This window comes from Equus quagga, chromosome 6 (genome assembly GCF_021613505.1).
Source record: "Equus quagga isolate Etosha38 chromosome 6, UCLA_HA_Equagga_1.0, whole genome shotgun sequence".
NCBI lineage: Eukaryota > Metazoa > Chordata > Mammalia > Perissodactyla > Equidae > Equus > Equus quagga.
The window spans coordinates 107,654,520-107,774,990 of NC_060272.1; the positions used below are offsets into that span (position 1 = coordinate 107,654,520).

General features: G+C 40.6%; 2 protein-coding genes across 4 annotated transcripts; both read left to right on the forward strand.

Annotated features, from left to right (window-relative positions):
- Positions 1-2,851: 2,851 nt before the first annotated feature.
- Positions 2,852-20,933, forward strand: CD274 (CD274 molecule). 2 transcript variants are annotated; one of them, XM_046663702.1, is made up of 7 exons: positions 2,852-3,046; positions 8,232-8,297; positions 9,170-9,511; positions 13,167-13,451; positions 15,411-15,515; positions 17,031-17,090; positions 18,216-20,933. In XM_046663702.1, exons 2-7 carry the CDS (start codon positions 8,246-8,248, stop codon positions 18,236-18,238), a joined length of 867 nt encoding a protein of 288 aa, XP_046519658.1. In that variant the 5' UTR covers positions 2,852-3,046; positions 8,232-8,245; the 3' UTR covers positions 18,239-20,933. The 2 variants fall into 2 exon arrangements, with proteins under 2 accessions (XP_046519658.1, XP_046519659.1); XM_046663703.1 differs by lacking the exon at positions 15,411-15,515.
- Positions 20,934-55,412: 34,479 nt separating this feature from the next.
- On the forward strand, positions 55,413-118,785 carry PDCD1LG2 (programmed cell death 1 ligand 2). Of its 2 annotated transcripts, none has more exons than XM_046664619.1 (7): positions 55,413-55,553; positions 69,329-69,397; positions 78,951-79,256; positions 88,854-89,123; positions 95,408-95,542; positions 101,471-101,520; positions 116,480-118,785. In XM_046664619.1, exons 2-7 carry the CDS (start codon positions 69,343-69,345, stop codon positions 116,483-116,485), a joined length of 822 nt encoding a protein of 273 aa, XP_046520575.1. In that variant the 5' UTR covers positions 55,413-55,553; positions 69,329-69,342; the 3' UTR covers positions 116,486-118,785. The 2 variants fall into 2 exon arrangements, with proteins under 2 accessions (XP_046520575.1, XP_046520574.1); XM_046664618.1 differs by lacking the exon at positions 55,413-55,553 and adding an exon at positions 55,880-56,173.
- The last annotated feature ends 1,686 nt before the right edge of the window (positions 118,786-120,471 follow it).

Sequence of the window (120,471 nt, forward strand, 5' to 3'; positions counted from 1 at the left end):
AGTTTCAGAACTAATGCCAACTGCCCCCACCCCAGCTGTTTTGATTTTCATATATTTTTTAAGTGATAAGATCTCTTTTTTCTAAACATATCCTGTTTTTCTATCTCCAGAAGATTTTAAAAACATCTTTCAGAAGCTTGGTAAACTGTATGGGACGATGAATGGCTGAAGAGTGGAAACAGGTGGGTGAGATGAACTAAATCACAAATCTTCAGATTACTAATATGTAAATTACTGAGCAGCAAGCTGAATAAATACCTTCCATTCTCATCAACAACTTTAGAGAAAGACAAATTCCATTCACCTCCTGCCTTCTCTGTTGATCATTATGTAGACCTTAAACATTGCTTTAATAAAATAAACAAAAAACTAAACACACTCCCTCCCCCAGTTTTAAAAATTACTCATGGATCATGGTAACCATCTAAAAAGATATTGCTCATCCTGCCTACTCAGTAAATTATTTGCCTGAGACAACTCAGCTAGTTAGTGGTAGATGACTCTAGAGCCAGTTTTTTTTCTGACTCAATAGTCATGACCACACTAGTAGGTCATGATATCTATGTTCTGGGTTTTGACCACCATTTTTAGAAAAATGAAACAGGTTAAATAGAAAATATCACAGGAACTAAAGTGGGGAAGACACTGCTGTGTTCCAGCATGTGGCCTCAAAAAGAGATTTGAAAGAGGGAGCATCTGAGCTGAATCTCCAAGTCTATTACAAATTTATTGAAGCTAAAGAGAATTTCACACTCTCCACCAGATTTTTTTTAACTTTTTATTGAGATTATGATAGTTTACAACCTTGTGAAATTTCAGTTGTACATTATTGTTAGTCATGTTGTAGGTGCACCACCTCACCCTTTGTGCCCTCCCCCTGCCACCCTTTCCCCTGGTAACCACCAATCAGTTCTCTTTGTCTATATGTTTAACTTCCACCTATGAGTGGAGTCATACAGAGTTCGTCTTTCTCTATCTGGCTTATTTCACTTAACATAATGCCCTCAAGTTCCACCCATATTGTTGTGAATGGGACGATTTTATCCTTTTTATGGCTGAGTAGTATTCCGTTGTATATATATACCATATCTTCTTTATCCAATCATCAGCTGATGGGCATTTAGGTTGCTTCCCATCTTGGCTTTTGTAAACAATGCTGCAATGAACATAAGGGTGCATGGGACTTTTGGAATTGCTGACTTCAAGTTCTTTGGATAGATACCCAGTAGTGGGATGGCTGGGTCATGTGGTATTTCTATTTTTAATTTTTTGAGAAATCCCCATACTGTTTTCCATAGTGGCTGCACCAGTTTGCATTCCCACCAACAGTGTATGAGGGTTCCTTTTTCTCCACACCCTCTCCAACATTTGTCACTTTTTGTTTTGGTTATTTTTGCCGTTCTAACAGGTATAAGGTGATATCTTAGTGTAGTTTTGATTTGCATTTCCCTGATGATTAGTGATGATGAGCATCTTTTCATGTGTCTATTGGCCACCCATATATCTTCTTTGGAGAAATGTCTGTTCATGTCCCCTGCCCATTTTTTGATCGGGTTGTTTGATTTTTTGTTGTTGAGCTGTGTGAGTTCTTTATATATTGTGGAGATTAACCCTTTGTCGGATAAATAACTTGTAAATATTTTTTCCCAACTAGTGGGTTGCTTTTTTGTTTCAATCCTGTTTCCCCTTGCCTTGAAGGAGCTTTTTAGTCTGATGAAGTCCCATTTATTTATTCTTTGTACTGTTTCCCTTGTCTGAGGAGTTATGGTGTCCAAAAAGATCCTTTTGATACTGATGTCAAAGAGTGTGCTGCCTATATTTCTCCACCAGATTTTTAAGGCAGTATCATCCTCAGTATTCTTCCAAGTTAAAGAATAAAAATATGTGATATTCTGAGAATGTGAAAATTCTTACTTGGGAAGCAAATGCCATAACATAGCCAATGCACATCTTAATAGTCACTCGTTAGGCAGTATTTTGAATTGCAGTTGAAATGAATAAGCAAGAAAGGCAACCAATGAAGAGTTCAAATTATCGATTTAAAATTACAAAGAAAGGAGGAAGGAAAGAGGGAAAAGAAGTAGGAAGGAAAGGAGGAAGGAAGGAAGGAGGGAAAGAGAGAAGGAAGAAAGGAGAGAGAAAGAGAGAAGCACCTAGAAGTCCATTCGAATGCTTAAATACATTATGCCACCACCCTCTGTGTGAATGGCGTCGTTTCAGCTTGGGCTCATTCACTGATGTGTTACTAGAAGGGTTTTCTTAACCCTCACCTAGAATGTGCTACCCCGCCCAGGATCCCAAGGATGGCAAGAGAGAGAGCAGAGATCCAACTGTTCTTAAAAGTTGTAACTCGTGATGGGAAGTTCTTTTAATGACGAAGCAATTGACATTTCATTATGTCGAGGAACTTTTTGAGGAAGTCACAAAATCCACGTTTTAAAAATATATTTGCTGTTACACACACACCTACTTTCTAGAATAAAAACCAAAGCCATGTGGGCCTGTCATTTTACTTTCTATATGCTGTAGAATTATATCGTTATGTCAAGATGTTCCATCATCTTGTAAAAGCTTTTATCAGAAACGGGGGAAACCTGATGGTAGAATTTAAGACGTCTAAATTCTGAAAGTAGTATTATTTTAAATCTTTTTAAAAACATCAGATGTTGATTTGGTTTAATCCTTGAAGCTTTTCCTTTAAAAAGCTGATTTACAGGAAACCGTACTAGTGAGTTTCACTTTTGGTTTCGTTTATATACATTTTTCTTCCAAGAACGCAAGATCCGCTTACTTCTCAAAAGAAGTGCAGGGAAAGATACTTCCACTTCTGACAAGTGGGTTACCGGGGCAGTCTAGTTGTTTTTGAAGAAGAGCTGACCCAGAGAAGTCTTTCCCTGCAGATGGGCGGGGACCTCACTCCCGCTCCACCCCTTCTTGCCGCCCACTCAAAGCGACCCTTTCTGGACTGGATGCGCCGCCCGCAGTCTTCGCAGCTGGGTGCAGCGTCCCGGGTCTCCCCGCTCGCCACGAGTCTCCCCGCCGGCAGGTAGGGAGCTTTCTTCCCCGCAGGTCGCCCCCTGGCCATCTCGCTCGGCGTTTAAAAACGGACGGTCTATAGACCCTTTCTTTGGGGTGGAGAGAAGAGGAGGGAAAGGGGAAGCGCCATGGTTTAGGGGGCAGTGGAGCTGTCAAGATTAATAAGAACAGGTAACATGTTTGGCCTTTCACCAGGTGAGATTCAGTTTTGCTTAATGTCAGTCTTGTAAGTATATGTTTCTGCGCGTTCATGAATATGGTCCTGAGGTAGGTAGCCGAGTCTAGAGGGAAATTCTTAGGCTGGAGGTCAGGACACCTGGGTCCTGGTCCACCATCAGCCACTCACTAGCAGTTTGTTCTGGGTGAGATATCCCACCTGCAGCATCTCCTAAGGTCCCTTCCTGGTGTAAGATCCAGGATACCAGAACCTGAGTTCTTTGCTCTGTCTGCTCTGAGGACCTAAAGGAGTCCTGAAAGAGGAGGAGAGGAGCCTAAGAAAAAAATGTTAAAACATTTCTTAGACACATTGACTTTGGTCTATGTCAAAGTTCAGTTTGGGTTTGCCTTATAACACAGGGAATACTTTAAGTACCGATGTTCTGCCTTGTTTTTTGCACCTAAAAAATATATGTACTATGGATCATTTTCTATGGATTAAATAGCCTTCTGAAATGTGATTTTTCCTTAATGGCTGTATTTCATCATGCAGAGTAACCAAGCAAAATTAACCCCCATGCTGAGCATAAAGGTTATTTATAGTGGTTTACTGTTTTAGCCATTCACTGAACATCATGGTATATAACTCTCTGGGACATTGCTAATTATTTCCTTCAAGTAAACGCTTGGAATTGTAACTCGTTAGTCAAAGAGTCTGAATATTTTAAAGGCCTTTTGATGTAAATTGAACATTGCTTTCCAGAAAGGCTGTACCAGTTCACATTGACAATTGCCAGCAGTTTTTAAGAAAAACTATGATACTCTGAGGAAAAAATTAGCCTTTTTTGGTGAAGGGGGTAGACAGAGGTTGCAGGACAGCAGTTAGAGTGTGGTCTTAAAGGAGGTCACAGAAATACTGTAGGGAACTGAAGCCACACCTGGCAAACGTACAAGCATGTCTTGGGGTCACTAAAGTCACCCAAATGGAGTTTGGGAACAGGGTTTAGTTGAGTTTCATAGAGTTTGATAGTTTAGTAGAGGTTTAATAGATCAACTCTCCTGATCTATTAATGAGGTGGGTTTTCAGCTCACTTGGAGACACGTCGTCAAACTCTTGGAATTTGTGTGTGTGTGTGAAAATCAAATCATAGTTCATGTACATCAGGTAAAAATAAAAGGAGACCCTAAACCAACAGATATCAAGACACTCCTTGCTCCTACTTTTGAGAAACAAAGCTTAAATTATTTCCCCTGTTTCTTCATGCTACCCTTGGGAGGTAGAGAAGTAGTGTCAGTTTCATAGTATTATACTGGTTTCCCCCAGGGACAAACCTGCTTCCCCATCCTGAATGAACCATCACTTCTTCCCTAGTTCACATTTCCTTGCTCTTTGAATGTCTCAGTTCTTTCTGGGAATTCAGCTATACCGTCAGAGTTTCTTACCTGAAGAAGATGTCATTATTCTTCTCTTAGACCAGCTGTCCTGTTGTGGGGTTTAGAGGTCAAAGACCATGTTTATGCACATGGTCTGTCTTCCCCCTTTTGGTCTTCCGCTGATGACAGTTACAATCCAAGGGAATGGAGCCTTGGAAGAGGAAGTATAATAAACAGTTAGGTAAATATCAGATCTAATCCATCACCTTCCAGTAAATCTTTACTACTCCTAAAATTTTCAACCAAATTTGTTAAAGATAGAAACTCCACCAGAATATGCCATAAACATTGGCAAAATTCGTTGTAATCCATGAGTGGATTTAACGTCTCTCTGTTTTACTGAACAGTTCTTTGCTTGGAGTTAGGGGTATTTTAACTTTTCTTCTGCCCAATATGTATATTTGTGTTAATAATATCACATTAGAATTTTATACTTGTAGTATAATCAACTTTGACCCAAAGAAAGGACAGCTGGATAGCTGCTGCGACAGCCTCATTTCCACAAGCTTTGTGTTCTCACAGGCCTGAATACCATCCCTGTTCCCATCTACAGGGCAGACAGGAAGGCGAGAAATAAGGATTATGCGCCTCACACCAGCAGGAGGAGGATGATTTGTTTTATTTTATCCTTTTTGTATATGTATATGAACATGAAGGATTTCTACAGGTTGATAAGAAACCAGTAAGATAAATAGGGCGAAAAATGATCAGATAATTCACAAAAGAACTAAAACAATCAACAAACCTGAGAAAAATTCAAGTTGTACTTTTCAATAACCAAATTAGAATAGTTTTAAAACAGCACCCAGTGCTGGGTGAAGATACAATGTAACTGGTACCAATTATCCACATGTGTCAAGAATAAGGAAAATGTTATTTCTCCTTGATCAATAATTCCACTTGGGAATCTATCCTTAGGGCCTAGCGTGGGGCCTGGCACACAGTAGACGCTTAACAAATATTTGCTGAATGCACAAATACTTCTGATATTTTTAAAATTGGAAGCAATCTTATACTTAACAATAGAGGAATTGAAGATGACGGCACCACTAAATAAGATAGTTATGAATGTCATGCAGTAATATGGAAAATATCTATGTCATTATATTAAATGAAAAAATGAGTGTTGAATGTATGATAAAGTTATAATTACTTTTTCAAAGATTCATAGGGGAAAAGACTAGAAGAAAAATATATACTAAAATGCTCACAGTGATTGCAAGGTTTCTCAGCCTTGGCACTTTTGATGTTTTGGGCCAGACATGGCTTTGCTGTGGGGTTTTCCTGTCCATCACAGGATATTTAGCAGCTACCCTGACCTTTACGACCTTTACACTCCTCCCCCTCAGCCCGTTTTGACAACCAAAAATGTTTCCAGGAGTTACCTGGGTTAAAGTGGTAGAATAGTGGGCAATTTTCCCCTTCTCTTCTCATTTTCTGTAGTATGGTTATATTACTCTAATAATGAAGAAAAAGTTAAAAATAAACAAATGTCATTATTCTACCTCAGTTAGAAGGTTCTGGGGTTCTTTCCATTATGCTGCTCTATCTGCCAAACACTGTGCAGCTTGGCAAGGTGAAATGGTGCATTAATTTTGTTTTTATTTTTTCTAATAATAAAAGTAAGACATATTCATTCACTTGAAAATTTGGACACAGAAAAACACCAAAGAAATCATTCACAATCTCGTCTCCCTTTTTTTCCCTTTTCTCCCCTCCTTTCTTCCTTTTAAAAACTTTAAAGAGGTGAATACCTGCCTATCCTCCCTCTAATTTTACTGCTAGAGTTAATCACTGTCAGCATCTTGGTATGGATTTTCCTAGACATTTTCTACATTTAAACACACACACATACACACAGAGGTTTTTTTTGTTTGTTTTTAACAAAAGTGGATTTCTTTTGTTAAAAACAGCTACATATGCTGTTCTGCAGCTTACTTTCTACATCTGGGCAAAATCAATACATCTACATGTACTTAATTCTGTCCTTAATGGTATTACATTGTATGAATATACCAAAATTTATTTAACTACTTAAGCTGTCTAGGTAGTCCCAGTTTGAGGCTAGTATTACCAATGCCATCCCTTTACATATACTGTGTTATATATTTTTGTTTTTGGAGGATATACTTCTAGGAGAGGAAGTGAAAGCTCATATGACATACACATTTAAATTTTTAATAGAGGTTACCAAATTGTGCTCCAAAAAGTTTATACAACTTCACATTCCTATCATGAGTGGATGAGAAAACCCATTTGTTCATATCCTCAAAAACACTAAATATTAGGAATCTTTATAATTTTGGTCAAGCTAATAGGTGAAAAATGGTATCTCCTGTCTTAAATTTATACTTTTTTTATCGGTGAGATTGAGCATCCTTTCCTATATTTAGAAGTCATTTGTATTTCTTATTCTCTGAACTGTATGTTGGAATCTTTATACTCGTTTTCCTTTTGGGTTGTGTGTAGTTTCCTTGTTGATTTATTGATTTTTGGGAGCTATTTATATATTAGGAACATTAATCTTCTGCTTTATATAGGTGTCGCATTGATTACTTGGTCAATTGTGAGTTTTTGTATGTATACAGAGCTCAAAGAGACTCTAAGAGAGAAAATTGACTTTATTCTCAAAGGGCATAAATGTATGTATAACACAAGAGAGAAAATGTTGTTACGTAAACAGAAAGGCTGAAATAACAGTACGAACCTTCTTTATTTACTCCCCTGCTCGAATATAAGCTCCAAGAGGAGAATGATTTTTCTTTCCTCTTCACTGCTGTATCCCCAGCGCCTAAAATAGTGCCTGGTGCAGAGGAGATGCTCAATCAATGTTTGCTGAGTGAAAGAACTGGTAGAATTTCAAGCCGGATGACAAAATGAAGAATAGAATCTAGGCAGACACCCCTGAAAGAGTGGCTGTGAGTCATTCACATCTGAGTATGAATTGGTCAAATCCAGCTGTTTCTCCTTCTCACTCCCCCTGCTGTTAGTGGAATCAGTTTATTGAGGGAACAGGATTTATAATTTAGAATAAGTGAAGGACAGAGAGTAGATTTTTCAAGGATGGCACCTGGGGGAGAACTGGCATGGTTGGGGTAGTGATGTGGAAGACTTGAATAGTTAAAGGGTAAGATGAAAGTATTCAGCTCCTGGGGGGAAAAAAGAAGCATTAAGGGGTGGGAGATGTGGAAGTCGTATTCTCTTTGCTTTGACATTTAGCACAGGACAGGTTTGGATTTCTAGATATGTTACACTGCAGAAAAGACACGAAGTAGTTGAGAGCATTTTGGTGCAATATTTTCTTCTTGGCTTCTTTTGAGTCTAGACTATAAGATTTTTTCAGGGCTTGTAATTAAATTTAAAAATTCTCATCATAGTAGCTTTTTTTCATTTGGCTTTATATGGCTCTGGGATATTAAGTGACAGTATTACTTAGTAATCCTTATTACTTAGTATCCTAAATTCCCTATTGCATTTCCACACTTACAGATCAGTCATTATCTGGTTATCAGAAGACTATTTCAATTAGAACTACCAAGTCCCGTAATCTCTGGGTATTCAATTATTGAGTAAAGAAGTTTTCTTTTTGTGTTTTCCATAATTAGGTCATTCCAGAAAGATGAGGATAGTTAGTGTCTTTACATTCATGGCCTACTGTCATTTGCTGAAAGGTAAGACACCAAATCCTTTCATTAGGTTCTATATTTTAAATATTTTAACCATAAGTTAAAATGGATGTGATAAAAATGGGTGTAACTTTTTATAGAGAGGACATTCTATTTTTCCTTCTTTATTTCATAAACCCATGTCATTGGACAAAGATATAGGGAATATAGACAAACTGAAAGAGACAAAAGTAACCCATTATCCATTTATCCATTACCCATTACCCATTTCCCAGGGATAATTACTGAAACTATCTGGGGAAATGGCCTGTATGAAAATTTTATTAGTTTGTTTTAAATAAGGGCAGGATCATTCTGAGTGAAGGTGTTGCTCTGTGACCTGCTTTTCCCAATGAGTATATGCTAAGGAAGAAATACAGTGTACATGGAAAGTGTCAGGGTAACACAGTACTGGCATCATCCTGAGACCATTCCTAAATCTCCATACCCATGTACCGCTGGGCAGACAACTGATCAGGAGTTTAGGCCAGTAAGAAGGGAGGACTATTGAAATCTACCATTCAGACTATGTAGAAGGCAAATAGATGTCCAGTCAAAGGACATTCTGGGGATGTCCACATGAAACAAAATTTCCCTGGTTATAAGTACCCCATTGCCATATAATATTTCTACAGTAATGTATGTTTATGAATTTTGGGACAATGACTTGTTTAGCTAATTTTGTTATTCTAATTCAGGGATGAGATACAGTATCCCAAAACATATTTTAAGCCCACTGGATAAAATATGTATTTTAGAGAAGTACTTAAACATAATTATCACGAGTGATCAGATAAATTGTTTGTAGTCCCTGCACTAATCTGTAGATTTTTTGAAGAATTTTCCACCTTCTGAAGATTGGTCATCTTTCTTTTCAGCATTTACTATCACAGTTACCAAGGACCTGTATGTGGTAGACTATGGCAGCAATGTGACAATAGAATGCAAATTCCCAGTAGAAGAACCATTAAACCTGGCTGCATTAATTGTCTACTGGGAAATGGAGAATAAGAAAATTATTCAATTTGTGAATGGGGAGGAAGACCCGAAGGTTCAGCACAGTAGCTACAGCCAGAGGGCCCGGCTGTTGAAGGACCAGCTCTTCTTGGGAAAGGCCGCACTTCAGATCACAGATGTGAAATTGCAGGATGCAGGGGTTTACTGCTGCTTGATCAGCTATGGTGGTGCTGACTACAAGCGGATTACTTTGAAAGTCAATGGTAAGAATTATTATAGATAAAGAGGCCCAAACGTTATTAAAACCATATCCCAATGTTGACAACTTTTCATTCTTGGAAGCCCAGCTTACTTTCCACAGCAGCTGTCTGTTCATTCATTCATTCACACACTCATCCAATGAGCATATCCTATTTGACCGTCCTTGGAGAGCCAGAGCCAAACCTGACAGAGCCAAGTTCCACAGCATGTTCAGTTTTCCTAAAAATAAGTTCCTAGTCTTTACCTTTTTGTTATAAAAGTAATACGTGTACTCGCAAATAATTCAGACACTATGGAAGGGAGTAAAATGAATTACAAAAGTGTCCCCCTCCCTTCACCACCATCTTCCATGGCATGCAAAGATAGTAACCACTATTTGTGTGTCCCTATAGGAATTTTTTTATTCATCATTTTTTAATTTTATTAGGTCTACTAGCGTTTTCCTTCCTTTGAACCTCTCTATGTCAAACCCAAATAAATGTATTAAAAACAAACCCCATTGTAAGGTTCACATACAAAAAGACTTGAAGTCAATCTTTGATGGCGAAAAATAATCATGTCAAGTATACAGGTAATTATTCTTCCTCAGAGACAGCGTAAACTATGCTCACTGGGCATACATTCAATTTGAAAAATCTATACCAATCTTATCTTGGAGTGTTGAAGAGGAACTATGAGTGTCAGATTCCCGGGTACTGACCCACAAATGTGTCATCAGGTCACTTCGTTCAAAGTTTTGGGTTGTCACCAGCTATGTAAAGGAAAACACCTCAGCTGACCACCTCTGCTTTCACTGTTAAGATTCACAGAATTGAGAGCTGTAAGGATCCCAGGCAAGAGCAGCTAATTCAAATGCCCAAAGAACAGAAATCCCCCCAAAGGATCTTCTGCTCACATATTTGCTGCAATGACACTCCTCTCATTTGAACCTGTCTTCCATAGTCTGTTGAAATTACTTTCTGATATTGAGCTGAAATCTGCGTTCTCTAGTCATAGTTTTCGGATTATCTGCCTGCTTCTTTTGTTTGCATAATAACCTTTTACTATATGATTAGAATTAAATTATCATCGCTTGGTTTTTCCATTCCTGGCCTAACTACCATCTATCTGAAGGTCAATTAATATAAGTAGAAAAAGTTAACATTTATCCGAAATGGATAACTGATCACTATAAAATCAAAATTATATAGGAATTAGGAGAAATACATCTATTTTATGGTACATTATTGGGTCTCTGATTCTGGCTCAATTAATGCTACTGTTGTCAAGAAAATGTCACTTGTGAAGTAGATTTAATTTTAATTTTATTTTACCATATATTTCTTTAGAACAATGATATTCATGAAAGTAAGCTGGTAGGATCCCAAGTTGGGATTTTCAACTTTTCTTCAGTCCGTCAGCAAATATGAAACACCTACTGTGTTTCAAGGATTAAACAAATTGTCAAGACTTAGCCCTATCAACAGCCAACATTGCCAGATCTGGGGTGGGGAGAAAGAGCGTAAGTCTGACAGGTAGAAGGAAGGATAGAGTGTATAAGTTTTTGCTTCTAGAAAAGGTTTCTCATCAGCCTATAAGGAGTATGCAGACAGTGGGACAGCTGTCCCTGTAGTGAGGAAGGGTGTCCTTCCAGTTCATCTGGGCTCTGTAATGTTCCTTGTGGATCTGCTATTTCCTTTGCTTGGTTCAACACAATAGGAAACCTTCTGGTACTGATGATTTTTCCAGGGAGGGGTCTCTGATGGAGCAAAACAGATGACCAGTGAGATCGAGGATCTGATTTGTTTGACCATTCCATTTTGTATTATAAATTACTAAATTGGCATCCTAGTCCCAATCCATCTTGTTGTCATTTGCATGTAGTGACCTTGGAGGTTGAGTTGAGCTGCACTGAGAGCAAGCCAGCCACAAAGCTTCAATTGCCTTAAGGCAGTGTCACCAGCACAAGTTTGTTGGCCTGCTTACATGAGCTTTACAACTCAGGGAAGTAGAACTCCTGAGTCACCTCCATATGAAAATGATTTTACAGTAATGCTGTCAGGCTTCTCTTCCCATCACTGCAGACTTGTGGTAACACAGCTTCCCCATAGGGAATTTACTCACCATGGGATTTTAAAGGTGAAGCATTTCAAAACTGAAATTAGAAAGAGTTGGTTTTGGGTTAACTCAATTATTATTATCACTTTGAGTGTTATTGCACCTTTCTTGTTTGTTAGTTTAAATATTAGACTCTCAAACATCTAACTTTCCATTAAAAATATTGTTTTCCCTTAATCGTTGAACCCAATAGCAGGGAAAATGAAGTGCGCATTTATACTTTCAAGATCTTAAATGGGATTAGTCAACTAAAAGAACAAAGTGTTGCATAGTTATCTTGATAAATCTAATTCATTCGTGGGAACCAAGGATTAAATGCTATCTTTCCCCACCAACCCCATCTCTCCCCCAGCCAGCCCTGTTTAAGTTTTCTCTGTAGCATTTATCACCATCTGATATATCATGTAACATATCATATAAATGTACTTATCTATTTTGTTTATAGTATCTCTCCTCCTTCTAGAATATATAGTCCACAAAGGTAGGAATTTTGGTCTGTTTTATTCATTGCTGTATCCCTAGGGCTTGGCATATGAGAGTAGTAATGTAACAAGAGCAAACAAAAATATTTGTTGAATGAGTGAATGAGTGCATGAAATATTTCCTCAAATAGGATAAGCCTAAAACTTTTGAAACATGAACAGGTTTGGATATGTGAAAATTTATTTCCAAGACAGTTCATCAGGAACTGTCAGTACTTTCTAAAGAATACCACATGAGTGCACGTAAGTGGTAGGAGTCAGAGGAGGAGGAGCAGCTCTAGTGTAATAGTAGTAGTCATGAACACTCATCATTATGTGCCAGGACCTGTCCTAAGCACTTTGCCTGTATTAACTCATTTAAGCCTCAATTGACTCTATGTAGTAGGGACTTTATCATATCCAAGGTGCATGTTTTTCTCATTTTACTATCTCTGAAATCTGAGTGTGTCTTTAACTAGGTGGCATCTTAGATTCAATGAAATGTGGCGTTATTCCCATTGTATGGATGAAAAGACTGAGATCTAAAGAATTAAGTGATTTACTCAAGTTCGCTCAGCTGTTAAGCCAGGTTCTAAACTCAAGCAATCCGGCTCTGAAGTCTGCCCTTAACAACCAGGTTTTACTGCCTGTATTTGTACCTCTGGAGTGTGTATTGAATTGTATATTGACTTCAAAACTACCGTGAACTTTTCGTGGTCTTGATGTGACTATAAAACTTAACTGAGAAAGGTACAGACTTAAATAAATGGATGGACATATTTGGATAGAAAGACTACTGGCTTAAAGATGACAGTTCTCTTTAAATTCATCTATATATTTACTCTGAGCCCAAAGAAAATGGCAATATGATTTTTATAGCAAGATAGTTGTTCCTTTGAGCCCAAACTTGGCCCAAAGGTGAATAGAAGAATTGAGGCAGAGCTAACAAGGGTTCTCCACTGCTAGGACATCTGAACATTAAGCTTATTTCTGAGAACCAGCCTGGACTGATATCCTTTCTAATGTGGATAACACCAAGCCACATGTCTTGTTCCGTGCTAAGTGAAAGCCCTGATTTTTCTTTTTGCTCATAACCTAGCCCCATACCGCAAAATCAACCAGAGAATTTCTGTGGATCCGGTCACCTCTGAACATGAACTAACATGTCAGGCTGAGGGTTACCCCGAGGCTGAAGTCATCTGGACAAGCAGTGACCACCGAGTCCACAGTGGCAAAACCACCATCACCAATTCTGAGAGGGAGGAGAAGCTTTTCAATGTCACCAGCACACTGAGAATCAACGCAACAGCTAACGAGATTTTCTACTGCACTTTTCGGAGATCAGGTCTTGAGGAAAACAGTACAGCTGAGCTGGTCATCCCAGGTAATATTCTGAATGCCTTATTCAAATATGCCTAGTGTTGTCTCATGGCACCTAACGTGATGCCTAATCATCACAGGCATGCATTGTTTAGTGAATAAATGAATGAATGAATAACACTATATTTACAAAATGCACCTTGCTTACTCACCTCCATTCATCCAAGTCATATTGCTATTTAATAAACATTCAGCAAATATTTATTGAATATGCTCTATGTACCAGGCATTGGGGGCTCACGGAAGAATAAGACACCATTCACACTCTCCAGGAAACAGACAAGAAGACAGACACTCTTGTTCTATGTAGGAAATGCTCTTATGGCTGGGGGATCTGGCGGAGCACCCGAGAGGAAGCCTCAACCCAGGCCGGGTTTCAGGAATCGAAATCCAAGCACACCAGAGCTGCTCCTTTCTTTCCGGGGTTTCTGTGACAGGAAGCAAGTGGAATGTACTGTTCTATCTTATTACAAATGGGAGAGATCCTTCCTCCCCATCTGCCTCCCCCAGGGTAGTCTGTGACCTTTCAACTCAAGGCAGTCTGCTCGGGGCACAGGACATAAGGCCGTGTGTCCCTGAGCAAGCCACTCCACTTCTGCATGTTCCACTTTCCCTATATGGTTATAACCTATCGAGCAAGGTTATCATAGGGATAAATGAGCTACGGTGTATGAAAATGATTTGAGACTCTTACCTGCACTCCATCAACTATTTTTTGTCTCACTGCCCTACAGAAGTGGGTAAGGCAGGATACAGAGTCTGACTAGAAGCTCAGACCTTTAAAGAAAGTGAGGTGGGCGAGCGTGATGTTTAACATAAACCCAGAGGTGTTCAGAGAAGCCCTTCCTACCTCCCCCTCCCCCACTAGATGTTGCTAGTAAAGCTTCAGGGACTTCAGAGTAACTAAAACTGAAAAATAGAGTAGAAAAGTCAAACAATAGGAAAAGACAATCCAGGATGGTCCTATGAATAAAAAGAGCAAAAAAAGTTAGAAAATTCTAGAGATGCTCTTACTGGGGTATAAGGCACTTTGGTAGGAGCTGCGTTAGTGGGTTCCGGCCATTTAAAAGCTGTTTTATGACAATTTATTTGTGGGAAGACCTAGGGCAACTCACCTAACTTCTTGGAGTCTGTTTCCTTTTCTGCAACCTGGGGATTTTTTTCATACCTGGCACTCCTGACTTACAAAGTTCTCGAGGCTCAAATAAAATACATATGAACAGGAGTTGTAAATGGTAAGCTACCAGACAAAGGCTCGCTGCTGTTGTGGCTTTAAAGCTTGTCAGGGATCATGACTAATGCTAGCAATCTCTGAGCATCATGTGCCTGCGACCCCTTTTCTTCCTGCGTGGGACCACAGACAGAGAGATTAGTGAGAGATACCAGTGACTAGATGTCCCAAGATGTTCAAACTGTGGAGAAAGAAAAGAAAGCAAACATTGATCCCTGATCATGACCACAGATGTGGGGAGGAAGGAGCTCATTGGCAGTTCCAGTTGGCCTTCATGTTCCATCTTTGCCGTGTTCACTAGGCTGCTAGCTTCTATAAAAATGCAAGAGGAAGTGAAATAATCAAGGCTGCCATTTAGTATTGAGGAGCCATTCCCTGTGGTACTATGTTAGGCACTTTACAGACATTAGCCTCACAAAACTTATTATAATTTTCATTTTATAGTCTTGTTAAAGGACTTGCCAGAGATCAAAAGCTAGTGAGTGGCAGCGGAATTTAACCCTAGGTCCATCTGTCCAAAGCCTGGGCTTCTTCCACTTTTCCATGCTGTTCCCATATTCGTATTAGAGGTATCTCACCATTCCAGCCACTCGCTGGCCAGAAACTTTTGGTATTTAAGAAAACTAATCTAAAGCTAACCTAAATTAAACTGCAAAGGTGGTTATTTTCTGACCCTTTCCCATCAAAATTTTATCCTTAGTCAGTTTCTTTTTGTTTTGTTTTGTTTTTCAGAACCACTTATAGTTCCGGCAAATAAGAGAACTCACTTGGCAATTCTGGGCGTCATCCCGTTGTTACTTGTAGCCCTGACAATCATCATCTGTTTAAAAAGACATGGTATTTCCTTTATTGCAATGGTCTCCAATGGGGATGTGGGGAAGTATGGGGGGAGCTGTTGTCACAATGGCACTTAGGAGGCAGAATCAGGAATGCTGCATCTCCTGTAATGTGCAGAACAGTCCCACATAACAGGAAACTGTCCTGCCCAAAATGCTAGTGTGCCCCTACAAGGAAACACTGATTTGCAAAATGCTGCCTTCCTATTAGCCTCCCCTTCCAGGGCCAACTTTCAATTATGCAAAGTAGGTTTTAGTTATGCTTCGGTGTGAAACTGTGCGTCACCTCTTCCTCAGTCCTGCTCATTTCGCTGTTCTGCGGCATCTCTTGTCTTGGAGGGGGGCACTGAACACTGTAGTTGTATTTCCGGGAGGGTGAGAGTTGGATCATGGCTGCAGGGAAACCTGACTTTACCTTGCAAGATGGCACAAAGACAGTCCACTGTTCACTAGCAGCAATTATAGTGAAGCTGAGCAGGATTGCTGGGCGAAGATCACGTGTACAGGTGTGAGGGTGGGGGAATGGGTGTGTCTGAAGGAGGCAGAAGACTATGCATCATACGCTTTCTTTCTATCATGCAAATCACCATAGACTACATGAGAGAAAAAGCTAAAATGCCTGTTGTTTTTGGATGCATTTGAATCTTGCATTTGTTGAGCTGTTATATTGAGCTGGTTTCTGGCACCTAAGTAATAAAAATAGTTCCTTCTGTAGAGCTGTAAAACTTTTACCATAGAGTGTTTTACAAAATTTCTGAGAGTGTGAGATAGTTTTCTAAATAATTTGCATGTTTATCTCTCTATTTACCCATGGGAACAATTAAAATGCAGGAAAATGAGTCTATGCAAATAATTTCCTCCCATTTTAAGATGATTTAGACTAAACATTTCCCCAGTACTTTGAGATGTATACAAAGGGATCCAGTGATGATCTGCCTGTAGAGTTATCTGATGTCAAATAAGGAAGTGGAAAATGGAAGGGAATTCCAGCAGTCGCTGAGAAATTCCCCACAACCCTTTAAGAGGGTGGGCAGATCTGGGAAAGTGATGTAATTGAGGGAGTAGAGGTCAGCTGTTTCTAGAGAATGAGTACTTAGAACTGAGACAGCTAGAATATAAGGATCAAGTTTCAATGACAGGAAGATTCTGAGATGGAGTTAGTTTGTCCAAGAAAGTGACTGTTGCCAACTTGGATTTTGAATATTTCCCTGTGAAAAATAGTTAGTTGGCATTAGGAATGACTAGAAAACCAATAAATAATAAAGTACCTCAGAATATGGTCCATCTCTGAGGGAAGGATGGAAAATAAAAGTCTATGCTCCTAAGGAAAATATAGGAGCAAAAAGCACGTGTCCTAAACTGATGAATCAACCTCGGGGGTTGGGACCCATGGAATAAGGAAGTCTACAGATTTCCTAGGGAATTAAAAATGTTTCGTAGGAATTTAAACTTGAGTCACTGTGTGGGATATAGAGTTGTGTTATCTGGGAATAAAAGTGATTTTTTTTCTTTCAAGTGAGAATGATGGATGTGGAAAAATGTGTCACCCGAGATACGAACTCAAGGAAACAAAATGGTAAGAATATTAGCTGGGATCGGGAAGTTAAAGAAAAAGGAAACAGAAGGTTAAAATAATAACAGGGAGAAAGCTGTCAGCCATAACCTCCCCTCCTTTTAAAGAATGCTTGCTGTTGGAACTGCTGGCTCCTCTTTGCCTCCCAGCTCTAATGTAAGAACTCCTCCATGGTCTGAGGAGATTTAGGGGTGGCCCTGGAGAGTAAAGAGTGTGAGCAGCTTTGTGTGGGCGGGGGAGGAAGCTGCTCTCTGCTAGGTTTCTATTGCTCTGCATCCTGACATCTCCCTGCAACAGGGGACCAAGCTGATTTATGTGGTTGGGTGGTAGATAGATAGATGGATAGATGGATAGATGGATAGATAGACGGATGGATGGATGGATGGATGGATGGATGGATAGATAGATAGATAGATGGATAGGTAGATAGTTGTGTGTCAGGCACTGTGTTAACTGCTTAATGTACAGTACCTCATTTAATCCTCCCCCAAATCATAGAGATAAATACTGGTATTATCTCCACTTTATAGTAGGGAAAACAAAGGGTCAGGAAGATAATGTAACTTGCCCAAGAACACATAGTTGGTAAGTGACAAAAATCAGGTTTTAAGGCCTACTAGTTTGACTGTAGAAACTTACTCTTAATTTATCTGCTTAATTCCATTTTGCCACAAGTGTCTGCATTTATAAAAGGTCAGAAAGACCTCATCCCGCTGATTGAACTAAGAAGAAAGTTATATAAAGGCTTTTATATAACTTTATTTAATGTGATTAGAAACCAAACCTCACGATGAATCCAAGTTTAGAGTAGTCTAATTAGCTTAGACCAGCTCAGGCAGGTTTCATTATGTGTCCATAGCACTCAAATGTGTTGTAGAGCTAATTAGTGAATGGTGTTTGGACCACCCTCGGGTGACCAACTGGCCCAATTTGCCTAGGACTAAGGGATTTCTCAGGACATGGAAATTTCAGTTTTAAAAGCAGGACAGTCCTGGCAAACCAGGATGGTTGGTCACCCTTAACATATACGGGTGATTGGGCATAAATATAATCGGCCTCTTTCTCTTATTGCAAACTTATTTTATCATCTAGCAAATATAAGTTATGTTTCTCATTATCACTCTCCAGATACACAATTTGAAGAGACGTAATCCAGCGCTGAAACTTCTGATCTTAAAGCAGGGATTCTCAGCCTGTGGTCTGAGTTCGTCAGAGCTAAGTATGACCAGAAGAATGCAGTGGGCCAGCAGGCTGCAGGTGATGTAGGACTTAAAAGGCCCAAGCACTGAAATGAAAGCTGGGAAAGAAGAGGAGGAGAACAAAGAAGGATGCAGTAGAAAGGGTAGCCTGAAAGGAAGCTTTGGTACTTCAAAATGACTGGCGACTCATCGACGCAGATGAAAGGGAGAAAGGACACTTCTGAATGATGAGCCTCCATGCCAATTGTCCATTGCTCATCCTAGGAAAACAAGTTGAGATTCCCTGATTTAATGGTCAGTTCCTGCAGAAGTGCCCTTTGCCTTCACTCAGTGTCTCAATTTGTCTTCTGTGTGGTCGAAAGACCCAGTGTTACAACAATATTTAAGTAGGTTATTTCTATTTATTTTGAGCCTGTGGGGTCTTGTCATGTGAGTGTGGTTGTGAATGATTTCTTTTGAAGATATGTTTTAGTAGAAGTTAAAATTTTGTCACCAAACTAAACTTACTGCTTAATGGCTTTTGTGTGTCCAGTAAAACGTGTAGTATCTGTAAGGTGCTTGGTATCCTCCATAACCGTTAGTACATAGGAAGCATAGAGAGCAAACCATTGGTTTGTATAGGATATTATCTTGTTTAACTCATTGATACTTAGGTTGACTTGAATAATCTTATTCTCAGACCTCAAGTGTCTCAATAATCTTATTCTCAGACCTCAAGATAAAATATCATGAAACAGTATCTGTTTCATTTAAATAGCTTTACAATTGTGTGGACTCCTACACACATAATCTCATTTAATCCCTGTAACAACTGTGTTGTGGTAAGCACTATTATTATAGCTATTTCACAGCTGAGGGAGCACAGGGATAAACTAAATTGCCCAAGCCGGTGAATAGTGAACCTCAGATTTCCACGACTGTGACCCACTGTCCTCTTAGAAGACAATTTACAGCTGTGTTTTAATTTAAGAAATTCATTCATTCAGCGGACATTTAGAAAGTGCCCGTGCCTGTCAGTCACTGTATCAGGCAGTGAGTCTACAGATGTGAGCAAAATAAAGTACTGCCCCTCAAGGAGCTCATAGTATCATGGGGTGAGCGATAAAAAAAATTTATTATTATAATTTAGTGCAGTGTCATAGCATAAGGTGTTGGAGGAGAATGATGGTGTGAGGAAGAAAGTCTAGAAATGCTGCCAAAAGGAGGGGACGTGCTGGGTGGCCAGTCAATGTGTTCCGGGACAGTTGAAAATACTTAAACACTTTAATAACCAAATCAATTTTAGTTTATTTTAGTTTAGAAGTCAGTATTTTTAAAAACTATGGAAAACAACTCTTGAATTCTTTTTCTATCATTTTGTTTACCCCTGATTTATTTGCCTTTGCCGTGTCATCTGATGCTCACTTATATTATATCTAGTATTGTTTAGCAGTTCTTTCTTTTTTACTTAAATACAATTTAATTTTGAATTCATACCTTTCCATAATTCAGAATTCAAAAGGTCCAATAGGAGACATTAAAAAGTCTCTATTCCATCCTCGTAGTTTCCCTTTCCAGAAGCACCCACTCTTGCCTTTTGTTTATGTATTCTTCTACAGATATTTTATGAATGTATATGGAAATATACGTGAAAGTATATATTTATTTTTTCCTCTTTTTCACAGAGAGGTAACATGTCATGTGCCTGCTGTGCACTTTGCTTTTTTAATTTAATGTATTATTTCTTCTGTAGCAGTTGGAACAAATTTGAATTTCCCAGAGGTCCCAGATGTCTTGTTTGTTTCTAGATCATCTTTTCCATAGCCTCGTGGTATCTTTCGTAAGACTTCACACATGCTAAATACATACTACATCTCCATTTAGGCAACCAGCATTTGTTGAGTACTTTCTCTATAAGTGAGTTTGGATTTGACTTATTTTGTGTTTCTCAAAGCGAGACCCATGGGTTCTCTGGGGTTCACTGAGTCAACCTTATTACTAACTGTGACAGAATCATGTCTGGAACTTGTGTTTTTTTCTGTTTTCTCTTGAGTATAAATTTGACTTTGAATTTGCACTTACAAAATCACATGTTCTTTTTGGAAATTTGAGTAGAGTACCTAGACGCTATGTACCTGTACCAGAAAAGGCCCGTGAGTTGTGCCTGAACCCTTGAGTCCTGCCAGCTCTCATCACTACAAATGCCTCCTAAGATGTTGCTTTCCAAAGCCTTTGAGATTTAGATGCCCTCTCAGGAGGTCCCCAAGTATTCCCTCCCTCTTGGCCGTTTACCTGAATCCATAACAAGGAAAATCTTTGCTTTACTATGTCAAGGCTGAAGAAACAGAATCTTCAACAGAACTCCTTCTGTTATCTTTTTGTACATGTTCATTTGTGCAATATCCCTTGTTTCTGTGTGTGTGTGATAATATCCTTTATTTGTATGAAGTACACATGAGGATTCTGGCTGAGTGAGACATACAGTCTATTTACTCTTATTGCTAAGTCTTAATGCCTTCTCGTGGCGTTGGATTTGTAAAGCACTTTATTCCTTTGTCTTGTGTTTCGTTGTAAATGACATAGGCAGAGATATCTAATTCTGCATTTGATTGTCACTGTTTATGCCTGCATTAATTTAATAAAATATTCTTATTTATTTTGTTCCTCAGTGCATCAGCATGTCCATTTTCTTGTTTTCTACATGTTTTATAAAATCACTCCCAGTTTAACATCCCAGTGGAGACATTTACTTGGAATATCTGCAGCCACTTTCCCAGTTCTTTTTTCATAGCTTCTATGTTTACACAGCACACTCTTGAATCCTATGTGATGAAAAATATCAAAAGGATTATTTTTTTAAACGAGTGGATTGGAAATTTTAATTCTCTCTCATTCGATAGCGTCTTTTAGGCCAACACCAAGAAAAGAGTAAAAATTGTGTCATCCAAATTGAAGATCTGAGGTAGGAGAGTGGGAAAGGAGGAGTGGTCCTCAAGAGAAATATATGGAAACAAAGGGACTTTCCTTTAGGAGAGTCCTCTTCTCAGGTCAGTAAACATGGATATGCAAGCCAGGGCATGTGACGCTGGATGTATTTCAATCTTCAGGTTCTGAAAAGGAAGTGAGAGACCTGGAATGAGACAGTTTGAGGATTAAGGCCTAGTAAAGGGTGGGACCATAAGATTTGTGGTTTTAAAACAAATATGACAACACATCATTCAACCAAGTGTAGAACTTTTAATGTGTCATTTATCTTAATTACATAGTCATCAAGCTCACTTTAAGGAGACTTTTGATCATCTCTGAGTCAGACACTCAAGAGATGATGATGACTGTTTCTAAGAATATATGGCAGATTCTAGGTGTTTTTTAAAGGAACAGTTTCAGTATCTTTGTAGAGATGATGATGATATAAGATTTATGCCACTGCTGGGCAATCAAAGCCATAAAAATGAGTGCTGGACATCAGTATATCTCACCTTTCTGACCAGTCTTCCTGGCTGGCTTTGGTGGTTATGATTTTGGATGGAATTTTGTGACATTGGAGGGGTCTGTGTTAGAGGAAAGTTACCCTGAAAATGAACCATAAGCTTTCATTAAACTTTTACCCCGGTCCATTTTACAAGCATATGACCATCTGTCACAAGTGGACCAAATATATTTTTATCTAAAATTTTAGAAAATATATAGATTATTACTATTTTAAAACTTAGAATTCAAAATTAACTTTTGTGCTATTACTATCCCTGGCTAAATTTGTGAAGACAGATAAATTTCATCTTTATAATCTTTCCTACCCCATGCTCCCAAAGTTTCAAGGAAATTAATATAATAAACCAACTTACCCCTATTATAATTTAAATAGTTCCAGAATTATTTATATTTTAAAAGAAGTTAAAGTTTGACCAAACTGAAGCATTTGTTAGTGGTTGGGATTTATCATTAATAATCATGATAATTAACATTTATTGAGCATGTACTCTATGCCAGGCTCTGGGATTTGCATACACTATCACATTTAATGCCATCGGCTGGCAATGAGGTGACCAAACAAGGGCATCATGTTTACCTGGATGGCTGCCAAATCAGGAAAGTTAAGGACAATTGGAGCATTAAAAAGGCAAAAATAAATAAGACGGCGTACTTACAGTGATATTACCAGGAAGCTTTAAAAAAGGAGTTCTTGTTGCAATTCTTGCTGGTTATTTACTTACTTCTTTGCCCTCAACAGAAAAACATAAAATGGCCATTTAAAAATAATGTATGTAAGACTATGATATTAATTTTGAATGGAGGGGCTGGCCCGGTGGCACAGTGGTTAAGTGTGCATGTTCTGCTTCGGCAGCCCAGGGTTCACCGGTTGGGATCCTGGGTGTGGACATGGCAATGATTGGCAAGCCATGCTGTGGTAGGTGTCCCACGTATAAAGTAGAGGAAGATGGGCACAGATGTTCGCTCAGGGCCAGTCTTCCTCAGTGAAAAGAGGAGGATTGGCAGCAGTTAGCTCAGGGCTAATCTTCCTCAAAAAAACCCAAAAATTTTGAATGGAGTGTAAGTATCCAAATATCGGCTGAAATATGCATTTCTCAGTTTCTTAACTGTTGCGAAGCTATTATGTTTTAGCTCCATTTTTTACCAGTTTCTGATCTGATTGCAGATTCTATGGTAGAAAAAGGCAATTGGGCGGACAGGAAGTTCAGAATATCCATTTCCATTCAAGGAAACACTATCTGTAAACACAGACTCCTGATCTCCTCCTTCCAGTCAGTGTGACCTCTCTAGGAGATCTCTTCCTGCAGAAAATGAGAGTGGCTAGTCCTGTCTCACCCAGGAGAGTCAGGCTGGGGAGATGGGCTGCAGCCTGGAGTACAGAGTGAAATCTCACCCACGATCCCAGGATTTACTCCCTCATCAAAATCAGGCCATGTGACAAACCAGGAGATGACCTGGATGGGGAGGGGAAGTCAGAAATGTTAAGACCTAGGCCCTGCAGAAGGGACCCTCACTGCAAGGACAAGCCTGAGAACATAAGCAGCAGCATCCTGGTTGAATAGGAGGCGAAGGTCCACCCAGTCTCTAAATTTGCATAATCTCTAGGCTGGAGACCAGCCAAAGGATCACGCACTCTCACATTCCATTCTTTGAGACCCCTGGGCATGACTACAATGGTGGTGAAACTGAGTCAGTGCAGTGTTCCAGTGCCTACATTTTTGCAGAGGAAAATTCTCAAGTTAAGAAGTAAATGGGTCTACCAAAAGAAAGCTTTGTGGTGGGATTGTGGCAAATCTCAACACATTAATCTGATTTTTCTCTTTGTATTTCCCTCCACCTCTGCTCTCCGTCTTTGTAGCCTGAGAGTCAATTTTCCTCCCCCAGTGCATGCCAAAGCTGAGACATAGAAAGCACCACTTTAATACCTGACATTCCACTCACATTTCCCATAATTCCATTACAAACATCTGAATGGGTCGCAGTTGTTCACTGGGCATCTTCTACAGGCCAAGCATTTACAGGGCTTTGTGGGGGAGTTAAAGAAATATTAAATGTGGTTCACGTTCTCATGGAGCTTATAGTTTGAGGAGACAATACATAAATTTATGAAGAATTAAGTAATAATCCAAGTGCTAGAGAATATGAAATTTCAAGAAAGTGTCTCAAGACAGTGAAAAGAGAGGATGGCAAATGTTGTGAAGTAGAGGATGGAAATCCTAGGCGCCAGGAAGCCCTCCCTAAGGAGGCCAGATTTGACTTGGACCCTGGAGAATGGAGAAGATGCCTACCTTTGATGGTGTGTGTCTTAGTCCATTTGGGCTGCTATTACAAAATACCACAGACTAGGTGGCTTACAAATTACAGAAATTTATTTCTCACATTTCTGGAGATTGGGAAATCCAAGATCAAGGAGCCAGCATGATTGTGTTCTGGTCAGTACTCTCTTCCTGGTTCACAGCACCTTCTCATCGTGTCCTTACACGGTGGCAGAGGCAAGAGATCTCTGTGGGGTCTCTTTCATAAGAAGACTAAACCCATTCATGGGAACTCTACCTTCATGACCTTAGCACCTCCCAAAACACCCCGTCATCCTAATACCATTATTTTGGGGGGTTAGGATTTCAACATGTGAATTCGTTAAGGTGGGAGATAGTGACAAACTTTCAGACCATAGCAGTATGGAAAGCAGCTTCTTTTCTTTTCACAGAGGATAAATTTAACGATTGAAGAAAATCTGTAATCCCTACATTTCTAGTGGAAATGTAAGTTGGTACAATCTCTGATAAGGATAGTTTAGCAATATCTATCAAAATTAAAAATGACACAGCAATTCCACTTATAGAAATATACCCTACATTATTCTCATACATGCAAAATGAGATATTTATAAGAATATTCACTGCAGCTTTATTTATAATAGCAAAACACTGGAAACAACCCAAATGTCCATCAATAGGGAACTGGTTAAAGAAATGTGGTGGCACATCAAAACAATAGAATGCTATGTTAGATAGCCACATAAATAAGGAAGCTCTTTCTGTACTGATATGAAACAGATTTCCAAGATGTATTTATATTAAATGAAAAAGGAAGGTATAGAACAGAGTACCATATGCTACGCTTTGTACACTATATTAATTATGTATACAGCATGTATACTGATGTGGGATTCGTGAGGCGAGGAGTGGAAAGAAAGATTCCTCGGACTCTCAAGGTCTGGTAGTAGTGCTCCTTTATTCAGAGAATAGCATGGAGTAGCATGGGGACAGGACCCATGGGCAGTGAAGAGCTGCAATGGGTTGAGGGTAGGGACAAATTTAGAAGGCATAGGTTTGTGAGTTCTTTCTTTACAAGACAAAGGAAAGATTACGTAAAAAAGTTGTTAAAATGGTATCAGTGTAGGTGGGGTCTGGTTATTGGGTGGTCCTATAACTTTGGAAAAGAATCAGATCGGATCAGGTTGATCCTTATCATATACCATGAACGCTTACTTTGCATACTACGTACTTAGTGTGTAAACTATGTACACTTAATTTGTATATTATTTATACTATGTATTCTTTCAGATATACATTTTGCACTTTTTGAAAGGGAAAAAATGTAGATGCATATTTGCTTATATATGCAAAAAATATATATTAGAAAGGATGCGTAAGAAACTGGTGAAACAGGTTGCCTTTCGGGTGGTATATTGGGATCCTAGTGGGAGAAATTTACTAGTATAACCTCTTGACTTTTGAATCATGTGAACATGTTACCTATTCTAAATAAATAAATCATAATTTTTAAAAGTCTGAGCTCAATTATTTGCCTTCCAGGGACTTCCATGTACTTTGGAGGAAATGATAACTCTTATTAACGTTTAAGGTCAAATACAGATCTCAGAGGTAAGGGAGTTTGAACAACCAAATTCAGCCACTGCTGGATTTGAGTCTGGATTTGAATCCAACTAAATCAAATTATTGTTTCATTTAATTTTTCACTATTTATCACTGTTCTCACTCCCAGCACAGCCTCCAGTATGTGGAAGCATGACCAGTTTATTTATGGCCTCTGATTAAGCAGCTATAAGTTTGGATCTGCATGAAGATACATGATACTATTATAAATGAATGAATAGCCCAAACTTGTTTATGCTACCATAGACATGACATATGCTTCCATATGTAGATGCTTACGAGAATGATCCCAACTTACATTTATCCAGTCTGAGAACTAAGTTTAACACAATTGAAGTTTTTGCATGACAGCGACGTGAAGCTTTGGGTCAGCATTTTGGGGGCTCTTTGTGACTATCAAAATCCCCCAAACCTGGGCTTCCCCTTTCAGCATTTTGGCTTCTCCATGGGAAACTTTGGATGCCTGCCCTGAGATCAAGCATCTAGCCTTCAACAAGACACAAAAAGTTGTTTTTACCTCAATGCTCTGCAGTGGTGAATAATGAAAAGAGAAAGATGATGGAGAAGTTACTCAATAGATAACAAAATTTACATAACTGAAACTGATTAGAAGACCTTTTTTTGTTGTGAGAATTAAAGAAATGCCACATCGAGGCTGAATAATGAAAAAAACCTATTATCAGCAACAGCAAGTGACTGAGAGCAGACTTCATCTGTCAACAACCTCTCTTCCTTTCTGGGCAGAGATGACTCAGCAAGTTTGGAGTCAGTTGTGAATGCTAATATATATGAGATCAAGTAAAATGGTCTCTTTCTAGGACACTGAAGGTGTTTGGGGACTTTAAAACTTGATTAAAATGTTTCAGGAATCTAGGAGAAAACTTCAAAAACAACATGAAAGACAAAAACAACAAACACCTGTTTCATCTGTACCACTGCTCCAAAATTTGCTTCCTTCCTGGTAACTATGAAAAGAAAAAAAATCTAGCTGTATTGAGAAATGTACACGTATTTGGGAAGAGTGGGAGATTGCTTTTGTCAGAGTCGGGGAAAATCCCCTTTCTTCCCTTCTTGTGTCCTTATGGCTGGACTAATAATAAAATTGACACAAGACCAGATTAACAGGAGAAAAACCTAGTATAATATGTATGTATTGGAGATCATAAAGAAATGATCCAGGGCCAGCCCCATGGTGTAGTGGTTAAGTTTGGCACACTCCACTTCAGCAACCAAGGTTCATGGGTTTGGATCCCAGGCATGGACCTACACTACTCGTAAGCCATGCTGTGGTGGCAACTCACATGTAAAGTGGAGGAAGACTGGCATGGATGTTAGCTCAGGGCTAATCTTCCTCAAGCAAAAAAAAAAAAAAAAAAGAGGAAGATTGGCACAGATGTTAGCTCAGGTCTAATCTTCCACACAAATAAATAAATAAATAAGAAATGATCCTTGGAGAGTGAACAAAGCAGGTAGTATAAATATCTTTTACACAAAGAAACAATAAATTTGTGAAGAATTGACAGTGATATGGGCTCAGTGAGCTGAGGAATTGAAAGAAAGATTTCTTGGACTCTCAAGGTCTGTTACTAGTGCTCCTTTATTCAGAGAATAGCATGGAGTAGCATGGGGACAGGACCCATGGGCAGTGAAGAGTTGCAATGGGTTGAGGGTAGGGCAAAATTTATAAGGCATAGGTACGTGAGTTATTTCTTTACAAGATAAATGAAAGATCATGTAAAAAAGCCATTGAAATGGTATCAGTGCAGATGGGGTCTAGTTGTCAGGTGGTCGTATAGCTTTGGATACGAATCAGGTCAGGACCTGATTATACTTCCTGGAGGGTGACATAGATCAGTATGGAGGGCAGGATGCCTTGGGCTTCTCTGCCTGGGGCAGCCTTGATCCACATCAGACAGGACAAAGAAACTTAGGTTTGAGGTATGTAAAGAGTGAGAAATTTAAGCAAAGTTTAGGCTTGAGGTAGTAAATTAGCAACACTCCTTTATGCTGCTTCTCAGCCCTGGATTCCTAGCTCTGGTGATGAGGATGCAGTGAGAACACCTTTCACATGGGAGCCTTCTTTCCTCCTTTCAGGGCAACAAAGACAGGAGTGTCAGAATGCAACTGTTATTGTCATGAAAGACTTAGAAACTATTTTTTTAATTAAAATTAATCTTGTATTTGTTTTTAAAAATTAAAAAAAATTTAAAGTGTTTAATTTTTCTATCTTTAGAGTTAAAACAACTGTGAATTAAAGTTGTGCTGAGTTGATAGCCTTAATTTTAGAATTTTTCGTAGTGTTCAAACTAACTAGAATTTCTTTTCTTTTTCAATTTGCACATTTAAAATTCTGGTATCAATTCCTTTTTGATTCATCAGCGTCCCTCATGTGAGTAAATGTTGAGATTCTGTAAAGCAGAAGTTACTTACATAGGACAGCATACTTTTTTTTAGGGGTAATTTAGTAAATGTTTATTTGGATAGACCATTTTTTGTTTTGTTTTTAAAGAAAGATGGTTCCTTCTTTGCTAATTTCAGAACAAACAACTTTCTAGTGGAAATCAATTCCTCTTTTCACACCTCAAGTTAAGTATTTCTATCTACTCTTCAGTCAAATTGAAAACAAAACATAACAAACAATGACCCAGCTGGTTTCTAACTATACAGAAATGAGCACAACATAAATGAGAACTTATCCTCTTTGATTGAACAAACATTTGTTAAGCTCCTCCTGTATCCACTAGGCATTATGGAGAATACAGAGACATCCACGCTTCCCCTAAAAACATGAAGATTGAGGGGCTGGCCTGGCGGTGTAGTGGTTAAGTTCCCATGCTCCACTTCGGTGGCCCACATTCACGGATTTGGATTCCAGGAGCGGACCCAGTGCCACTCATCAAGCCATACTGTGGCAGTGTCCCACATTAAAAAAAAAAACTCACGAAGATTGAAACATACTATCATTGATTATGGGCATAGCTCCTCCTCCTCCCAAAACAAAAGGCAAAAATAACAGTATTTGTCAGAAATACAGACATAAACCATTGAATCACCAGAAAATAATTAAAGCAGTTTAAACTCAACCTGTACACTCGCTACTGCTTGAATCATATTTTATCAAAACTTTGTGAGTTAGTTCATGTATTTTGGTGCCTCATTCATTCTAATCCAAATGTGGTATTTCTGTAGTTCCAGCTGTTCTAATGCCATATCACAGAACTAGTATAAATGGAAAAGATTTAATGAATAGTATTAATTAAGATTTTTTTCAGTATTTACTATGTGCTAGGCAATGTTCTGAATGCTTTAGTATTAAATTTAGTGTTCCTAAAAACTCTATAAGGAAAGTACTGTTATTATCTCTTCTTGACAGTTGAGGAAATGGAGGGACAGAAAACCTAGGTAACTTTACCACAGTCACGTGTCTAGTAAGCTACGGCCTCAGGATGCAAACACAGTTTGGCTTCAGAGCCCATGCTCTTAAATTCTATACTCTAGTACACCTGAATAATTGATTGCCATGTTAACTAAGAGCTTTCAAAGTTCAATACTATTGGAGCAGTATGGTATACTGATACTTGCCTGGTTAGGACAACCCCAGAAGCAGTCCAATGTTTGTTTGCCCATATATTTTTGGTTTTCCAGGCAGTGGGGGCTAATCTGACTAGCAGTGCTATTGATATTCTAGCATGAGTCTCTGATGAATCTTTGAACTCATTTCTAGTCAATATACACCTGGTAGTTCAATTGCTGAATCATTGATATATACATAAGAGTGCAGTTTCTGGGGTATAGTATAGAGTTGCTGGAAAATGTACCAATTTGCATTCCCAGCATCAGTGTGTGACAATTCCAGTTGTTCCACATTCTCACCAACATTTGGTATTTTGTTTCTTTTATTTTAGGCATTCCAGTGGATCTGTAGAGGTATCACATTATGATTTTGATTTACATTGCTCTGATGATTAATGGAGTTGAGCACCTTTTCATATATTTTTCAACCATTTGGCAATAAACTTTCATGAAGTAGTCTTTTCAAGGGTTCTGTTCATTTGCCTCTGTCTATCATACTGATTTTAGGAATTCTGAACAGATTCTGGATATAAGTCCTTTGTCAGATGCCTGAATTGAAAATATCTTCTCCTACTCTGTTGGTTGTCTATTTCCTCTCTTAATGGGATTTTTTGATGAACAAAAGTCCTTGATTTTACATAGTCCAATTTACCAATTTTTTTCCTTTATGGCTCGTACTTTTTTGTGTCCCCTGTAAGCAAACTTTGCTCAAGGTCGTGAAGACCTCTTCCATGTTTTCTTCTAAAATTTCTGTGGTTTTATCTTTCACATTTAGATCTGCAATCCTTCTGGAATTAATTCTTTTGCATATTGTGTGAGGTAGGGGTCAAAGTACTTTTGTTTTTTTAATTGTTCTTCTCCCCCAAAACTCCCCAGTACATAGCTATATATTTTAGGTATGGGTCCTTCTAGTTATGGCATGTGGGACCCCACCCCAATACGGTTTGATAAGCGGCGCTAGGTCTGCGCCCAAGATGTGACCTGGTGAAACCCTGGGCAGCCAATGCAAAGGGCACAAACTTAACCACCCAGCCACGGGGCCGGCCCCCAGAGTACATTTTTTTAGCATGGATAACCAATTCTTCCTACGCCATTTACTGAAAAGACTATCCTTTCTTCACCGTACTGCAGTGTGGCCTTTATCACAAATCAGGTGACTGTATCTGTGTCTATTTATAGACTGTTTCTATTACACTGATCAGCTCATTTGTTTTTATGTCAAGAAAACTTTGTTAAAGCAGTATTAATGAGTTTGAAATTTGCCTCTTGGGGCTATGACAACACTTATGGTTGTGATTTTTCATCTGCAGCTCTAGCCATGCCATGGTACCCACCAAGGCTTCTATCCTGTGGGTACTTATGCAATGCAAAAGATACCCCCATCTCGTTCTCCCACTGTTTTTCCTCCCCACTTTCACCCCGTCTTTTTTTTTTGCCAATCTTCTTTTTTTTTTTTTTTCTGCTTTTTCTCCCCAAGTCCCCCTAGTACATAGTCGTATATTCTGGTTGTGGGTCCTTCTAGTTGTGGCATGTGGGACGCCACCTCAGCATGGCCTGACGAGAGGTGCCATGTTCGCGCCCAGGATCCAAACCGGTGAAACCCTGGGCCCCCAAAACAGAGCACGTGAACTTAACCACTTGGCCACAGGGCCAGCCCCCACCCCAAGTCTTTATTCAGTCTCTGTATTTCTCTCTGAATGTGTTTGCCTCTGTGTAAGTATAAAAGCATACTCTCATCATTTATTTTATTTTTTGGATATTTTCTCTTCCTTGTGCATTATTTTAAAAGTAGATGAATATAGGACTTCATATATTTTTGAAAATAAGAAATTAAATTACACTTATTTATGTGGCTTTCAATGAATTTTTTTTCTCCTATAAATTCAGTGGTGTTTTTTTTTTTTTTTTGAGGAAGATTATCCCTGAGCTAACATCTGCTGCCAATCCTCCTCTTTTTTGTTGAGGAAGACTGACCCTGAGCTCACATCCGTGCCTATCCGCCTCTACTTTATATGTCGGACATCTACCACAGCATGGCTTGCTAAGTGGTGCCATGTCCCTTCCCGGATCCGAACCTGCGAACCCTGGGCCACCGAAGCGGAACGTGTGCACTTAACCGCTGCACCACCAGGCCAGCCCCAGTGGTTTTTGATTTTAAAAAAAGATTTTCTGCTCTCACCCTAAAACGACATGGGTATCTGAATTCTACAAGGAAGTGATTTTATTCCAATCTAACAACCACTATAAAACAATATGTCTTTTCTATTATAGTTTAAACATCTATAATAAAAAGTGAATATTGTCTATAACTGTGCCTTCCTAGAATGTTTGCCGATAGCTACAATATTGCAGGATCAAATAAACTTTATCTCAAATTCATGTTTGGAGTAGAGTCATGTAGCAATATGAAAAACAGATCCCTGTTGAGATGTCCCTTAGCCACACTGGCTCACTTACAGGGTAATAATTTGACTAAAACAGAGACTGTGAGCCGTACCCATCATTTCCCCATTTCTATTAATGGCTTAGTAAGTTCCCAGTAACCAGAGCTAAAACTTCAGGACCATCTTTTATTCCTCCCTGTTCCCCACGGCTCAGCTTTAGTATTGACCTAACCCCCTTTCACAGAATCTCTTGTTCCAATTACTTCTTTTGTGAATTTGCTGTTACTGTCCTCTCTCAGCCTTTGTATCAAGATGTTCATATTGGCAGAAATATTAAGGAAGATCATTATCTCATATAACAAGAAATATACAGGTAGAATGGCTCTGTCTGCTTCTCCAAAATCCCCATGGCCCCACCCTACTGGAGAGTTGACTCTGTACCCAAGCTTGTGGCAAGATAGCTGTGGTAGTTTCAGGTTCCACATCCAGCAGACCACACTTCATGTCTCATTGGCCAGAACCAGGTCACATGCCCACCCCTCAAACCATTTGTTAGCAAGGATATAACCGGGAGCCAGGGATGAGACCATCTTTCTGTAGGTCACAGGAGAAAAGATACGTGAACAAAATCAGGGCCTTGTCACCATGGGTGATGCGGGTTTGAATGCTGGTAGATAGCCAACGGTGTCTGCTCCAGACCCTAACTGCCTCAGTTTGAATAATTGCAGCCACCTCCTAAACATGCTGTCTGCCTCTTGTTTTTAGCCCCCATTTTCTCAACATTTATAATGAAGACAGTACAATACTCCTTAAACATACTTCTATCATCATAGCACTTGGTGCTATGGGGCTTTCCCTCTGAGTGAAGGATAAAGTTCGAACACCTTGGCCTCCCCATTCAAGATCCCCACAATGAACCTCCAACCTATCCCTTTATCCTTCCCTCTCTCTAATCCCTTATAACAAAGGTGGGTAATTTTTTTCTGAAAAGGGTCTGACAGTAAATATTTCAGGCTTTGTAGGCCCTGTGGTCTCTGTTGCAACTACTCAACTCCACCATTATAGTGCAAAAGCAGCCATACATTTGTTTATATGTAAACAAATGAGTGTGGCTGTGTCCCAATAAAACTTTATTTACGAAAGCAAGCAGTAGACCAGATTTAGCCCCTAGGATGCAGTTTAACAATTTCCGCCTTATAAGAACCCCCTTACTGGGGTGAGCCCCGTGTCCAAGTGGTTAAGTTCGCACCCTCCGCTTTGGCAGCCCAAGGTTTCGCTGGTTTGGATCCTGGGCACAGACATGGCACCGCTTATCAGGCCACGTTGAGGTGGCGTCCCACATGCGATAACTAGAAGGACCCACAACTAAGATATACAACTATGTACTGGGGGGATTTGGGGAGAAAAAGCAGAAAAGGAAAAAAAAAAAAAGAACCCCCTTACTGGGCCTTAAACTGGTATAAGCAACACCCTATTCAAGCCACAAAGATGACCAGGTAATGGAGTAGGGGCAATACCTATATGCAGGGTATTGGGCAGGGTCTGGGTTCCATATCTGACTCATCATCAAAAGTTACTATGGCAGCAAAACTGTTTTGTAAATTTATTAGTTCAATTAGATCATTAGAATGATTCAAATATCAAAAGATCCTCTAGGGCTGTATTTCTAATCTTTTCAAAGCTGTAATACATGAATTTGCTAGACTAAGACAAATAAATGGGTTTATTTCTCCACTGTGCAGATAATATCTTGCCAACTCGTCAGTTCAAGCTCTTCCCACTCTCACCTGCGGGTACACCCCCTACTCACGAAATCTCTTTTTTTTTTTCATGACACTATTGCTTATTTTTATCGTGGTAAAATATACATAACATAACACTTGCCATCTTAACCGTTTTTAAGTGTACAGTTCAGTGGTATTAAATATATTCATAAAATTGTGCAACCATCACTACCATCCATCTCCATAACTCTTTTCATCTTGCAAACTAAAACTCTATACCCATTAAATAATAATTCCTCGACCCCATCTCCCCTGGCCCCTAGTAACCACCATTCTACTTCCTGTCTCTATGATTTTAACTACTCTAAATATTTCATATACATGGAATCATACAGTATTTGTCTTTTTTGACAGGCTTATTTCACTGAGTATAATGCCCTCAAGGTTCATCCATGTTTTAGCACATGTCAGAATTTGCTTCCTTTTTAAGGTTGAATAATATTGCATTGAATGTATATACCACATTTTGCTTATCTATTCATCTGTCAGTGGACACTTATGTTTCTTCCAAATTGTAGCTGTTGTGAATAATGCTGCTATGAGTATGGGTGTATAAATATCTCTTTGAGACCCTGTTTTCAATTATTTTCTGGGTGTATACCCAAAGGTAGAAGTGCCGGATCATATGGTAATTCTATTTTTAATTTTTGAGAAATTGCTACATTGTTTTCCATAGAAGCTGTCCCATTTATATTCCCACCAACAAGGCACAAGGATTTCAGTTTCTGTACATCCTCACCAACACTTATTTTCTATTTTTTCGATAGTAGCCATTCTAACGGGCATGAATAGTATCTCATTGTGGTTTTGATTTGCATTTTCCTAACAATTAGTGATACTGAGCCTCTATTCATGTGCTTATTGACCGTTTGCATATTTTCTTTGGAGAAATGTGTATTCATGTCCTTTGCCCAATTTTTAAGTCAGGTTGTTTTTGTTGTTGTTGAGTTTTAGGAGTTCTGGATATTAATCCCTTATCGAATATATGACTTGCAAATATTTTCTCCTATTCTGTGGGTTGCCTTCTTACTATGTTGGCATTGTCTTTTTTTTTTAAAAAAGATTTTATTTTTCCTTTTTCTCCCCAAAACTCCCCGGCACATAATTGTATATATATATATGTTTTTAAATTGTGGGTCCTTTTAGTGTGGCATGTGGGATGCTGCCTCAGCATGGCTTAATGAGTGGTGCCATGTCCGCACCTAGGATGTGAACCAGCGAAACCCTGGGCCACTGAAGCAGAGCACACGAACTTAACCACTCGGCCATGGGGCTGGCCCCGACATTGGCTTTTGATGCACAAAATTTTTAAATTGTCATGAAGTCCAATTTGTTTATATTTTCTTTTTTTGTCTGTGCTTTTGGTGTCATATCCAAGAAATTACTGCCAAATCCAAAGTTGTGAAGCTTTTACCCTATGTTTTCTTCTGACAGTTTTACAGTTTTATCTCTTACATTTAGGTCTTTGATCCATTTTGAGTTAATTTTTGTATATAGTGTTAGGTAAGGGTCCAAATTCATTCTTTTGCATGTGGATATCCAGTATTCCCAGCACTCTTTGTTGAAAAAACTGTCCTTTACTCATTGAATGGTCTTGGCAAGCTTGTCAAAAATCATTTGACCATATATGCAAGAGTTTATTTCTGGGCTCTCTATTCTATTCGACTGGCCCATACGTCTATCTTTATGCCAGTGCCATACTGCTTTGATTACTGTAGCTTTGTAGTAAGTTTTGAAATCAGGAAGTGTGAATCTTCCAACTTTGTTCTTCTTCTTTCAAAGTTGCTTTGCTATTTGGAGTCCCTTGAGATTCCATATTAATTTTATGATGGATTTTTTTTATTCCTGCAGAGAACATCACTGGGATTTTGATAGAGATTGCATTGAATCTGTAGATTGCTTTGAGGAGTACTGACATTTTAACAATATTGAGCCTTCCAATCCATGAACATGGGATGTGTTTCCATTCATTTATATCTTCTTTAATTTCTTTCAGCAATGTTTTATAGTTTTCATTGTATAAGTTTTTCACCTCCTTGATTAAGTTAACTCCCAAGTGTTTTATTCTTTTTGATGCTATCATAAATGGGGATTTTAAAAAATAATTTCCTTAAAGATTGTACATTGTTAGTGTATAAAAATGCAACTGATTTTTTTGTGTGCGTTGACTTTGTATCCTGCTACTTTGCTGAATTCATTTATTAGTTCTAATCGGCGTTTTCTTGGTGTGGAATCTTTAGGGCTTTCTACATATGAGATCATATCATCTGTGAACAGAGATAATATTACTTCTTCCTTTCCAATTTGTGCAATTGTTTTCCTTGCCTAATTGCTCTGGCTAGAACTGCCGGTACTATGGTGAATAAAATTGGTGAAAGCAGACATCCTCGCCTTGTTCCCGATGGTACATGTAAATTTAGCTTTTGGTCTTTCACCATTGAGTATGCTGTTTGCTGTGGGTTTTTCATATATGGCTTTTATTACACTGAGGTAGCTTTCTTCTCTTCCTATTTAGTTAAGCGTTTTTATCATGAAAAGGTGTTGAGTATTGTTAAATGCTTTTTCTGCATGATTGAGATGATCATGTGATTTTTTCCTTCAATCTGTTAATGTGACGTATTGTTGATTCATTTTCATGTGTTGAACCATTCTTGCGTTGCAGAAATAAATCCCACTTGGTTATGGTGTATAATCCTTTAAATATGTTTCTGAATTCAGTTTGCTAGTAATTTGTTGAGGATTTTTGCATCAACATTCATAAAAGTATTGATCTGTAGTTTTCTTTTCTTGTATTCGTCTGGCTTTGGTATCAGGGTAATACTTGCCTCATAGAATGAGTTAGGAAGTGTTTCCTCCTCTTTAATCATTTCAAAAAGTCTGAGAAGGATTGGTATTAATTCTCTTTAAAAGTTTGGTAGGGGCCGGCCCAGTGGCACAGCGGTTAAGTTTGCAAGTTCCGCTTTGGCGGCCCGGGATTCGCCAGTTCAGATCCCTGGTGCAGACCTACATACTGCTTCTCAAGTCATGCTGAGGCAGGCATCCCACATATAAAGTAGAGGAAGATAGGCACGCATGGTAGCTCAGGGCCAGTCTTCCTCAGAAAAAAAAAAAAAAAAAATTAAATAAATAGATAAAAATTTTTTAAAAATAAAAGTTTGGTAGAATTCACCACTGAAACCATCAGGTCCACGGCTGATTTTCTGTGTTGGGAGAGTTTAGATTACTGATTCAATCTCCTTACTAGTTGTAGATCTATTTAGATTTTCTTTCTCTGTGATTTAGTCTTGGTAGGTTTTACGTTTCTAGGAATTTGTCCATTTCATCTAGGCTTTTCCAATTTGATGGCATACAATTTTTCATAGCATTCTCTTATAATCTCTTTTAGTTCCGTAGAATTAGTAGCAATGTCTCCACTTTGATTTATGATTTTAGTAATTTGATTCTTCTCTCTCTTATTTTAAGTCCATCTAGCCAAGGGTTTGTCAATTTTCTTAATCTTTTCAAAGAACCATATTTCAGTTTCATTGATTTTATCTATTGTTTTTCTATTCTCTATTTCATTTATTTCTGCTCTAATCTTTATTATTTCCTTCCTTCTGCTAGCTTTGGGTTAGTTTGTTCTTCTTTTTCTAGTTCTTTAAGTTGTATAGTTGGGTTGTTGATTTGAGATCATTCATGTTTGTTTGTTTGTTTGTATCCATTTTTTTGTGAGGAAGGTTGCCCTCAGCTAACATCTGTTGCCAATCTTCCTCTTTTTGCTTGAGGAAGATTGTCACTGAGCTAACACCTGTGCCCATCTGCCTCTATTTTGTATGTGGGACACTGCCACAGCATAGCTTGATGGGCAGTGTGTAGGTCCATGCCTGGGGTCCGAATCTGCAAACCCTGGGCTGCCAAAGCAGAGCATGTAAACTTAACCACTATGCCACCAAGCTGGCCCTGAGATCATTCATGTTTTTTAATAGAATTGTTTATAGCTAATTTCTCCCTTAGCACTGCTTTCACTGCATCCCACAAGTTTTGGTATGCGTGTTTTCGTTTTCATTCATTTCTAAGTATTTTCTAATTTCCCTTGCAATTTCTTCTTTGATCCACTGGTTGTTTAAGAGTGTACTGTTTAATTTCCACAAATTTGTGAATTTTCCAGTTTTATTTCTGTTATTGATTTCTAACTTCATCCATGGTTGTCAGAGAAGATACTTTGTATGATACTTATCATACAAATATACCTATCATAGCATATACCTAACCTGGAAAACATGTCATGTGCACTTGAGAAGAAAGTCTATCTGCTGTTGCTGGATGCAATCTTCTATACATGTCTGCTCCATCTAGCTGGTTTGTTGTGTTGTTCAAGTCCTGTATTTCCTTACTTACCTTCTATACAGTTGTCTATTGATTACTGAGAGTGGGGTATTGAGGTGTCCAGCTATTACCATAGAACTGTCTATTTCTCTCTTTGGTGCTGTCAGTTTTTCTTCACATATTTTGATGGTCTCTCATTAGGTGTGTAAATGTTTATAATTATTATATCTTTTTGCTGTATTGAATCTTTTATTAATATATCTTAATCCTTCTCTATCCTGTCACAAAATTACATCTTTATACATTGCATGCCCCCCAAAATAAACTAATAATTCTTTTAAATGCATCAATTTCTTAAATCATGTAGAAAACAAAAGATAGAATTACAGACCATTGTTACAGTAATACTAGCTTTTATACTTGTCTGTGTACTTATCTTTATTGAGATCTTTATTTATTTTTATTGAGATCCTTCTTTGTCTCTTGTAAACTTTTTGGTTTCAAGGTCAGTTTTGTCTGATATTAGTATAGCTATCCCTGTTTTCTTTTGGTTACTATTTGCATGGAATATCTTTTTCCAACCTTTTACTTTCAGTCTATTTGTGCCTTTGGATCTAAAATGAGTCTCTGGTAGACAGCATATAGTTGGATCATGTGTTTTTATCCATTCTGTCGGTCCTCACCTTTTGATTGGAGAGTTTCATCCATTTACATTTAAAGTAATTACCAATAAGGAGGGACTTTCTTCTGTCATTTTTCTATTTTCTATATGCTTTATAGCTTTTTGTCCCTCATTTCTGGCATTACTATATTCTTTTGCGTTTCGTTGATTTTTTTTTGCAGTGAAATGCTTGAATTTCTGTCTCATTTCCTTTTGTGTACATTCTATAGCTATTTTCTTTGTGATACCATGGGGATTACATTTAACATCCTAAAGTTATAACACTTTAATTTGAATTTATACCACTTTAACTTCAATAACATACAAAAACTCTCCTCCTTTACAGCTCTGTCCCTTCCATTTTGATTATCAAAGTCACAAAAGTATATCTTTATACATTGCATGCCCCCCAAAATAAATTAATAATTCTTTTAAATGCATCAATTTTTTAGATCATGTACAAAACAAAAGGTGGGATTACAAACTGTTCTTACAATAAGAGCAGCTTTTATAATTGCCCATGTTTTTGTCTTTATTGAGATCCTTATTTCTTTATATGGCTTTGAGTTACTGTCTACAGTGTCATTTCATTTCCCTTGAGCATTTTTTGCAAAGCAAATCTAGTGGTAATGACTCAGCCTGCTTCCCTGTGGCTTCCAAAGTTTCTGAAATCTGCTGATAATCTCACTGAGGATCCCTTGCATGTGATGAGTCACTTTTCTCTTGCTCAATCTTTCTCAAGATTCTCTTTCTGTCTTTATCTTTCAAAAGTTTGATTATAATGTATCTCAGTGAACTTCAGAACTTGAAGTTTGTTGAGCTTCTTAGATGTTGAAATTCATGTCTTTCATCAAATTTGGGAAGTTTTCAGCTGTTATTTCTTCAAATATTTTTTCTGCACCTTTCTCTGTCTCTTCTCCTTCTGGACTTGCACAATGCTTGTGTTGGCTCACTTGATGGTGTGCCACAGATCCCTTAGGCTCTATTCACTTCTCTTCAATCTTTTTTTTCTGTTCCTCAGACTTGATAATTTCCATTATCCTATATTAGAGTTCACTGATTCTTTTTTCTGCCTGCTCAGATCGGCCTTTGAATCCCTCTAGTGAATTTTTCACTTCAGTTGTACTTTCCAGCTCCAGAATTTCTTCTTGGTTTGCTTTTAGGTTTTCTATCTCTTTATTGATCTTTCCATTTTGTTCATACATCATTTTCTTGACTTTTTCCACATCATCTTTTAGTTCTTTGAGCACCTTTAAGACACTGGTTTTAGAGTCTTTGCCTAGTAGACGTGTCATCAGGTCTTTTTCAGGGACAGTTTCCATTGATTTATTTTTCTCCTTTGAATGGGCTACACTTTCCTGTGTATTTGTATGCTTTGTGATTTTTTTTTTTTTTCAGAAAACCGGACATCTGAATCTATCAATGTGATAACTCTGGGAATCAAATTCTCCACCTTCCTCAAGGTTTGCTGTTTTTTGTCATTGTTTTTGTTTATTGTTTTTATTTTGCTGTGTTTTCTTTTTAAAGACTGGCACCTGAGCTGACAACTGTTGCCAATCTTTTTTTTTCTCCCCAAATCCCCCCAGTACATAGTTGTATATTTTAGCTGTGGGTCCTTCTAGTTGTGGCATGTGGGATGCCACCTCCACATGGCCTGATGAGCAGTGCCATGTCCATGCCCAGGATCTGAACCAGTGAAACCCTGGAGTGCACGAACTTAACAACTTGGCCATGGGGCTGGTCCCTGTTGTTGTTTTTATAGGCTGTCTCCATGCCGAGGGTCAGCCTGATGTGTAAACTTGAGGTCTTCTCAGGTCTTTTCTGAAGCTGCACCTTTCTCTGGCCATGTGAAGTCACTTTCAAATTTTCCCTATATATGCAGTTGTTTTGAATGTCCTAGTCTTCAATGTGGGGTTCCGAAAAGGGGAACAAAAGAAAAATGCAGGGGGATAACAAAGGGTACTGATCCTGTAAGTCTCCTGGAAGTCACTTTAGCTGGAGGAGAAGGGGCTTGCAGCAATGAGGGGAGGTACAACAACAATGGCCACCCACCTCTTTGCATCTCTGTGATCAGAAGCAGCAATCAGTGATCCTTAATATTTGGAGGACAGAGTCCTTTTTGCCAGCCCTGGCTCCCACAAGCTGTGTGCAAGCTGCTCCAGGAACTTGTGCATAGCTTCCTGCCACAGGACTGAGGATGGGAGATGGGTAGCTGCTTCTGCTACGAGCTGAAATTGATCAAAATTGCCTGCAATTTAACATGACGTCTCCTGGAAGTTGCAAGCCTTCAATACACTCCAGGGTTCCAAAATAGTTACATCAGACAGATTCTGCCAGTGCAATTGTTATCCAAGTGGGGAGACAGATTCCTGGTGTTTTCTACCCCACCATCTCCCCTCCTAATCGTACAGTCTCATCACTGCCTCTATCTCCCTATAAAAAAACAAAGAAGCTAAAAGATAAAACCCGGAGGTAGTGAAACACTCAAGATTTCACTGTTAGACCTACATGTACTAAACACTGGTTGATCCAAAATAATTCATGTCAAGTGTCAAAGTACTTCAGACAGTCCTAGGAATCACAAACGTTTCACACTGTAAAAAAGACTAAAGTTTGGTTTGTTTAGTTAGTTAGATTTCACCTACATCAACAAAGAGTTCAAGAAAACTGTATTAGAGAAATAAACCAGCAGAGTGATTGAGAGCAAGGACTCCAGAGTTAGTCTGTCTGGGTGTGAATTCTGCCTCTGCTGCTGCCTATTTATCTGACCTTGGGTAAGTTGTCTAACTTCTCTATTTCTTCATCTGTATAATGGAACCAATGATAGTATCTGACTCAAGAGAGTTGTTAGGATAATACATGAGTTAATATGTGTAAAAAACTTAAAACAGGGCCTAGCGTATTATAAATGCTGAATATGAGTTGGTAGAAGAATATGTGTGTTCTATCCTAGGCATGGAGTAAAATTCACACAAAGGGACAGAGTCAACATCCACTTAGGCAGACAGTCTGCTCTATATAGTCATTCAAGGACTTAGGTGGACAATGGCTCTGCTATATTCAACACTTGGTTTCCTTGGGGGTCTTGTCATACAGCTTATTAAACTAAGAGAGCATAGAGGAGCTCAATGGAAGATTTTTATGATCCAGGCTTGGAAACAGTGCACTTAATTTTCTCTCCCATTCCATTGGTTAGAATTCAGTCACATGATCACTCATAACTGTGAGGGAGGCTGGGAAATATAGTCTAGCTGGGAGAAGAGGAGCATATGGATTTGTGGGGAGAGTTATGAGTGTCAGCTACAGCTGAGCATCTAGACTACACCATATTGGTCTTGGTATCCAAGAGAGAAAAGAGTACATTGAATTGCAATATCTACAATGTCATCAGCCTCTATTGAGGTTATTTTAATGAAACAACTTTTTAAAACCGGTCATTGAGTATAGTCTAAAAATATGGATGAGGAGCTTCTTCACTTCATCACTTAGTGTGTTTCCTAAGGAATGCTAGAAAAATGTTCCTTTTGATCGTAATGCCAAAATAGTTGTGTTTCCTCAAGTGAGAAGTTGTTTCGTTTTTACCTCCTCAACTTTGGAAATATTATTAATTGTTTAACTGTCGAATGTTAACTTAGAAAGCTTAGAGCCAATTTCATTCTTTCATTCAGCTGATATTTACTGAGCATTTACTAGATGTCAAGCTTTGAGCTAGATACTGAAGATGTAAGAGAGAACAAAACAGACATGGCTCCTGCCTCATGGAACTCACAGTCTGGATGGGGGTCTGGGGGTGAGGGTAGAGATTTATAAGAAACTAATAAGTGACTATAAAAGTACAACAATACCAATAAATAAGAGACCAAGGTAACTTTTAACAGAGTCAGGCACTGACTTTAGAGGGATGGGTAGGACAGGGGCTTCTCTGAAAACGTGACATTTAAACTGAGCCATACAAAAGGTGTTGTACTCTTGCAGGAGGTACAATATACACAAAAGCTTTGAAGTGGGATTGAGCTTAACATGATCAAGGGGTAGAAAGGAGGCCAGAGTGACTGGAGAATAAGCAAGGCGGAGAGGGGCACAAGATGAGATCGGAAACCTAGCCATGCAGGACCCTGAGTGCACGATAAAGAGTTTGAATTCCATTCTAAATGCAATGGGAAGTTGTTGAAGGTTTTAATTAGGGGAATGACTGGTCCAGCTTGTGTTATGAGATCTCTTTTGCTGCAGTGTGGAAGAAGCATTAAAGGAGCATGGGAGCAGGGAGAAAAGTTAGGTGATGGGTGTCGTGAGGCTGGAAAAAGCTGATGGTAGCTCAACCACAGCAAGCCTGCACATTCTGAGTGGGAGCATGCGTTCCTGGCTTGTGCCCAGGGAGAAGAGGAGACTCTGTGGTTTGGCCTTTATTCTTCTTCTACCCCCCTTCCCTGCCTTCTTGGCCCACTTTTCACTGGTGCTCTTTTGTTGTATGTTATAGACCCTTGTGAACAGCCTTAAGTGCTTTCTGGATATCCTGGATAGTCCTAGGATCCTAGGATATAGATCCCTCTTTGTTCCAAAGATTTCATTATATTGTCTAGAAAGAAGAAATATTGTTTCTCAAGATTGGCGTGTCTGAGTAGATTGATTAAGAGGATTAAGTTGTGAAGACAGTTGGGACTTTTAGAGAAAGTGGATCCAGAAAACTCAAATTGCTACTAAGAACAATTTATGAATGTAGGTCATGGAGCTCGGAAAGAAGTTTCCCTTTGATATTTCTCCTGGATTACCTGGAAAGGAGATACTGGGAAATTCTGTGGACAGTCAGGGAAGCCTTGAATTTGGTGGGTATGAAGAGAATAGTGACAATTGGGGAACCAAGGGGTGAACGTGGAGAGGGTGAAGCAAGACAGGAGACTACTTCCTCAAAATCAGGATCGTTATGAGAATGCTCTGGTTTGAACTTCAAGCAGATACTTGAAATGAATAATTTCATACACATGTGTGCTCACACACACATCTATCAGAAAGAAGACATAGTAAATGTCTTTTGCAAGTGAGCTTGTGGCAAGTTAAAGTACCATGATTATCCTTACAATCTCTTGCTAGAGGAGAAGGAGTATTGACTGCCCAGAGTGGGTACAGACAAGGAGGGAATATCCTGGCTGTCATATTCATAGTGTAAATTCGCCGCTCCCTCTCTTCAGGCCAGCCCTCCCAGCCAGCCCAGTTTCTTTCTTTCCCGTCCACTGCATGATGGCTTCCTGACTCTGTCCACTCTTACGTCACTTCCCCCAGCATCTCTGTCTCTTCATTCTTAGTATCAAATCATGGCTCAGACCTCTGACTGGGCCTCTGGTCGTCTTTGGTACCTCATTTGACCCAAGTATTTTCTTGTTTTCCTGAGCAGTGAGGTCATAATTTCATGACTTTAGACATACAGTGCATGGAGTAAAATGTTTATTAAATCTGATTACTTAACAACATTTTTAGAAAAATTAACAATTTGTGGAGACAAATTGTGTATTGTGAAATATATATGTATAGATAGATCAGTATAGATATAGACATAGATATACACACACAAAGAGTGTGTGCATGCAAGAGAGATCAATAGCATGTGTGTCTATTGGATACAAAGCAGTTGCAGCCCGTGAAGAAGGGACAGAAGAAACAGGGAGGGAAGAGTAAAGGAGCTAGAGCTGACAAAGACTAATATCAAAGATGCCCATGTAGCTTTCCTCTTCAGTTAGGGATTACTAAAAGTAGGAGTAGACTGCACATTCCACTAATCCCTTCTGGTCTCTTCTCTCCCACACCAAGCCTGTGTGATGGAATGTTCTACCCTAGAACAGCATCTGAGGTGGTCAGGAAGGGAGGCAAGAGTGAAATGTGTAGAGTGGCCGACCTCTGGTTTAGGGTAGGGGGCCAGGTCTTCCCTCACCTCCCTCCATCTATGAGAGGAGCCAGTCCAAACCGGCCAAGCCTCGCTGCAGTCCCGCCTGTGCCCCTTTCCTTTCCATCCTCTATTCATCTTTCATTATTCTCTGGACAGTAGAAGGTGCTGAGTCTCATGGTCACCACTCTTGTTCATTGCCTCACATCCCAGCTTTATTTGCAAAGGAAAAATGCTCAGGATCAAAGACCAGGTGATGAGGAAAATTTGGGGCTAGAAAAAAAATCTTCCCCGAGCCTGACTGGAACAAAATACCCTTGGATGTTATACCCTCAGAAGGTTCCTCAAAAGTTAAGTGACGTTTTTCAGCCAACTGAACTTCCCTAACCTGATTTCCTAGAAAAGCCAGAGATTCAGAGAAATTGTAGGGCACTGGTGGTCCAACAAAGAGGTCAGTAAATTCTCCCACAGAGTCCCTTCTCAGGCCTGAAAAATTAATTGCTAGCATAGTAACATGTTCGAAATCTGTGGGCAGGGAATGCCTCCAAATATTTGCCCTCCCACAAACTGACCATTGGCCTCGTTGCCCTCCTACAACTAGGTTCTGAGTTAATGCAAAAGCCACATTCACGTAAATCCTGTCAAGCCAGTTGGCTAGATAGTTTGTTTTCCTGCAATGAGTTACTCCACCTGGACATGTGTCTTCAGGTATATGCCCTTTGGTCCAGAGATTCCACTTACAGTAAGTTTTCCCAAGGAAATAATCAGACAAGGGCCAAGAGATGACAGTACAGGGTCATTTAAGGTGTTATTGTTTTGTAATGCCAAGAATACTGGAAATAACCTAAGAGGCCATCCCTAGAGGATGGCTTGAATAAATTATGGTACAGCCATACAATGAAATACTTATCAGTCTTTGAAAATAATCATGGGATGTATAATTATTGTCATAGATGCCCAAAATATCTTTGATGAATGATAAAAGCAGTTCACTGAACAGCATCTTGATATAATGACATTATTAAATTATTATTATTAAAAGTTACTAAAGTTGCATTCATAGAGATGTGTACAGAAAGCTATAGAGAATTATGTTCACCAAAATATTAACAGTGATTATCTCTGAGGTAAGGCATTTGGGTAATCTTTACTTTTTTTTTCATTTAAAAATATTTTATAATGATAACAATGTGTCATTTTGCAATCTGAAAAAAACTAAGCTTTTTACATTTTAATTCTGAGGGGAAAAAATGAGACGGGTTTTAATGATGTTTTGGGAATGCAATCTTGGTTGGCCACATCAACCAGGTAATATCATAAGAATAAAATAATTAATAATTACTAAGCACTTTCTGTATGCCAACAGGCCCTAAGCACTTTCCATGTCTCAAATCATTTAATCTATACAACAGTATGAGGCAGTTCTTTTATGATCCCTATTTTACAGGCAATGAAACAGTCACCAAAAGAGAAAACCATTTGTTCAAGGTCTCAGAGCTTGCACAAGATGAATCAGAGATCTGGACAGAGGTCTCTGCTCGTGATCCCTGTGCTGCTCCGCCCGCAGTTCACCTGCTCCTTATCTCTGGGGAGGAGTGGAAGGTGCTGAGGTCTGGGAAGGAGCAAGGGGATGATGGAAGCAGGACTCTGTTCTCTTCTCCTGCTGTTCCTGAGAGCTCTTCTGCCTTTCACTGGCCAGCTGTTTACTTAACCTCTCTAAGCCTCAGTTTCCTCCTTTGTAAAACAAGGAAGCCTTCTCCGGTCATCCAACTTAGAATTAATTATTCCCCTCTCTAGACCATATATGAACCTAGTAGCTATTCTATTTGTGGCACTTACACTGCTCTCCACCATCACCACCATCTCATCTCAGGCTAAGAGACAGGTCCCAGCATCCCCCAGTGGTTAAGTTGTCAGAGCAGGCTGGAAGACAGCTGGGCATTCTCCATGCCTGAATTTACCACCCTCTACGTTAATTCTGTTCACTTGTCATTCTCCCCACTTGACAGGAACCCCCTGAGGCAGAGATGATGTCTTGTGCACCTCTACATCCCCAGTGCTTGGAACATAAAGTTGCTCAATTAATAAACATCCTTTGTGGACTGAGTAAACGGAAATCACAGCCATGTGCCTTAGGATTCCAGAGTCATAGTTAGGGAAAGCAATGCTTGCATATCAATTTCTTTATTTTTTATTTTCTGTTTTCCATCTCATCTGGCACCAAGGTCAGAGTAAGAATAGTCAATTAATAAAGTAGTCACGGATTTTTCACATACCGCTAAGCAAAAGGGATCAGCAAGCCCTACTTTATTTTAATTACCTAATTCAAGAAATTCTAGGCACTGTATATAAATTATAAAAAAACATTTATGAAACTTCAGGCATTTTACCACCGATGCTCAGAGCGGTCAAGTCCCACAGCTCGTGAGGAGAGGAACCTGATCTAGCTTTTCTGTCCTCTGTGTCACTGCTCTCTCTATTTTCCACAGAGCACTACCGCTAACCAGTTACCATGGTTTCCAAAAGCTGACCTGCCACCAACTCTGGCATCTTAGGAGAGATCAACTCATATCTGAGAGCTTCCATTTTCCCCCCATTGGAAAACTGAGGACCATGAACCAGCTCTTCTTAGTGAAAGAAAACCCAAGAAGCACAGACAGAGATGTAAGCCACATATTGAAATAGCCATGGTTGGTCTTTGGGTTCTCACCTTCCTTTTCTCCCTTTTACTCACTTTTCTTCACAAGGATTGCTGTGACCAATATCATCAAACCCAGGGAGTCCCTAATGCTAAGCCACTAATTAGAGCAGGCTGGTTACTTCAGAACCATCTGATTGAAGTTTTGAAAATGCAGATTTCTGGACCCCATGCTGGAGATTTTGAATCAGGAGGTCTGGGGTAGTGCCCAGGCATATCTATGTTTTCAAAGTTTCCCAGGGGATTCTGATGTGCAGACAGGTTTGGGAACCACTGATCTGACCCCAAAACATGAGTCACCTGTCTCCTGCCCCTGATTGAAAAGGAATGAATCATCTTTTCGCCCTTTTTTTTTTGAGGAAGATTAGCCCTGAGCTAACATCCACTGCCAATCTTCCTCTTTTTGCTGAGGAGGACCGGCCCTGAGCTGACATCTGTGCCCATCTTCCCCTATTTTTTATGTGGGACGCCTACCACAGCATGGCTTGATAAGCAGTGTGTATACAGGTCCAGGCCCAGGATCTGAACCACTGAACCTAGGGCTGCTGAAGCGGAGTGGGCAAACTTAACCGCTGTACCACCAGGCAGCCTCTCACTTTTTTTAACTGAGTTGAAACCAAAGAGTCAGTGTGAGAACCTCTGATTTCTTTCACCTGAGATTGAGTTCAATTGTCTCCTCCCTTAGTCCAAGCGCTGCATCTGCTTCCCCAGGTCTTAAGGCCAAAGGATGCGGGGTCCAGGCTTCAGGAGATAGATTCCCTCTTCCATTTAGTCCTGGGAGCATGTAGTAGTCCTGATCAACCCCGGTTAAGAAGTCCCTGGGTGGAACAGCTATGTGATATTGTGATTTATAACAAGAAATGTATATTTAGTCTTTTGTCTCCATTTCTGGCACAGAGCTTCTAAAACCCTTGGAATTTCTTAAGGGATGAAAGCTATAAAGGTGTCTTTTGTTATGTTAATGAGGTGACTTTGGGGCACACCTAAGGTTGGGGGCTAGTTGCCAGGAGAACCAACCATGTGATCAGAGCATTGGAATGTTCAGTTCTACCCCCTATCCCCACTCCTGGCCTCCCGAGAGGGAAGAAGGGCTGGAGGTTAAATCAATCACCAATGACCAATGAGTTAATCAATCATGCCTGTGTAATGAAGCTTCCATAAAAACTGAAAAGGAAAGTGTTCAGAGAGCTTCCAGGTTGGGAACCAGAATGCTCCCACATGCCACCATGCCAGGCCCCAAACTCCATGAGGACAGAAGTTCCTTTGTTCAGGACTTCATCTTATCTACCTCTTCATCTGGCTGTTGATTTGTATCCTTTAATATCTTTTGTAATAAACTGGTAATCTAGTGAGTAAATGGGTTTCCTGAGTTCTGTGAACTGCTCTAGCAAATCAATTTTACCCAAGGAGGGGGTTGTGGGAACCTTCAATCTGTAGGTGGCCAATCAGAAGCCCAGGTAACAACCTGGGCTTGTGATTGGCATCTAACGTGGGGAGGTAGGGGGCAGTCTTGTAGAACTGAGCTCTCAGCCTGTGGGATCTGATGCTACTCTGGGTAGATAGTGTCAGAATTGAGTTGAGTGGTAGGACACCCAGCTAGTGTCTGAGAATTTCTTGGTTGGTGGTGTGGGAAAAACCTATCCCACATGCACTGGAATTGGGTGCAGAATTTTAGGCTGGCTCGGGGAATCCTTCAGTCCTGCGTTGCTGGGACCACACCAGGTTCATCTTATGGCAGGTCTAGATGTCTGGGTTCAACAGTCTGGCCTCCCTCTGTGCTCCCAGAGATGAGCCAGGACCTGGAGAAAGAAGAGACTTTGGGATGCACATAGATTGTTTAGTTCCTTAGGTCTACCTGTCTTTCTCCCCCCAACCACCCTAAAAATGAGGTCAGGCCTGGGTCAGCAGCAGCAGTAGGTAAATTTCAGGTGCCTCTGCTCTTTTGTGTTATTGGTGCTGTCTGATGTAAGAGACCCACTGGAGCAAAAATCGTAATTCCACACAAGTATCTAGCCAAACCTGACACTGGGACCACAACCTAGACTATGGAAGGAACTGGAACAAGGACCAGGATTCTAGTCAGGGCTGTTTATCTTTCTCATCTGCTTCTTTCTTCAGTTTCTCTCTGAAGAGCTTCTCTGGACTACATGGTTGAGGATGCTCTCTCCTCTCCTCTCCCCCGTCATCAGCTCCCACAGTTACATTCTGTACTTTCTCTTTTTCACACAAGGTAACTCACTATCTCTTAGATTCACTTCACATGCCCAGGAAAAAGAATCTGATAGACTCAGGGTCAGACACCCATGGAGGTAGGAAGTAAGGTGACATAGTACAGATATGGCTACCAGGGAGCAATTTTATGATCTGGGGGAGTTTCTAGAGAAGAAGTAAATCACTGTGCCCTGAGAAGACACAAAGGTATCTTTTACCCTGGATGGGGATGAAGGCACAGGTGCCTTACATTGTGCTCTAAATAGGAATTGCTGCTGAAATGGCAGGACCTGTTAGGAGTATCTGAACTATAATTCCAGTCCAGGCCCATTATCCAGGCCTAGGCCCTCATGAAAGGCTTCTATCTTCTTCCCCACTATCTCTTTCAGTCAAGCTTCAGAGCACCTGTCCCCTTTCTGAGAGAAATTTCCCTGCCTTCTGTTTCTGTTCAAAGTGTCGCCCTATGAAGCCAAGTTTCATTCTGTGTGACTCACCTCCCACAATGGCTCACTGGGCCAAAGAATAGGATTCTGTCAAACCTCCTGGCCTGTTGGGGAGAGAGTGACCTTCATCATATCTCAGTCCAATTTCATAATTTACAGGTCACTTATTATGACTCAGTCCAGTTCCATGTTTTTGAACAGCTGTTTGAGATATAATTCACATAGCATACAATTCACACATTTAACATGTACCATTCAACAGTTTTTTGTATATGTATGGAGTTGTGCAGTGATCACTGCAATCAATTTTAAAACATTTTAGTCATCCCCAAAGGAAACCCCATACGCTTTAGCAGTTACCCCTCTACTTCCCCCCATATGCCTAGTCCTAGGCAACCACTATTTTCTATCTCTACGGCTTTGTCTGTTATGGACATTTCATATCAATGGAATTAGACAATATGTGATCTTCTGTGACTGGTTTCTTTCACTCAGAACCTTGTTTTCAAGGTTCATCTACGTTGCAGCCTTTATCAGTATTTCCTTCATTTTTAAGGCTGAATTATACTCCACTATTTGGATACACCAAAGTTTATTTGTCCATGCATCAGTTCCTGGCCAGTTGACTTCTTTCCACTTTGTGGCTATTATGAATAATGCTGGTATGAACATTCATGTGTGTATTTTGTATGGACACACATTTTCACTTCTCTTGGGTACATACCTAGGAGTAGAATGCTGAAGTATACAGTAACTCTATGTTTAACATTTTGGAGAACTGCCAGAGTCCAGTCCTACCTGAAATTCCAATCTCATATCCTTTTCAACTCTTCCCCCTTCTCCCAGAACAGGCTAAACTTGTGTCTCTGCCATCTTGGACTCAGGGAGGGAAATATCCCCAGGCTCCCTCTGTTCAGTCTAAAGTCACTTGCCCTGAGAAGGACCCAGGACACCCATGCCTCTGGCTTCCCCCCCTTCTGCATCACCTGAAGCCATAATAACTGTTGTGGTCTTCAGCGATCAGTGAGGCTCAGGGGCCTGGAATGAGGGGTGCCCTCCTTTTCTCCATCCCTAAGAATAACCTGACAGCCCTTCACACCTCAAGGCACGAGATGCTCCAGTGAACCTCCCTGCTTCAGAAACTCCAGGCAGAAGCAGGTGTTAATCTCTATGCAAGGGCAGTCGCAAACTTTCGGATGTGTGCCCAGCAACCCCTTCTTCTCTCCGAGAATGAGAGGGGAAGAGGACAGTACACATTGCCTCCAGGCCCTAGATCTGTTACCGAAACCAAAGTGGGTTCATCTCCTAGAGGGTTAAATCAGACTCTCCACCAGAAGGAGTTGTCTCACAAAGTGAAGTATATTTGTGGCAAATAGGAGGCCATGAGGAATCATTTTCAGAGTCATGGCGTCCCCAAACAAAGGGAAGTAGGGATCTTTTATCTTGGATGGGGAATGAATATTCAAAAGGGAGAGGTGGGTACTCTCTTGCACAGGCTCAGTAGGAAAACATGCTTCCACATACACTGCAGGCTATGGTAATAAGGCTCAAGCTCCTCCTGGAGAGGAGATCTTAGCAGTAAAAATAAGGCAAAGGTCCTAGGCACACCTCTTGTGGTGAGGTTTGGTCTGGTTCGGGGTGGTTGGTGACTGCATCTCCTTAACGTAACATAAGGCAAAAAAAAAAAAAAACAATTTGGAAAAACAGTTAAATGCTTCCAGACCCACCCTTGAGTTCCTCTGGCAACTGGTCAGTGACGAGCCTCCTCTTTGGCTCCTGAATCTCTCTTTTATTTTTCATTGTTAAATGCCCGTGGACCAGTTGAACATCTCCCACCCTCCCCCGTTCTGCATCCTCATTCCCTGCCAACCCTGCACCTGGGAGACTCGCCTGGGAAATAGGCCTTACTGAAATTTGACCTTTGTGACTTTAGTAACTGTTTTCTCAACAAGGAGCCATCTCCCCAGTTATTTCTTCCCTATTCAGTAACATAGAGGGAACTGGGGCAGGAAAAGCACATAATCAGTAGCTTACAACAAACTGTTAAACTTGCAATAAACACCCTTTTATCTGAGTTATTTTCAGAGAATGAGCCAAATCTGGACCTCCTTTCTAAAAACAACCAACCACCTCTGTTGCTCTGGCTGGAACATCCATCCACTCTTTCCCTTCCGTTACTTTGAGGCCAGGCCTTCCTGAGCAGGCAGAGATGAGGTGGGATTCCAAGCCAAGTGTGTGACTTCTAGTATGATGACGAGGGACCCACCTCCAGTCCCTGGGCTGACCACAACTCAAGGAAGGCCAATTTTGGAGGTGGCCCCCATGTAGACTCCTCCTTCCTCTCTCTGCCCCCAGCTGCCTATGACTCTCTCCCCACCTCCAACAACCACCCCACCCCCCCCTCCCCATTTTCAAGAGAGGGGGCTAGCCATCATTTCCTTTCATCATATTCCAGATACACTCATATCAAAACCTTGGTTCCTGATTTTGAGAAGTTTGCTAAGGCTGGTGCTAGATAAACTGCTGGCTCCTTGCAGTTCTCACCCCGTCCTTGCTCTTTGCCCATGTCCCCAAAACTCTGGATGTATTTCCTTCTTACTCCTAGCCTGTGTTCTTTTCAACCTATAAGGCCTAGCAAAGTGAGAAAGACTGGACTTATTCTTTGGACCTGAAATAGTTACACTGATATAGCACCTGCTATGTGGCAAACACTGTTCTAGGTCATTACATGAACATTTACATCATATTACATTACACCACATTACATTACATACACTGCATTGTATTACATTGCATTTGGAGGAAAATATTCTGGGAAGAAAGGACAGAAATTGTTTTAGTATTTCTTGCCCCACTCTGCCCTGTACTCTCAGAGTGATCCTGATAGAGCCTCATAATCTCCCTTCACCTCAACTTTTCCTTCTATAAAATGGAAGGGGCCATGTAGACTGGTTGTGTACACTGGTGAGATCATTATTATGCTTTTTATAATGCAATATTTATGACCTAAGTTCCAATTTTCCATTACCAAGTATCATCCTACACACTTTTAATAAACAAAATTCAACTGAGTAAATTTTAAATATCTTATTGGCTTTATTCAATGATTCATGAACTGGGCAGCATCCGATCTAGCAAATAGAAAGGAGTTCCAAAGAGCTATATGAAATGAAAGACTTTCATAGGCAGAAGGGAGGGGAGCAAGAAAGTTATACTAGACAAAAAGCAAATTGGTGACAGCAAGGTCACTTTCCTTTAGGGGATGACAGGGGCCCAGGCAAATTACCTAAATAGTGCTGATTGAGCAATTCTTGACTGACTGGTTTAAAACTCCATTTCTGGGGGAGCCAAAACTGTCATTAAGTCTCGGTTTGGTGACATGGGGCTTAGGATAATTGACTCCATTTGGGGCCAGTTGTCTTATTTTTAACAATACACACACACACACACACACACACACACGCAATTCAGCTAAGCCTCTCAGGGATCTTCTATTATAAAGAGAACAAAGCTAAATTAAATAAATTAGAAACAAATGTAAGCCCTTTGCCACGTTCTTAAAATGTTTTCTCGTCACTGTTGTTTAGCAATTTATACTCTCCATTACTCCATTTTAAAAATTATTTCTATGTCTTTACAAAAGCAATTTGTATTCATGGCAAGTTATTTAGAAAATAAAGTATAAACAAAAAGAAGAAACAAAAAAAAATCACCTGCAAGTCCTCCTCCCAGAAACATCCCTGTTAATACTCTGGTATCTCCCCCTCCAGTATTTTTTCAAGGCATATAGATTTATAAGGCACGAAACGTGCTGAGATATTAGTTTGAGTTTTATTTAGGCCCTGTTATGAAAACACCTAGGCCTTCCCTTGCTCTGAGATGAGTCTGTTTTCTCAAACTTAGGTGTGTAGAGAAAGAATCCAGAGGAAAGAGTGGAAAGGAGAGGTGGGCAGAGTCGGGGGGAGCTTAGACGAGATAGAGGAAGGGAAACAGTGAGGAGTGTATCTCCCTCCTGATGAGAGACAGGAACTCTGATGGATACTAAACTCTCGGAGTCATACAGGGGATGTATGCCCATTCCTCAGCCAGTCACAGTGGCCGGGGAGGAAGGTCAGGTAAGAGCAGTCAACTCCCACTGAGACCACAAGCCTGGAGCTGTGGGTGGAGAAGCAGGTCCCCAAAGAAAGGACAGTTTTGCACAGACACAGCCCCATTGTTGGGGTCCAGGCAGCCACTCACATTTACAGCTACTACAAGTTTCATTCTTTCTTCCTTGGGGGATGGAGTAAAAAGAACAAGAAGGAGGAAAGGAGAACACTGATTTTTCAGAAGAAAAACAATTCGGCAGGGGAGTCTTAGAGGCAAGGCGTGGAGAGAGGACAAGAGAATATTAGAGAAATGTGACTAAGAAAACATACCCTGTCTGAATGTCAGAGCCCCATCTCTGCTGACCCTACCCCTCTGAACCCAAGGTGAACAGGGCCATAGGAATGGGATTGGTCATCCAGGCCTGCATTCAAGTTGGCCTTTTCTTGCCAACTGGGTTTAGTCTCACCACTGAAAAGCCTCGCAGTATGAGGGACCACAGAGGCCTGAGTTCAGATTCAGTCATGCAATCAAGGAAAGTTTACTTGATCTTGACTGTTTCTTCATATGTACAATGAGTCTAACAGTATCTAGACCACAAGTTGCTCCAAGAATTAAATGAAGTACTGTAGTGGGATAAATAGTGTTTCCTCAAAATCCATGTCCATCTGGAGCCTCGGAATGTGACCTTATTTGGAAGTGGGGTATGTGCAAATGCAATTAGTTAAGATGAGGTCATGTCAGATTACGGTGGGCACTAATCCAATGGTTGGTGTCCTTTTAAGAAGAGGAGAAGACACTCAAAGATACAAACAAGGAGGAAGTTCGTGTGAAGATGAAGGCAGAGACTGTGCTACCGGCTCAACACAAGGTTGACATAAAGGGAAACCATATTGTAGAAAAGAAACCATATTGTAACTTTGAATGACTTCTTGTTGTTTTGTGTTGTTTTTTTTTTTTGAGGAAGATTAGCCCTGAGCTAACATCTGCTGCCAATCCTCCTCTTTTTGCTGAGGAAGACTGGCCCTGAGCTAACATCCATGCCCATTTTCATCTACTTTATATGTGGGACACCTGCCACAGCATGGCTTGCCAAGCGATGCTGTGTCTGCACCGGGGATCCGAACCAGCGAACACCGGGGCCGTCAAAGCGGAACGTGTGAACTTAACCGCTGTGCCACCGGGCCAGCCCCTGAATGGCTTTGGATTAACTAACCCTGACACACTAGCCCCTTTGAATCTTTGCTTTAGTTTGCCTAGATAAGCAAGGGTCTGTCTCCAAGGGATTTGTAGGCTCTGTGGATTTTATGGCCCCTCCTAGCTGTGATAAGATGATAACTTTCTTTTGAGTTCTCTAGGAATGTGATGACCCCTGGGCAGAGAGTCTATGCTGATAGCCATCATCCAAGACAACTGAAAGCTCAGGGTATAGGGCATTGTTCCAGTCTCTGACACATATCCAGTAAAACAAAAGACTATCAGGAACTAACAGCAGATGTCTGCCCACCCCCTCCCTGAGACCAGCCCCGTGTATATATATATATATATAACTGGTCTGTAGTCTTTGTTCTGGAAATGGTTCTTTTGAACATTAGTGGGCCATCTTCCCTCTTGCTAGCAAGCTGTAATAAAAAACCCTTTCTCTCCTACCACCTCGCCTCCTGACTATTGGCTTGTCTTGCAGCAGGCAGATGACCACCCTTGGGTGGTAACAAGTGGAGTGATGCAGCTACAAGACAAGGAACACCAAGGCCTGCCAGGAGCCACCAGAAGATAGAAAGAGGCAAGGAAGCATTCTTCCTTGGAGCTGTGAGAGGGAGTGTGGCCCTGCGACAGCTTGATTTCAGATTTCCAGCCTCCAAATCTGTGAGAGAACTGTGAGTAGTGTTGTTTTAATCCACTCAGTTTGTGGTAATTTGTTAAGGCAGCTGTAGGAAACTAATAGAGATACCTGTGTAAAGCTCCTGGCGCACAGCTAGAACGTGCTGGTATTCTTCTTTCTCTCCTCTTCTCCTACTCCCAAACTTCCCTCCTACTCCTAATCCTAAACCCCCAGCTTTGATGGCGACACAGCTCAAGAGTCTTTGCATGCAGACAAGTGACATTGAAAGCAAAACCAAAACTTCTCACTAGGCTGGGTTTTGTTCAATTCCTCAGAACTAGTTCTGGTTTTGTTACCCTCGTGTTACAAGGAAGTCTGAGCTGGATGGAGATGACATCTTTTCTTGTCTTGCTTAATATGCCTTATCCCCACATTCTGATGGCATTTTTGTTACTCATCCACTTATGTCCCTCTGCCTACTAGAAAGAAACCTGGCTTGGAGCTACTGGTTCTTGCAGTGGTCTAGGCAGCAATCTAGGTTTTTAAATTTTTATTTTATTTTGTTTTGTTTGGGCTGTTAGTTTATTTGGCTTCTATGAAGGAATCTGACACAAAGAACAACTGTTTGTTATTTTCTTTTACCTCTTTGCCTGAGGAGCCGTGCCAAGTCCTGACGTGAGTATTGAGTGGGTTGTAATTTTCGCATACTCTGGGTTGGTGTCGTAGATGGTGACGAGGCTGCCATGGTGGGGGAAAGTGTGGGCACAGTTTCTCTCAACATCATTGGAGACAGGAGAAATTGTGCTCAGAAACTGTGCTCAGAGGCACAAACAAGCTGATTGCTTCCTGTCTCTTGCATGTCTCTATGTTTATTATTCTTGTTGGGCAGTTTCATGAGGTGAGATTTTTTACTGCTCAAAAGAAATGTGCACTGAAATAAATTGAACTATGCTTGAGACTGTCTCTCAGCTTAGAATTTTTGGAGGGTTAATGGAACTTAAAAGTTTTATTTTTCTACACGTGACATCTGTTTGTGATTATCTGTTCGGCAGGCAGTCAACAGTCCAAGCTAGCCTGTTTACAAGCTGTGCTCTAAGAGGAAGCTGTTTAAAAAAAACAAAAACAAAAAACTGTGATTTTTATTAACTTATACAGGCAACCATTATTTAACAAAAGCATGATTTGAGGTCTACTAAAAGGCTTATTTTTCTATATAAAATGATGATAGAAAGGTTAGCAAAACGAAAGAAAACTTCAGCTATTGCTATTTATTGCTCACCACCTGGGTGCACGTAGTAGAAAAGAGATAACAATGGATCCCCGTGAGAGAGAGTTGAAGTGAGGAGGTGAAGCTTGAGTGAAATTGCCTACTAATAAGGTCTTCTAACCACGAAATTTTATGGTTCTGTGGGAGGGAATGATAGATGTAAACTGACAAAATGCACAGTAAGAATATTCATTGTGAGCATAGACAGCTGTATCAGGAGTCAAATGCCAATTGACCTGGGTATTCCGCAAGCTCCCCTTCAAGCCTAAGAGTGTATGGATGGATGAACCATATTGCTCTTGCTGCTCAGAACTGGTCTATTCACCTTCAGTACCTTGACTCTGTCAGCGGGATCTTTCTTGCTTACTGCTTCAAGGTGTCTTCTCTTCAGATTTCTCCTGTTGTGAGCCTTGTCATCGAACTGGAGCTCCAGGTGGGCAAGGACCACACCTTTTAGGTTCTCTGAATCCCCAGTGCCTAGTACGGTGCCTCACAATGTGCATAGGTGCTCAATGGGTGCTTGTTGAATTGTTGAATTAATTGATTTGATGAAATGGCAGGTGAATCACCAGATGTGGGATATTTGTAACAAACAGGGGGCAGTTTGGGGTTGACTTGAGAAGGAGATGGTGTAAATGTCCTCAGAGACAGTATTACAGGTCATGTTTCAGAGTTGACTTGCTTTACGATGCATTGCACAGTGGTCCATAGATTGTCGTGTGTCATTTTTATTCCACATGGCAATGTCCAAATATACCATGTACCTCAACTGTTGAATATTTGACTTACCCTGTAACAAGGTAACTGCAGCCTGACCTCCTAATGTCACACCTCACTCTACTGCAGTGGGGCTCCCTCAGGTTATTTGTGTTCCCCTAATCTTCAAATTAACACACAGAACTCCAGGATAGATAAAGAAATCTGAAAAGTTATCCAACCCCAATCGCTTCAATGTCTTACAGCCCTCTCTAACAATCTAGGGGCTAATTCCCAGTTCTTATTTTCCCAACTCTCTATTGTCAACCGCTGCTTCTTGGGATTTTCCTCCCTTGGCTCTGAGATACTGTGATGCAGGAGGTCCTCATACTCTTAGGACCATTTCTTCTCTGCCTTGTTCTCTGGTCTCCTACTCCTCCTGTTCTCCAGATTTTGGGGCATTCATCAGAGTTCAGACCTTTTCTTTCTAGTCTCTCTTTTTTATATTCTCCCTCCTCAGAGTTCATTCATTCCCCAATGTCAACTAACATTTCCATATTGCAAATAATTTCTTTATCTTCATCTCTAGGCCAGAATATGTCCAAACTCTAGACATACATTTTTCTTGAATGCCTTGTATTACTTCATGACTTAAACTCAACTCATTGTCTTCCCTCTAAAATTCAGCTCTTGATTTTATATTTCCTTTTTCCCCCCTAATGACATCAATATTGTCTTGATAGTCTGGCCTCAAAACCACAGTCAACTTATTGCTTCTCTTTCTCTCCTATATGGCTGATCACTTGTCAATTCTTCTGTCAATTGTCTTATAATAAGTTTCTCCTTCCTCTTCCTTTCTTCCCTTTTCTGACCCTAACTCAAGGGCTTTACCAAACATCTGAATGAATACCATGACCTGCTAATCAAGTGGCTAGCCTTCAGTTTTACTCTCACTCTATGCCATGCTTGGAAAAAAAAAAACAGATTTAATTTTTTTTCAAACACTTCTTTGGTATTGTCACTCAGTTTTTTGGATCTTTTTAAAGATTTTACTTTTCCTTTTTCTCCCAAAGCCCCCCGGTACATAGTTGTGTACTTTTAGTTGTGGCTCCTTCTAGTTGTGGCATGTGGGATGCTGCCTCAGCATGGCTTGACAAGCAGTGCCATGTCCGCACCCAGGATTTGAACCAGCGAAACCCTGGGCCACTGCAGCGGAGTGCATGAACTTAACCACTCAGCCACAGGCCCAGCCCCTGTCACTCAGTTTTTGAGTGACTGTCACTGTCTCCTATTGGCAGGTCTACATGGCGTTAAGCCCTTGAGATTCTCATCTCAACCTCTATTTTCCAGCCAAGTTATGCTCTTCATTGTCCCCATCAACATGCCCTGTGTATTTGCCCCTCTGAGGCTCTGCTTCTGGGCTGTCCATAGTGCCCTCAAGAGTGGCTCCATCTCTCCAAATCCTACCAGCGCTCCAAGTCTCAGTTCAAGTCCCACCTGTCTGGGAAGTCTCCTTCCAGTCACCTTCCAAAGTTTTTGCATTTTTATGCAAAACCTTTTATACCACTTCTTACTATTTTCATGTGTATGAATTTTAACCTTCTGATTATGTTATAATGTCTTTAAGGGCAGGACTCTTTCTTAGATGAATCCTTCTTTTCATTCTCCACAGTCTAATTCAAAGACTTGGCAAAAAGTGTAGCACAGTGTTTATTGACTAAAAAGTTGAGATGCAATTTGAATATAAGTTGAATTTGAACTTAAGTTAAATTGACTAGAATAGAATCTTAAAGCGTACTATCTGTGCTGGAGATGGTTTAGAGAGCAAATAATTATACTGAAACATTACTAATCCACCTCTGAAAACAGAGCACTGTGGCTAAGATCCCCTAAAATCTCAAATGCCTGTAGGGACTGGTAGGTAATAAAAAATGTGTGAGTCCAGCTAAAGGTAATATAATAGGGAGAGGTAGGGCCTGAGGCAAACTGCATTACTTGCCCAAACACATTCAAATTCAAATTATTTTAAAACATTGCTAGTTACAATTCCTGCCTTAGATGCTTTGCTTCAAAAACTGTGATTAATTCAGGTATTTCAGCTCAGTTTGGTGTGTGTTTATCTAGGTCTTCATAGAAACCCAGGGTTAGGGGCCAGGGCAGTGGCGCAGCGGTTAAGTTCCCCTGTTCTGCTTTGGCAGCCTGGGGTTCGCCGGTTCAGATCCTGGGTGCAGACATGGCACCACATGGCAAGCTGTGCTGTGGCAGGTGTCCCACATATAAAGTAGAGGAAGATGGGCACGGATGTTAGCTCAGGCCAGTCTTCCTCAGGAAAAAGAGGAGTATTGGTGGCAGATGTTAGCTCAGGGCTAATCTTCCTCAAAAAAAAAAAAAAAAAATGAAGAAACCCAGTGTATGCTAGACACTTCGGGAGATGGAGGGGACAAATGAGATAAAACTGGCAATGTTCAGCAAGGAATAAAGTGTTATACAAACATGATCCTTTATGCTGGTTATTATTACATAAAGGAATTATTTGCTAGGATTCTTGAGATATTTCCATAAAGTGTCTATGCCTTGGTTATTCTATGATCAGAGAATTCTTGAAAGCGTTGATTATGTCTGTCTTATTTACCTCTGCATACTAGAGCTTGGCACATAGTAAATCTAGAGTAAATGTTTTGAATAAAAGAAAGAATTAATTAAAACGTCTGTACATTATGGCAGCACCATAAGTTTTATTTCAGCTATCAGTTCACAAATAGATTTCAGCAGACAGGTGAAATGGCAAGAAACTGGGCCTATGGCAACCAGAAAGTGAAACTTCTAGCACCTACAATGATTTTTGATGCCCCTGAAAATTTTACTTGGAAAAGTTTTCCTCATTTTCTGCTTATAAACTTCTCCTCAGAATTTATGGACATTTTCTTCATTTTTTTCTGGAAAGATACGACTTTCTGATACAATTGAATAAATTGATATTAGTACTTATGGAGAAATAAACAGAATAAGATCTAAACACCTACCAAGGAGAAAGTTGGACATAAACCATTAAACACAAGGTAGGCAAGAAGTACCCTGAGAGGTACAGCAGTTCTGCAAACATTTGCTTGGGAGGCTTAGGAGGAGGATTCATGAAGGAGGTGGCTCTGAGTGAGTCTTAAAGACAGGGTAAACTTTTACCAGGTGAGATCTTCATGGGTTAGTAAAAGGAGCGGTCGTATTAGGAATTCATGGGAATTTTAGACCAAAGATCATCAGCCAACATCATAAGTAATAATGACAATGAATGTGAAGAATGCTTTGCCATTTACAAAGTATTTTGTCACATACCTTGTCCAAGGACCCACAAGCCTTTCTGTTCACTGCCTGTGGTTTGGTCAAGAGCTTCAGATGTTAGATAACTTGATTTCCGGTTTCCACCCCTCTTACTATCACCATGTCAGAACGGTCATTGATAGCTCTTGGACCACAGGAGCATGATTTAGTCATTCAACAAATATTAACGAGGACCCACCATGTATCAGGAACTGTTTGGGGTGTCAGGGATATAGCAAGGAACAAAAACAGACGGAAATCTCTGCCCTCGTGGAGATTAATCTCTTGGGCAGAGTAGAGAAACAGAAGCAAGAGAAAAGAAGAAAAACTTCCATAGAAGTAGGAACCTTGCACTTGATGGCATCCATAAACTCTTAAGGATTTCTCCATGTCTGCCCCTCCCAGATGAGAACATGACTGGCCGAACTTCACGTTTCTGGCCACTGGATGTGCCAGAACATAGGCAACTCCCCACATTGTTTTGTATTACTAATAATAAAGTGCCTAAATTATCAAAAGTTTAGCCTTATATCTATGTACACATACATATATATACACACATTTATAAGTTGAAATTTATTATCTTCATGATGTCATTTTCAGTCACTTTCTAAAATGCCTTTTAGAAGGAAGGAGTAAAAGACTTGGCTTGAATAAGGCAAGTTTTATATATGTTAACTTTAGCTTCAACCCTAGTGATCAACTGTTAGCTGATATGCCAGTAACAGTGGTGGTAGTTACAAATGGAATCATGGTTTAATATCTTAAAAAATAAAAATGTTCATTGTTCATCAAAATTCTTGGGGTATTATACACTTGAATATTTTACCTATTGTTTTGAAACAAAATGGTTGAAATTGGTAGTTAAAGCCAATAGTTGCATAGATGGTACATGGAAGGGACCTTGGAAATCACCTAGTTCACCCCTTCTTTTGTGGAGAGGGGAAATGGAGTTTCTAGGGCATTAGGGACAGGGCAAGGATTGGAACTAGTGTCTCCCCTTGCCTAGCTCAGAGCTTTTCCCACCATGCAGTCAAGAGAAGCAGCTTCCATAGTGGCCTGGGGGAGCGCAAAGGCAGGGTGGCAATCTGAGAAGGACTTTTCACAAATCTGAAAAGAGTAGCTTTCTCTTCTTCTCACTCTCAAGCCTGAGCATCAGCTGACTGAGAGGGCCCTTCTTGACTCCCTGGAGCCACCAGCAAATGTTCTGAAATTATAAATCATATGCCATTCTGCTCTGTTTGAGATCATGACTTGACCTCAACCACTACATTTTCGTAGGCAGAATTTTTGAGAATTACCCAGAAATTCACTAAGAATTATCCAGAAATTATGAAATTTGGCTAACCTGATCATTTGATTAAAAACTACTTGTTCTACTCATATTCCAATGTATTCATTAGAGGCCAGCTTGTCTGACAAAATATAGCTACAACGAGCACCCTCTGCTAGATGGAAATTCTAGCAAAAACAAAAAAAATACGTAAAGAATACACAACTAAGATGAAAATGAACAGCCGTGAAGGCATAGACAGTAAGATATTTATAACCAAATGAAGATGAATTTCAAAAGGGGAGACTAAAGATGAGGCATGGTCGTTTTCACAGGTTCATTTCATCTTGTGGAGAAGAGTCATCACAATGCTCATTTGACCAAAGGGGTGCCTCACACATTAGATGATCTGTAAATGATGCGTTGAGTTAATTTTGGCAATGTACTCTGTAAGTTCTCTAAATAAACTCTTTAAGGCCTTGCCCACTTGGGCATGAAAGAGTTCATACTTCCCTAACATTAAAGGTTCCAAGAACCTACTGTTTCGGAAAACATGGTTCTCCTAAAGAACCCAGAGGGCAAGAGTCTTATCCAGATTGCCTAGTGTTTTGAGAGAGGTTGCTGAGAGGCTTGAGATACCTGGAAACATTCTTTTGGGAGACAACGTTGTAAATAATCTTATTGTCAAAAAGAGATCACCTTCTACTTCTTGTGGAAACTCTTGCTTCAGTGTGCATCCTTTGCTTAAACAATTCCAGGGGTGCTGACCTCCCCACCCGTTAGCAGCCCATTCCATGGTGAGTGGCTCTAATTGGTGGAAAGTTCTTTATTATTTGGGACCAGAATAAACAACCAAATTAAGGTTTCTGTTTCTCCAGTAGAGGAAGGAGCCAACTGAGAGCCAGTAGTCTCAGATTCCTGAGTATGATGCTAAATTGTCAAGCATGCAAACACTCATTCATTTGTCCGTTCAGCAAACATGTATAAGGACCTAATAAAGTAGAAAGAGCTCCTGTCCTAGTGGGGAAGACAGAAGTGTAACAAATTAACATTCCAGCAATGAGTTAAGTGCTAACACTAGAGGTGAGTAGCAGACACAACTGAGGCAGAAGGAACAGCTTAAGGCAGTTAGGAAAGGTTTAACCACTTGCGTAGAATGCAAAAGAATGTAAGGATACTTGAAATACTTATGATGCAATACAATTTTTTTAAGCTCATGAAGGAATTGAGATAGAAGATAACTAAGATTAGAAAAAATAAGATACCAGACATGAAAGATTAGAATCCTCAAAGCCCCTGTGACGTCCTAGGCGTAGAAAGCAGCATATTTCTCAGTGGCTGGGGCAGGAGGGGCCAGATCAGGGAAGGTTTTGTAGGCCATACCAAGGAGAACTTGACCTTGTAAATAAAGGAAGCTATTGGAGTCTTTTAAGCAGGACTGACATAGTCAGATTGGACCATTCAGTATTTAGGAGAATCTTCTGCCTGCTAGGTAATGGGATAATTCATTCAGCAAATATTAACCGACTGCCTACTTATTACCAGACACTGTTCTAGGGGCTGAGGTCATAGTAGTAAGAAAAACAAACAAAGATCCCCGTCCTTGTAGTGATTATAGTCTTATGGAAGATGGCAGGCAATAATATAATAAATAGTACATTATACGGTATGTTAGACAGTAACGAATGCTTTGGGAAAGAAAGACAGAGAAGGAGAATTGGGAATGCTGGAATGGCGGTGCTGTTGCAAATTTACACGAAGCCATCTCACCGGAAAGAGCAAAGAAGGTATCTGGTGCAGGTGCAGGGACAGCACACTGGCAGCAAGGTCCACCCTTGGGGGGATAGATCTGGGGAAGAAGCTGCACAGACTCGGAGGTGGCCATTTGGCCAGGGAATTCCAGTGTCCAAGGACCAAGATTGTTATTGGTAGTAGGGGGAAGTCCAGGGCTCCAGATGACACCTCTTGGCCCTGCAAACACCTCACACTGCAGGGGAGGGCATGGCCATAGTGGGTCCTCTAAAGCATGGGGCTCAAGACAGAGGCGCTGCTTGGAAGGACTTGGATTTTACTCTCAGTGAACTATTCAGCCACCAAAAGTTTTCAGCAGATGTTATTGACATATTTTTAAAGAATCATTCTGACTGCTGGGTTGAAAATCAACTGTAGGAAGGCAGGGTTAGAATCGCGTAGTCCAGTTATCTGGCTAGTGAAATAATCACCATGAGAGATGGTAATGGCTCAGGCTAATATAGAAGCAGTGAGAAGTGGTCAGATTCTGGATATATTTGAAAGAAGGGCCTATAAGATTAGTTAATGGGTCAGATACAGGTGAGAAAAGAAAGGAGTCAAGGATGATGCCAAGGTTTGCGTCCTCCACCTCAACAAGTAGAGGATGGAGCAGAGGGAAGCAAGACTAGAAGATAAAAATGGCAGTGAGGAGGCTCTGCTATGGTGTAAGGAGCAATGACAAAAGCCAAATTAAGGCAAAGGCAATGGGGTGGTGGAAAGAAGAGTCATCATCCAAGAAGAATCCAGGAAGTAGAATTAGCAGAACTGGGGATGGACTGGATTTGCAAGATGAGAGATGAGTAGGTTTAAGACGACAGCCAAGATGTGGGCTTGAAGTGGGTGTTATTATTATTAACACTATAGGAAAATAGTGCACAAGGAGTTTTCATAAACCATCCAAGTTCTTAGAGGCTAATAATTTATAGACTCAGGGTTTGGACTCAGATGTGTCCGACTTGAGAGCCTGAGCTCTTAACTATTGCATGGGGCATATTATCCCTAGAAGAAAGAAAGCTCCTGGTGGGAAAGTACCTTTATAACAGTGTCTATCTCTCAGCTGGCTCAAGGAGGCAGTGTGCAAGGAAAGTCCCCTTGGATGGGCAAGGAAGAAGGGGAATTTAAGCCAGTGGTGGGTGAACTAGGAGTCCTTTCTGTTGGCAGAACTACATATTACATGCTATCCTTTTGTGCTAGAAATAAGAATGCTGGGCAAGTGCTAGTCCTGCAGATGCAGCTTAAGATGATACCTTTTCTGGATACATTTGCATTTTTGATAAGGAAGAAGGTCTTGCAGTCTAGCTAAGGTGTACCTTGAGCATTTCCCTGTGGAAAGTACTTGATTCTGTTCCCAGTTGTTACCTGCTGAAACATCTCCCTCTCTAAAAATAAAAGCAAGAACCACTGTGGACGTCACAATCTGTTCTAGCTACTGCCTCATTTCTCTCTCCTTTTTACAGCACTCTTCTCTAAAGAGTTGCTATATTCTGTTGTCTCCACATCCTTACCTCCTATTGTCTCTTGAATCCACACAGGCTTTCATCCACACCAGATCCCCTGACACTGTGCTTATCAGGGTCATCCATGAACTCCATACTGTGAAATCCACCTCTCAGGAGCATTTGACTCAACTGATCACTCCCCTCTTGTAGCACTGCATTTTACACTCTAGATTTTATTATTATTTAGGTACAGTGAGGCCAACAGATCAGGAGATGACTGCCATTGAAAAAACAGTTTGTCAGGCTCACAGATCCAAAGAGATGGGGACACACCTCACCACAGGGGTCCACACAGGGAAACAGCAGGGTCAGACAGGAGGCAGAGGGAGAAGGGAGAAATGTGGACAAGAGACTTTATTGTGGTTTCTGCAGGAGAAATGGGTGAGGAAGTTAGGCACGCTTAGAATTGGCTAGCTTGAATACGTTCCCTGGGTTCTAAGACGTAGGGACTCCCCCTAGTTGTCTGGTACCGAGCCCTGGGGTGATTAAGGCAGATGAATAGTTGTCAGAAGTGTGAAAGCCCAATAAATGAGGTGGTGGGGGGTGTGGGTTCTGGATTGGTTGGTTTGCATTTGGAAGGCACACTCATGGATGAGTTGTTTACTATCTCTAGGAATTGCTTAATTCTGGGAAGTGCAGTCCCTCCAGGGTCAGCAAGTCCCCAGATGTCAAAGTATCAGAATATAGACAATAAAAGATATGGTTAATTTGCCTTTTTACTCTTCCTCTCCGTCTTCTTTGCTAGTGCCTTCTCTTCTCAAAGATCGATAAATATTGGAATGCCCCGCATCTCAGTCCTTCAACACTTTCTCTTCCCTATCTCTTTAGTTGATGTCATGCAGCCCCCTGGCTTTAAGTAACACTTGCACATTGATGATTCCCAAATTTATATCTCTATCCCAAACTCTGGACCACCTCTTATCCAACTAGCTACTAAACATCTTCACTTGGTTGTCTAATAGGCATCTCAAACCAGACATAATCCAAACACAGCTCTCGATTTCTGCTCCCTAATCTGCTTCTCTATCAGTCTTCTCCATTTTAATAAATAACACCTCCATTGCCCTAGTGACTCAAGCCCCAAACCTAGAAATTTTCCTGGATTTCTCTGTTTTTGTCAAACTACATATCCAATCTGTCAGCAATTCCCATCATGTCTTCTTTGAAAATACAGAAGATCTAAATAAATGGAAAGAGACGCTGTGTTCACGGATTGGCAGACAATGTTATTAAGAGAGGTATATTCCCCAATGGATCTACAGATTCAATGCAATCCTATCAAAACTCCAGCTACCTTGTTTTGTGGAAATGGACAAACTCATCCTAAAAGTCATATGGAAATGCAAGGGAGCCAGAATAGCCATATGCAAAACAACAATGACAACAACAACAACAACAACAACAACAACTTGAAAAAGGAAAACAAAATTAAAGGACTCACGGTTCCCAATTTTAAAACTTACCACAAAGCTACTGTAATCAATACTCTGTGGTACTGACACAGGATAGACATATAGTTCAATGGAATAGAATTGAGAGTCCAGAAATAAACCCATACATCTGGGGCCAATTGATTTTTGCTAAGGATGCCAAGACAATTCAATGAAGAAAGAATAGTCTTTTCAACAAATTATGCAGGGACAACTGATGTCTTTGTGCAAAAGAACAAATCTGAAGCCTTACCTCATACCATTTTCAAAAATTAACTCAAAATTGATCAAAGACCTAAATATAAGAACTAAAGCTATAAAATTCTCAGAATAAAACATAGATATAAATTTTTGTGACCTTGGATTAGGCAATGGTTTCCTAAAAGAGAAAATGGATAAATTGGACTTTGTCAAAATTAATTTTTGCTTTAAAATTAAAAGGACACTATCAAGAAACTGGAAAAAAAACCCCTGCAGAATCTGATAAAGTGTTTGCAAATCATATATTTGATAAGCAGTTTGGCAGTTTCTCAAAAACTTAGAGAGTTACCATTTAACAAAGAAATTCCATTCCTACAAATATACTGAAGAGAATTGAAAACATGTCTACCCAAAAACTTATAGATGAATGTTCACAGGAGCATTACTCATAATAGCCAACAAGTGGAAACAACCCAAATGTCCATCAACTGATGAATGGATAAACAAGATGTGGTATATTCATACAATGGAATATTATTCAGCCATAAAAAGGAATAGAGTACTGATGTGTGCTACAACATAGATGAATCTTGAAAATATTACGCTCAGTGAAAGAAGCTAGACACAAAAGGCCACATATTGTATTATTCCATTTATATGAAATATCCAGAATAAGCAAATTGATAGAGACACAAAGTAGATTAGTGGTTTCCAGCAGTTGGGGGAAGAAGAAAGGGGAATTGGGAGTTTCTGAGAATTAGTATGGGGTTCCTTTTTGGGGTGATGGAAATGATCCAAAATTAGATAGAGGTGTGGGTTGCACAATTCTGTGAATATGCTAAAAAACACTGAATTGTCTCATGGAATTATCTGTGTTTTAAATATATATGTATACCCACACATATATAATCCTCTATTGTATGTCAATTATACTTCAATAAAGCTGTTAGAAAAAATTCAGTAAATTTAAAAGACAAAAAAGGTGTACATATATGTGTGTGTGTGTGTGTGTGTGTGTATATATATATATATATATATAAAACTCTCAACAGACCACTTCTTTTTTGTTAGCCTTGAGCTAACATCTGCCGCCAATCCTCCTCTTTTTGCTGAGGAAGACTGGCCCTGAGCTAACATCCATGCCCATCTTCCTCTACTTTATATGTGGGATGCCTACCACAGCATGACTTGCCAAGCGGTGCCATGTCCGTAGCCGGGATCTGGACTGGTGAACCCCGGGCCGCCAAAGCGGAATGTGCGCACTTAATTGCTGTGCCACCGGGCTGGCCCTCAACAGACCCCTTCTCATCTCCACTAGCCCCACCACTCTAAACCAAATTGTCATCATCTCTGTGAAAACATTACTGACTGATCATCCTGCTTTTAATCTTACGCAGCCCAATGTCCGTCCCAAGAATAGTGTATCGTCTACACCAAAGCTGAGTCCTTTTTTAAAAATGTAAATGAGATCTTGTCCTTCTCCTGATGCATATCCTTCCCTGCTTTTCTATTATACTCTGAGCAGCTCTGCTTTTACCTGATGTAGATTTATGGCTCTGACCAATTTCCCTTAAACAAATGGTTCCATCGCTAATACAATTTTGAAAGGCTCTTCGAGGACAAAATAGCTGACAGTTATGTGTCCTGTCCCTTTTGTCTTCAACCATGAGAAGTCCTCCGGTGGGAGAAAGACTTTAAGCAAAGATGGAAGCATGGGAGGTGGAGCAGGACCAAGTTTTGGCACTCACTCAAAGGAGCCAGTTCACTGCTCTCCTGTCTAAACCTCTCAGTAACAGGGAGTTTAGATGATGGACAAACTCACTCACAGCACTCAAAAGAGCTTGACTACTTTACCTGCTCAGTCAACTATCAAGTGTTTATTGAGAATCTAATTCTGTTTTACTGAGCACTATCCTTGAGGTCTGACGCCCAGAGTTCCAGTCCAGCTGGAAAAGATGGTGTGCTTATTCACTTGACAAACAAGATTGGTTTTCAAGGGCCTGCTACTCAGAAAACTATGGAAGCTTCATGAGAGAGACAAAGAGGTACAGACAGCCACCCCTGTGGGTGACTTGAGAAGACTGGTTCATATTCAGAAAAGGCAATTAGCAAAAGAAGAAGAGCTCCTAATCTGAACTGATAGAGTGCCTCTCTTTCACTCTATCTCCCCTCTCCTCCAGGTAATCAATCTAAATCAATCTATAATTTCTGTTCCCAGCTCCACACTACTATGGCTCAGTGCTTCCCCAAAATATTTGTTTACAAGTCATTTCCCGTTTTCAGGAGAGAGGAAATTACCAAGTCATGAGACCCAGCAAAACTGCAGAAGGCCCTGAGACTTTCAATTGTCTGTTTCAGATCCGGTACAGAACATGTTCCTCCTCCCACTACTTGTGAGCCTGGGAATGCAGCTTTGTCAGACAGCAGGTAAGAAATGACAAAGGGAGGGGCCTGAGAAAAAGGAGCAGAGGATGACCCCTAGCTGAAGTCAATGATGAGAATGTGGTCCTCAGACCGACAGCTTTCTTTAAGAGAAAGTGTGATTACTGGCTATCACAAGCACAGCAGAAAGAATGGTGCCCAGGGTGGCTTGTGCATGCCCATGTCCCTGTCTTACAGAAAAAGGGACTGAGATTATTGGTCCATCTATCACCACTCTCCAGTGAGGGTAGTGACAAGAAGACAGGACCACTCAGACCATGCACCCTTGAACTGATACAAGAGGGCGGGGGTTGAGTGCCCTGAAAGGTGGGATGCAAAGCAGCTGTCCCCTTCCCTTCTAGCAGGGAGAGTGGGAGACAGAGGTCAGGGGGACACCTAGAAGACTCCATTACTCTAAAGAGTTTCTTGCAGACATTCTGCTGATTATTAAATATTCATTTGAGTTCCTCTTTTAAAAAGCAACAGTAGCAGCCATTGGTCATTCACTCATTAATGTGGCTTACTCGAACTTGGTGTAACGGTTGTGTTTGCGTGCTCCACTTCGGTGGCCTGGGGTGCATGGGTTCAGATTCAGGTATGGATTTACACACTGCTCATCAAGCCATGCTGTGACAGCGTCCCATGTACAAAGTGGAGGAAGATTGGCATAGATGTTAGCTGAGGGACAATCTTCCTCAAGCAAAAAGAGGAAGATTGGAAACAGATGTTAGCTCAGGGCCAATCTTCCTCACCTATATATATATATATATTTTAAATTATGTATATAAAATATATATAATTATATGTATTTATATGTATAAATATTATATAATTATATATATATAATTTTTTAAATATAAAAATCGTTTAAAAAGCATATGAGAGCAATCAGGTTACAACATCCAGTGCCCCATGAGAGCCCTGGCTATCAGGGTGGCCAGACCGATGACTCCACTTCCCTCATTGCCCTTGTGAATCCCTAAATCTGCACTCTTCATTGAAAACAAAACGATAAATGAATTGGATCAATATGATTCCTTACCACCCCTCTGGGTAAATTTCTATTTTTAAATTTTAAAAATAATGCTTATAGCAGCATTGTTAGTCATTCCAAAAAACCAAAACATCCCAAATGCCCATCAACAGGAGAATGCATACATTGTGGTATATTAGCAGAATGGAAGATTATATAGCATGCAAATAAATTAATTACAAAAACATGCAACTACATCTAAGAATCTTAGTAGCATAATATTAGTCAAAAACAAAAAAAATCAAGCAGAGAAGACATTACACAGCATAGTGTCCTTTTTATAAACAGTATATTGCTTAGGCATATGTATTTATAAGATAAACCTAAAAAATAAGCAAGAGATTGAGAAACACTATATACAGGATGGTGATTACCTCTGGTGGAGGCAGTAGATATACATCATTGGTAATGTTCTAGTTCTTGGGGTGGATGATGAGTTCACAGATGTTCATTTTACTTAATTCAATATTTTAAAAAAAATTTTTTTTGCATTTAAATCTTTCTGTTGTAAAATATACCACAGATGCAGAAAACCACATGAAACAAATGTAAAGCATAATATTGCTATAAGGTAAACACTTTTGTAACCACCCAGGTCAAGAAATAGAACAGTACCAGCCTCTCCAGAACCGATTCATTTGCCCCAGCTCAACATAACCCCCTCCCCAAAATACTCTCCACAGCTCTATGCTATCTGCCCTTTTCTTCCATAAAAGAAATTTTAGAAAGCACTTGGCAAGTATATGTTTTTTATGGTTTCCAAATCAGCAAACATAGCTTTTCCTCATTTCTAAGTGGCTCTGTACACGTTCCACTGGACACGCTGTTGTTTATTGAACCAGTCCTCTACTGATGGACGTTGCAGCTATTTTGTTTTATTTTTTGATGGATTAATGCTTGAAAAAAATATGTTATCTCCTAAGGACTCTGATGAAATTGACTCCGAGTGTGACTTAGGTAAACCATTAATCATGAACTTTTTCCCTACTTGTATGCTCTGTAGATGCCCTAGCGTGTTATCGATAAAATAATTTAAAGTTGAAGTGGAAAACATTTTCATTTCATTTTTTAAATACTTATTTTGAACTTGACAAACAGTAAAACTTACTCTTTTTCATAAAAATGTCTATCATTTTGAGAAATGCGTAGTCATATAACTACCACCACAGTCAAAATCCAGAACAGTTCCATCACCTGTCAAACAAAAATAGCTCCCCCAACTCTTAGGCCCAGACACCCATTGATCTAGTCTCTGGCCTATAGTTTTAACTTTTCCAGAATGTCATATAAATGGGATCGTTCATTAGATACTCTTTTTTGTCTGGCTTCTTTCACTTAGCACAAAGCGTTTGAGATTTATCCATATTGTTGCAAGTATCAATAGTTCATTCCTTTTTGTTGTTGAGTAGTATTCCACTGGATGTTATGTACCACATTTTGTTTAGTCATTCCCCTGTTGAAGGACTTTTTGGTTGTTTTCTATTTTTGGCAATTACAAGTAAAGTGCCATAAACATTTGTATAGAGTTTTTTGTGGGAACATACGTTTTCGTTTCACTTGGGTAAATAACTAGGAGTGGGATTGCTGGGTCATGTGGTAAGTATATACTTAGCTTTACAAGAAACTGTCAAACCTTTCCATGGTGTCTATACCATTTTTGCATTCTCACCGGCAAAGTATGAGAATTCCAATTGTTCCACATCCTTGCCAGTACTTGGTATTGACACTGTTGTTCTTTTTTTAAGTCATTCTAATAGGTGTATACAAGTAGCTCCTTGTGGTTTAATTTGCATTTCCCTAATACCTAGTGATGATAAACATATGTTCTTGTGACTATTGGCCATTCATATTTCTTCTTTGGTGAAGAGTGTTTTCAAATCATTTGACCATTTTTAATTCAGTTATTTTCTTATTAAGTTTTGAGAATTCTTTATATATTCTGGATACAAGTCCTTGATCAGATATGTGATATGCAAATATTTTCTCCCAGTCTGTGGCTCTTTTTGTTTCCTTAACAGTGTCTTTTGCAAAGATTTTAATTTTGATGAAATCCAATTTATCAACTTTTTCTTTTATGGATTGTGCTTTTGGTGGCATATCTAAAAACTCTTTGCCTAACCTAAGATCTAAAAGATTTTCTTCTATGTTTCTTCTAAACATTTTATAGTTGGACCTTTTGCATTTAGGTTTATAATCCATCTTGAGTTAATCTTCATATAAGTTGTGAGCTACAGTTTGAAGCTCTCTTTTTTTTTTTTGCCTATGGATGTCCAGTTGTTCCAGCTCAATTTGTTGAACAGGCTATCCTTTCTCCGTGAATTGCCTTTGCAACTTTGTCAAAAATCAATCGGCCAGGGGCCAGCCCCATGGCCGAGTGGTTAAATTCGTGCACTCCACTTCCACTGCCCAGGGCTTCGCCGGTTCAGATCTTGGGTGAGGACATAGCACACTCATCAAGCCATGCTGAGGCAGCGTTCCACGCAGCACAGTCAGAAGGACCTATGGCTAGAACATACAATTGTGTACCTGGCGGACTTTGGGGAGAAGAAAAAAGAAAGATTGGTGACAGATGTTAGCTCAGGTGCCAATCTTTAAAAAAAATCTTTTGAAAAAAACAAATCAATTGGCCATATTCGTGTGGGTCTATTTCTAGACTTTCTGTTCTGTTCTATTGATCTTTGCACATACCCTTTCGCTTATATCGCACTCTTTTGATTACTGTAGTGTTATAGTTCTTTTTTTTTCTTAAATTTTCATTTCAAAACCTAAAGACATCTTGTAACTCAGATATGTTTAAAGGGAAATATTTATTTTTTGTACTTTGTCATGTCTTGGAGAAAAAAAAAGTAACCCCAGTCTTCCTCCTTTCATTGATGTTTCCTTCTTCATCCTCCAGATATGGACAGAAACCAAGGGGGCACATGACCATGGTCATGTTTGAGGTCACTTGGGGGCAGGGACTACACCCTGGGTCCCCCCTTTTAGCCTGTCTTCAGCCTCTGAAACTAATTCTGCTGACCTCTGAGGTATACAAAGCAGAAAAATCAGGTTAGGAAAAGGATTTCTAAGAGACAAGATGTCTCCATGCTGTGTTCGTATAAAGAAGAGCACATAGGTCAGGTGCCCAGAATAGGTTCCTATCCTAAACCAGCAGCTAAAGCTTTCTGAAGACCGTGGCTGCGTGGAGCAGCAGCAGCCCCACCCCGCATCCCCCCCACCCGCCCAGGTACATTGGGTAGGAAGTCTGAGAAAACTTAAGCTTCTGTTGTTAAATGGAAAAAAATATATAAAATTAGCTTAAAGAGGAAGCTATCTTGGGAGGTAATGCAAATAATTTGTTTTGTGTTTCCTGGATATGTGACAGGTGCCGACTCTCATTGATGCCTGATTGCAAATAAAATGCAAAGTTCCCCCAAGAACTTTCAAAAAGGCTCCAGTATTACTCAATCCAGCTGCTTTAATCTGTCTAAAGAAGGTGCATGTATGAATTTTTCATGCCCTGACCAAGTCCTTTACCTTTTAATTTAGTCAAAAGGCCCAAATGAATGGGAAAATCTGTTTTGTCTGCTTAATTTTGTAGTCATTAAAACTTTCCAATTTTCTCCCTTGTCTTATAACTTCAGGAATTCAATGCTAGGTTGAAGCTTAATTTAATAACCATGTGGCATATGAAACAGAAAATAAATGTCTTTTTTTTAGCATAAAGCTGAGAAGTATATCTATCTCATTCATGGATGTAGTATATACAGGCCAGTGGATAAACAGTCACATCTGTAGAGTTTTTGGGAGTACAGACTTGCAAGACACAGAGATACGAATTTGAATTCCACCTTCATGAGCTACCACTCTTTGACCTTGGACAAGTTGTATCACTTCTTTAAGCCTCACTTTCCCCATTTGTAAGATTGGGATAGTAACTCCTACCTTGCAGAGTTTTGGGAACATAAAATGAAATGATGATGTAAAAGTTACCTCAGTGTCTGGCTCATTGCGTTTAATGAATGTTAACTATTACTCTACTTCCCAATGACAGTCTGTGTGCATGTGAATCACCCCAACCTTGTTAGAATGCAAATTCTGCCTCTCTAGGTCTGGGGCACGGCCTAAGATTCTGCATTCCTAACTAGCTCCCGGGTGAAGCTGGGGACAACATTTTGAATGGCAAGATGACAAAAGATGTTTGCAGGTGCAGGTGTTTTATTTGTGTAACCAATGGTTCTCTCAATATTGTCTGCACGTTAACAGCTCCGAGGGAAATTTTTTAAAAAATTGATTCTGGCCTCACAAAAGAACTAGAATTTAATTTTAAAGGATCTAACAACCAGAGGCATTCACAACTAGAATCTACAGCTATGTACTGGGGGGCTTTGGGGAGAAGAATTTAAAAAAATATTAAGAAGAAGAATATTGGCAATAGTTGCTGGCTCAGGTGCCAATCTTAAAAAAAAAAGATCTAAAGTGGGACCTGGGCACTAGTATGTTTTAAAGCCTGCCCAGCTTGACAGCCAAAATTGAGGCCCTCTGCTTAGTGATTCTAATGTGCAGCCAGGCTTGAGAAAAGCCTCTTCACAGAGCTGTTTGCAAGAGGGTTTTGGTTTCCTCTGCAATTTACAGTAAATAAGAATATTTTAGGATTTCAAAGAGGCATTTTGCATTTCCTAAACTTCTCATTTTATATGGGATAATCAAGTTCAAAGCTTTGCATGTCTTAGAAGCTTTAATTGGGGCAAAATTAGACCAAAAAACAATTAATCTTCTAGTTATTCTGAGCTACTCAGATACTTGATACATGTTTGCTAATTGCTCTTTCCTCATGTGAACTTTAGCTGAAAAATATCACCTGCCTGAGAGGTAGCATTCTGTATGCCTACAACCCCTGGACCCACAGACTCTGTACAAGGCAGAGGGGAAAAGCAAGCAGAAAATGGATTTTTGTCAAAGGCCCAGACAGTAAAGAGGGGAGTTCTGCTGTACGCTACGGGGAGTTCCAGAGGAAGTTACAGGCATTCTCTCGCTCATGAGAAGAAGGCATAAGTGGGGTAAATAGACTTGCTAAGTAAATTCAATAGAGACCGCACCCAAGTCCTCTAATCCTTGTTATAGTGCAGACTCCGCAACTAACCTTCCTTGCAAGCCCCATTTCTCTTCCCTGTTTCCTGTCTTATCATGTGTAATAAAAAAAGAGAAGGAAGTACAACGAGCAGAGTAAAAGTGTAAATTTCTGAACCTGGCATGTAGAAGATTAACACATATTCAGTGAATGAATAAATAAATAGTATTCTTCACGGCAGAATGGATTTGGTGTCAGATGGGTCTGTCTTAGTTATAAGGGGACACAATAACTCAAGTATTTGGAAATGATTCCCATCATAAAAAGATTTACCCTTAAGAGGGTCCTATTCTGGAGACCCAGGGTGAGAGTTATTACAAGTGTTCAGTGGATTCCACAAAATGGACTCATGGAAAATTTGGAGGCACAATGTCTGTCTTCACATGTGTCATCCCGGAGTCTTCTCAACCTGGTCAGACGAGTGCAGGTGTGATTAGCATCGTTTTACACAGAAGCACTCATGTTCTAGCTCTGTCCCTGCCCCCATCCTGCACCAAGAATGCTGGGCAGATGTAACTCCTTTCTGTACTATAGATATCTGTTGGAAAGGCACACTAATGTTCTAGTCTTGCTTAAAACTGAGGTTGGAGACAAGATATACACTTATTGGTCATTTTTAATAAATTTCATGTTTGTGCATAACACTATCAAGTGTGTTGTGTAGCCATTAAGAATGCCAATTTGGAGCCAGCCCTGATGGCCTAGAGGTTAAAGTTCGGCACTCTTTGCTTTGGTGGCCTGGGTTAGGTTCGGGGCGTGGAACCACACCACTCGTCTGTCAGTAGCCAGGCTGTGGTGGCAGCTCCCATAGAGGAACCAGAAGAACCTACAACTGTATAAAACTATGTAATGGGGTTTTGTGGGGTGGAGGGGAGAAGGAAAAACAAAAAGGAGGAAGATTGGCAACAGATGTTAACTTAGGGTGAATAATCCCCTGCAAAAAAAAGAACGCCAATTTGTGCAACTTGGGCAAGTTGTAGTTTGATGAAAGGAAAACAGAAGTGAATATGGTTAGGCTCATCCTTTCTTGTTCCCTCTCTTTTCTGTCGTTTATTTGTGAAACCCTTAACTGGAACTTAGTATGTACTGGGCACTCAACCTGGTCACTGCTTTCAAACAAAGTCAACCTGGCCACTTCAAAGACTTGCAGGATAGTAAGAGGAAAAACTTGAGTCAGAAGAGAATTGCAGTGTGAATCATTCAAGTAACTGAAAACCCCAAATTACTTATACTGTGAAATCAGTTGCCCAGGGTGGTCAGGAATGGGCTGTCCTGGGTAATAAAATATTGCAGTTGATAAAGAATGGCCCTGCGTTCCATTTATGGATTACCACTTTCCCAAGAATTAAAACATGGTACAAAAGAAAGGGACCAATGTTTTCTGATGGCCTACTTTCTGCCAAAAGAAGGCACCTCACATGTGCCATTTCCTCTGGTTGTCGCTACAACCCTAAGAGTAGATATTAACCTTGTACCTTTACAGACGAAGAGGCTGAGACTCATAGAGGTTAAATGACACATTCAAAATCAAGGGCTCATAGTCCTGATACAGCCAGAACTTGAAACCAAGTTCATCTGTCACTAAATCCTATACTCTTTCCATACCATGTTTTATATGGAAACAACCCTCAAATAGCGTATGCTTAGATGTCATCCCCAAATATTTGTTAAATGGATGCTTTGACTGATTAAGTTAATGAATGAATGAAGCAAGTTCTACTGGACATCACTTAATCTAATCTTCTGTCATGATTCAGAAGCTGCTTCAAGATCTTGCTACACCTCAGTCATGATGAATATCCTTCATTACAGATGAAAGCAGCACAATTTTGTAGTTTCTCACACTCTATTCATGCATTCACTGCCTTCATGAGTTTTGCCATGTTTCACCACTCTTTATGCTATTGTTCTCACAGAATCCTTTAAATCAACTCAGCTTTTATTTCTTGACTAAAACAGTATACCCCTGTGGTAAATTAAAAACCCGTATCACTGAGAAATAGAAGGTATAAGCAAAAAAAAAAATGCAATGAGACTAAAGTGGCGTTGTTAAATTCTACCCAGATACCATTATCTGCCTGGTAGCCTCCTGTTTTATTAAAAGGAAAAATAGAAGGAGTTAGGGGTGTGGGGGTCTGGTTGCAAGTTATACGTAATTTGAAGGATTGAAATAGAATTAAAAAGGGAATAAATTCCTCTCTGAATAGTCCAACTCCTTTTAGGTCTCAAGTCTGCCCTATCTAAAATCATGTTTCATACTTCTAGTGATATTTCCCACATTTTGGGAAATACTGTTTCAGTGGAAACTACAGATATTGAACTGAAACATCTGACTGGTTATAAATTTTAACTTCACTAACTGTATGTCCTACAATGGACCCCTTTGAGCTGGTTTCCTCAACTATAAAACAGTAATGATAATACATATTTCATGGTCATATTTTCAAGACTAAATGATGTAGTTATAAAAAGCCTAGCGCAATGCCTGTCACATAGTAGGTATACACTAAATATTCGTTCCAGTCTTCCCTTCCCCTTGTTGATAGAAAAGAAGAAGCTTCTAGAGTGGACTTGTCTGATGTGCTGGTTAAGAGCACTGGGTGGTTTGTATGATGTGGTGGTTAAGAGAAGTGGTGGTAAGCATTTGGGGCTTACCAATACCTGGGTCTGAGCCTGGCTGTGCAATCTTAGGCAAGTTGCTTTACCTTTCTGTGTCTCAGTTTCATTCTTTAAAAGGAGGATGGTTCAGGGGCTGGCCCCGTGGCCGAGTGGTTAAGTTTGCGCGCTCCGCTGCAGGCAGCCCAGTGTTTCGTTGGTTCGAATCCTGGCCGCAGATGTGGCACTGCTCATCAAACCACGCTGAGGCAGCGTCCCACATGCCACAACTAGAAGGACCCACAATGAAGAATATACAACTATGTACTGGGGAGCTTTGGGGAGAAAAAGGAGAAAAAAAAAAAAAAGGAGGATGGTTCTGCCTTGCTGGCTTCCCGGGAAGACTAAATGAGATCATGTGTTAGCAGTGGCCTAACACACAGTAAGAACTCAACAAGTGATAGTTGCTTCTGTTACTATCACTGGTGAGAGGAGGCAGTATTTGTTAGGGAATGATGTAATTTGATCCATATGAAGAAAATGAGCCTGGATAATGGGTGGCAGGACAGCATGGCAATCGGCTGCACAGGTGGGGAGTGTTAAGAGGCGAGAACTACCTCAGAGCAGCAGCTCAAGAATTTCACTCTTGTCCAGACTGGAACAGGCAAAGGAGAGAAAGGAGCCCAAGGGAACACCCAGATAATGACAGGATTCTCCTGGGAAAGGAGGGGGGGAGGGGGTCGGTGTCTCCTCAGCTCCCACTCTGTCCGGGACTGAACTGTGAAGGCAGACAGTGGGAGAATATCTTGTTTTCTGTTCAGCTTTTTTCACAGTGACGGTCCCTGTGGAACTGTACACAGTAGACTATGGCAGCAATGTGACCCTGGAGTGTCATTTTGACACGGGAGGTCCTGTGGAACTCAGAGACTTAAGAGCCAGTTTGCAAAAGGCGGAAAATGAGACATTCTTGCACAGTGAAAGAGCCACGTTGCTGGAGGAGCAGCTGCCCCTGGGGAAGGCCTTATTCCACATCACCCGAGTCCGAGTGACGGATGCGGGGCAGTACCGCTGCCTGATCATCTATGGGGCTGCCTGGGACTACAAGTACCTGACTCTGAAAGTCAAAGGTGAGTAGTGTCAGAGAATGGAATCCGTGGAGCCATCTCTACAACACAGGACTTGCATTAGGTGCAAGTAACGGAAGGCCGCTAACACTAGCTCAAACCAAAACTGGGAGCATAGTCAGAAAGACACACTGCTATCTCTGAGAAAACCAAAGCACCTGCTCAGAAATAGCTTTTGGCATCTGAGTATGAAGTAGCTGAGGTGAGGGTAAGTAGGGGTAGGAGCTGAAGGACTGAAGCAGGTCTAGAGGAAGCCAGGAAAATGAGTCCCTGAAAGGTGGGAGGGTAAACCCTGCCTAGTTCCTAATTCTTCCAAGGAACAACACTGACTTGATTATTAAGCCACTCTTTCAGAATCCAGAGTTTTTAAACCACAGCTTATCACCCATTAATATCAATTTAGGGAGTAGTAACCAGGTGGATGTTTTTTCCCAATAAAATGAATGAACCGAATGAATAGAATAGCATGGAATAGATCAGAGTCCATCACACAGTAGGGCTGAGTGTCGTTGTGTGAACTCTTATTTCGGAGGGTGGGGGGGGGGTTGTGTGTATGTTGGCTCATGGTGTAAACTTTTTCTCTCACTCTGAGTCACAGTCTAAAAAGTTTGGAAAACACTGCTCTAGTTGCAGCCTCAGCTATTGCAGATGAAGTCCAGAGAAATGAAGTGGGCGGCCTGAGGGAGCCCAGTTAAGTCAATAGGTGTCCTCATTCCTCTGGGTTCAGGGCTCTCTCCACCACAACACGAGCCAAGAATCTAAATCTGAAGAGAATCCTCAAGTTCTTGTTTGTTCTGGGAGAGGTCATTTGGGGAAAGACAAGTAACAACTTTTTCAGTTGTTACTTGTACAATAACAGATTTGGCTGTGTTCCTTGGCTTGTGTTTTTCAGCCTTTATTGACTATTGTTAGCTAAACTATGCCACTTTTTCTCTGTCCCTTCCCCATTCCACCCATTAGGCCTCAGAGAATCCATTCTGTCTTCTGGAGGGTCTGTGGATTTTGGTCCCTAGAGACCACTGACCTTGGCAGCAATGATGTGACTTTATGATCTGATACAAAGAAGGACAAACCAGAAGGATTAGACATAAGGGTGAATGTTGTTTTCACCCGTGACATTGAATGAATTATTTCACCTTTAATAATCTCACATTTTCCTTATTTATAAAAGGATAGCTATAGTAGCTATCCTTTTTTAAATAAGATTATTGTAAAAATAATAAGATACCACATAAGATTATTGTAAAACTTAAAAAAGATAATAGACATAAAGAACTGAGCATATGGTGAATGTCCAGTGATTTGGTTAAAAGACTCTTTATTATAGGGACAGTGACCTCCTTACACTTCAACCACCAATAAGTCATCAGGCAAGTCATTAGCCTGGATATAACTGCCTTCTATTTTTAATGCATTTCCCACATCCAGGCATCAGCTGGGAGGAACTCCAGAACATTGAACTTCGTCTGAGTTCAATTAACAGGAAGAAAGAGGGCTGTACATTCTCATGATCCCCTAATGTCCTCAGGTCTTTGCACCCCTACGTCACTGCCCCCATGTTTGTTGATCTCTATTTGAATGCTATAATGCATCAAGGGTCTTTGAGCAATTTAGGGCCAGTCACTCCACTCTCTTTCCAGCTGAAGGCTGCCCCTCATTCCTGGGAAGGCAGTCTGCCTGCTTCCTCGTCTAGACCAGGGATGGCTCAGGTGTGGAGAAGATTTATTCCTTAAATCTTCACTAATTAATTCTTAGACCCTTAATGGTCTTCAAACTAGGGTACATGAGGGTCACAAAGACTTTAAGGGATGTGTGGGCACAGTTTTAGGAAACGAGTTTCTAGATCTTCATTTTCCCCAAGTACTCTTTCCCCAAATTGAGTGTGCCTGAGAATGTGCCTTCCAGGCAGGGCTCTTGGAGTTCCCCTAAAACACTTCCTCTTTTATTATTGCTTTCTCCTACTTCAGAAAAAGCCTACCTGTCACCCACCACGAACATAGCGCATTGTCCCAGGGTGTAAAAATGTCCACAGCGCTAAACAAAAGAGTGATTGGAAGTATTGATACATTATCAAACTGTAATGACTAAGAAATCCTTTTGCAAATCAGGTACTATCAAATTCTCTGTTTTAACACAATTGAAGGAGGCCCTACTAGAGTCAACAGCTTATAATAAAAAATTAATTTTTGCCATATAAACCACAAGGCATGCAAAGAATGAAATGACATTACTATAACGAAACAGCTCCCATTCCTATCTATTCATACGAGCAAGATTCTTTAGCCCTCATAGCTGTAAAAAATGAAAAATAGAAATAAAATTGATGCTGAACCTTGTCGCATTCCAACCATAAGTTATATGCATCCTCAGGTTCATGAACAAATTGAAAGAGTCTCATTCACATCCCATTAAGAGACACACTCCTAGTAAATGTTTATCTTTATGTTTAATAATTATCAATAGTCATACTATTTTACATTTGATTTTACGTGTGTTGATAATAATGGAAACTAGATTTCAATGCAGAAGAACACTTTGATCACTGAAAGCCTCATGGTCACAAGAAAAAAATTTATTTCAATAGCTATATGTATTTTGTTGTTGCAAAGAAACATAAGGATTATCAATGAAAGAGGTTTCACATATGCTGTATTAGGATAAAATCCTGTAGAAAAAGTGGAATGGGAACTGAGGTTCAAGGAATGAAAAGAAACAATGTAAAGGTCTGACCATTAGAGAAGAATTTTTGTATGTATTTTTCAATGGACAGTGGTGTGTATAAAAGACACTGTCTTTGATATCTAGATGACATTGGATACATGTGTAAGAGTGAAATAATTGTTTTACTAAAAATTTAAATGTTCACAAAATGCTAATCAACATATATTTTTTTCCAGTACAGAAACTTACAAAAGACTTGAAAAGAATTTAATAAATATGTGAGTAGGTGCATACTGCATCACAATTCTTTTTTTTTTTTGAGGAAGATTAGCTCTGAGCTAACGTCTGCTACCAATCCTCCTCTTTTTGCTGAGGAAGACTGGCCCTGAGCTAACATCCATGCCCATCTTCCTCTACTTTATATGTGGGATGCCTACCACAGCATGACTTGCCAAGTGGTGCCACGTCCACACCCAGGGTCTGAACCAGCAAACCCCAGGCTGCCAAAGCAGAATGTGCGAACTTAACTGCTGCACCACCGGGCTGGCCCCTGCATCGCAATTCTTTTAGGAGGAATGCAAGAAAAAAAAAGTTGAAGACAATTACCTAAGAGTATTCTACCCTGAACAGGGGTCTCTGAAGGAAACAGGGAAGATCTGGGGCCCCAGTTAGGCTTTATTTAAATGGAATAGGACTAGACAAAGGATGTGCTTTTAACTTAAAATGCCTCATCTATAGCATAAACCTTGACAATAGGTTTGTAGCATGTTCTCTGATGTCTGGGCAGCAGTTTGCATTAAATATAGTGAAAAGAGAACTGATTTCGAAAGTACATGGGAAAAATACTAGCTAGCCTGGGTAGTGAGTCTAGAAGGGATAGTAATATGAGGCTTCAGTTTCTGAAAAGCCCAGCTGCAACTACAGGACTATGAAATCTGAGAAAGGGCAAGGAGCATGGCTGAAGACAAGAGCACAGTGGCCTGGAAAGGCCTGGAAAGGCCCAGAGAGTCCAGGGATCTCATGGAGGAGCTTGGGCTGAGAACTGGCCTGTGCAAAGGATCCCAGACAGGCACAGAGCAAATACTGAGAACAGAAGGGCCAAACCAGCCTGAAGGCTGGGCAGGGCGTGAGGATGGGGACGGGAGAGAGCCAACACCCAGCATGGGCAGAGGCTTATCTAAATACTTCAAACCAACACAAAGGCCCAAGATAGACAGGAGTGTAATGTCAGCAAGGAGAGGAAGGAGGTAGGATGGCTTCCATTTTCTCTCAAAAGAGAAATGGTCTTCGCCTTAAGAAGGGAAGACAAAGGTCATGGGGAGGAAACAGCCCAAAATAAGCAATGCAGCTGTGAAAAGACACCTGCGGTTTAGCCTCTAGGCCCAGAGAAAGCATTTGCTCAGAGGGTAACTCTCTCCTCTCGGTGTCTTTTCTCCACTGGAGAAACAGAAGGGAAGAAGGAAAGCTAAGAAAACAATGTCCTGAAGTTTGAAGGGGGAAAAAGCTCCTGGGAATCACAAGCTTTTTAACCTGATGTTCCTCTCCAGGCCGTTTAATAGACGAATTGGGAGCAATCCTAAAAGATTTATTTCAGTGATTACCAGAAACATACCTGGATTCTCTAACACCAAGGCATGTAAAACTACATTTTTTCACCTTAGTTGCTGTCATGATGATGATAAAACAGATTATACTATGTATGGTTTATTTCAGAAATGATAGAGTTGCCAGTAACATGTGTCGGATGGTAAGAGATAACCAGGGAAATAGAAATCATTTAATCCAGTGGAAACTGAAATCTGAAAATAGTGATTCTTTTGACAGAAAGACTGAGATACCAACCAGGGAACAGGAAGGCAAATCAGTGATTAGCAATAGCAGCGAGCCCCTTCCACCGCTGGGCTGGAGGGAAGGGAGGAAGGCGGGGGAGCCCAGAGGCCAGAGTCACTTGACAGACACTGCAACCCCAATGGGCCTGTCCAGTGGTAGCTAGAGCCAGGGGAGAGATGCAGCTGCTGCTGGAGAGGTCATGATAGTTCAGGGCATGGAGGAAAAATACCGTAACTTCTCCCTTACGCTCACCCTCCCGTCTTCTCAGCATGCCTCCTATCGGCTGTCAAGAGCCTAGGGTACACAGCCGCCAGGAGTCAGCCTTCCTGCAGTATAGAGACGAGAAGAAAAATTGAGGGATGGATCTGAGGGCAAGCAGGTCCTGCACTCACACGGCATACATCTTGTGCATAAAGTGGTAAAATGTAGGATGAATAATAGTATAGTTGACTGAATCTGTAACAGACAGGACAAAACTAGTACAGTCAAGTGCCAAATAATGACGTTTATGTTAACAATGGACTGCATATATGACAGTGGTCTCATAAGATCAGTACCATATAGGCTGGGTTCGTAGCAGACTATACCATTTAGGTTTATGTGGTACATTCTTTGATGTTCACACAAGAAAATTGCCTAACAATGAACTTCTCAGAATGTATCCCTATCATTAATCCATGCGTGATTGTAGTTGTTGATTCAGGGCCAACAAAAGGTGATTGATGGTCTTGGGTCAACCTGGAGACAGTCTCCAAGTGCAAAGGGGTCTGTTATAGCCAGCCTAGCTGGGCAGTAGATCATTCATTTAACAAAGTTGATGTTATGATGTTAGGCTGTATTAAAACCCTGTGTTGGAGCTGGCCCAGTGGCACAGCAGTTAAATTCGCATGTTCCCCTTTGGGAGCCCGGGGTTCGCCGGTTCAGATCCCGGGTACACACATGGCTCCACTTGGCAAGCCAAGCTGTGGCAGGTGTCCCACACATAAAGTGGAGGAGGGTGGGCACAGATGTTGGCTCAGGGCCAGTCTTTCTCAGCAAAAAGAGGAAGATTGGCAGCAGATGTTAGCTCAGAGCTAATCTTCCTCAAAAAAAAACCCACAAAAACAAACCCCTGTGTTGAGGGGCTGGGAGTGGTTAAGTTGACACACTCCACTTTGGTAACCCAGGGTTTCACTGGTTCGGATCCTGGGCACGGACCTAGTACCACTCATCAAGCAATGCTGAGGTGGTGTCCCACAGAGCAGAGCCAGAAGGACCTACAACGAGAGTATACAACTATGTGCTGGGAGGCTTTGGGAAGAAGACAAAAAAGAAAGAGAAGATTGGCAACAAATGTTAGCTCAGGTGCCAATCTTTAAAAAAACAAACAAAAAAACAAAAAACCCCCGCTGTGTTGAGCCTAAAGTGTGCTCAGCACGTAGGAAGTAATTAGTCACACTATACTTTGTGCTGATTGGATAATATCTGGAATATAGGTAGTGTTACATCAGCAAAAATAAACCCAAAGACCAGTATCTGCAACTTGGGTTGAAAACTATGTCCTATGAGATATGGTAGAAAAAAGTAGGCATGTTTTACCTAGAGGGGAAAAGACTATGGAATCTTGCCAGTTATCTTCAAATACATGAAGGGGTGCCTCGTCACAGGGAAGAGCTAATAGTAATTGCTAACACCAATTGTGTATTTATTATGTTCTAGGTGTCTATCTAATTTAATCACCCTCACACCTCTGTTAAGGATAAGTTTTATCGTATTTTATAAATGAGAAACCTGAGGGCTTGACAGGTCATGTAACCAGCCCTTGGCTCAAGCCTGGTCAAAACTTTCAGACTCTAAAGCCCATGCTTTTAACTACTATGCTCACCATACGTTGTTTTCCTAAGCCAGCCAAGTACTGATGGGCTGAAGCTATGATGAGGCAAAATTTGAATTGGTATAGGATGATCTTCCCAAGAAAAATTTAACTTAGTGTCTAATCATGGCAATGACTGCTTCTGGAAGTAAGAGCTTCCATTCACAGATATATTTAACCAAAATTTAGTTATCTAGCAGGTTACTAATATCAGAAAAGAGTTATTATTAAAGGTAAAAAGGGACATTTCATAATGATAAAAAAGTTAATTTGACAGGAATACAATTCTAAATGTGTATACATCTAACAACATAGCTTCAGAATATACAAAACAAAAATTGACAGACCTAAAAGAAGAAGTAAATAAATCTCCAATTATATTTGGAGATTTCAACTCATCTCTATTATAACTGGTAGAACAAATAAAAAAGAAAATAGAAGAGTTGAACAACGTAGTTAGCCATCTTGACCTGACTGGCATATATAAAACTTAAGCTCAACAGCTGCAGAAGACATATTATTTCCACGAAACATTCATCAAGATAGTTATATAGCAAAGTTGCTACAGAATATATAAATCATTAAGTAGGAAGTCAGACTAGTTGAATTTTAGTATCACTCTCACCTCTGAAATTCTAAAATTTACTCATTTTTTCATAAGAATACCACTCTCAGTCCAGCTTGTCCATTGTGTGTTGCTGATAATGATGTCTTCTTAGGCACTTCCCAAATACAAAAGAGGCTGTGGCAGTGTTTTTCATATTGTATCAATGTAGGATACGGGCTTCTGTCCCTTCCCCAAACCTTGCTGACTCTTTTAGTTGAATATCCCTCTCTTCTGCTCCCTCTTTTTTATATCCCAAGTCAAAGCCTCAGCCCAGCTCCTGATTCCTGGCCCTTCCACCTGAAATCATCTCTCAGCTGGCCACCAAAATCAGCTTCTTGTCCTGAGCTACCCTGCAGGACCAGGCCAGACCCTCACCCACAACACATTGCTCCTATGAATCCATTTATTCTACTCCATCTCCCGCAAAGACCCCAGGGCTTACAGAAATAATCTACAATATAATAGCATGAACTGATTATAAGAGGACATCAAACCAAGGGAAAATAAGTGTAGATAAATAACATAAAATGAGAGATAAAGTGAGTACTCAAAACGTATACCTCAGATGCTGTTTGATTGTTGGTGGTAGACCAAAATTTGGCTCCAAGGAGGGTGGTGAGTCTAACTGGTTCAAGTCTTTCAGCAGACTGCTTCAGAGCTTGATTCTCCTCATCTGCTGCTAGTTCTGAGTGCTCCTAAGTCCCCCAGAAAAACAAATTCCTCTTCCTGTGTATGTTGCTCCATCCCCAGACTTCTGCAATTACGTGGAGAATTGTCCTCTTACGATGATTCCAGTGCAGAATTCCGAATTCTGTGGCCATGAAGGACATGAGTTCAAGGCGCCCCACCCACCCCACAGATTCTTATTTATAAAATAGGGATATGAATTTTACCTGCCTCTTAGGGCTCTTCATGTAGTTTAAATGAGATAATATATGTTAAGGGGACGGAGTCAGGTTTTAGAGCCACTCACCCCTACTTCTCTCCAAGTTCTGGACTAAGTGAGCTATCCACACAAGAATCAATAGCCAAATGGGAAATGAACTCTGTTTTTAAAATTAATAACTGGATGAGCACATAATTTTCCCCTTTCGTCTATCCCAACTTTGAGGCTTCTCTGGTCATTTACACTGGAGAACATGACTTAGAATAGGGGCCTCTTGTTTCTTGCTCTCTCCTCTTAATCTAAAAGTCCAGGTTTGCAGATCAGATCCTCATGACCCTTATCTATCCAACCTCCTGGATAAGAAAATCTGCCCTACCCACCGAGTCACAGGCAGATGCTGGAATACTGTGAGCTGGGAAGACGGCAGGCCCAGAGAGGATGCTTTGCTGCATGGAGACAAGAACTTCAAGAGAGAGCCACAGGTTATGAACAGCACTTCAAGGCACAGTCATCCTGCTCTCCAGTGAACCCAATGAGTGTCTTTGGCTATAACTAAACAATTAGCAACTCATAATAGAGACACACCAAGGGAGGTGTTCAAGGGGCAAAAATTGTGGAAAGGGACATGAACATTCCTTCCTCCTCTACAGCATATAAGAGCTCAGGGCATAAAGCTTAGCACATATAAAACACTTACATATTTGCCACTTCCCACATGGCTATCATTATTTTAACGTAAAATCTCTTTGCACAAACTTTGTACCCATTTATACTTCTAACAATTTAAGGGAAAAAACCAGTTTCATCACACCTGTGCACATATCTACCTTTGCTTTAAAGATTGTATTGAAATTCTACACCTTAAGAAAATACTTCCTACCTATTGAAAACTCGTGCTCATTCCCTCTTTCCTTCACCGAAAATCAGCAGGTTACTTTCCATACTCTCTGGTTATCTGCATAGGTTATTAATATTTATTTTTAGCTATCATCTGAGATAATTGAGCTATTTGTCCATGTTTTGTCCTGTTGCTCTCAATGTCACTTGTGTCTATTATAGACCTGTTTTTTAAAGGGCAGAGAGCCATATCTGATTAATTCACTCAGTGTATACTGCACAGAAGAGGGTGTGTGTGTGCGTGCGCGTGTCTGTGTTGGAGAGGAAAAGTACACGATATACCCAATTCTTGCCTATTTATAGGCAGAATCTAGGTTTGTTTTTTTTTTCCTGCTAATCTCAAAGAGAACAGAAGAAAAGGGGGAGTGGAAAGCCAATTTTCTCTTAGAAAGGTAATAGAAAGAGTACTAAAGAGAGTGAGATATGGGGGTTATCTAGTGATTTTATTTATCCATCCTCTCTCTTCTCTCAGTCCCCAACTGTGAGATAATTTACAGTAATACAGGAAGCCCCAGAGTGTGGTGGCATAGAGCACTGTTGAGATCTGAAATCAAACTTCCAATGTGCAAATATTGGCTCCACCACTTATTAGTCCTGTAACTCTAGGCAAAATACTCAAGCTTCAGTTTTCTCCAACAAAAATTGGGAATATCAACAATGCCATTTTTATTGTGCTGCAAGAATTAAATACTTCAATGTGTGTAGACTGGCATGATATCTAGGACAAAGGAAATGTTTAAAAAGTTAAAACGATTATTACTTAACATTGATAATGATAGTTTTATTCATTTCACATGGCATTGAGTACAGAGCTCTATAAGAATCAGAAAAGAAAGACATGTTTCTTTTTCTTCTTCTATTTTTCAGCTTCCTACAAGAAAATAAACACTCATGTCCTTAAGGTCCCAGGGACAGATGAGGTAGAGATCACTTGCCAGGCTGAAGGTTATCCCCTGGCAGAAGTGTTCTGGCCAAATGTCAGTGTTCCTGCCAATACCAGCCACACCAAGACCTCTGAAGGACTCTACCAGGTTATCAGCGTTCTGCGCCTAAAGCCACACCCTGGCAGAAACTTCAGCTGTGAGTTCTGGAATGCTCATGTGAAGGAACTTACTTCAGCCATCGTTGACCCTCAAGGTAAGAGCTACCTGCCCTTCCAGCTCTATCAGTCAGGGTTCAGACAACGAATAGATGGCACACTCAGAATGAGTAATTTGAGGAGAGTGTAATAAAGGGAATGTTTATGAAGGTGTGATCAGGATTTAGAAAAACTAAGGATAGTGCTGGACCTTAGGCCTTCACCAGTGGGGGAGCAGTTACCACTGTTGGAGAGGTTACTGGAACCTGGAGAAGGGAGCCATAGAGAAAGCACCACTTGACAGGAGCTATGGCCTGCCATAGGGGGATGCTGCCACCTGTGGCAACAACAAAGGGCGGAAGCCTGGGGAGTGACTAACCCAACCTAGTTCTCTTCCTACCCTCCAGTCTCCTGCTGGTGCCTCCCATTGACTGAACTCAGCTGGAAATCAGAGAACAAAGGAGTCCACTGATAGGGACTCAGAGCTCTCAGAGCTCAGAACAGTGTTGAGGTTTAGAGAGTGGATCTGAAGATGAAACAGAAAATATGCAGCGCAAAAGCCTATCATGATGATTCAGTGCTATGAGTTAGCAGGATAAATAGTGGTTACGGGATTTTCCACGAAAACTGGCCTCCTACAAAAATCCTTCAGAGCCTTCGCAGGCTATGCTGAATCCCGTCCTTTAGAACTTCATACACCAGCAAAATTTCAAACAATTTTGGGAGTCTGACAATTTTTTTATTTGCCAAGTAAGAACATTTATTTGCTAAATAAGAGTAACTAACATCTAGTATCACAATTATTTCATAAGAGACAGGTCATTTTATCACCAAGCACATATGTTTCCTATTGCTCCTGTAACAAATTACCTCAAACTTCATGAGCTTAAGACAACACAAATTTATTAGCTTACACTTCTGGAGATCAGAAGGCTGAAATGGGCTTCACTGGGCTCAAATCAAGATGTCAACAGGATTGCAGAGGCTCCAAGATAACATTTATTTTCTTGTTTTTTTCAGCTTCTAGAGGCCCCCTGCATCCCTTTGCTCATGGCCCCTTCCTCCACTTTAAAGCCAGCGATTGCATTACTCAGACCTCTGCTTCTATCATCCCATCTCTGTCTTTAACTTTCCTGCCTTCCTCTTCCACCTTTTGAAGACCGTTGTGAGTACGTCAGATGCCTCCCTCCTACCTCAACCCGATAATTCAGGGTAATTTTCCCATTTCAAGGGCCTTAATATATTCACATCTGCAAAATCCTTTTGCCATGCAGGGAAACACACTCTCATGCTCCAGGATTAGAACGTGGACATCTTTTTGAGGGGAACCATTATTCTGCTGCGATACCAATGAAGGATATAATCTCAAAATAAAGGACAGTCCCTAGTACTGATTAAATTTGACTTTATAGAAAATTCACTATCGTCACTATATTTCACCTTTTGTCCTTGGTCTTAGACAAAACAGAGCCTACAATAAGGACTTGTGCAGCATGCAGATATTTAGGTGGTGACCCCAGTGAGCAGAAGTGAGAGGTTTAGGATATTAAGACAGGAAAGTAGGAAAAGCAAATACAATGTTGCATTATCACTTGTTGGTGTGGGTAACCAGAGCTCAGATACTCAAGGATCACCTGAGAAGTGTACAGATGGCCGCCTAAGATGTTTACTCAAAGAACTCTAGCTTGGAGGACTAATCCATCTGCTTTCACCCCCTGTGGTTGACAGTTGTCTCTAGGAGTACGAACTCCCTTCCTCTGTGAGCTATGCATGCTTGTGGGCTGAATTAGGTCCCCACAGCATCTGTAGCATCAGAGTCATCCCAGGGCAGAAAGCAAAGGATCCACTTGAGGAGAATCACTAACCATGAAGTGACTGAAGCCTGTTTAACTGAATTCTACTTAGCCTGTGGCTGAAATCAGAGGTGAAGCTGAGAGGAAGTGAGGCAGGACTACAAAATCTGTCATTCACACTGCTCAAGCCCACTCCTGCCCTACATTACGTCCACTGTCGCTGAGCCTTCTGGCCAGGAACAGCCACAATCTCTGCAAAAGGTTTCATATACAAGAGTTCGTGGAACAAGCTACAGTTCCTGTTGCTGCAACTGATCCCAAGCCATAATTGGTATCTGTCATCTTTCTCATCCCCCATACATTAGATTTCCCTCACTCAGCACTTCAGATGGAATAGTTTCTTTGCCTGGGGGGTAGAAAGTGACTCAGACTTTCAGCTCTGAGAGATCTGAACCCTTAGTTGCATTCCCCTTAACAGACTGAGGTTCCTGCAATTGTCCATTGTGACTACTGGGCACGGAAGTAACAAGAACCAGAGAATCCGTGGATCCCTGAGTTCCAGGCATAGTCTTCCTTTCCTCCATTATGTAGCGGCATTCATGTTCTTCATAGTAATCAAGATTGATTACTCCACCAGTACAATAATTCTTTTCTTTGCCTGCTGGTCTGCCAGTGAGTAGAGCTCAAGCTGACTAGGCAGTGGCTGTAACTTTAGATGTCATAGAACATATGCCTGGGTACAGCAACCCTTGGCAGAAGCTTTGCTACAAGGAAGCTGGATCTTTAATCCAGAAGAGCCTAAATTTGTGGAGATGAGAAGCAAAAATTCTACGGGTGGGTCACTGGAAGAAGGACTATCCTTCAGCACTGGGAGAGCTCTGGCACAGAAACAGCACACGGTTGAGGAAAGACTGTCAGGGGAAGTGGATCAGAACCTGCAGAGAACCATCCATCATTCAGCCACATTCAGCCATGGCTGAAATCATGGGTGGGATAGACAGGATATGAGTTGGGACATCAGAGATATCTGCTCTATCTCAGATTAAAGTAAATTTTGTCATGGACTGGCACCAATCCATAGACCAGAATGAGAATTTTGAAGTGACTCAATGCCCACCTCATCATTAATTTCTGAATATTTTCTTCTGGGAAAAAAAATCCTCCTGATATAGTTTTCAGAGGTAGCCAGTTGCTATGTCATCTCCAATCTCTCAATTCCCAACTTGCTTCACTACCCAATTTCAACACTAAAGTTAGCCCAGCTGTTTTCTAACTAAATTATTATGATAAAGTGAGGAAGTAAAGAGAGGAGTCACTCTAAGGATCTTGATAGAAATAAAGACATTAGAAACACATCATTTTTCGGGTCAACTTTGAGTGAAAATAGCGAATTAAGCAAGTTGGCCTTTCAACATTCTCTACTTCTCTTTTTTTTTTTTTTGAGGAAGATTAGCCCTGAGCTAACATCTGCTGCCAATCCTCCTTGTTTTGCTGAGGAAGCCTGGCCCTGAGCTAACATCTGTGCCCATCTTCCTCTACTTTATATGTGGGACGCCTACCACAGCATGGCTTGATAAGGGGTACCATGTCTGCACCCAGGATCTGAACCAGCGAACCCCAGGCTGCCAAAGCAGAACGTGCACACTTAACTGCTGTGCCACTAGACCGGCCCTGCTACTACTCTTTTTACCACAGCTAAGACCACCAGCCTTGTCACTTTATGAACACTGAGCTATAATTACTTCATACTAGAGCTTTAGAGGCTCAAATATTAACAGATTCAGGGAAATTTTTTTTTCCTGAAATTGTTTACTCAACTGTCCTTGTTATGTGGAATTTCCTGCCTGGTTAAGTGTAGGTCAACAATTTGGATGAAATGTGGTTTTCTTGGATGGACACTTATATAAGGACCTCTGCAAGGAAATAGGAGCCTGGGTAAGGTGAATTTGGAAATAACTAGAATCTACCCTTTGCACCACTGATTACATTAGTGCTTTCTTCTCTGTGGTAGAAAAGTGGAAGGGCCAACTGACCATTCTTCTGGAAGACTTGAGGCTGTGAGAAGTTAAGAATGAAATAAGGTGCCCCTTTCTCTCTGGGAGCCAACATAGCTGACTGAATAGTCAACAGTCATGGGAGGGGCCTGTGAGATCTGCATCAGAGCTCAGGATCTCCTAGGATATTACTCATGAATGCATCTGGCAGGGAGTTGGAGAAATCTTTGTGCAGTTAGACATTCTCAACCTAGTTTTACCCATCCTTCCCAGCTTTGTATTCATCCCACTATCCCCAGACGTGGATCCTCTACTCCGGTCAGCTCCCCTTACACACCATGTACTCTCTGAACTTGCTTAACCTCTCTCACCTCCATGACTTCTTTGCTCAGGCAGTTTCTTCCACATAAAATATCATTATGCACCCTCTTCACCAGCTCCAAGCCCACCCTCTCTCCAAGGCAGCTCAGGTAACTCCAGGGTACGAGGGATCTTTCCCTCATCTTGCCCCTATAGGCTGATTACCTGTACCATTTCTTTGTTTGCCTGTGACTGTGCTTGTCTTTTCTCTTTCATTGCTATTTTATTTTCTGTGTATTTTAATTGTTCACATGAGTCTTCTTTATACCCAGACTAAAGCAAAAGTGGAGTGTTCTGCACATAGCAAGTGCTCAATAAGTGTCAGATTAATGGGTTGGAGACCATGTCTTGGATGATCCAGTCCCATCATCCCAGCCGCCAGACACAGTGGACAGCCAGATCAGAGCAGTCAAATGATCCCCTAGCTTGTGATACAAATATCAGCAACAAAATAACCAAAGTCACAAATCCTCCCATGGTTTCCTTGTTCCTATTTCTCAAAGACATTTTTTAATTGTCTATGACTTTCCCCTTTCTGCTCATTCTCATAAATTGAGCTGCTCACTGCTGACTTCTGTGACCCAACACAAGCTTCTCCAGAAGTCCACGAATAAAACAAATACGGCAATGAGAGTCTGGGGGTGGGAGATGCTCCAGAATGGATGACTGAACATCCTAACTTTCAATCAGAAATTAAGGTGCAGTGAGACTATTTTCCTTTCGAAATAGGGTTTCTCCTGCTCAGCCAGTTGTTGCTCTTTCATTAGGAAATGTAATGGAACTGGAGCACAGGAAATAACTATACCAAGATCCTTGTGGGGTTGGCAGAGAAGCCCTCCCAGCAGACCTGGAGGTGACTCTCTGGCAGTGGTCAAGAGCATGGGCTCTGAAGTCAGAAGGACTTGAATTTCAAATCGTCTTTCTTCTACCTACTGGCTTTGAGAACGTGAACATATGATTGAGCCACTCTAGAACTCAGTCTCTCATTTGAAGAATGAGGGTAAATAATGGTAGATGCCTTATAGGGTTATTATGAGGATTAAATGAAATATGCTTTTACAGTCTTTGCACTCAGAGAGGGTGAAAATAGGGGGGGAGATATGGCACCTCTAGGAAGAGGCATGGCTTCTTGTGAGTGCCTGGTACCGTGGGTAAGAATAAAACAAATAGTTTTCCATTGCATCGTCATATCATTGCTAAGTAGCATGCAATTATTATAAAATACTTTAGAAGAATACATATTAGGATATAGGCTAAGCTGCCACGACAGAGGCCTCAAAATACAACTCAAGCAAGACAGATGTATACTTCTCTCTCATGTAATATTCAGAGATATAAGGTGATTTAGAGCAGATAAGTAGCTATACTCCATAAAGTCATTCAGTGACCCAGGTTCTTTGCATCTATCTCCCTAGTGAACCCCCCTCCAGCCTTGCCCTTTGTCAGTCTGAGCCCTCTAACCTGTAGATACCCAGAGCTCTCCTTTACAAGGTTTTCCCCAGGCTCCAAAATTACTCATCTCATCCACTTCTCTACTAAACTCATCTTTTCCTCAGGGCCAGGACCTTGATTAGCTGAGACAAGGAAAAGGGATAGTGGTAATAATTCACACTAAGGTATGAATGACTAGATTTTGTATTTTAACACTACCTGTGATTTTCTATTTTTTCAAAAGGATCCTGTTTATCTTTGAAATTGAATAACTAATGGTATAGAGTCTAAGCACTATGAGTGCTTGACAGTGGAGGAGATGGACATTTTGGGGCCGAGGGACTCTCCTATTGGAAAGAGAGAGAGATGATGATGATGATGGTGATAGATAGATAGATAGATGAATAGACAGATAGATAGATAGATATAATATTATAGATGTATCAGAATGATGAAAGACATGGAATCTGGAACCAGACAACCTGGGTTACATCTCAGCTCTGTCACTTACTGTATAACTTTGGGAAAGTTTCCGAGGCTCTCTGGGCCTCACTTTCTCACCAGCAAAATGAGGGTCATGGCAGAGCCTGCCTCATAGGGTAGTTAAATGAGCTAATACATGCAGCACACATAGAACAGTACTTGGCATGGAGTAAATGCTCTATGCTAGTTGGCCATATTGGTTATAACTCACTCAGCTGGCCACCTTGTTGGTTTACCTCTAGGCCACCATGTAATGGGATTCTGGTGCTTTTCTTTCACCAGGTGAGATGGAACCCAAGATCCCTCCAGCTTCGCTGCTTCATGTTTTAATCCCCTCCTTCATCATTGCTTTAATGTTCATAGCTACAATGATAGTCTTAAGAAAACGGCTCTGTCAAAAGCTTTATTCTAGAAAAGGTAAGTGAATTTTATTCTTGGTAACCAAATGGACTGAATGTGTCCATGTGAGGTTATGCTTCACCCCATGGGCCTACAGTTTCCCAGTTTCACACTAAGTCCACGCAGGGCTTACTAATTGCGTTGGGCTTGACCAGATGATTTTTCCCTGGAAGAAAATGGCTCTAGTCTTCAGTGAACTGAAATCTTTACATTGAATATTCTAAAAGGAATGTTTTGTTCCTGTGGCTGAAATAGTTTGCTTTGTTCTGTGAGCTGAGAAGTGTCATCAGCCTTATGAGATAGGTGTTGTTTTGGCACCTCTGACGGCTATGTCAGAGTTCGCTGGTTGGAGGATGCAGGATCCTTCCTGAGGTTTCCTTCAGTTCTCATTCCTCCTTTCCCCATTCTAAGTGTGATCTGGGTTAAGCACCCCTTTCTGCCTAGGAATCTGAATCCCCTGGTTGGGTAAGGAAAAGAGAAAAGTGTGCGAGGCCATTGGGGGTGGGGAAAGTACCTGTTTGGTGGTGCCCTGAGGTCTTTCAGCAGCTCCCCCAGAGTCCCTCCTTAGCTTGTATCTTCACCAACCCACTCCTGTTCTATTGTGCCCGCTGGGACAGAGCTTACCTGCAGCCTTTGAGCCCTGGCCAGAATATCTGCAGGTCTGTCTGGTGCTTTCCTAAACTGTCCCTTTGTCGGCACCCAAGGAGCTCCTCCCAAGATGAATACACAGCCTTGTCTATAGAAAAGGAAATGGCATCTGGGAATAATTCAGTAGGAATTTGGAGTGGTCACAATTTGAGGATTGAGGGACTTTTAAGTGTACATTTATAGTCTAACATCTGTATTCTCATCTGCCATGAAACATTGCAATACTCTATTTGTCCATTGCCTTATGTACGCGTTAGCTTGGGGGCTAACCACAAAACCTGTACTGCAGAATCCAAGGAACTGTTGTCAAAAGAAAGAGGGAAGTTGAGGAGGAAGGAGGAAAGGGAGAAAGGAGGAAGAAGAAAGGAAGAAAAAGAAAGAGAGAGAGAAACAATAGAAGCGGAGGGGAGGCGTGCTTCACCATAAAGGAGGAACTGCAGGGTCTCGTCTGACAGAACTTTGACTAAACAGAGTCAGTTGTGCAAGTCTGTGACCTCGGAGAGTCATGGCAGGTGCAGTTCATTAGAACTTTTTCCTCCGCCCTTCTTCTTTTACCTCCCTCACAAATACCTCTCAGAAACAGCTTTCTATCAAGGTTCTAGGCCTGGGGCCTGAGAACTCAATAGTCACCTCAGAAATGAGCAGCAGAGTCTTTGGTCCCTACTCTAAGACAATGAAATGGAGTCACACTCAAAGGTAGAGCAGAAGAAAATCCTCCCCTCATCCCAATCCCAGGAGTGAGTGATGATAGCAGCAGCTCCAAGCTGGGTGCAAGGTTCAGGTACCAACTGCGGTGGGAGGGATTTATTACCGATAAGAATTAAGTGAATAAATTTGCAAGTGATTTATTTTTTCTTTTTAATGAACCAGAGTGAAGTCATGGTTGCCTATATAATAACCCCTGTGTCTAACTCACAAGCTTTGGGATCTGCTTTCTTACACGGGAGATACATGGATACACACGTGGAAATGCATCTGCAATGTGCACAAACTCACATGTCAGATAAAAAGGTTGAGAACTGCTGGTACTGTGAATAGAATTTTAAACCAGGGTTAGAGGCTAGGTCTGGACCAGGTGCTGCCATTTATTGGCTCTATAATCTTGTACAAATCACCTAACTTCTTTGAGAGAGTTTTCCTATCTGTGAAATATGAAGTGAAATAGAACTAACATTTTACAGCTTATTGACCCAACCTCACTGTCACTACTGTGGTTCAACCTGGACCAGAGCAGAACTCTCCTAACTCATCTCTCTGCATCCACTCCTGCCTCCCCCAGTATGGTCTATTTTCACTTCTAGCCAGAACAGGCTTTTAAATTCTCAAATCTGCCATGTCTCCTCTCTTCAGATCTCTTCCATGGCTTCCCGCTGCTCATTGGATGAAGTCCCAAACAGCCCTGGATGATGTGACTCACGTCTCTGGCTTTACACTGCATCACCATCACCCTTGTTCTCTAAGCTCTAGTCATACAGGATTTTCTAGTCCTCAGAGGCATTCCACTCTTTCAATTCTAACTTTTCTCATGTAGTATTCATGCTTCTTAAAATACTTTCTTTTCCAAGTCCACATGAGTTGGAGTCATCCTTTAAATCTCACCTGAGCTGTCACTTCACAAGCTTCCCCTGATTCTACACCTTGACCACACCCATTACATTAAATCCCCTCGTCAGATGCTTCGCAGCACCTACTTTTCCTTTCGATACACTCAGCACACAGTTACATATCTAGGACCTGTTTCAATAGATTGGACTAAAAATGTAATTGCATCCCTTTAATTTTCCAACTAATTCCTCAAGCACCCATCTGCTTATCTTAGCAAGGAGTCCAGAGGCAGCCCTGATGGCCCAATGGTTAAAGTTTGGCACTCACTGCTTCAGTGGCCTGGGTTTGCTTCCTGGTCGTGGAACCACACCACCCATCTGTCAGTTGCCATGATGTGGTAGCAGCTCACATAAAAGAACTAGGACAACTTACTACTAGGATATACAACCAAGCACTGGAGCTTTGAGGAGGAAAAAAAGATTTAAAAAAAAGTCCAACATCTCCCTCTTGCAGCATGTACTTCCCCACCTCCCACAAGCTCTTGAAAGGCTTACTCAGCCCACAGGGCCAGGCTGCTTCCAAACAAGCAGGAAGGCTACTGGGGAGCTGGGTCAGTTCACCAGAACACCCTGGTTTTGAGGAGCTGCTGTTTCTACTCCTGCCATGCAACATCTCTGTTCCCTCTCGGTGTTTCCATTCACAATACAAAGGTACCCTTGCTGGTCCAAACTCCCACACAGATCAGAGTGATGCAAGAGGACAACTCTTCTGGCTCCCCTCACATGTTCTGCCATTGCACCCAAAGCAAGACCCTCATGGGCTGATGAGGCTGAGGAGGCAGGAGGGGCTTCCTGCCTTAATCACAGCTGTGCCCGGCCACCTTCTTCTGCTCTCAGCCTTCATGTTGAGCCTGGGACACCAGTTCTAACTTCCCTCTCTTGAGTCCCTCTTAGGGGCATTGCTACCCTGAACTTCTCAGTCCATAGGAGAGAGTCGAGTAAAGAGGTAGCAGTCTGAGGCCCTTTCTGTCCAGAAGCCCCCTTGGTTCCTAAACAGATTTATCCACCTATGCCTCAGCAACCAGCTCTGCACACCAAACTGGATTGGAGGGCAGCTGTTGTCCATCCATAAAAGGCTCTGTTTACCATCTCCACCTAGGAGAAACCACCCAACTGTTCAGGCCTCCAGTGTGACTTACTGGATTCCAGAGAAGAAGTTGGCAACTGCTATTGCAAAAATAATGTCAAATTCTGCTTCATCTGCTAGTCTTTAAATTTCATGGGTGCAGGGACTGTGTCTCTTACTCACCAATATATGTCCAGTGTCCAAAACATCACCTGGCATATACAGATGTTCAATGAAATTTTAAACATTGAACATGCTATATGCAGGTATGTATGCTAGCCTGCTCTGTACAATATAGTAGCCGTCTGTGGTTATTTAAATTTAAATTAAATAAAAATTCAATTCCTTTGTCACATTTTAAATGCTCATACATTGTAAGAGCTCAATTGCCACATGGGGCTAATGGCTACTGCATTGGACAGAGCAGATATATAATATTTCCATCTTTGCCAAAAGTTCTACTGGGCAGCACTGTGCTAGACCTTTACAAACTTCTTTTCAGTTAATTTCACAAAAACTGCTTGAGGTTAGGAGTAGTGTCTACTTTGCAGGTGAAGACACTGAAACTCGGAAAATATTCCTACAGTCGTATAGCTGGGGTTGAACACAGGTCTGTCTGACTCCAAAACTTGTGGCCTTTGTGTTGCAAAAGTGCTTAACAAAAAATGGCTCAATCTGACTGTATTATCTTCGGGCAATGGAGAGAGAGTCTCAACCTAAAAGAATTGAGTGACTTGTTCGTTGACCTGCCGGCCTGATGGCAAAGCCAAGAATACAATCTACAGCTGTAGAGACAAGATCTCTGGAACAGGTCTCCAGATCTTAAGAATAGTATTTCTCAAACTCTCTATAGTGAAGAACATTTTTGGCTTTTTAAAATTTCTAATATGTTAGGATCAATGCTTTTTAAAAGAAATTTTTTTTAAAGATTGGCACCTGAGATAACATCTGTTGCCAATCTTTTTTTTTTCTTCTTTTTCTCCCCAAAGCCCCCCAGTACATAGTTGTATATTCTAGTTGTACGTCCTTCTGGTTGTGCTATGTGGCATGCCACCTCAGCATGGCCTGATGAGAGGTGGCATTTCCACGGCCAGGATCCAAACCGGTGAAACCCTGCGCCCCCAAAGCAGGGTGAGTGAACGTAACCTCTCGGTCACATGGCCAGCCCCTGGGCTTGATGCTTTTGTAATACATATTTACCAAAAATGAATTACTAGAAAATTAAATGGAAAGAACAAAGACATAAAACAATAAGCCCATTTTTATTGGATTCAACAAATATAATATGACATTTCAATAAATATGATCAGAAAAAAACATAACATAGTAAAAGAATTACTATAAAAGTTTCTAAATTTTGACACTCGATTTCTGTACTCATCTCATCATGGACTGGTAGAAAACAGTCCACCACCACCACCACCAGCCTGTGGACCACACTTTGACTGGCGCTGCCCTAAAAGACCGAGCCAGGACGTCATAGGGATTCAAACCAAAGGCCAAAGATGCTGGCTTATAGTTGCATAAGAACCACAGAGAATGGCAGCACTGACCTCAGGCATTAGAGACGGCTTCTCTGAAACTCCAACATTCAAGGGCAGTTTCTTTCTTTTTTCTTTTTAAAGATTGGCACCTGAGCTAACATCTGTTGTCAATAATTTTTCATTCTTCTTCTTCTCTCCAAAGCCCCCTGGTACATAGTTGTATATTCTAGTTGTGAGTCCCTCTGGCTGTGCTATGTGGGATGCCACCTCAGCATGGCCTGATGAACGGTGCCATATCTGCGCCCCAGGATCTGAACTGGCAAAACCCTGGGCCACCAAAGCGGAGCCTGTGAACTTAACCACTAGGCCTCTAGGCCAGCCCCTCAAGGGCAATTTCTATGCATTAACCATTGGACTCCTTTCAAATGCACACCCTCTTGGAAGAGATTGCAATGCTGAATAGAGGCCCTCAAAGTCCAGTCCAAGGTTAGGATGGTCAAGAGGGAGTTATTAAAAATCTGAAGTAAAGAGCAAAAGCAGAATTAGGGACAGACTCAGTTCAGGAACCCAGTCAACTGCAGGAGAGGGGCACCAAGTCCTGGAAGAAAATCAGAGTGGGAGGGAACATGTGAAATCAAGGGTTGAGAAAGAGATGAAACCAGGGAAATAGCAGCGAGCAGCAATCCATTATGTGAACCTGTGCTTCTGCCCCACTGAGTTACTTTAAACCAGTATCAGTCATTTACACTTTAGAGTAAATTAATTGATCAGACCTTTTGTTCTGTGTAGGACAGACAGGAAAGAAGTGGCAATAAAGACTAAAGCAGAATTAAAGAGAGAATTCTGGAGCTAGACATTTCTTGGGCTGAATACCCAAATTAGCAGTCCCTCAGCCTCTGAGTGCCTGGGGGCCAGGGTCAGACAAAGGAATGGGAAGTGGGGACCTTCTTTGTTCACAATTTTTGCCTAAAGGTTCAGTTTTACATTACATATTTATTCAATCTGAGGTCTCAAGCCATGGTGGACATTTGAACTCTACACGTGGATTTATTTGGATTTACTTTTTGTTCTGCCATCTTTTAGCCTATAAAAAGAACTATTTTCTCATTAATCTTATTCAATCACTGGGATTTTTCTTTTTCAGACACAACAAAAAGATCTGTCACCACAATAAGGAAGGAAGCGAACAGAGCTGTGAGTAGTCACGATTTTTGTTTTCTTTTTCACCTCTCTTTCTCTCCCAGCTTGAATTAAGAGATAGCCATTGTTCTAGAAATGCACAAAGGGCAACTGAATAGTTTAGGCCTCTTCAGAATCTTCCTGTTCAGGGGCATTTCAGCTAGCTATTCTTGAAACCCTGCGTTGTTCCACACCTTTCTTGGAGAACAAAGATGACATCTGCTCTCCAGCCGCAGAACAATTATGTTGCCTTTGATCTGTCCATATTTCTAAGCACTCCTAGGGAGGGCTGCACAGGACATCTGGGCTCACATACTTAGAAACATAGTTAAAATTTAACAGCAAAGGGAAGATAGTCAACTGTGATGCAGTCACATCTGATGTTTTTGCAACAATTCAGCACATTGTTGGGGGCTGTGGGTCCAGGGTAATGCTGGGGGAATAGAATTCTCTTCGTGAGACTGACGGGCTTAGAGCCAGGATTTGTGGAAGAGAAACCATGTGATCTGGAGTTCAGGAGAAGTGGGGTTGCTGAAATCATTCAGTCTGGTTGGATGAAAAGCTTATACCCTGGGGAAGTGGTGTGTTGGGGACTGACAGGCCTGGGTCATGTTGTAAAATGGGTATTTCTAGTTTTCTTGAGAAAGCTACCTTATTTTTGTAATCTAGGAATCACTTAGTATGACGCATGAGTTCATCAGTTCACCGAAATGATGATAGGCAAATCACAGAAATTTCCGAATAACTTTGTATCAGCTGCTCATAGTCGTCAGAACTGCTCATTTTAGAATTCTGCTGAATATTTTCCCCAAATTCCAGAGGCACCAGTTACAAAAACAATCTTAGAAAACCTTCAATACCAGGGTCAGCGTCTGGCTTATACGTAAGACATGACAGCTCATAAGCACAAAATATGACTGAAAGGAATGAAATTGACCCCTGCACCCTCCAACTCCCCAGCATTAACTACTTCCCTGAAAGCCATTTATGAAAATATGTCCTGTCACTGGGTACTCATTCCTGGGCACAGAACCAAGGAACAGATGCAGCTTGGGCCTGGACTGTACTCAAAGCCCAGTTACACTGAGCTTCTCTGAAGGAGCAACGAGATTTTCTTGACTCAGGAAAGTTTCAGATCAACACTGGCAGTCCTGATTGAAACATCCATTTCTTGAGGAACAAAAATCCTGTATTCCTATAAATTGTTCTGCTTGGCCTACAGGTGAGTTTCCATGGCAGGGGCCCCACTATTTGTCTGAGTTTCAGGGGCTCGGAGCTTTTGTATAAGCGTCTCTTTCAACTGCTCAGCATAAGGAAGAAATAGTGAAAGGCCTGACAACAGAGGTGGTAAACTCAGATGCCCACCAGGGCCGGGCAGCTGATGAAATGAGTAAAAAGGGCCTAGTATAGCCAGATAGGGAGCAGTGGGGACTACCACAAATTGGAGAGCATTTTCCCTGTCAACTTACCACTAGCCCAACAGTGCAGGAGAAGATGAAAATCCTGATTTTTATAGAAAATGTCCTAGTTATTAAATGCTGGCTGAAAGTATTTCAAATATCAAACCAAACAAAATATGCTCATAGGCTAATTGAGTGTGTCAATGACCAGTTTGCAACCTTCCCCCTAGAGAGAAAATATTATCAGAAAAGAGGTTAGGACCTGAGTAATGAAGGCAGAAACATCTATTTGAGGAACTGAGAAACGCTCAAAGGCTTGCTGCCATTCCAAATGTCTCACCCTAAGGCCTGCCACATGGTCCGAATATTGCACTATTTTAAATGACTTCTTTGGATTAGCAGGATATCACAACCATTTTAAACCAATACATCTCCTTATAAACAGAAAAATCTCACCCCCTCTTTTAATGGTATCTGAAATTCAAAATAAAGTAACTATCTTGATCAAAAGTCAAATTAAAGAAATGGGACTAATCCCCCACCCCCACCCCACCCCTGCCACCAATAATATATAGTCACCGTGTCTACCTTCTAATCGGGAGAAGGGAGAGTCAGAGAGATGAGAGAGTGATGCTCCTCCACTCTCTCTCTCACCTCCCTGACACTCACCTGAGAATATGTGGTGTGATGTAGAGGTTAGGACCAATCAGATATACATCATAGGAATGTTCCTGCTACTATGACATGTAATAGCAACAAATTAGAAATCATCAAATATGAATCAGTAGAAGAATAGAGGAATAGGAAGACTATACAGTAATTAAAATGAAAGCACCAAAACTAGATGTATTTTTGAGATGGATAAATCTGAACAAGATACTTTTGAGAGGAAAGACGGATTGTAGAAAGATATAGAAAATCTATTACCAATTGTAGAGTTTAAAAACATGCAAACAACCCCTAAGTAGTGTTTACGGAAATGGTCATGTGAAGTAAAAGTACAAAAACAGCATGGAAATGATAAACACCAAATTTAAACTCTTAAACCGGGTGGTGGGTACACAGATGTTCATTATATTATTCTCTATCCTTTGTTTTATGCCTGAAATATTTATTTTTATTAAAAAGAGGTTATGACTAAAATTCAAGAGATTTAGATTCAAGTTTTTCTGTGAGCTGAGCTAGGTACATAATCTTAGGGAAGATCCACCCCCTCTCGGGGCTTCAGTTTAGTCATTTGTGAATTGAGAAGGTTGGATCAAATCCAAAAGGGCAAACAGGGCTCATATCAGGTGGAAGGGATGCCTAGAGGGGAGATGAGGATGGTTTGGGAGACCATTTCAAGGTGGGGGGTGCAGTGATTGACAAATAACGTCTGCCTTGGGTGTGGGATGGGGACCTTGGCCATATATTTGCCAAATGTGGAGTAGATGCTCTTTTTTTTAAAAAAATTATGTGTTTATCTGTGTTTCCATTCATCTTTGTCATGTACATACATATTTTAACACATATAATGTTGACACATTATTTTGTATTCTACATGTTTCAGTTGCATTCAAAGTTATTTTCAAATTTATCCCAATCTTTGTAAGCATGTTCAGAGCTGCATAAAATGCAGAAATTGACTAATGGTCAATATCAATGGGGTATTAAAGAAAAAAATGGCCCATTTTTACTTAGTATAATGTTTTATGGTTTTGTCAAAATAAATACCAATGTGTTAGATTTCAGTAGATATTTTTTAAGTTCTTGCCTATAAAGTTACTAACTGTTTATTGAAAACTAGTTTAACATTTTGGGTAATATCTCCCGGGAAGAAGAGAGAGCAGGACATGGAGATAGTGATGTTGGCAATAAAAGGAGGATAGGTCTGAGGCCTATGTTTGAAGAGCCAAGAAAACAAGAACTCTCTCCCCCAGCTCACCCCTTTTTATTTTCCCTCTGCATCGTCCACACAGGCTACACCACTCTTACGCACATGATCACAGCATTATTTTCTGGCTGCTTCCATGTGTATATATTTTATGTCTACCTGGTCAGCGTAATGAAGTGAGATATTAAAACTATTGGGTATTTGTTGTTTGTCTGTCTTATTGTCCATTTGTGTGTGCTTCTTTTAGTTTATTCTGTGATAAATTTAAAAAAAGGTGACTGATTTTGACCAAATTTGGTTCACTCTAAAAGATAAATCTTCTTTAATTTTAGTTGTTCACCAGCTTATAAAAGGATAACTTATAACAATTTTTAGAATATTTTTTGTTACATAATTTTTTCTGAGTATAAAAATGAAAAAAGAAAATAAGAATAATTCTAATCCATTGCCCAGAAATTACCATGGTTAATATTTAATATTGCTATTTAATTCCTAATATTTTTATCTATTTAAATGTTTACAAAATCAAATTACAGTATGTGTAGCTTGATTTTTTTAAATTCAATTTTATATCATTAATATTACCTATATACTAAAAATATAACTAATGGCTCTATGATATTTTACTGTATACATGTACCAGGATTTATCTAACTAATTCTCTATTGTTGGAAATTTAGTATGTACCTCATAGAGTTATTTTATTTTTTTGCTGCTTAAACGTTATCACAATTAATAGCCTTGTACATAAATCTTTATGGGCAACTCTGATTATTACCATAAGATAAAAATCCAAGACAGAATTACTGGGGTAAAGCTATAGGCATTTTTAAGACTCTCAAAATGTATTGCTGAAATGTGGTACAATCTAAAAAGTTATACCAATTTATACTAATGATATACAAAAGAGCTAGCTTTATCACACTTGTTCTGATACTTGATATTACCATTGTTTTTGTAGATTTTATTTTTCCTTTTCTTCCTAAAGCCCCCTGGTACATAGTTGTGTATTTTTAGTTGTGGGTCCTTCTAATTGTGGCATGTGGGACGCTGCCTCAGCATGGCTTGATGAGCAGTGCCATGTCCACGCCCAGGATCTGAACTGGCAAAATCCTGGGCCACCTAAGTGGAGCACGTGAACTTAACCACTGAGCCACGGGGCCAGCCCTATGATTATTTTTAAATTTTGCTAATTTGAAAATTGAAAATTGTAAGTCATTATTATTTTAATTTGTATTTTAAAGTTATAAGAGAGAGAAATCATTTTTCATATAGGTTTTGTCTTCCTTTGTGAATTGGTTATGCAAATCTTTTGTCCACCTTTTCATTTATGTCTTTACATACAGTTAATATTAACCCATTGTCTGTTATGTATTTCATGTTTTCTTCTGATTTGTCATCTACTTTCAAATTGTTTTTTCTTATTCTGAGAAAACAGGTATTGTGTTTAGTAAAATTGGATTTACAGGACCAGGTTATAAGCATTAATGTCCTGTATTCCATATATTTATTAAAAGAAAATAAGCGTATTATTCATAACACTTATGCTAGGTAAGAAGCTTACATTGTGTAGGGTCCATAGTTCCCAGAGGACTAAGTTATAAATTTCTAGAAAGTAGGTGCAGTGTACTTTCCGTAGACACCTATTAAATGAGAATTAACCAAAGTTAGTACGTTATAGTCCATTGATATGTATCAACTAACAAGGGGTAGGCAAACTATGGCCAGGGGGCCAAATCTCTCCTGTTTTTGTAAAAAAGTTTTATTGACACATAGCCATGCTCATTGTTTCCATAATGTCCCCCCATTTCACGCCCCTTCCCTTACCTCTGATGGCAGAATACTAATTGCAACACCATATAGCCCATAAAGTCTAAATTTTTTACAATCTGGCCTTTTACAGAAAAAGTTTGCTGACCCCTGACCTAGAGGTTGTCCCTGGCTTTGTGCCTTCTCCCTCAACCCACAGTCGATGTACTTCTTCCATTACTAAGTGATCTAGTGCCTCCTTCCACTCCTACTTCAGCTCTCTGAACTCTGAGGACAGAGCCCCACTAGTAAGTGTTTAGGCCCAGCCAGCTCAGGGCTTTTACTTTCCCACACCCATTCTCTGCCACCCCAGCTCTGCCTCACCTCCAAACCACCCATGTGGGGGCAGTGAGTTCCAGGCTATCCAGAAGCCATCCTGGGCCATCATGTTCTTCCTCAGCATCACCTTGGGAGAGGGAGTCTTGGAACTTGGCCTGAGCATATCAATTGTACATACTTCTGACAAGAATGTTATTCAGATAAACATTCTCCCTTCCCACTTGAGAAGGGAAGGGCTTGCTGGTTTTGCTTCACTGATCAGAGACTGAAGCGAGACCTGATTATTGTGGGAGTGCCCAGCAGGGCTGAGTAGCTCAAGCAACAGCTGCTCAGGGCTGGGTTTTCCCTCCATGGCTCTGCTTCTAACTTTCTAGGCAAGTCTGGGAAAAGTGCTACCTGTTCTTATTCTTGTGGAAACCCAGACTTCTCAATCTCCTCAGATAGGCCTTCAAGGCTTTAACTTTAATATTATAATGTAAATAAACTCAGATCAAACTAAATGTGACCAAAAAGATAGCTCATTCCCATCCTCCTCCATGGTGGATGTGGTGGTCATTAGTGTTATTTCACATATTTCCTGGATCTCTTGCTTTTGTATACATAATAGGATTGCACTTCTCTGCAATTAATTTGAAGTTAGGTGTGGTCATGTGACTTGCTTTGGTCAAATAAATGTTAGCATACGTGATGTGTGTTAATTCTGGGTAGAAGATATAAGAGTTAGCACATGTTTTGCCGTATTTTCTTTTTCCTTCTGGCGTGGTAACCAGCAACATACAAGATAGTGATTGCTAAATTAGCCTGGGTCTCTGAGTAACTACAAATAACAGAGCCCCCTGCTGACCCTCAATGAACAGGAAACATGAGAAAGAATAAAGGTTTGTTTATTGTATTGAGATTTTGGTGGTTTGTTGCTGTCACATAACCTAGTCTACTCTGACTGATACAACAGGGAAAACTGGAACCTCTACTCAATAAACCATATGTTACCATTAAAAACTCTGTTTCTGAAGGCTAATAATATGGGAAAATACTTTCTATATAATAAAAAAGGTAAGTTATAAAAATGTACTTTGTTGTTAGTGCTGTCAAGTTGATTCTGACTTCTAGCAGCCCTGTGTAGAGTAGAATGGAACCCTGCCCAGTCTTTTTGCACCATCCTCTCACTTTCCAGTGCTATATCAGACAATACTCCACTGCTATTCACAGGGCTTTCATGGCCAATTTTTTTGGAAGTGAGTGGCTATGTCCCAAATATACCTACCATGAAATTCTTTGCCAATCATGGCAGAGTGAGTTGCTGCCTTTGTCTCTCTGCTCTAAGTTACAACCAGTAGGACATCCATTGACCAACAATGGACTCTGTGTAGCACACTAGAACACCTGAGAGATCTACACATCTATACATCTGGAGGTGGGTGGGCTGGACCTCCTGGAGGCGGTGGAACTTGGGGAGCAGCAGCAGCAGCTCCTGAGAGGAGAGGTTCCAGGATCTGTGGCTGTGCCTATGAACAGAGGCCCCAGGAACTGAGATAATGCCTGAGAAAGGAGGCCCCAGAAATCCATAGCCCATGCGCCCAGAGTTTCCGGGAATCACTGTGGACCTATGACAGGAGAGTCCGGGAACTGTGAGATACCTGTGACCCAGTGTGCCCCTCTCCTCCGGTGTGTGAAGCCTCCAACACCAGCCATTCCAACAGTTGGGGCTGATTCCAAAACACACATATCTCCACAGTGGCAGTAGTACCTATGACCTGAGGTTTCAAAAAGCACACTGGTGCTGGAGACCAGAGCCTGCAAGAGTAGCAATGGCACTCATGGCTTAGCCCCTCCTTCTCCCCCAGCAGTGGTGGGTGGTGCCCACAACCTGAGGCTTCAGGTGCCACAACAGTACCCATGACCCAGCCCCCAGTGGTGGCACCCTTGACACCAGCCCTACCAGCAGTGGGGGTTGCATACAAGACCCTGGGTCCCTGGCAGTGGCAGCAACACCCATGAAGCTTGAGCCTCCAACAGCAGCACTGCCAGAACCCCCGGAGAACCTGGGAGCAGCAGCACAGGTGGTGCATGTGGCAGTGGCTTCCAAGCCCATGGAGATCCTGCAGAGCCCAGTGGGATAACACAAGACCCAGGCAACCCCAGAAACAGCAGAGGTGCTTGCAGCCTGGTGGCCCTGGTAGCGGCACCCACAGCTGCAGCCACATCAGTAAACAGCAAGGCACCAGCAACCTCAGAGGCACAAGCAGCACAAGGAGGGCATTGATGATGCCTCTGGCAAAGGCAGTGGAGGGTGGAAAGTGCAAGCTCTCAAATACAACCAGAAGCAGCTCGGAATCAAAGTAACCGAATAAGAAAGATATTTACTACCACAAATATGCCAGCAGAGGATCAACTCATCAGGTACCGCGAAGAACTGCAGTAACACAGTAGCACAGAAAGAAAATGACGACTCTCCAGAAACCAAACCTGAAGTCACAGAATGTTGCAGTCTAACTGACAGAGAATTCAAAACAGCTGTCATGAAGAAATTCAGTGAGTTACAACAAAGCTCAAAAAGAAAGGTCAAAGAGCTCAGGAATAAAATAAATGAATAGAAGGAGTGCTTCACCAGAGATTGGAACTCTAAAAGAAAAAAAAGAAGAAGAAGAAGAAATTCTGGAGCTGAGGAACACAAAATTAATGAGATGAAAAATAAAGTAAAAGCACTGGAAATTAAGCAGACCATGTGGAAGAGAGAATTAGCAAGCTTGAAGATAGAATTCTAGAAATGATTCAAGTAGAAGAGAGAGAATTAAGTTTTTTTTAAAAAATGGAGACATTCTACAAGAAATATCTGACTCAATTAAGAAAAGTAAAATAAGGACAATAGGTATCCCAGAAGGAAAAGAGAGGGAGAAGGGAGCAGAGAGGTTATTTAAAGAAAGAATAGCTGAGAACTTCCCAAACCTGGGGAAGGAATTGGATATACAAGTATGTGAAGCTAATAGAACGCCTAATTATCTCAATGCAAAAAAACCTTCTCCAAGGCCCGTTATATTAAGACTGTCAAAAGTCAATGACAAAGAAAGAATATTAAGGGTGAACAAAGAAAAGAAAAGAACTTTTAGGAACCCCCATTAGGCTATCAGTGGATTTCTCAGCAGAAACTCTAGAGGTTAGAAGGGAGTGGAATGATATATTCAAAATACTGAAAAGTTAAAAACTATCAGCCAAGAATAATCTATCAAGCAAAGTTATCCTTCAGATAGGAAGGACAAATAAAGACTTTCCCAGACAAACAAAAGCTGAGGGAGTTTATGCCACTGGACCAGCCTTACAAGAAATGTTGAAAGGAGTCCTCCTACCTGAAATGAAAAGGCAAAGTTTTGAGCAAGGTGATAGATAGACAGAATCAGAAAATTGCAACCCTATAACAGAATAAGTTATTAAACACTTAATTATAACATAAGGGCTAAAGGGAAAGAAAGCGTCAAAAATAACTATAACCACTTCAATTTGATAACAAACTCACAATACAAACAGGGATAAGTTGTGACAATAAAAACATAGAAGGGGAAGAGGTAAAGGACAGAACCTGCATAGGCTAATGGAGATAAGATGCTATCAGCAGAAAAGGGACTCTCTCATCTATGAGATCTTTTATACAAACCTCATGGTAACCACAAAACAAAAAATCAGAGCAGAGTCACAAAACATAAAAAAGAGGAAACAGAGAAACATATCACAGAAAACTACCAAACTCAAATGGCAGACAGAAATATAAGGAAAAAGAAACAATGGAAATATAGAACAACCAGAAAACAAGAGACAAAATGGCAGTATTAAGCTCTCAGATATCAATAATCACCCTAAAAGTAAATAGATTGAGTTCACCAAAAGACACAGTGGCTAGATAGATTAAAAAACAAGACCCAACAATATACTGCCTCCAGGAGAGCCATCTGAGCTCTAAAAACAAACAGGTTCAGAGTAAAGGGATGGAAGATGATACTCCAAGCAAATGACAACTAAAAGAATGTGGGTGTAGTCATACATATATTGGACGAATTAGACTTCAAGTCAAAAAAGATAACAAGAGACAAAAATGGACATTATATAATTACAAAACGGACATTCTACCAAGAAGACATAACATTTATTAATATATATGCACCTAACATAGGAGCACCAAAGTCTATAAAGGAACTATTAACAGACCTAAAGGGAAAAATTGATAGCAACACAATAATAGTAGTAGACTTTAACACCTTACTTACATAAATGGATAGATCATCCAGACAGAAAATCAATAAGGAAACGGTGGCCTTATGTGAAACACTAGACAAGATGGACTTAATAGATATATAGAGAACATTCCATCCCAAAGCAGTGGATTACACATTCTTCTCAAGTGCACATGGAAAATTCTCAAATATAGACCATATGTTGGGGAAAAAAACAAGTCTCAATAAATTTAAGAAGACTGAAATCATATCAAGCATCTTTTCTGACCATAATGCTATGAAACTAGAAATCAACTACAAGAAGAAAGCTGGAAAAGTCACAAACATGTGGAGACTGAACAACATGCTACTGAACAACTATTGGATCAATGAAGAAATCAAAGGAGAAATTAAAAAAAAAAAACATAGAGACAAATGAAAATGAAAACACAACATACCAAAACTTATGGGATACAGCAAAAGCAGTACTAAGAGGGAAGTATATAGCAATACAGGCCTACCTCAAGAAACAAGAAAAATCTCAAATAAATATTCTAATACCACATCTGAAAGAACTAGAGAAGAAGAACAAATGAAGCCCAAAGTCAGTAGAAGGGAGGAAATAATAAAAATCAGACTGGAAAGAAATAAAATAGACTAAAAAGACAATAGAAAGGATCAATGAAACTAAGAGCTGATTCTTTGAAAAGATAAACAAAATTGACAAACCTTTAGCTAGACCTATGAAGAAAAAAGGAGAGAAGGCTCAAATAAATAAAATCAGAAATGAAAGGGGAGAAATTACAATGTATATCACAGAAACACAAAGGACTATAAACGAATACTATGAAAAACTATGTGCCAACAAATTGGATAACCTAGAAGAAATAGATAAATTCTTAGAATCATACAACCTCCAAAAACTGAATCAAGAAGAAATAAGAGAATCTGAATAGACCAGTAACAAGTAAAGAGATTGAAACTGTAATCAAAAACCTCTTAAAATATAGAAGTCCAGGACCGGACAACTTCTCCGGTGAATTCTAACAAACATTCAAAGAAGATTTAATACCTATCCTTCTCAAACTCTTCCAAAAAATTGAAAAGAATGGGACACTTCCTAACTTATTTAATTAAGCCAACATTACCTTGATACCAAAACTAGATAAGGACAACACAAAAAAGGAAAATTACAGGCCAACATCACTGATGAACATAGATGCAAAAATCCTCAACAAAATGCTAACAAATCAAGTACAACAATACATTAAAAGGATCATACACCACAATCAAGTGGGATTTATTTCAGGGACACAGGGATGGTTCAACATCCTCAAATCAATCAATATGATACACCACATTAACAAAATGAAGAAGAAAAATCACATGAACACCTCAATAGATGCAGAGGAAGCATTTGACAAGATTTAACATCCATTTATGACAAAAACTCCCAAATATACTTACCATATCATTAGTTCTCTATTTAAAAATGTTTTAATATATCCACCACACTCCCTTTCTCCCAAAAAAAGTGAAGTAAAATCATTAAAATGGCCACAATCATTGTCTTTATGTTGTGGAAACTTGTATTGTTTTCTTCCTTTATGTTTCCTGATTTTTTTTTTGTACTTTAATGCATTTTTAAATTTCCCAATGTACCACTTGTAAGTACCCAGGGGTGCTTGTTAGATGGATAATGATACTTTCTGAAGCAATTTTAACCATGCCCCACTCACCTCTCTAATCCCAGCAGTCAAATGCATTATATAGGACCCTTCATTGGGTCCTCGTCAACTTTAGGGAGGAAAATGCTATACCCTCTTTCAAGGACATATATCAATGTCTTAGTTGCCTTTCAGAGATTCCCAGTTCTGCCAGCCTAGAAGGGATGAATGCATACTCCAAGGATGTAAGAGATGAGGTGACTTGCACAAGGTCATCTTATAACTTAGTGGTGGAACTAGAGCTAGAGTTGAAACTGCCTGAGTCCTTGTGTCTGGCACACTGTCCTTTCAGTTTGTGGAAGTTCTTCTTCCAGCTAACCTTACTTGATTGTGCTGCTATTTGGGCCCATGGCTTCTTGCTTTTATGCAGGCAATGAAGTTGTCAACCAGTATAACTTTGGGAGTGGATTCTGATACCATAGATATTTATCATGCTTCCTTTAAAAAGAGTTATTCTAGTCATCAACCATGGTTTCTGAGAGCTTATAGACCACGTAACTTGACTTCCTCATTTTAGAGATGGTGAGACTTGGGCTAAGGGATCTTAAGTGACTTTCTTGAATGAAATAATGACAGAAAAAGAAAAGGTCTTGTGATTCCAGTATAGTGCTATTTATTCATTCACTTTCAAACATGTATTAAGTGGCTGCCATCTGCAAGACTCTGTGTCAGGTAGGCTGTGTGGGAATTATAAGGATGAATTAAGGACACTAGTCAGCTAAGATTCTTACATCAAGTATTGGAGACAAGATACTGAAAAAACTGTTTTCATTGGCATAATTCGGTTAAAATTAAAAGAGGCCAACTCTCTATATACCCCCTAGCAATTGATCCCATCTGTATGTCTTTCTGTTTTATTTTGTTTGCATGAGTCTCTTGTCTTCCCCTTAAGAATGTCCACTGAGAACTGACCACAACATCAGCATGGCACCATGGAGGGATCTCCTTTCCCCTTTCCTATTCCAGTGGTTTCTGATCTTTTTTTTTTCTTTTTTGCCATTATAACCCTTTTATAAAGGAAATATTAGACAAAATACCTATATATACTGAGTAGGAAAAACTTCAGTCCACCTCCTGTGTTTCTCCTTTACTCTCACACTACTACCACACTCACAATACTTCTGACACCAGAGGCATGAGGGTTTTTCCCACCAAGAAATTCTCTGCAACACCAGCAGGGTGTTAAATTGTCCTACAATTTAACTCAATTCTGACACTCTCTATCTGCAGATAGCATGAGATCCCATAGTTAAAGTCTTCCCATAAGACTGCCCACCCCCCGACTTCAGATGCCAATGGCAAGTCCAGGTTGTCACCTGTGCTTCTGACCAATTGGTTATAAATCTGAGGTTCCCATGATCCCCTCCTCAGGTTCAATTAATTTGCTAGAGTGGTTCACAGAGCTCAGGAAAATGGTTTACTTACTGTTTACCAGTTTATTATATAAAAGGATATGATAAAGGATACAGAGGAACTTGCAGATGGAAGAAATGAATAGGGCAAGGTATGTGGGAAGGGGTTTCAAGCTTCCATGCTCTCCCCATGCACCACTCTTCCAGCACCTCCATGTGTTCACCAACCCAAAAGCTTTCCAAACCCCTACTTTGGGGATTTTTAAGGATGCTTTATCACCTAGGCATGTCCAATCATTAACTCCATTTTTAACCCCTCTCCTTTCTCTGGAGAATTGGGAGTGGGGCTGAAAATACCAAGCTTCTAATTGTAGCTTAGACTTTCCAGTGACCAGCCCTCATCCAGAAGCCCATCAAGAATCACCTCATTAGGGAGCCAGCCCCATGGCCAAGTGGTTAAAGTTCCACACGCTCCACTTCTGTGTCCCACGTTCACAGGTTTGGATCCCGGGTGCAGACCTACTCCACTCATCAGCCATGCTGAGGAGGCATCCCACATATAAAGTAGAGGAAGATTGGCACAGATGCTAGCTGAGGGCTAATCTTCCTCAAGCCAAGAAAAAAAAAGGAGGATTTATAACAGATGTTAGCTCAAGGTAAGGCTTCCTCACACACACACACACACACACACAAAGAATCACCTCATTAGAGCAAAAGACACTGTTATCAGCCAGGAAATTCCAATAGATTTAGGAGCTCTGTGACAGGAACCAGAGTCATAGACCAAATATCAGAACAAAAGATCCTCCTATTGCTTTTATCACTTAGGAAATTACAAAGGTTTTTGGAATTCTATTCCAGGAAGCAGGAGCAGAGACCAATATGTATATTTTTCTATCATCTCACAGAAACAGATTAAAACAGTGGTGGAATGAACCACTCTACCATAGGTCCCTGCAAAGGCTTCTAAGCTATCTTGTGCTTCTCGGAACATATTTGGAAAATCATGTAGCTCTCAAATTATCACTTTATTCCAAAACCCACCTTATTTACCTATCTTCAGAATCCCTAGAAATGCCCATTCCATGCCAAACTTCCTTTCTGCTCAGAGCACCGCTGTCCCAGGAGGGAGTCGAGGGCCTCTGGGAGAGTCAGTAACAGTCTCACTCTCCTGGGCTTATGAATTTTTAATGATGTGAGAAGTCTGTGTATTTTCTATAGTTTTCTATGGCTTTATAAGTCGTATAAATAGCACATGAAAGCTCAGAGATGGGGAAAAAAATATCACTTTAGGCTGGGGATAATCAGGGAAAAGGAAAGGTTTCATGGAGGATGTGACATAGAACCAGACAGAAACAGAAATAACAGACTATTCTAGATAGAGAGGAAAGGCAGAGAGGCAGGAAGAGGTGGGGCATCTGTAGGAAAAGGCAGGAGATCCTAGTTTGGAAAGAGTCAGGTATGAGATAAGGGGAAAGACAGTTGGGGGCCCCATCACGAGCCATGAATTCCAAGTCAAGGAGATTAGATTTTACTCACTAGGCATGGGTGCCTCAATCAGGTCCCAGCAGGAAACAGAGCGCATACTCAGAAGGGGTGATGAGGCAAGTTTACAAGTTTTCACTATTTTCAAAGATATGAGCAGGGTTAAGGGAAACCAGCACCCTGGGACTAGCAAACACTGGGACAGTGCTCTCACGCCTAGGCCTGAAGGGGAAAGGGAAGGGAACGGTTACCAGAACTCTGGTGAAAACAGCAATAGGAAAGGGAGCCCACAAGGAGCTGTGACATTTAACAGAGGGATAAAGTCAAGCTGCAACCTGTCTGGGATGTTGCTGAGGAATAGTTACCCCAACCTCACTCTCCTACCCGCTGCAATCGCCTCTCTCCCCCAAGTGGAGGGTAAGAAGGGAATGGAAGCCAGAGGGAAGAGAGCCCAATGATGCAGTCCACAATGTTATTCCCCTGGGTCATGAACAGGGCAGAACAGGGTGGAGAATGCATCTGCAGGAATAAATAGAAATATCTGCCACAAAGGGGAACTATAAAAGGTTTTGAAGAGAGAGCCCTAGGAACTGTGGTCCAGGATTACTGAACTGTCAGCAGCCCAGAGGATGGAGGAGAAAAGGCTCCTGCGATAGGTCTGGAGAGAGAGGCTGAAGACGGACTAGAGCAATGGTAGAGAGGGTAAAAAGAAAGGTTTTGAACTATGCTGCCTCCAGATAGATGAGCTTTTTTTCTGAAGTAGTTTCTCACTCCAATCTTATTTTGAGAAGTTATGTATCTTCTAATCAGAAGAGTGATTTTCCTATTTGTGGACTTTTCTTCCCAGATTTGAACCTGCGGTCTCAGGAGCTGGGGTGACCTGATGGGATATCCTCAAGAAGCCTCTGGACTCTGAACAAGAATACTTTGGCCTGCAGAGCTTCTTGTTTGTACTTTTCAAATGCCTTTGGATGACCCAGCACTTTAATCTGGAGACTGCAGCAAGACTAGGCAGCACCTGGCCATGGTGTGCTCAAAGGAAGTCAGGCAGCCCGCCCCTTTACAGATCCGACCCCTCATGTCTGCAGCCTGTGGCTGAAGCAAGCACTATTGCACTTTAGAAATGACCACACTGGGTCCTAGGCCCCTGTGAGTGTCCTGAGGCTCCTTCTTGCTGCCAGACTGAAAACAAAGGGAATTATTTCCCTTTAAGGTTCCAAAATGATTTCCAGAAGCAGAGATGAGTGTAAATTTCCAGTTACAGAAATGGACAGATTGCCAATAGGCTAATAATTATCCATAGTTCCCTCTGGATACTGGAAAAGCCTATTGAGACTATGAGCTCACAGATAGGGCTTGATACAAAGTCAAGCCATAATTGACATGTATTATGGTTTACTGGAATCTTGAAAGCATCTGAGGAGTTCTAATTAACAGAAAGCATTTAAGGACACAGAGGGGCCAACTACAAGGTGTGGAGAAAAGCCGTTGAGTATTTTTGTGAGGTCCAAATCACGAAGCATTTATTGTAAACTGTAATAGCACCGTGTTGAATGGTGTTTTTTTAAACTACATCTTTCCTTCAAAAAATTCTGTTTTTTTAATTTCAGAAATCAATAATATACATTAAAAAAATTTTGGCATTCTTAATGCTGTGCCTGCAAAGATTTCAGATAAGTAGTCATAATGGTCAAAGTCCCAAACTAGGGCTCCTTTCCTGGTTCTCTATATGACTTTAAACTTAACTTTTCAGTGACTCAGTTTCCACGTCTGTGATACAGTGATACTCTGTAGTCGAGGTCTTTGATGGTTGGTATTACAGAAATCCTGTGGGATCCCATTACATGTGCGTCAAAGTGGAGGGTAACTGGACTCAGCAACAACAGGTTAATCACGTTAAATTTGGTCTTTGTGCTGGGGCCACGAATCTCAGGACATGAGTTGACCCATAAACTATCCAAATGTGTACATTACCAAGTACAACAGAGTCTTAGCTTAGTGGGCCTAAAGCAAACTCTTTAACTGGTGCTCAAACTAAAAAGAATTTGGGGTTGGGAATGAAGGGGTGTGAAAATGAGTAACAGACAAATTATATGACATCCCAGTTTCTCAATTCTCGGTCTATACAAATCAAAGAATGCCTCTGAAGAATAAAACTTAATAGTTTATTCTTCAAAGTCTTCCAGATGTTCTACTTTTGGCTAAGTGGTTTCCTCAAGGCCCATCCAGGTCAGTAAGTTTAATATGCCATCAAGCCAGTTGACTCCCACAAGTTTGAAAGACTTTGAGGCACAATTTGATGCCCTCTTCAGATGAGTGGGGTCCCAGGGCGGTTTCCCAGGTCCCATGTGTTGGTCTGGGGTCCCTGCTGGAGGAATAGCACCTTCGAATGCTGTGGAGATCAGGGCAGGCAGACAAGGCCTCCTCCCCAAAGAAGCAAGCCCACCTATGTGGGGCCCCACCTCCCCCAAGATGTGTGACTGGCATACTGGGTGGTGGTGTTTGACTCTATTAGGAAGCTGGTGGCATAATGGCTTCTGTCAAAATACTACCTTTGGTCCTAGATTTGGGCTATTTTCTAGAAAACCAAATAGGGACAGGGCTCCCAAGCCCCAGTATCCTGAAATTTAGGCTTCTTCAGGGAAGAAGACCCTAAAGCAGTGTGTCCTAATGTAAGAAATGTTCTATACTACCGCATACCATCCTAACATCTAACATTTATCAAGTACTTACTATATGCCCCATATTGTTTAGCATTTTATACATATTGTTGGAATGAATTCTCTCAAAACCCTCTGAAAAAAGGCACTATTTATGTCTCCAGTTTAAAGATAAGGAAACTGAAGAATAGAAGTTAAGAAATTTGGTTAACACTGCCTCTTTAGCTTGGAAGGGATGAAGTTAGGGTGATGAAACCATATTCATTCTACCCTGTAACGTGCCCTGATTTCCCACGGGATGTGACTTTAAGGGGGGACTTTACCAGTTACATGTGCCCTGTGGTCTCTTTTGCTGCTCGAGGATTAATTTCACTTTTACTCTTTCCAAAGAGGCACTGTGGGAGGGTGGGGGAGTGCAGGCTCTGATGTCGGAGATTCCAACCCCAACTCAATTATATATGAGTTACACAACTTTGGATATGTTAGTTGATCTCTCTAAGCATCAGTTTCCTTATCTAAAAATTGAATAATGTAAGAAAGGTATTTAGTACCTTCCTTTATCAGGCACTTAGTGCATCAGGTACATGGTAAATACCTGATAAATATCAAGTATCATCGGTAATCCCCCTATGTACTAGCCACTAGCCCTTGCCAAATAGTCAGTGCCCAGACACTATCAAGCTAATCTGTCTGCAGGATATTTCTCCTAAATCCTACTGCTAAAGGAGCAGCGAGCTATGCTCCAAGGAATTCCCAGCCGAGGTCTATCAGCATGGGTTTCGTGTCCCCTAGACTCTCCCGTACATTCTTCAGCAAAGTCAAAGGGCTCACCATCCTCAAGTACGCTTTATACTGTCACCTCCACCCAGAACACCTCCTTTCTGGGACACGTCCTTTCTGGGACCTCAATTCTCCCCGGAAAATCCTATTCATCCTCAGATGCCAGCTCTGCTCATGAATATTCTCTGATTTTCTCCAATTAAATATGAGCTCTCTTTACTTTGGGCAGAGCAATGCTTTCTTTGTCCCTCTCTGAAGCAGTTATCTTTCTCAGTTTTGAATCATGAGGATTTGAGCACATGTCACATCTTCCCCTTAGACTGTAAACTTGTGGAGGGCAGGGAGAGAGTAGGATTTTGTCAGTCCTGCAGCCTCTTGTATGTGATAGGTGCCCCATGCGTGATTGTCTCTGAGACTCACTGTAATACTGAAGAGAAGGCTACACTTAACATTCTTACTTTTTATGACCTTAACATGATTGAATAAAAAGTATATAATTGCAATCCTTAAAACAAAAGAGTTGGATAAGTTCTAAGTCTTTAAAAAAAAAAGTACCTTTTACAAAGGAAGCAAAAAATAGCATTTGGGAGAGTTTGAGGAATTGAGAAAGATGAAACAAAAATCACCTATGACCTCATCGTCCAACACAAGTATTTTCATTTTTGCTGTTAGCATTTGTTCTTTGTCCAGACACATCTATAACTTCAGCTAGAGTTATAACATGTAATTTTCTATCCTTTTTTCAAATTTGTCATAAGATTATAAGCTTACACCCATGTTGTTGACTAATCTTCCTAAGTATAATTTTTAATGGCTGTGTGGGTCACAGATCCATGATGAGATGGAATTGGCCCAAATTCTTTTTATCACCTGACCACTATAAGCACCTATTTTCACTAGTGGACCACAGGGCTATTTGGGGTTCCTAAGGATTAGTGTCATTTCAAAGCAATGTTTAGGAATCCCTGAAAAATCTGGGTATTTCCATTTCCTCCATACACAAACATCTTAGTAAATGATTTCAAGTCCCTTTTGGGATAGCATGGAGGAAGATCTACAGAAAGTAGTTGTGGCATTGTTACAGGGTTCTTTCTCAAGGGGTCCAGTTTTTCTCTTCAACCAGGAGCTTCAGATCAATGAACTGGTAAGGTCTAGGAATTGGGGAAGAAGCTGTGATTCTCAGTTGTGGGAACTCAAGTCAGATCTCTATTATATAAATCAAGCAATGCTTTAGTAGGCTGGCCATCTATTTAATTCTTAGGGCCAACCACCAAAGATTCCTATGAGTAAAAAATTCTATTGCCACTCTGGGATCTCGTCATCCTGATTGAATCAAGAAGCCCATCTCAGTGGCTGCATTTCCCACCCTCATCCTTGGCCTACAGAAAACAGCCACCTG

Excerpts from the sequence above, each read along its gene's own strand:
- CD274 (XM_046663702.1), top strand. The coding sequence starts at position 8,246 with ATGAGGATAGTTAGTGTCTTTACATTCATGGCCTACTGTCATTTGCTG. Across the intron at positions 8,298-9,169 it reads CTACTGTCATTTGCTGAAAG|CATTTACTATCACAGTTACC; the intron begins GTAAGACACCAA and ends CTTTCTTTTCAG. Across the intron at positions 17,091-18,215 it reads GAACTCAAGGAAACAAAATG|ATACACAATTTGAAGAGACG; the intron begins GTAAGAATATTA and ends ATCACTCTCCAG.
- PDCD1LG2 (XM_046664619.1), top strand. The coding sequence starts at position 69,343 with ATGTTCCTCCTCCCACTACTTGTGAGCCTGGGAATGCAGCTTTGTCAG. Across the intron at positions 69,398-78,950 it reads GCAGCTTTGTCAGACAGCAG|CTTTTTTCACAGTGACGGTC; the intron begins GTAAGAAATGAC and ends TTTTCTGTTCAG. Across the intron at positions 89,124-95,407 it reads AGCCATCGTTGACCCTCAAG|GTGAGATGGAACCCAAGATC; the intron begins GTAAGAGCTACC and ends TTCTTTCACCAG.